Source organism: Moschus berezovskii, chromosome 18 (assembly GCF_049115385.1).
Source record: "Moschus berezovskii isolate FMDL1 chromosome 18, NW_MosBer_1.0, whole genome shotgun sequence".
NCBI classification, from domain to species: domain Eukaryota; kingdom Metazoa; phylum Chordata; class Mammalia; order Artiodactyla; family Moschidae; genus Moschus; species Moschus berezovskii.
This window is the reverse complement of record NC_142477.1, coordinates 40,545,859-40,690,037: the sequence shown is the minus strand read 5'-3', so window position 1 is coordinate 40,690,037 and position 144,179 is coordinate 40,545,859. Positions and strand designations below refer to the sequence as shown.

Sequence of the window (144,179 nt, the reverse complement as noted above, 5' to 3'; positions counted from 1 at the left end):
AGATAGAAAAAAATATTAAAAATATAGAGCCTTATGGCAGGAAAGCTTTGTGGTTTAGATGCTAAGTCATGTCTAACTCTTGTGACCCCAAGGACTGTAGCCTGCCCGGTTTCTCTGTCCATTGGATTATCCAGGCCAGAATACTGGAGTGGGTTGCCTTTTTTTTCTCCAGGGGATTTTCCTGACTCAGGGATCGAATCCACATCTCCTGCATTGGAAGGCTGATTCTTTACCACTGTGCCACCCAGGAAGCCCTTAGAGGGCTAGGGAGATCTCTAAATATATGTAAACAAAGAACAAGCAAGACGGAAAATGAGCTAAGTATTCAACTCATGAAGGTAAGGAGTAATAGAGCATACATAAAGAAATAAAAAGGAAGAAAATAAGAAAGATAATGGGTATAAACAAAGAGAGAAACAGAGATAATAACTATGAAAAGTGAAAGCTGCTGCTGCTGCTGCTGCTGCTGCTAAGTCACTTCAGTCATGTCCGACTCTGTGTGACCCCATAGACGGCAGCCCTGGTTTCTTGAAAAACTTTGATGATTAAATGGGGGCATGTGTGTGCTCAGTTGCTCAGTAGTGTCTGGCTCTTTGCAACCCCATGGACTATAGCCCGCCAGGCTCCTCTGTCCGTGGGATTTCCATGAACAAGAATACCCACACAAGAATACTGGAGTGGGTTGCCATTTCCTCCTCCAGGAGATCTTCCCAACACAGGGATCTAACCCAAGTCTCCTGGGAATTGCAAATAATATAAAGAGAGAAAAGACCTTATAGAAATATCAGGTTTTTTAATATTATAAAATAATAAGCAACTTAAGGACAGCAGACTTGAAGTATATATATTTGTATGTAGCTGGCTAGAAAGATGGATGGATAGTTATACAACAATGGTTCTCAAAATGGGATTCTGGGATCAGTAGCTGCATCACCACCTGGAAAATTCTGGAAAATGCAAATACTCAGGGTCCTCCCTAGACCTACTGACTCAGAAACTGGGAGTGGAGCCAGGAATCTGAATTTAATATACCTCCCTGCCTTACCCCAGGTGATTCTGATACCTGCTAAAGTTTGAAAACCTTTGGGAGAGGTGATAAGGGCTATGGAGGGAAAAACAGGGGGATGGAATACAGCAGAGACGGACTTGTTCTTTTAAATAGACTAATTAGGTAAGGCCTCACTGAGATAGGTGACTTTTGAGTAAAGCACTGGCAGAGATAAGGAAGAGATTAAACAGATATATGAATAAAAAGTGCTCTTAGGCAGCAAGTTCCAAGGCCCTGAGGCAAGATTATGCTTAACAGGTCCAAGAAACAGCAAAGATGTCAGTGTAGCTGGAGCAGATAAGCCAGAGAGAGAGTACTAGGAAATGAAGTTAGAAAACTAGAAAGGTGAAGAGGGAAGGGTCTGTGGAGCAGATCCCACTGGTCCTATGCCTGATTCATTCACTGTGCGTGGATTCTGTGTGCGTGCTCAGTCGTGTCCAACTCTTTACGATCCCATGGACTGTAACTTGCCAGGCTCCTCTGTCCATGGAATTTCCCAGGCAAGAATACTGTAGTAGATTGCCATTTCTTACTACAGGAAATCTTTCCCGACCCAGGGATCAAACCAGCATCTGCTGTGTCTCCTATATTTGCAGGCGGATTCTTTACCACTGGACCACCTGGGAAGTTCCTAGATGAAAACATTTCCCATCACTCTGGATGCACTTTGTTGCACCAGCTGATCTTATTCCTTAAGGACTCCTAAAGTCATTCACCACAGGGAGAATTTATGTAGGGAACTAATTACAAGAGGATGGAGTCATGGAGAAGCCACATATATGGGTCAGACACCACATGGGGCGCCTCAGAACTCCCCCAACATTATACTTTTTTGCAGCCTGGTGCCAGGCCAGGCTGTCTCTGGGCCTCTTCAGGACCATTCTTGGTCTTGCTACAATGTCTAGCTGAGCCTCTTGCTCCCTGCTTCTAAGGAATGGTAGGAAATTTCAGTGTGACTACTCATTCATTCCTCCTTTTGGTGAAAAGGCAAAATTACTTCTAGAAGTAGCAGTAAGCTGACCCAGAGGGCAAAATATTGCTCACAATTCCTTTCTCTAGCCACCACCCTTTCCCCCCAGCTTCTCTATGACACGTGGGTTGGGGCTAACTCACATTCCACTGGCTTTCGAGAGTTCACAGTCAGCCAGGTGGGAAACAGTAGCAGCAGGGGGAGAATTCCTTTTGGTCTCATAGAACAGTTAGCCTTGGTTTTCTTTGCTGAGAAGCAGCCAACCTCATGGTTAAGGAGCACAGACTCATGGAGGTGGGTAGGTAGATGTGCTCAAATGCCAATTCTAGCTCTGCCAGTAACAAGTTTGGACAAGCCACTTAACTGAGTTCCATTCTTCCTGTCTTGAAAACTACTCAATAATAGTGACATCATTAGGTCTTTTCATGAATTTCAACTACATGACATGCTAAGAGCCTGTAGTCTCATTCATACATATCTCATCCTAAGTAACTGTAAAACTGTTATCATTATGGAATTTGTTTTTAACAGCTCACCCCAAATCAGATTCCTTCATGCCAATGTTGGGAGGGTCCTGCTTTCCTTGTGTGCAGCTCCAGGGCCTCATAATAGCCTCAGATCTATTCTGCAGCATCCTTTTCTGCTCTGCTCTCCATCACTGGGGGGGAGGGGAAGGACAGAGGGACCAAGAGAGTGCCCCTGCAGACTGCAGGCCCACAAGTTCCCAGGACTGGTGACTTTGGACTAGGTTCAGCTAGCAGTGGGTAGCACTTGGTGGGAGAAGCTGGGCTATCTCTGCCCTTCCTGTTCAGCCATGGATGGCATTTTGTGCAGAGGCTGTATCTCCCCTGTAGCTCCATCCCCTACCTGACAACCCTCAGCTTCCAAAGGGCTATCCTGGCCCCTAGGCTTTGAGAACATTGCTTCTTCCCTTTGCCCATAACATTTACAGAGCGGCAGTAGGGTTTCAGCTCTTTTTCATCTTTGGCATACCTCTGCTCTTTGTTCATTTCTCTATTCCTTTGTAACTGTTCCCTGAATTAAATTCTCCTTGTGGTAATATTGGAAGTAGTTTCCATATTCTTGGTTAGAACCTGACAAGCACTCATATTCTCTCATTAACATTTGCTCCCTTATTAGGGCTTGTTCTGAATCCATTCCTTGACTGTATTTGAGGGCGAGGAAAGTCAAAAAACCAAGTGCCGTAGTTCTTGTGGAAGAGCTCAAGGCATTTACTCCAGGCTTTCACTTAGTCTTGCCGCAGCTAAAAATGATGGCCTTCCTTTTGCTCCACTGTGACCCAAACTAGAGCTAACTTCGCAACAGAGAGACCCACACACTGGCAGGGACATTTGCATTCAATATAGAAATGATTTCTATGAAGTAGAAAAGGTATGACCAAAATGAAAAAGGTCTTCTTTGCATTTTAAGCTCTGTAGCTTCCTGATTTCAACTTACTACCAAGCTACAATAATCAAAACAGTGTGGTACTGGCTTAAGGATAGACATACAGATAAATGGGATAGGATTGGTAGCTCAGAAATAAATCCTCACATTTATGGTCAATTGATTTTCAACACAGGTGCCAAGAACATTCAATAGGAAAAGACAGTCTTTTCAAAAATGGTTCTAGGAAAACTGGATATCCACATGCAAACCAATGAAGTTTGACTCTTCCCTTATGTCATGTGCAAAAATTAAAGTGAGTCCAATATCTGAATTTAAAACCTAACACTATAAAACTCTTAGAGGAAATATAGGAAAATCTTCATAACTTTGGATTTAACAGGGTTTCTTAAATATGATACCAAAGCACAAGTTATAAAAGAAAAAATAGATAAATTGAACTTTGTTAAAATTTAAAACTTTCATACATCAAAGGACACTGTGGAAAGAGTGAAAATATACCTCACAAAATGGAAGAAGATATTTAGAAAATCAAATATCTAACAAAGGATTAATATCTATAACATATGAAGAACTTCTACAACTCAGCAAAAAGACATTCAGTTTAGAAATAGACAAAAGACTTGAATAGACATTTTCATATATGTACATGCATACACAGACACAAATAAACACATGAAAAAATTCAACATTGTTAATACTTGAGGTAATGCAAATCAAAACCATGATGAGATGCCACTTCACACTTATAGGATGATTATAATCAGATTTTTAAAAAGCGGAAAATAGGGCTTCTCTGGTGGTTCAATGGTGAAAAATCCACCTTCTGGTGCAGGCATCACGGGTTCAGTCCCTGGTCCAGGAAGGTCTCACATGCCATGGGACAACAAGGCCTGTGCACCACGCCTATTGAGCCTATGCTCTAGAGCTTGGGAGCAGCAACTACTGGCCTCACATGCAGCATCCCTGTGCCCCTCACCAAGAGAAGCCACCACAAGAGAACCCTGAGCGCTGAAATGCAGAGTAGCCCCGCTTGATGCAACTACAGAAAAGCCCGTACAGGAGCCAAGACCCAGCGCAGCCAAAAATAAATAAATAAATAAACTTATATATAAAAAATAGCAGAAAATAAATGTTTGTGAGGACGTGGAGAAATCTGAATACTTAATACTTATACATTGCCTGTGGGAATTTAAAATGGTGCAATTACTATGGAAAATAGTCTGGTATGTCCTCAGAAAGCTAAACATAGGATTACCATATGATGCAGCAATTCCTCCAAGTACATACCCAAAGAAAATGAAAAGAGAGACTCCAACAGCTACTTGTACACTGATGTTCATAGCAGCGTTATTCACAATAGACAAAAGGTGGAAACAACCCCCTCCATCAACAGATGACTGAATAAAGAAAATATGGTATAAACAGGCAATGGAATACTACACATCTATGAAAAGAAACAAAGTTCTGATACATGCGACAGTATGGATGAACCCTGACAACATTATGCTACATGAAATAAATGAGATATAAAAGGAAAAATAGTGTATAATTCTAGTCAGATGAAATATCTGGAATAAAAAATTCAGAGACCCAGAATGTAGATTAGAGGTTATCAGAGCTAGAGATAGCTAGAGGGAGAGGAAGGCTAGAGAGAGACAGATGGAGAGTTATTGGTTAATGGGTAGAGTTTCTGTTGAAAGGAAGTGAAGTCGCTCAGTCGTGTCCGACTCTTTGTGACCACATGGATTGTAGCCTGCCAGGCTTCTCCGTCCATGGGATTTTCCAGGCAAGAGTACTGGAGTGGGTTGCCATTTCCTTCTCCAGGGGATTTTCCTGACACAAGGATCAAACCCAGGTCTCCCACACTGTGGGTAGACGCTTTACCCTCTGAGCCACCAGGGAAGCCCCAGGGAAGTTTCTGTTAGGGTGATCAAAAAGTATTAGAAATAGTGGTGATGGTTATACAACATTGAGAATATAATTAATGCCGCTGACTTGTACACTTAAAAACAAAGTGGCAAATTTTATTCTATACTTTTTTGTTTAACCACAATAAAACAACTTTTAAGTCTGTAGGCTGATGGACTAGCTATGAACATAGATAAATGTGATTTATACATGAGTTTCTCAGTCACCCATCTCCCACACTCGTGCAGCCAGTCTCATCAAGTCTGCTCCCAGCTCTTCTTTCCTGGGTAGATTTCTTGGGTCAGGTCAATGATTGAGGATCTTTGCACACAGAGAGAAAGGGTACAAGCTGAGGGAAAGCTGTGATGTGTGTGAACAAGGAGTCAGGGCAAGCAGCAGGTTGGGAGCACGCTGTTTAGAGGGATGGAGAGAAAGAGGTTTCAGTAGCGGCTGAGAAGGGAAATCTTTGGGATAAGGGCAAGACACCTAAAGAGGTTATAAGCAGCCTTCAAGAAAATCTACAATTAAAGATGGGTCTTAATTCTTAAGGAGGGCCAGAGGAGTATTCCTATTTCTTTGCATGCACAGCTATGTTAGTAAGAACAGAGCTACAAGGAATGACTGTTTTTGTGCAGTTTTCCTGAGCAACAGACAAATGGTCATTTGACCCAGAAGGAGGCCCCCCAGCCCCACTCCACCCCATCAGTAACATTTTTCAACCAACAAACCTCAAACTTCGTATCTATAAGCATTAGAGGCAGGACTGTGCTGCCAACAACAACAAAAATGTTCCTCCAGGAAATTTGTGAAGCAAAACCTCGCTTGTCAGGCGCCATTTTGCTCTCAGAGGTGCACTTTTGAATGCTAACATTTCAAGAATTTAAGCAGTGGCTTTCCAAATGTGTTCCAAACTCAGGTTTCTTTACTGATGGGTCCTCTCACCCCCAAACACACATGGATTCTTTTTTAACTTTCTTCCTTTTTTTCCCTCCAGCTGCACTGAAAGGCTTGTGGGATCTTAGTTCTCTGACCCAGGACTGAACCTGGCCCTTGGCATTGAGAGCATGGAGCTCTAGCCACTGGACCACCAGGGAATTCCCACACATACATTTTAGTTTCAGCCTCTGACATGTCCTACCCCCACCCCAGATCTGCAGTGTTCTCCCACCTGGAATGTTCTCTCAGCTAAAATCCCATTGAGCCCCCAAACACACCTCTTCCTTGAAGCCCTCTCCAGACTCCAAACTGCAATGAAGTCTCCTCCCCAATCTCTCCTGCCCATTGTTTTCTCTACCACACATTTTCAGTTCAGTTCAGTCACTCAGTCATGTCCAATTCTTTGCGACCCCATGAACTTCAGCATGCCAGGCTTCCCTGTCCTTCACAAACTTCTGGAGTTTGCTCAGACTTATGTCCACTGAGTCAGTGAAGGAGTTGGTGATGCCATCCAAGCATCTCATCTGCTGTCATCCCCTGCACCTCCTGAGCTCAGTCTTTCCAAGCAACAGGGTCTTTTCCAGTGAGTCAGTTCTTTGCATCAGGTGGCCAAAGTATTGGAGCTTCAGCTTTGGCATCAGTTCTTCCAATGACTATTCAGGACTGATTTCCTTTAGGATGGACTGGTTGGATCTCCTTGCAGTCCAAAGAACTCTCAAGAGTCTTCTCCAACACCACAGTTCAAAAGCATCAATTCTTCAGTGCTCAGTTTTCTTGATAGTCCAACTCTCACATCCATACATGACTACTGGAAAAACCATAGCCTTGACTAGACAGACCTTGGTTGGCAAAATAATGTCTCTGCTTTTTAATATGCTATCTAGGTTGGTCATTGCTTTCCTTCCAAGGAGTAAGCGTCTTTTAATTTCATGGCTGCAGTCACCATCTGCAGTGATTTTGAAGCCCAAGAAAATAAAGTCTGTCACTGTTTTCATTGTTCCCTATTTATTTGCCATGAAGTGATGGGACCAGATGCCATGATCTTCGTTTTTTGAATGTTGAGTTTTAAGCCAGCTTTTTCACTCTCGTCTTTCACTTTCATCAAGAGGCTCTTTAGTTCTTCTTCACTTTCTGCATAAGGGTGGTGTCATCTGCATATCTGAGGTTTTTGATATTTCTCCCGGCAATCTTGATTCCAGCTTGGGCTTCATCCAGTCTGGCATTTCTCATGATGTACTCTGCATATAAGTTAAATAAGCAGGGTGACAATATACAGCCTTGGTGTACTCTTTCCCAATTTGGAACCAATCCATTGTTCCATGTCCAGCTCTAACTGTTGCTTCTTCGCCTGCATACAGATTTCTCAGGAGGCAGGTAAGGTGGTCTGCTATTCCTATCTCTAAGAATTTTCCACAGTTAGTTGTGAATGTTAAAACTACCACACAGTTTAGTCCTTCATAATGTCCTGATTCCTACAGTTCTCTCAAAGCTATCACAACAGCATGTAATTCCCCTACAGATGAGGCCCACAGCACACATCTGGGGGTTTTTCGAATCTGACACTAGCCCATCACTAAGTCAGGCACTTAAGAGGTCCTTAGGAAAGTTGTTTCTTTGATTTGAGTTGGCCCACATGACCTTACCTTTCTTAACAGCACCCCACCATCACCACTGCTACTACCACACACGTGTTTCTGATTCCTGGTTCCTACTTTCTCATTGTATAATATAACGTCATGCCACATACCAAAGGTTACTGTGTAGAGTGATTGCCCTAGAAGGTTAACCACACCAGGACAATTTCTGGAAGCTGCCTCTCAGCAGCCAATCCTTCACCTTCCTCAATAGCAGAGCCCCAGTTTTGTCCATGTATCATATACTCAGGAGGAGGTGAATGAATCTGGTCTAAACCAATTAGAGCTGGCCTATTCAACTTTCTCTGCAAAGCCAGAGGCAGTCAGGTGACCCAATTTTGAGTCAGGTGACCCAATGAGATATAAAAGGAAGTCAGTTGGGGGTTTCTGGGAAAGATTTTTTTTTTTTCTGATACAAAGTAATCAATTGAAAAAGAAAAGCCTTCATTAAAAAAATTGAGGTATAGTTGATGTAAAACATTATATAAGTTTCATGTGTACAATATTGTAGTTGTTCAGTTGCTCAGTCATGTCCAACTCTTTGCAACCCCATGGACTGCAGCACACCAGGCTTCCCTCTCCATCACCGTCTCCCAGAGCTTGCTCAAACTCATGTCCATTGAGTCGGTAATGCCATTCAGCCATCTCATTCTCTGTTGTCCCCTTCTCTTCCTGCCTTCAATCTTTCCCAGCATCAGGGTCTTTTCTAATGAGTATAGTGATTCATAATTTTTAATAGTTATATTTGATTTATAGTTATTATAAAATATTGGCTAGATTGCCTGCATTGTACTATATATCCCTGTAGCTTAGTAGTAGTTTATACTTTTTAATCCCTAACCCCATTTGCCTGTCCCTGCTTCCCTATGCCCACCAGTAACTACCAGTTCTCTGTGTCTGGGAGTCTATTTCTGTTTTGTTTCATTCATAAGTTTGTTTTATTTTTTTAAATTCCATGTGTAAGTGATGTCATCCATTATTTGTCTTTCTCCATCTGACTTATTTCATTTAGCAAAATACCCTCCAAATCCATCCATATTGTTGTAAATGGCAAAATTGCATTCTTTTTTATGGTTGAGTAATATTCTATACACCACATCTCCTTTATCCATTTATTTGTTAGTGGACATTTTGGTTGCTTTGATACCTTGGCAATTGTAAATAATGCTGCTAGAAACACTAGAGTGCATGTATCTTTTAAAATTAGTGTTTTCAATTTTTTTCATATAAATACCCAGGAGTGGAATTGCTGGGTCTATGGTAGTTCTATTTTCAGTCAGAAGGAATTTTGGCCCTCTTCCCTCCCTTTCTTTCTGGAAAGCAGTCATGTGAAGAATGTGATTTTGGAGGCATTGCAGCCATATTGTGGCCATGAGGAAAATGTAGTTCACAGAGGATGGTAGAGAGCCATCTGGAGTGTTGAAACTTACCTTGGAAACTTCTGTTTCCAAACTTTTTGATACAAGAAAAATATGTATCCAAATTAATTGCAAATGTCCATGATGTTACCATTACCCCTCTCTAGACCTTTCAGGGCAGCCCAGGTGACTAGGCTAATGAAGGCAAGTCTCAAGTGCAGCCTTCTCTCTTTCTGCTCACCTTCCCTCCCCAACCCTGTAAAACTGGAAGATAGAACCTCAGGCTAGGACAGACATGAATTCAAACAAAGTCTGTCTCTACAATATCCAAGACAGGGTCAGCTGTTTTACAATCACATCATGATCCCAAGAACTAATGAAATCACCAGCAATGTTTTGAGACCTCAAACTCAACACAGTTGAGTCTTTTTTCATACTTATCAAATCCATTGCAAAAGGGATGTCTGTGATAAGCACTATGAATTGGAACCATCTGGCTGTATAAACATACAGAACAGTAAGGGTAGAGGAGAAAAGTGGAAGGAGTATCCAAAAAGAGATTTTGGTCTTGTCTGCATTTGATCCTTAATGTCTTCTTTTGCTTACATAATGAAATAATCATTAATGATAAGGTTCTTTATTTTTTTTTTTTTTGACAGATGTCTTCTCCTGATTAAGGTGATAACCTCAAGTTTCAAGAAGCCAAGAACTGCTTTAGCCTTAAATGATTTTTCTTTAGAAACATAAAACAAAGGACCTTCTGACTTGGCACATCAAGAGTTATTTAACGATAATTAAAGCCCCTATAATTTTGATATCTTTATTGACTTACCCATAAATAGCCCAGGCTGTGCATTATGACGCTAGCCTTTGATAGGTTTATCCTTCTGCCTACATGAGGGAACGCTTTTCCTTCTACGACTACTCAACCAGCAACTAGTGAAAGATAGTGTCCTCAACTCCCACACAAGCCAAAGGGATTTTTAAAAATACTTTACAAATCAAAGGCTTTTAAATCATGTTTAATAAAGGAAAAATTTAAGACTTTTATACAGAGCTTGTTTTTTTTATTTTAACATTCTTTTAGAATAAGATTCAAATCTATGGCACACTGAAGAGGCACATGAAATATAAACCAAAACCATTTGCATTATTCAAAGAAGCAAATGCTTTTGCTTAACATTATGGCTACTTCAGAACCTCATGAGGAGTTTTGGTGTGACGGAGTGTAGAGGGTGCTTTCAAAAAATTCATATAGCTGAGTCAATAAGTGACTGATAGAAACAAAGGTTCACTTCACAGAAGGGCAGATCTGATCACTAATATGTTCAGAATCCTTGCAAGTTAAAAAAAAAGAAAAGTAAATTAAAATGACAAAATGAGATACAGCTTTTCATCTATCAAATTTTGGAAGAATTAGATAGAAAGATCCCATATACAGGTTTGTGATATAAATGCAGACTTCATGAGGGTATAAAGTGGTACATTTCTAGTAAGAAATTTGGTCATTTCTGTTAAGAACTTTTAACATATGCATACTTTTTGACCCAGGAATTTCCTTGCTAGGAATATCATATAGCAGACATGTACTCACAGCGCTTCCTTACCTGCTGATTGATCCAGGGTCTGACTTTAGCCAATTAGACTCTGACAGTGTGGGGCAGAGAGATGGAGCCTGAAGAATAGGTTGGGTCCTGCCACTTTCATTCTAGATTATCTGCAATGTTCTTCAATTTCCAGAGTTCTTCCTAGCTCTTTCCAATAATCCCATTTTTGCATGACTAGTCTGAATCGCTCTACCTTTAAAATGTTCAGACTCCTTGACCAGGAGACTACTTTTAGGAGACTGGCCTATGAAATTAATTGAAATTTGGACACAAATAATACCAGGATCATTTATAATATAAAAAAGCAAAAGTGTATATGAGCAAAAGATTGGGGAATCATTAGTAAATTATATTTCAGCCATGTAAATGAAAAATTATAGTCATTTAGAACTGTTTTTCCAAAGACATTTTAATGACACAGAGAAATCCTTATGATATAATGTCAGATGAAAAAATAAAATTATAATTACAGTATGATGTCAACCACATGTCATAAATGCATGCAATACAACAAAATAGTTATCCACAGTAGTGACATTTTGAGTGATTCTGATGTTTTCTTCATCCTTTTTCTATCTCCAAATTTTTAATAGTGAGTGTATATTACTTTTATAATTTAAAAAAAATCTTATTTTAAATAGGATTAGGTGAACTCTGACTTGTATTCATAGTGAGTGCAGTGTTCACTTGGCCAGTTCAGGGCATAGATGTCCACCTAGCTTCATATTAGTCTCTTGGAGCACTTTTATATATTCATCTGTCTATTTATTGTTTTTATTTTGAGGATGATTTGTTTTTCTATAGTCAAAGATGAGCTATGTTCTCCACATGTGCATTAAAAATCATTAACATTCCATCAGCTTCCTGACATCTTGATCTCCTCTTATTTCATAGCTGGGCCACTTGCTGGCCATCAGCAGGTTCAGTTTCACTTCTGTCATGGGGGCCAATCCTGGCTTTAGAAGAAAGAGTTGAACAAGGCTCCATACAATATTTAGGGTCTAAGCAGGAATAATATTTGCAAAGTAAGATTATAGTTATCCTGCAAAGTGGGCTTCCCAGTTGGCTCAGTGGTAAAGAATCTACCTGCCAATGCAGGAGACACAGGTTTGATCCCTGGGTCAAGAAGATCCCCTGGAGGAGGTAATGGCAACCCATTCCAATATTCTTGGCTGGGAAGTCCCATGGACAGAGGAGCGGGGTCACAAAAGAGTTGGACATGTCTTAGCAACTAAATAACAACATTGTCCATTGCAGACATTATGTAGGTCTAATAATTTGCCCTGATTAATCAAACATCTTTCTCTTTTGCTCCAGGCAAGGTGATGAGCACAATACCACAGGCTTTTTAGAACTGGGGCTTGGCATTCCTCTTCCCTTTTCTTTCCTCTTTTTCTATTGCAAAGTTTATTATCCATTGATAAGCTTTCCAGGTGTTGCTTACTGGTCAGATTGCCTGTTAGGGCATGGCGGAACTAAAAATTACATACCTATGCCTCAGTTCAGTTCAGTTCAGTCGCTCAGTCATGTCCGACTCTTTGCGACCCCATGAACCACAGCACGCCAGGCCTCCCTGTCCATCACCAACTCCTGAAGTTCACTCAAATTCATGTCCATCGAGTTGGTGATGCCATCCAGCCATCTCATTCTCTGTTGTTCCCGTCTCCTCCTACTCCCAATCCCTCCCAGCATCAGACTCTTTTCCAGTGAGTCAACTTGTCGCATGAGGTGGCCAAAGTATTGGAGTTTCAGCTTTAGCATCAGTCCTTCCAATGAACACCCAGGATTGATCTCCTTTAGAATGGACTGGTTGGATCTCCTTGCAGTCCAAGGGACTCTCAAGAGTCTTCTCCAGCACCACAGTTCAAAAGCATCAATTCTTCAGTGATCAGCTTTCTTCACAGTCCAACTCTCACATCCATACATGACCACGGGCAAAACCATAGCCTTGACTAGACGGATCTTGGTTGGCAAAGTAATGTCTCTGCTTTTTAATATGTAGATGACTCTAATATAACCATCGAGAGGGAGAGAAGAAGCCTAGAATTAGCATTTTTAAGACACATCGGCTGACTTTAATCTACAGCCAGTGTCCAGAACCACTGGTTTATGTGTATGGTTAAAGTCTGCCATGTGTAATAGGATCTAACATCATGAGGAATGCTGGGCTGGAAGAAGCACAAGCTGGAATCAAGATTGTTGGGAGAAATATCAGTAACCTCAAATATGCAGATGACACCACCCTTATGACAGAGAGTGAAAAGGAACTAAAAACCTCTTGATGAAAGTGAAGGAGGAGAGTGAAAAGGTTGGCTTGAAGCCCAACATTCAGAAAACAAAGATCATGGCATCTGGTCCCATCACTTCATGGGAAATAGATGGGAAACAGTGGAAACAGTGTCAGAGTTTATTTTTGGGGGCTCCAAAATAGCTTCAGGTGGTGATTGAAGCCATGAAATTAAAAGACGCTTACTCCTTGGAAGGAAAGTCATGACCAACCTAGATAGCATATTAAAAAGCAGAGACATTACTTTGCCAACAAAGGTCCGTCTAGTCAAGGCTATGGTTTTTCCTGTGGTCATGTATGGATGTGAGAGTTAGACTGTGAGGAAAGCTGATCGCCGAAGAATTGATGCTTTTGAACTGTGGTGCTGGAGAAGACTCTTGAGAGTCCCTTGGACTGCAAGGAGATCCATCTAGTCCATTCTAAAGAGGATCAATCCTGGTTGTTCACTGGAAGGACTGATGCTAAAGCTGAAACTCCAATACTTTGGCCACCTCATGTGAAGAGTTGACTCACTGGAAAAGACTCTGATGTTGGGAGGGATTGGGGGCAGGAGGAGAAGGGGACAACAGAGAATGAGATGGCTGGATGGCATCACCGACTTGATGGACATGAGTTTGAGTGAACTCTGGGAGTTGGTGATGGACAGGGAGGCCTGGCGTGCTGTGATTCATGGGGTTGCAAAGAGTCAGACACGACTGAGCAACTGAACTGAACTGAATGATTAAAAGTGATGAAAATAAGCTATCTGTCCATTTCACGTATAGGTACCCAGCCCTTATTTCACTTTATAATTCCACCATGACTAACTATTTTCTCTAAGAGCAGCCATTTCTAGGTCCTGGACTCCAGGCTATAGGTTTCCATAGCTACTTGCTATCTGCAAGTCTGTCCCCTACACCTCTCACATCTGCATATAGATGGACCAGTTAGTTCTCGCTTCCGGCCTCGCTAGGCTATGTTACATCAGGGATGGCACTATCACCCATGCTGCTCTCAAGCTAGACATCTCTGATGCATCTCTGGCTCATTCATTTATCCCTAACATCAGATTCTATGGAACAGGGCTTGTAAATGTATTGGCCTCCAAAAGTCAGGCTGGAGAGAGAAATATAGGAAGGGTCTGGAAGTGACAACAGGGAAACAGATGGTACATTCTCCATCAAAATGCATTCAAAGCTCAATCTGTTAAACACCACAGGCCAGACTGCGAGACGGATGTCGGTTTACAGTCCTTGTGTGAAGCCTCTCTCCTTTGTATTCTTCCTCCATTCTGTGTCCTCTGCCTTCTCTGTGCCACTGACCTAACGAGACCCTTGTCTCTCACCTGAGCTACAGGGACAACCTGACTTCTCTCTGTGGCCCACAGCAGTGCCTGGGTCACCAGAGCTACATCAATATTCTGTTGAGTACCCTGGAGTCCTCAGACTGACCTTGGAGCTGGTTTTCACTCCCTTCTCTACCACTTTCTAGCAGTATGATCTCAGACAACTTACCTAGCCTCTCTGTGCTTCAGTTTCCTCACCTATGAAATGGGAATAATAATTCTGGTACTTAGTCCATCAAGTTGTCACAAAGATTAGTCCATGTATATATATATAACTTAGTTTGTATATTTATTATACCAGGCTCCTCTGTCCATGGGATTTTCTAGGCAAGAGTACTGGAGTGGCTTGCCATTGCCTTCTCCGAATATATATTAAATTAGTCCATACATATTGGTCTATATAATATATATAAATAAACTTAGTCCAATTCCTAACATATATGTGTGTGTATGCACACATATATGTGTGGGCTTCCCTGGTGGCTCAGAGGGTAAAGAATCTGCCAGCAGTGCAAGAGACTTGGGTCAGGAAGTGATCCAAGTCAGGATCCCTGGGTCAGGAAGATACCCTGGAGAAGGGAATGGCTACCCACTCCAGTATTATTGTCTAGAGAGTTCCATGGACAGAGGGGCCTGGCGAGCTACAGTTTGTGAGGTCGCAAAGAGTCAGACACGACTGAACGACTAACACACACACACACATACACATATTCGTATGATCACTATTCTATTATTTGTATGATCACTATTATTTGTATGATTACTACAAATGTTCATGCTATCATTATTATTTGTATGATCACTATTATATTATTAAATAAAGTCCAGCTCCTTCAAAAACCTTCCAGGGTCCACTATACTCTGGGCCCTTCCTACCTTCCAACTTGCCCTGTCAATACATCACTCCCACATACCAGCGTTTGCCACACTGGATTATTCATCCGTAATTTCCTGCCTCCTGGCCTTTTCTTACCCTTTGTTGCCTGGGATGCCCTCATCCTTATTGCTGGCTAATGAAATTCTGTGAATTCTTCAAGTCCAGCTCATAGCAAACTTACTCTTGACCCCAACGCAATGCCCTAACTTGGAGTTGGTTTCTCCCTCCTAGGCAATGTATTTGCCCTTCATTTTTTCCCTTTAACAATCGTGCCTTATATGACAGGAGACATTTGGGGCCTCCTTCTTTCTCCTACCTCCCCTACAACCCTTATTGTCCAGAAAATGACAAGTTCCTAAAGGCTGAGTTCTTGTCTTATTCATGTTTTAAACACATGGGATATTTTAAATGTATATTTTATGACTTTGCACTTAGCAGAGTGCCTGGTATAAAGGAAGTTTGGGTAAAGTTTGTTGAAGAGAATTGTTAAATGTGTGTAGACGCTCTCATGTCCATTCCATGCTGAAACAGACACTTGATAATTATCTGGTGACTATAAATAGGGCATGAAATTGGACACTGAGGACAAAATCCTCCTTCTGAGATCCAAGTGGTCTGATCTGAGTGCCTCTGCTGATGAGAATGCTACGGATCTAATCTATCCATTGCTCATCAGTGTGTGTCTGGACATTTTTGGTTGCAAGTCATATTGAAACTTGATTCAGACAGATTTAAACAACGGACGAAGTTTGACACCACCTGAGAACAAAACAGAAAGGCTCATGGAGGCTTGACTCTAGTTCAGCAATGTAACCAAAGGCCAGGTTCATCCTATCTCTCGAATCTGCCTTCTGCAGATGGTGTTGAACCCTAAGGCTGGCTGCCCCTACAAGATGGTGGCCAGCAGTTTCCAGGGAATACATGCTTCCTCATATGTCCACTGGTAGGCCTGCCATGTTGCACAACTTCAGGGTACAACACTCACGGAACTAAATTAAATATAATGCCAACAGTGTCCTCTGGATTTGTGCAATGCAATAGCCTCTGGAAGAGGGAATCTCTCCAGGTGGCTTACATAGAAGAGAGAAGAAATTTCTTCACCAGCAGCCTTCAGAAAACATCCTGTTACATTCATAAATCCCACCTTCTCTGTCACTCAGAGACCTAGAATGGGACCATTTAGGCTGACGGTGTCAGGCTCCAAATTTGGGGGGCCTTGAGTTACTGTTGAAACATGAAAGATGGTCAGTGATTCAGCTAGAAGAAACCAGGGAATATAGAGCTAGCTCCATCCAACCAATGATATCCATATAATACATAAATATATGTATAGATTTAATATATGCATACTTGAAAGTCAAAGTGTTAATCGCTCAGTCGTGTCCAACTCTTTGTGATCCCAAGGACTGTAGCCTGCCAGACTTCTCCATCCATAGAATTCTCCAGGCAAGAGTACTGGCGTTGGTTGCCATTCCCTTCTCCAGGAGATTTTCCTGACCCAGGGACTGAACCTGGGTCTTCTGCCTTGCAGGCAGATTCTTTACTGTTTGAGCCAAAGCTTTGGTTTACGTATGCATTAAAATATGCATTGACATTCCATATGAAAATTAAGACTAATTTTCATTTACTCAACATATTTGCCTGCTACATACCTGATACAATGAACACTGTTAATTATCTGCCCTCAAGGAACTAAAAGTCCTTTCTCCTTTCCTTCTCTCCTTCATTACCAAGTTGAAGTGACTGAACCCTTCTCTTACTCTTCATAAAATCTCTTCAGAATCTGTTTATGGTACGCACCATTCTTCCACCTTTAAGTGACTCATGGGATCATGTTTAAGCCATTGACACGTTAGAGACTGAGGTATTGTAAGAAAGTCATGCCTGTGGCCCAGTGGGCATTTTTCTGACGGTGACCAAGTTTCCACCAGCCATAGAGAAGGGATTGCTCAGGATGACAGAGGCCACCTTGCACCCTCAGTTGAGCCATCAGGGACAGAGATTTCCATAGCATTGCCTAAATGCTCCCAGAGCTATCCCAGTCATTGTAGCCATGTTGCTATTCACTCAACCTGGAAGACATCTTTGGCTCCTTTTTAAATGAGTGATGTATTTATATTGGATCCCAGACATTTTGAGGCAATTAAAACAATGGTTTTCCCATGTGTAGTGATAGTTCTGACCTCCAACAAAATCCACATTTCCAGTTTTACTGGAGTTGAATCTATCAGATGGGCCTGAGGAGACCAGAAGTCTGGGCTCTGTCATTTATTAGTTATTTTACTTCGAACAAGGCACTTCACCTCTTCAGGCTTCAACTTCCTTCATCAACAACAGGATGCAGAAAATATTTATTGGGTGCCTGTTATGGGCCAGATTCTGTGCTAGATGCTCAGGATATGACCATAAAGGCAACTTCCTCACCTACAGAGTGAGTGGGAGGCCTAGATAACTTGAGCCTTCCTGTGGCTACAAAGACTATAGGCTCAGGAGACGGAGACAGCAGGTATATGTCCCCAGGTTCTGCAGCAGTTACTCATCAGCAACAAGTTGTGATGAGTATAGAGGCCACCCCCACCTGTCATAACCATCTCTCACCTCTTCCTCTCATGCTGGGACCACACGATCAGGGTGTAAACTCTATTCTGCCAGGGCCTGCAGAACTCTGACTTCAGGCAATTCATCATTTAGTTTATAGATTAGTAGGTTATAAATATCCTATCCAAAATAAGTCATATATTCTCCTTTCCTTAAAGTATATTTCCCAAAGAACAGGTGTACTTTATCTCCTCTCATATAAACATCAGAGCCTGACCCTGTAAGTTCATTTAAAAAAAGAATCCAGTGGTGGGTGGTAACATTCCTTTTGGACTCTCTGGCTGCTCGTGGAGTTGCACTCAGAGTGATCAGTGATCATCTGGACAGCAAGGAGAAATTAATCACATTGGAAGTTTGTCTGCTGCTATAAACCAACCAAAGATAATGGTGCCTGCGGCTGTGAGGCACAGGGGAAGGAGGAATGGAGCTGGAGCCGGAGAAGCTGGGTTTGTTGAAGTCTTGGCTCAGCACATAGCGGAGAGAACTTGGGTGTGTCTCTGAGCCTCAATTTTTTAAATCTGCAAATGAGTATGCCTACTTCTCACATTTGTTGCAAAGATTATGAGAGATAATGTATGTGAAATGTGATCTACAGGTGTTAATCATCAGTCTCCGTATTTCAGCACTTAAAGTACTTTTTCTTAGAGTAAAGAGGAGAAAGACGCTCCAAGGACAACTAGTTGCAATCACAGCGTTTTGGAGAGGACCTTGATGAATATCTAGTTCGCCGAAGCTAGTTCACAGAAACTAAATCCCAGAAAGTTTGAGTGGCTCACCATAATGGGGGTTCAGCATTTCACATAACAAGAAGACTAGAGAATGGGCTATTTTAGAAAGTCAGCACTATTGAGACTCAGACATTTTCCCCTCATGTTGGCAAGATGGTTGCCACAGTCCCAGACATCACCACCTCATGTGATGATATCCAAAGGGAGGAAGGTGTGTGTGTGTGTTGGGAAAGAATGGGAAAGGAAACTCCCATTGTATATCTTTCCTTTGCCATGAGAATGTGACTATTTCCATAGGTTCCCAGTAGACTTTCCCTCAGGGCCCACTAACCAGAACTGAGTTGTTATATGCCCACCTTTAAAACAATTATTGATAAAAACGAATGAGGATTCCTATTCTATGGTTAGATGATTCATGGTTTTTACCCTGGGACCAGCTTCCTTGAACATGTTACTGACCCATGCCTAAATAATATTCGATAAAGAAAAAAGAAGGAAAAGTGGGAAGTAGTCATTGGACAGGCAAGACCCAAGAAGGTCTTGTCAAAATAATCCCATTCTTTCTAACATTTGCTATAGGATAACCAGTGGCTCTTGTCACATAAAGGGATGACTCCATGATACCCATGGTCTAGTTTCTTCTATCCACAGGCTAATTCCTTCAAGGTTTGTGATATTTTGAAATATATATATTTCAGTCTATTCTTCACTTTCGAAATAAAAGGGAGTCCTAGATTAAATTCACGTTAATTTCTAAATAAGTTGTGCTCAGTCACTCAGTTGTGTCTGACTCTTTGCTGCCCAATAGACTGTAAGCCGCCAGTCTCCTTTGTCCATGGGACTTTCCAGGCAAGAATACCAGCGTGTGGTGCCATTTTCTACTCCAGGGGGACCTTTCCGAGCCAGGAATTGAAGCTGTCTCTTGCGTTTCCTGAATTGGCAGATGGATTCTTTGCCACTAATACCACCTGCGAAGTCCTCCTAAATAAGAACCTAGCTAAAATATCTATTCACTGATTCCAAGCAATTTTTGTTCCTACTATGTACTAGGAACTATTCTCAGTGTTATTTACACACGGTACTGGAATAAACGTTCCTCTCTTTGAAAAAGCAAAGTAAATCCTGCTTAAAATCTTAAAGAATTAGATAATATTTGATGCTTTTGAACTGTGGTGCTGGAGAAGACTCTTGAGAGTCCCTTGGACTGTAAGGAGATCCAACCAGTCCATTCTAAAGGAGATCAATCCTGGGTGTTCATTGGAAGGACTGATGCTAAAGCTGAAACTCCAATACTTTGGCCACCTCATGCGACGAGTTGACTCACTGGAAAAGAGTCTGATGCTAGGAAGGACTGGGGGTGGGAGGAGACGGGGATGACAGAGAATGAGATGGCTGGATGGCATCACCGACTCGATGGACATGAGTTTGAGTGAACTCCGGGAGTTGGTGATGGACAAGGAGGCCTGGTGTGCTGTGATTCATGGGGTCGCAGAGAGTCGGACATGACTGAGCGACTGAACTGAACTGAAGACAATATTTATGGAAACTTGAGATTAGTAAGACCTATCATAAAGGAAAGGAATAACATCATAAAAATTTTAAGTTGCAAAAAGTTTTTAAATTTCAGTGCACCCCAAAAGATAAAGAATAAACTAAGAAAAATTACTGTAATATCTTTGAGAGGATATTATTCTTCAATATATGTAAAGTTTTATAAATTAGTAAGAAAAGGAAGACAACCCAAAAAATAGTCAAAGGACTTGAACATATAACTTATAAAATGAATGTGAATATGTCAGTCATGTTCAACTCCTAGAAACCCTCCAGACTCCTCTGTCCATGGGATTATCCAGGCAAGATTACTGGAGTGGGTTGCCATGCTCTCCTCCAGGGGATCTTCCCGACCCAGGGATTGAACCCATGTCTCTTGCACCTCCTGCATTGCAGGAAGGTTCTTCACTGCTGGCGCCACCTGGGAAGCCCCAAAATAAATATAAATGGTCAATAAATATATTTAAAGTCTTCAACCTCACTAGTAAAGTACATAAAGTTGTATGTTTAAGGCAATATGGTATTATTTAAACTTATTAGACATGATATCAACAAGTGTTGGTATGAGTATTGGTGAAACAAGCCTTCTCATATGCAGCGGGCGCAAAGAGGAACCAGTTCAGATTTTTAGAAATGCAAGTTTATGATATTCAACAAAACCTTAATAAGGAGCATACCTTGTAACCCAGCCATTCTCCTTCTGATTATTTATCCTAAGGAAATAATCAAGGGGACATACAAAGATGTTTTGAATCAATATGCTCACCATGGTTACTTTTAATGGACTTGAAACTCAGGCTGTGGATCCCAAGTACACATGTCAAACTTAACTGTAAATTGGTTGAACTTAGTTCTGGAGTCTATTAGAATTTTATAGATTGTGCAGCAGAAAGTCTTTTAAAATACTTTTTAGAAAGCAAGGTATTTAAATCGTTTATTCTTTCTCTTTGATAACCTCAATGACCTTTTTATGGGAAAGAATAGCCAAAAAAAAAAGAAAGAAAAAATTACCTTCATATTCAAATTTTAAAATTGTCTTAGAAATGGTGCTGTAAATTAGATCATGTTGTGAAAATTAACCTTAAAAGGTGCCATTTAAACATATTTAACGATGAACCTACACATGCTCCAAAGTTAAAGAGAAAAATAAAAAAAGACTTTTCAATTAAAGCCATGAAAGATTTTAAATGAGAGGGAAAGTAAGTTTTGAACAGACAGCTACAGAACATGACTTTCTGTTTTGTTTTATAATTATTGCTATTTAACATCTACTCATTAAAATTTGAAAAGTTTGGATTGCTCATTTTTTAAAGTTATGGTTTGTGCTACAATGTGTTGTTCATTCTTTTCATTTTCATCAGTACATTTTTATTGTTTAATTTTAAAAAAGGAATTAACTAGTTAATAAAAATAATTTTGGAAAGAATTCAAATTTTTGTTAATAGTTTATAAGGCTTTCTCAGGCTATGTGATCAAAATAAGTAGACCTAACAGTTGCGACCATTTGTTGAGTGCTCACTGTGCTCTTGGCACTGTGTCTATTAACTCTGAGCAAATTAGCTCACTGAATCCTCACAGCAATCTCATGAGGCAGCACCATCGTTATACCCATTTTACAGATGAGGAAACAGAGGCACAGAGAGGTGGTCAACCTCCCCGGGTATACACTAGTGGTACCTGGCAAAGCAGTTTGACCCCAGACAGTCTAATTCCAGAGACTGAGTGCTAACACCGAGGCACAGTTGCCTCAAATGCCTAAACAAGACTGGGTACCTGGCTGCCAAAAGACAACTCCACAGAGCCGGAGGAGGTGTGTGCAGGGCTTCCAAACCTGTTCACGGGTAAATCTTCTGGGGAAAGCTGTGAAAACACAGAGTCCAGAATCAGAATCTCCTGAGGTGGGAGCTGGGAAGTGCCCCTACCCACCTTTTAAACTAAGTCATGGAATAATGGCTAAAGATTTTCCAGTGTTCTCCATGTGCCAGGTGCAGAGCTAACCACCTTACATGCCCAACCTCATTTCATATCACACAAACCACACATGGGTGATGCTCTCTATCCTCTTCCCCTTTTAGGGGTGAGGAGACAGAAGCTTTAGAGGGGTTAGGTAATGTGCCCATGGTCACACTGTCCACGGTCACACAGCCCACGGGCAGTTGGATTAGGACTCTCTGTGCCTCCAAACTTTACCCCCCTACCCCCAAACAGGCTACCCTGCTAGACCTGGCAGCAACTCTCCCCTTCTCTAGGACTCTTGGTCTTCCTTAATCAATAGAATTTGATAAGAGGCTGTGCAAGAAATTTAGACACAGCTTTATCTGGGCTCCTGCTACAGCAGTGGGGAACAAAAACAAGAAACCTTGAGGGGGGCAAGTTGGTTTCTTACATGGAGTGAGGGAAGAATACTGCAGTGGATAGTCATTCTTTTCCCCAGGGGATCTTCCTCAACCAGGGATCGAATTATAATCTGCATTGCAGATTTACTGTCTGTGCCACCAGGGAAGCCCCAAAGCTCAGAGAGGGTAAGTGATTGGCTGAGCTGAATTCTGAGCCCTGTGGTGTTATCCGCACTACAAATGCCACGTTTCCCCTGGGGGTGGGAGTGCCTGCAGCCTCCAGCAGAAAGATTTCCGTGTGGGGTGGTGGACATGCTGATAATTTGCTTTGTGTTAGGATTGCAGAGACAAGAGTTGCCCTCCGTGTATGGAGACAGCGTCGCAGACACTCCCGGGGAGGTTATCTGATTTGAATTGTATTTCAGGGAGCAGTGGGAGATGAATGCTGGAACCATTCATGCTCTCCTGCCTGATTCATCCTGGCACAGTGGTACACAGGCTCTTCCCCTGCCTCCCATTGTGGTTAATGGATACCAGTCTCATCCCCATTGACACCAAGCTGGTGGCTATATAGACTGTGCAAGCCACAAATACAGCCAGAAGATAGATAGGTAGATAAAGCAGGGTGCCTTAATCAGCAGACAGACAAGAAAAGGTAGAGAAAGTTTAGAATTGAACCAAAAAGATGCTATTTAAAACTCCTGTGAAACATAAGCTGTGATAGGAGTAGGGTAAAAAGGGTCAGAGTTTGAAACAGAAAAGTTTTGTTTTCATCAATCTTAACCTAATGTGTCAGGAAACTGGATAAGTGATATTAAAAAAAAACTTTTCATAAAGTCTCAATAAATCAGGTCCAAACTGATTGTAAATTTCCAGGCAATCCACGTGTCACTCCCCACTCTGGCTCCCTGCAACTCCCTCCCACACCCCACACCCCACCTCTGGAAACCACATAAACATATCAACAGAAGTAGGTTCCTCTCAAGGACAGGCTGCTGCATTCTTCAGATTACTAAATCGGCAGAAAAAGTCACCATTGTCTTGGCAAGACATTCATGCCACCAAATCTCCTACAGAATCACCCAGTTCAGGCCAGAGGGGGCTCCCAGCCAGCCACAGGGAGGTAATTGCACCAGTGCAGCGGGGCAGGGGTGGGGTTGGGGGAAGGTCATTAATTTATCTTAGTGGGGTGCTAACTTTGAAGCACATTGAAGGCTACTTAAATGTTAACATTTCCAAAGGGAAAGCACAAACATCCAGCTTTCAAGCCATCAAATTTTTCTTTTAAGAGATAACCACCTCTGACTCAGAAGACAAATATTAAAAATAAAAATACTCAATACAAACAAAAACCAGACCAGCTCTCCACCAACGGTACGATCTTGGTGGTCTCCAGGTAAAAGAAAAATATCAATAGTATGTGCCTGTGTGTGTGGATATGCATCTAAGTTCAGGCCAACACAGGTTTTCTTTTCTTTTTTAAAACAGTTTCCTTTTCCCCATCTTTCAAAGGTTAGCTAAGTTATACAAGTCCATCTAACCAAAGAAAATCCCATTCATGAGTGATTAAACATGGTCTTTTGAAAGATAAACAGAAAAAGATATTTCATTAGCATGAAGCAAAAAGAGAACAAAAATACAACAGTTCTTCATTCAATCTTTGATTCAATAAAGAGGAAATTGTCTTAAAGAATTGAAACAAGAGGTTTAAGTCAGAGCACCATTGCATGTTAGAAAGTATTTGTTCCTCTTTCCCTGCAAAAAAAGAAAAAGAGAGACAGAGAGAGAAAGTTGCAGGAGAATGTTACAAAGAAAGAACAAAATAGATGTTCTTTATTTGCATTCAAAAGTGAGATTTTAGTTGTTAAAGCCAGAGTATAAACTTAAAACTGCAAGCTCCAAAGCCCAGGTTTGCCTTTTCCTCCTGCCAAGCTCTCTTCATCAGAAACCACTCGTATCTCTCACTAGTGTGATTGACTACCTGCCTACTTTCAGTCGAGTGACTCATCCACAGGGAGAGAGCTGCACCCAGCTAACTTCTCCAGCGAGAATGTTCTCGCCGCCCCTGGAGGGATGCCTTTCGTGTCAGCTGCAAAAATCAGCTGCACCTTTCTGGTTCAGCCAGGACAAACCTTGGAGGAAAGAGACTAGTACTACACCGTCATTCCAATTACTCTTCCATCCTCTTCCAGGTGATACAGGACTTAGATGTTGAAAAAACTGAGGCAAACTTTCTATTCTAAACGGGTTTATTAGCCTAATTAAGCATCTGGGGTGACATAGGACGAGATGGTTGGAGGGCATCATCAACTCAATGGACATGAGTTTCAGTAAACTCTGGGAGATGGTGAAGGACAGGGAAACCTGGCGAGCTGCTGTCCATGGGGTCACACAAGTCAAACAAGACTTAGTGATTAAACAACAGCAAGCATCTTGGGCTTTCCTCCTCTACCTCCACTACTAGTCAGAAACAGGGGAGGGAAGACCCCTACAGAGGTTGTGCTACCATCTCAGAAGGGTTGAGGCTGAAAGGGTTCCTGATTTTGTATATGGGGACACAGCACGTATGGATGTTAGAAAAGGTTCTAGTGCAACTTCACTGAGTGTACAACTTCAACACTGTAGATTCAAAGCAAAACATAAAGTCTGGGTTATTTTTTTCTCCCTTCAATATACATCCTCGTGCAGACAAAATTCTGTCTTGACACCATGTCTTTGTCTCCTGAGACCATCTGAGGAAGAAAAAACTCACCTACCCAAACAAACAAAAACCAACCAACTCTGGTTTTTATATGATTTTCAAATGCTGAAGTCATACATAATGGCATACACTATGGTTTAAAATCTGTTTGTCTGCTTTCTCCCACTCATCTGTCCCCACCCACCCTGACCTGAAGCTCTCTTACTTGTTTCCCTTGCCCTTCTTTGCTTTTCAGCCAGAGGAATGAACTTTGTATTGGAAATTTCAGGCCAGGTGTGAGGTATTTAGATTAACCTTGGCAAAGATAGCAAAGATTAAGAAAAATATAAGTTGGCAGAAGACACTGCAGTAGACTGTTTCCCCAGGAACAGGATTAACAAAGAAAAATAAAAGAAAAAAGATGTCACATCCGGCCTATTTCAAAGACATGAGAGAACACACGGATTGTATAAAGTAAGAGTAAGCTCCAAGTTGGCTCAATTCATAAAGAATTAAGGAGGCAGCAATAAAAAATGTGAGACTATAAATACAGCCATAGCCTTCCTTTATTTTGCAACCGCCACCTCCCGCAAACTCCATACATGCCTTATATAAACTTTATTTGAATATTTTTCTTGGGACTTTCTTTTTACTCCCTGCCGACAGCCTCCCAGTTCTTTGACACTCACAATTCCAGTCTTTGCATCACCCGACATGGCCCATTTCCATACTAGTTCTTTTCATCACTCAAAATGTCTCCATCCCCAAGATCACCAGCTCTGGAGTTCTCCTCGCACACCACCATCTCATTGTCTTCCATTTTTCTTTCTTATTCCTCCTGAGCTGAACCTCCCCCAACCCAAGCCCCTTTCTACTATTCTCATCCTTTAGCCCCACTGGTTTCAGTTTTATCCCCATCCAGCCCAAACTTCAGATCCCTTAGTTCAATGATGCTCTGGCCAGACTGTCTTAGCTGGGGAATCCCCAGGCTCTTCATTCTCCATTCTCCTCCCAGAGAAGCTGAATCTCATTGGAAAAGCAAGCTATCACAAACGCCCACTATTTTACTCCCAAGTTCTCTTTCTTGAGCCCAGGAACCTTCTTTTTGAAGTATTTCCAAGGGTATTTAAGACATCATTGTGTTCTTTCTATGTATCCCAGTTCTTTTGCAATTATCTCTTTCTCTTTTTTTTCTTCTTTTTGGCCCAGCATATGGAATCTTAGTTCCCTGATCAGGGATTGAACCCACGCCCCCTGCAGCAGAAGGGCAGAGTCTTAACCACAGGATCACGAGGGAAGTCCCTGCAATTATCTTTGATGCCTAAGCCTGTATCTTTCTTCTTCACCTATTCATCTAAAGAGGTGGCATGTCCTGCTGACTGTGTCCACAATAATGTTTAAATTGGCCTCTTCCTCTTGGTTTCAGTTTCTATCCCAGTTCATGCCCCTCGTAATCTCTGCTTGGCAGTCTCCACCAAATCCACCCTGCTCACCCAGCTCTGAGCCTCCACTTTCCAGTCATTCACTCCTGCAATCATCTCAATCCCATGATGAAGCCTCTAGGGTCCCCCTGTTGGACACCACCTAAAATATAATGAACCCCACAGCCCAGCACAAACCCACCTACAACACAGCTCCAACTTGTCTTTCCAGCCCCAGCCCTCACTATCCCACCATTCTTGAACCAAACTGGAAAAAGACACATTGTTTTCACACTTCTGTACTTTTTGATCATTTCCCATCCACCCCATTTGTCTTTCAAGCGTCCACCATCTTTCCAGGCTCCTCTCAAATGCCTTCTCTTCCATGAAGCCAGTGATCTTTGGTTCCTTTCAACTCCACTAAGAGTGACCTCACCTCATTCTGTCTTGGAGTTTACTTCTATGCTTGTCTATGTTGGATGCCTCCTGAGAAGACTTCTTATTTTTTTAGCTTTGTATTCCTATAGGGTTTGTAAAGTGTCTTCCATAATATAGGAGCCAAATAAGTATTTGTGAAAAGTTAAAAAGGAAATCAAGCAGCTGGATCTGCCACTTCAAATCTCTGCTCTTATTTGGGGTGGGGAGGTCCAGTAGTCCCTTTACTTTTCTGGGGTTTACTTGGTAAAAGCGTTTATCTTGAAGGTCTCTAAACTAATAGTCTAACACAAATGCAATATATTTCTTCTGCTAGTGGAATAAATTTTGGAAAAACAATGCTATTTCCATAAGAAAAATTGCCCCAAATAGGAAGTTCTAGGAACTTCCAATTGTAGCATTGTCACCATCAGGGATAACTGTATATAATAGTATTGAATGGGGAAAGGTCTGGGGATCTAGGTTGTGATCCTAGTGCTGTCTGACAACTCCTGCCCCACCCTCCTGCCCCTCACATTTTTATGTGCAGATATTTAGACTGCACGTTGTTTCCCCAAGACTTAAAATGAATTCCACAGAGTCCTCCTTTCAAAGTCTTATTGGGTCTGGTGAGAAATGATGACGGGATCAGGGTCTGCCATTATTTATTGTTTAATTTAATTTCCTGAGTCCGGTCTCACCTCTCCCGGCTCTCACCTCTTCCTACGCCCAGTCCAGGGTTAAATGGTGACCGCTGTTCTGAAAGTGGCATTGTAATTTATTTATTTAAGTTATTTATTTATTGGTTTTAGGTAGCTCCTACTACAAAAGACCATACTGAGGCTAACTCAAGGAAACATGTTTTGCTTTGTCCTTTTCATGAACCACACGGCAACTGAGACCGTAAAGGAGAGTTTTTGACTCTTGGAGACAATACTGAGCATTAGGACACACTGATGAGTTTGTAGGATGAATGATACTATATTAAGTATTATTGTTATGTATGTTATGAACAGAATAATATGTCATAGTAACATGACAACATTCACCGAAGAACAGGAAGGAACGAGGAAAAGTAAGACTCTCTGAGAAAGTCACTGGAGTGCCTTGTGGCCCTTGGTCATGAACTTGAGAACTGGACAGCACTATTACCATTACTTTACTTTCCAACTCACGCTCATTTAATCCAGGTGGCATCCTGATGAAACCAGCAGAGATGGTGTTATTATTCCCATTGAACAGATGAGAGGACTGAGTCCCAAACTGCTTGTCAAAGGGCACACTGGGGAGTCAGAGTTACCAGCCAGGAGTCCTGGGTTCTGGTCCCATCATCTTGCCATCATATTGCACTGTCCCAGAAAAGCACTAGGAAAACATTAATTCCAAAGCCTGGGTTTTCAAAATGAGAGAAAGAAGGCACAGACAAGGCCCCCCAGCTTATTGGGCAGAGAATAAGTGAAAGCCAGGCCTTGTGAATCCCCAGTCGCAAACTCTCTCTGCTCACTAAAAAGGAATAAATAACATAAAAACTAAACAGTTCTGAGATGGTATTAATCATGCAGTAGTCTACGTAAGTATTCAAACTGTGAGAAATCATCATGACGCCAGAGAAGGCAACAGGGTTACTTGAACAATTGAGAAAATAATACTGAACTATGAGTATGTGCTTACAGCTACATACTAATCAAATATACAGTAAAGTTAACTCAACAAATTTAGTGATTTTATATATCATGTAATATACATGATGATCTGTTATGACATATTATTAAATCTAGTGAGCCTATATGTAATTATATAACCTATAATTACATATAATCAACTTAGTGATTACATATAAATTTGATGATATATCATTTATAACATATATATTATATATGGGCTTCCCTGGTGGCTCAGACAGTAAAGAATCTGCCTGCAATTTGGGAGACCCAGGTTCAATTCCTGAGTCAGGAAGATGCCCTGGAGAAGGAAATGGCAACCCACACCAATATTCTTGCCTGGAGAATTCCATGGACAGAAGAGCCTGGTGGGCTACACAGTTCATGGGATTGCAAAGTTCATGGGGTTGCAAAGAGTTGGACATGACTGAGCAACTAACACACACAGGTATATTATATGTAATCACACACATCCTGTTGGGCAGATGAAAATTAAGCAAAAGTAGAAAGTAGGTCACTTGATGACTTTGATTAGCATCATACAATCTGAAGTATACTTTTTCAATCCTTTTAAGTCTTCTGGCGTCTGTTTTCAGCATTGGTGGCATCAGTTTGCCTGCTAACCTGCACTGTTTATTTTGATATCTCACTTTCTGTTTTCCCTTCATTTAGCACTGTGGCCACGCTGATGTACTACCTTCTCCTTCATCCCCAGCGCATGCATGCACACGTGCACACACACACACACATACACATGAGTGTGAATGTTTGCCTTTGCACTTGCTATTTCTTCTACTTAGAATACTTCCACCTGTTTTTGCACTCTGGCTAAATATAAATATCACTTCTAAGTCTCAAGCTTGCCTCCACTCTCAATTAGAACAACACATTTCTTTATTGATACATGCAACATAAATGAATCTCAAAATAACTACATTGAGTGAAACAAAACAAAAAAATGATATGCTGTATGGAGGAGCGTGAAAAAGTTGGCTTAAAACTCAACATTCAGAAAAATAGATCATGGCATCTGGTCCCATCACTTTATGACAAATAGATGGGGAAACAATGGAAACAGTGACAGACTTTATTTCGGGGGGCTCCAAAATCACTGCAGATGGTGACTGTAGCCATGAAATTAAAAGACACTTGCTCCTTGGAAGAAAAACTATGACCATAAAAAGCAGAGACATTACTTTGCCAACAAAGGTCTGTCTAGTCAAAGCTATGGTTTTTCCAGTAGTCATGTATGGATGTGAGAGCTGGACTATATAGAAACCTAAGTGCTGAAGAATTGATGCTTTTAAACTGTGGTGTTGGAGAAGACTCTTGAAAGTTCCTTGGAGTGCAAGGAAATCAAACCAGTGAATCATAAAGGAAATCAGTCCTGCATATTCATTGGAAGGTCTGATGCTAAAGCTGAAACTCCAATACTTTGGCCACCTGATGTGAAGAACTGACTCATTGGAAAAGACCCTAATGCTGGGAAGGAGAAGAAGCGGGTGACAGAGGATGAGATAGTTGTATGGCATCACCAGCTCAATGACATGAGTTTGAGCAAGCTCCGGGAGTTGGTGCCATCCCTGCGAAGCTCTCTGCAGGTCACTTTCCACATCTCGAGTGTCTATACACTTGTCACCACTGTTGCATATGCTCGTGTCTACGGGGCACGCGTGGCTCTGCTGCCTCCCTGTGCACTGCCCTACAGACCTTCTAGATCTGGATCCCACCACAGGGCACTGCCGCCTCTCCTGTTGGGTATTTCTGCTCCTCCAGTGCTGACACATTGAGGTTCTGCTGTGGTGAGGTGGGGAACATTGCCCTCCGAGTTTTGATTCCCAGCCTCCTCTGTCCCCAGGACTTAACACATGACTTCTTGGAGGGACTGGCTTTGGACTGGCTTCTTTCTGCCTCACTCTCCCTTTCAGAAAAATTCTGCCCAGGAAATTGTCTCCAGGGACTTCCCTGGCCATCCAGTGGTTAAGACTCTGTGCTTTCAATGCAGAGGGCATAGGTTTGACCCTTGTTTGAGGAGCAAGGATCCCACAGGTATGGCATGTCCAAAAATAAATAAATAAAATAAAGAGCTGTCTTCCACTGGAAATCAGGTTTTACCATCAGCTAAGACATGTTGATCAAAGAGTAAAAGCTCAACTTTCAAATCACTGTCAATTGAATTTTTTTGTTTTAAAAAAAGTGTCTCCATTCCTTGTGCACACAGATTTGTACAAATGTGCCCTTAGAGGTGTGGTTTGAGGCATCTGAATCTGGAACCTAGCTTTGGCTCCATCTAGGACAAGAGACACTACACACATTTTTTGTACAAAATTGTGTCCAGTTGCAAAATAAATGTGAGCATTCAGTTTTTCATTACAAACATCGTCTTAAATTTATCACATTACAAGCAGATTCTCAGAATACGTATTTGGCTTTTATTAAGATTCCCCTCCAAAAAGACAGTTTCCTATGAAATATGGCTTCTAAAAGACCTATAAAACTAGAATACTTTTAAAACATTTGAGCATGTGGTTCTGGAGGAAAAGCAAGAGAAGCTGGCATGGAAAATCTGAACATTTGTGGGATTTGATCCCAATGATCTCAACTATTAAGAGAATTATTTAATGGCCATTCTCATGTACTTGTTTTGTCACTTTCTATTCAGCTCTGATGTGAATACACTAACTTTTCTGTCTTTGATTATGAACAGAGCACTTCTGGAAAATTGGGAGCTTGGAAAAGAGTAACAGTGGTGATTGAATGAATGGCACCAAAGACTATAAGAGGAAACATTTAAGGAAATAAATGTCTATATTTACATGAAATATATTTAGCATAAACTCACATCTGAAATGTATATATGTGTATATACAGAATAGCTACTGATAAACAAATATTTCACTTCTCCATGTGACATTTATTATGTTGTTCTCTGAAAGACTAGACGTCAGATGCTAGAAGCGACTGGAACAGACCATTTCATCTGTTTGCCTCCATCTAGGCGGGTCCTCTGCACCATGCATGAATTCTTAGACGAGGCACTTAAACAGTGCTCCAGCTGGGCAAACTGCTGGCATAACCACACAAGTTATCAACTTCCTCTGTACTTATCCTTACCCATTAGCATCTCCGTGGTGCTCTGGGACAGGTGTAATTAAAGCTAGGTATATTTCACATTTTTTTTTAATTAAAAATATTTATTTTATTTGATGTTTTTCAATCAATAAGCATTTATTGACATACTCTGTGTAAATTATCAGGCTTGATGCTTGGGGGGAATTTGTAGAAACTAGCAATACCTTCGGAGAAGGCAATGGCAAGCCACTCCAGTACTCTTGCCTAGAAAATCCCATGGATGGAGGAGCCTGGTAGGCTGCAGTCCATGGGGTCGCTAAGGGTCGGACACGACTGAGCGACTTCACTTTCACTTTTCACTTTCACACATTGGAGAAGGAAATGGCAACCCACTCCAGTGTTCTTGCCTGGAGAATCCCAGGGATGGGGGAGCCTGGTGGGCTTCTGTCTATGGGGGCACACAGAGTCGGACACGACTGAAGTGACTTAGCAGCAGCAGCAGCAGCAATACCTTGTGGTTTGGTGGTTTAGTCGCTAAGTTGTATCTGACTTTGTGACCCCATGGACTGTAGCCCATCAGGCTCCTCTGTCCATGGGATTTCCCAGGCAGGAATACTGTAGTGGGTTTCTATTTCCTTTTTCAGGGGATCTTCCTGACCCAAGGATTGCAACTGTGTCTCTTACATCTCCTGTACTGCAGGCGGAATCTTTACTGCTGAGCCACCCATATACATATAATATAGACCCAAGATTGAGGGTATCCTCCCTAGGATAGAACACATTCCTCAACTGAGTGAAGAAAGCCTTTGCACATTTAATAAAGTAAAAGTTGCTCAGTTGTGTCCAACACTTTGTGACCCCATGGATTATACAGTCCATGGAATCCTCCAGGCCAGAATACCAGAGCGGGTAGCCTTTTCCTTCTTCAGGGGATCTTCCCAACCCAGGGATTGAACCCAGGTCTTCTGCATTGCAGGCAGATTCTTTACCAGCTGAGCCACAAGGGAAGCCCATTTAATAAACATTTAACAAATTTAGAAATGACTACTGAGCCCTGATATTTCTGCACAGTAGCTCAGCTGGGCTCTGTTGTGTCCTGTCATGCCTATAGAAAAAGTGAAAACAGCATCAAAATCCTAGCCCTCAAACTGTGGCTTCTCAGGGAAAAAACAGTGTCAAAAGGGAAGAAAGACAAGAAGATATCTACACTACATTACGCAAATGCTTCCCTGATGGCTCAGACGGTAAAGAACCTGCCTGCAGTGCAGAAGACCTGGGTTCAGTCTCTGGGTTGGGAAGATCCCCTGGAGAAGGGAATGGCAACCCACTCCAGTATTCTTGCCTGGAGAATTCCATGGACAGAGGAACCTGGTGGGTTACAGTCTATGGTGTCACAAAAAGTCAGACCTGACTGAGCAATTAACACTTTCAGACAAAGAGAACAGTTGAGCGAAATGAAAATTAGTCCCTGGGAACCATCCATATAAATACACACATAAACACACAAACACACACACAGGTCAATAATGCAAAAGATAGAAACCAACTTAGATGCAAAAACAAAAATCAGAAGGAAATTCTTCACAAGTGTTTTGAGCTACAGAGAACATAGTGAGAAGATAAATTCAATAAATGAGAGCCCATAGTGAAGATGATCAAACAATAAAATGAAAGTTCCCTGGTTGTCTAGTATTTAGGATTCAGCCCTCTCTCAAAAGAGGATGAAATAAACTGAAAAGTTACAGAAGCAAGAGAATAAATTGAAGGAAAAAATAGCAGCATCTATGATTAAATTTGAGGCTACAAGAAATACACTAGAAAGTGTTAGTCTGACTAACTTTGCAACCCCAGGGATTGTAGTCCGCCAAGCTCCTTGGTCCATGGAATTCTTCAGGCTAGACCAACCTAAAAATAAACTTAATGGTAAGTAGGAAAGTGATTACAAATGTGCAAAATAAATAGCAAAAAGCCAAATGCAATAAAAAGAAGCTAATTGATATAGAGAACAAAATTAATACAACATAATAATACTGTTTCTGAAAGAGTTTAAATATAAGTTAGAGAAAGTATTAAATGATCTAATACAAGCAAATTGTACTCAAATGAAAAAAATCAACCTCTCTTCAACATATAGAAATCAATCAATGTGATACACCATATTAACAAATTGAAAGATGAAAACCATATGATCTTCTCAATAGATGCAAAAAAAGCCTTTGACAAAATTCAGCACCCATTTATGATTAAAAATCTTAAAAAAATGGGCATAGAAGGAACCTACCTCAACACAGTAAAGGTCATATATGATAAACCTACAGCAAACATTATTCTCAATGGTGAAAAACTGAAAGCGTTCTCCCTAAGATCAGGAGCAAGACAATGGTGTCCACTTTCACCATTGTTATTCAACATAGTTCTGGAAGTCCTAGCTACAGCAAGCAGAGAAGAAAAAGAAATCAAAGGTATCCAGATCAGAAAAGAAAAAGTAAAGCTCTTACTGTTTGCAGATGACATGATACTGTACATAGAAAACCCTAACGATAGTATAAAAAAATTACTAGAGCTAATCAGTGAATTTAGCAAAGTTGCAGGATACAAAATCAATACACAGAAATCACTTGCATTTCTATATACTAACAATAAAAAATCAGAAAGAGAAATTAAGGAATCAATCCCATTCACCGCTGCAACAAAAAGAATTAAATATCTAGGAATAAACTTACCAAAGGAGACAAACGAACTGTATACAGAAAATTATAAGACACTAATGAAAGAAATCGAAGATGACATAAATGGAGATATATTCCATGTTCCTGGGAAGGAAGAATCAATATTGTGAAAATGACTATACCACCAAATGCAATCTACAGATTGCATCAAATTACCAATGGCATTTTTCACAGAACTAGAATAAAAAAAACTTCACAATTCAAATGGAAAAACAAAAGACACAGAACAGCAAAAGCCATCTTGAGAAAGAAGAATGGAGCTGCACGAACGAAGCTTCTTGACTTCAGGTTAACTACAAAGCTACAGTCATCAAGACAGGATGGTACTGGCACAAATATAGAAATGTAGACTAATGGAACAAGATAGAAAGCCCAGAAATAAACCCATGCACCTATGGGTACCATATCTTTGACAAAAGAGGCAAGAATATACAATGGGGCAAAGACAGCCTCTTCAATAAATGGTGCTGGGAAAACTGGACAGCTGCATGTGAAAGAACAAAATTAGAATACTTCCTAACACCACACAGAAAGATAAACTCAAAATGGATTAAATACCTAAATGTAAGGCCAGAAACTATAAAACTCTTAGAGGAAAACATAGGCAGAACACTCGATGACATAAATCAAAGCAAGATCCTCTATGACCCACCTCCTAGAGTAACAGAAATAAAGACAGAAGTAAACAAGTGGGACTGGATAAAATTTAAAAGCTTCTGCACAGCAAAGGAAACTATAAGCAAGGTGAAAAGACAGCCCTCAGAATGGGAGAAAATAATAGCAAATGAAACAACAGACAAAGGATTAATTTCTAAAATATACAAGCAGCTCATACAACTCAATGCCAGAAAAACAAACAACCCAATCAAAAAATGGGAAAAAGACCTAAGCAGACGTTTCTCCAAAGAAGACATACAGATAGCTAACAAACACATGAAAAGATGCTCAGCACTGCTCATTATTAGAGAAATGCAAATCAAAACCACAGTGAAATATCACCTCACACTATTCAGAATGGCCACCATCAAAAAGTCTACAAACAATAAATGCTGGAAAGGGTATGGAGGAAAGGGAACACTCTTGCACTGTTGGCGGGAATGTAAATTGATACAGTCACTATGGAAGACAGTATGGAGATTCCTTAAGAAACTAGGAATAAAACCACCACATGACCCAACAATCCCACTCCTAGGCATATACCCTGAGGAAACCCAAACTGAAAAAGACACATATATCCTATTTTTCATTGCAGCACTATTTACAATAGCTATAACATGGAAGCAACCTAGATGTCCATCAACAGATCAATGGATAAAGAAGTTGTGGTACATATACACAATGGAATATTACTCAGCCATAAAAAGGAATGCATCTGAGTCCGTTCTGATGAGGTGGATGAACCTAGAACTTATTATACAGATTGAAGTGAGTCAGAAAGAGAAAGATAAATATCATATTCTAACTCACATATACAGAATCTATAAAAATGGTACCGAAGAATTTATTCACAGGGCAACAGTGGAGAAACAGAAATAGAGAATAGACTTATGGACACGGGGAGAGAGGAGGAGAGGGTGAGATGTATGGAAAGAGTAACATGGAAACTTACATTACCATATGTAAAAGAGATAGCCAACGGGAATTTGCTGTATGGCTCAGGAAACTCAAACAGGGGTTCTGTATCAACCTAGAGGGGTGGGTTGGGGAGGGGAGATGGGAGGGAGGTTCAAAAGGGAGGGGATATATGTATATGTATGGCTGATTCATGTTGAGGTTTGACAGAAAACAGCAAAATTCTGTAAAGCAAGTATCCTTATATTCAAATGGTTTCTTTTGTGTGAGTTCTCACTATTTCATACTTCCTAGGGTTAGTTCTCGGGTAGTCTAGGGTCTTGGAGTCAGTGCTCCCACTCCAAAAGCTCAGGGCTTGATCTCTGGTCAGGAATGAAGATTTCACAAGCGGTTTGTTATGGCATTAAGTGAGATTAAAATATATTCAAAAATGAGAAACCAAAGATGAACCCCAGATAAATTGTAGTTACAAAGTCAGGCAAATAATAATTAAAATAATGGAATATACACATATACACACTGTGCTGATCTCTGGACCTGTTGTGGGGGCAGCTCAGATTCCAATCTGGTCCTACTCCTCTGTGTTCTTGCCTCCAATGTCCACAACTATCAGAACTAGTGTGTTTTCTTTTTTGGGAGCTCTCAATGACCTTTTATATATTCCATAGACATAGTGTCTGCCTAATTGATCATGTGGATTTAATCTGCAGCTTGTACAGCTACTGTGAAGGTTTGGGGTCTTCTTCCTTAGTCACACTGCCCCTGGGTTTCAATTGTGGTTTTATTTCCACCTCTGCATGTCAGTTGTCCACTGGGGTTTGCTCCTGAGGCTGCCCTGGAGGACTTGGGTTTGCCCCTGTGAGGGCCAGGTGTGGAGGTGGTGCAGCTGCTTGGGTTTCAGGAGTTCTGGCAGCACCAGGTACTCAGGGGAGTTGGCGGCTAGGGCAGCAGGAAATATAGTGCTCTAGAAGGGTATGGCAACCAGTACTGATCAATATGCTCCAGTATTCTTGCCTGGAGCAACCCCCTCCCTGACAGAGAAGCCGGGCAGGCCACAGTCCACAGGGTCGCAAAGAGTCAGACACTACCGAAGCAACCCTGCACACACAGATGCAAGACTTTTTTTTACCTGAGGCAGCTCTGCCCTAGTGAGAGTTGAGCGTGAAGGTGGAGCATCTGCTTGGCTGGCGCGGACCCTGGCAGTGCTCTGTGTGCAGGGACACGGACTGCCTCCACCACAGGAGTTATGATCCTATCAGAGTCTTTTTTCGAGACTCTTGTAGCTGGCGATAAGAAGGCCTCTTAGGCCAGTATCTCTCTGTAACTCCGCCAGTTCAGGCACTTAGAGGGCTCCTTTGCCTGGGGTCCTTCTCTGTCGTTTGGGTGTCAGGCACATAGAGGGGCCCCCCCTGGCTGGGGTCCTACTCTGTAGATTGGTGCGTAAGGCCCTTAAAGGGGCATCCTGTGGGGGGGCCTACTCCGTAGTTCAGTGCCTCAGGTGTTTGATGAACCAGCCTCTCTACTGTTCAGCTGCTGATGGCTTCACCCCCTATGCGTGACTCAGCAGTTATCACCTTGCTTCCATGGCTGCCCGGCCTTCCTTCACAGACATTTCCCACCACAATCTCCTCCCTTACATCGCCTCAATCTGTCTCTCCACAGCAGCCCTTGCCCTGGGATTGCTCCACAATCCCTAAACTCCAGTTTCCAGCTGCTGCACCTTCCAGAGGATCTTTGTCCCTGTATGGGGTATGTATGGCTGTGGCAAGGACTGTCTGCTTTTCATTCCGTTAAGGCTGCCGCAGATCAGCTGTTTCAGCCTTAAATGTTTCTCCTCTGACTCAGATAACTGCCCCAATGTGGGGATCATATCCTTACTTCAGTACCCCCACCCTCTGAGGGCAGGTCCAGCCCTACTAACACTCCTGTTTTTCCCCTAGTTCCTTCATCCTCCAGAGTTTTGCATGGGTCTATATATTCTTTTCTGCAGGTCAGGTACTCCTGTCCACTCTCAGCTGGTGTTCTGCATGCACTTCTGTGTCTGAAGATGTATTCCTGATGTATCCGTGGAGAGAGATGTACTCCAGGTCCACCTACTCCTCCGCCATCTTGTTCTCCAGAACTTTGACTTTTATTTCTGAATAGTATACAGCTTTTTCCATTTTAATGTTGATGGACACTTGGACTGTTTCCAATTTGGGGCCCTTAAAATAAAATTGATATAAACATTCTTGAATAAATCTTTTGTAGGATAGTGACATTCCTTTCTTTTGGCAATACAATTAAGAATGGAAATACTTGACCATAGTATAGGTGTATGCTTAGCTTTATTCAAGAATGAGAAACTGTTTTACAAAGGGGTTGAATTATTTTATACTCCTACAAGAACTGTATGAGAATTCCAATTGCTCCACATCCACAACAGTCATTTTTTTACTTTTAATTATTTTGGTATTTCATCATGGTCTTTATTTACATTGCCCTGAGAAATAATGGAGAACTCCACAGACAGAGGAACCTGGTGGCTATAGTCCATGAGGTTGCAAAGAGTCAGACATGACTGAATCAACTAAGCATGCATGCCTGAGGACTAATGAGTCTCAATACCTTTTCACATACTATTGGTCATTCATATATCTCTTTTTGTGAAGCGCTTATTCAAGTCATCTGCTTATTTTTTATTTAAATTATTTGTCCTTTTAATGCTTAATTCATAGGAATTTTCTTACATTCAGGGGACAAGTTCTTTATCAGATATATGTTTGTGAATATATTCTCCTAGATTGTGGCTTGGCTTCTCTCTTTCTTAACAATGTCTCTTATGAACCAAAACTTTTAATGTTGATGAAGTCTAATTTATCATTTTTTCTTTTATAATTAGTATTCATGGGAAATAGATGGAAAAACAGTGGAAACAGTGTCAGACTTTATTTTTTGGGTTCCAAAATCACTGCAGATGCTGATTGCAGCCATGAAATTAAGAGACGCTTACTCCTTGGAAGGAAAGTCATGACCAACCTTGATAGTATGTTAAAAAGCAGAGACATTACTTTGCCAACAAAGGTCCATCTAGTCAAGGCTATGGTTTTTCCCGTGGTCATGTATGGATGTGAGAGTTGGACTGTGAAGAAAGCTGATCACCGAAGAACTGATGCTTTTGAACTGTGGTGCTGGAGAAGACTCTTGAGAGTTCCTTGGACTGCAAGAAGATCCAACCAGTCCATTCTGAAGGAGATCAATCCTGGGTGTTCATTGGAAGGACTGATGCTAAAGCTGAAACTGCAATACTCTGGCCACCTCATGCGACAAGTTGACTCACTGGAAAAGACTCTGATGCTGGGAGGGACTGGGGGCGGGAGGAGAAGGGGACGTCAGAGAATGAGATGGCTGGATGGCATCACTGACTCTGTGGACATGAGTTTGAATGAACTCCGGGAGTTGGCAATGGACAGGGAGGCCTGGCATGCTGTGATTCATGGGGTCGCAAAGAGTCGGACACGACTGAGCGACTGAACTGAACTGAAGAAATCTTTATCTCAAGATTGTAAAAATATTCCTCTATATTTCCTTTAAGGAAATTTAATAGTTTAAGGTCCATATAATCAAAGCTATGGTTTTTCTAGCAGTCATGTATGGATGTGAGAGTTGGACCATAAAGAGGGCTGACCACCAAAGAATCGATGCCTTTGAACTGTGGTGCTGGAGAACACATTTGAGAGTCCCTTGGACTGCAAGGAGATCAAACCAGTCAGTCCTAAAGGACATCAACCCTGATATTCATAGGAAGGACTGATGCTGAAGCTGAAGCTCCAATACTTTGGCCTCTTGATGTGAAGAGCTGACTCACTAGAAAAGACCCTGAAGCTGGGAAAGATTGAACACAAAAGGAGAAAGGGGCAGCAGAGGATGACATGGTTAGATGGCATCACTGACTCAATGGACATGAATTTGAGCAAATTCTGGGAGATAGTAAAGGACAGAGGAGCCTGGCGTGCTATAGTTCATGAGGTTGCAAAGATATGGATGTGATTTAGCAACGGAACAACACAACAACTTAAGAGTCAAAGTTCCTTTTCACCCCACATAGGTATGTTTCAGCTTCATCATTTATTGAAGACACTCTTCCTTATTGAATTGACTTACACTACATACATATAGGTCTATTCCAGATTCTCTCTTTTTTTTTTTATCAGATCACAGCAGGTTTAATAGTGGCCCCCAAAGGAATGCCCAAGTTGTAACCCCAGAACATGCAAAAGTGACCTTATTTGGAAAAATGATCTTTGTACATGTAATTGTGGATTTTGAGATGAGATCAACCTGGATTTAGGGTAGGCCCTTATCTGTTTACTTGTGTTCAGCTGCTCAATTATGTGTGACTCTTTGCAACCCCATGGACTGGAGCCCACCAGGCTCCTCTGTCCATATAATTTTCCAAGCAAGAATACTGGAATGGGTTCCCATTTCCTACTCCACAGATTCTCTTTTCTGTTCCATTGCTTTATGACTTCATTTATCTACCTTACGTCAACTGCACTATCTTCATTATTAAAGCTTTTGGTAAGTCTTAAAATCTAATAGTGTGAGTCCTTCACTTTTGTTCCTTTCCAAGGTAAGATTGCTATTTTAAGTCTTTGCATTTCTATATAAATTTTAGAATTAGATTGTCAGTTTCTCCAAAACATCTGCTGGAATTTTGATTGGAATTGCACTTAATCAATAGATCAATGTGGTGAGAATTAACAAATCTTCCTATGTAGCTCAGTTGGTAAAGAATCTGCCTACAATGCAGGAGACCCAGGTTCGAGCCCTGGGTCAGGAAGATACACTGGAGAAGGAAATGGCAGCCCACCAGTACTCTTGCCTGGAGAATCCCATGGACAGAGGAACCTGGCAGGCTACAGTCCATGGGGTCGCAAGAGTCGGACATGACTTAGCAACTAAACCACCACCACACTCAACCAATCTTAACAATATTGAGTTTCCCAATTCATAAGCATCGTATGTCTTTCCACTTCAGCTTTTAAAAATTTCTATTAGCAATGTTTTTATACTTTTCAATATATAGGTCTTTGCACATATTTTACTAAATATATTCCTAGGAATGTGTAAATGGCATTTTAAAAAAATTTTCCAGTTGTTTGTTGCAAATAAGCAGAGACACAAATAATTTTGACTTTTTATCTCCTGGATCTGACAAAGTGAATTTTTAATTACAGTGGGTTTTCCCCCTCCTTCCTGTTTTTCTTTTTTTGATTTTCCACTGAATTTTCTATGTACACCAGTGTATTATCTGTAAATGAAAATAGCTGATAGTTTTACATCTTCTTTCCTGTGTTTATGCCTTTTACTTCTTATTCTTGCCTTATCATATTCACTATCTCCAGTACAATGTTGAATTGAAGGGATAAGAGGGAACATTTTTGCTTAAAGGGAAAACAACAGTTCTCCATTAGATTGTGTGTTTGCCCTAGGTTTTTTGTAAATGCTTTCATCACATTGGAAAGGTTCTCTTTATTTCATCCTAAGGTGAGACTTTTTTTCCATGAACATGTGGTGAATTTTATCAAGTGTTTTTCTGCATCTATTCACATGATCGCATAATTTTTCCCCTTTATTCTTTGATGTGGTGAATTACATTGATTGATTTTTGACACTATACCAAACTTTCATGACCCTACTTGGTCATTATATTTTATCTTCTTTATATACTGCTATTTGCTTATATTTGTTTAGAATTATTCCACTGATGTTCATGAGGTTCATGGGGTCAATAGTTCTCTTTTTTCTACTTCCCTTGTCCAGTTTTGGTATGAAGGTTTTTCTGGACTCATAAAATTGAATGGGAAAATGCTCCCTCTTCTTATTCTCTGAAAGGGTTTTAATATTTGTTTTATTTCTTACTTAAATGTTAAATGGTATTATTCACAAACCAAGTGTGCACTTGGGTCTGGGATTTCCTTTTGGTAAATTAATTATTTTAACTTCTAATTTATTTTATTTATTTTAATCTCTAATAATTTATTTTAATTATTTAACTTCTAATTATTTTTTTTTGAAGTCTCCATATATTTATTTGTATAAAGAGTAAACAAAGTGCATAGAGAGTGACCACAGGTTTGACACAGACAGAGACATTTGTGATGCAGGTTATTGAATAGATTTAAATGGCAAGTTTATTGTTGCCATTGAATCAATACACAACTCTCTTTTCAGGCTCAAGGGGGAAAATAATGATATCAAACAAATAGACAGCATCAACAAAAAGTTTTGCAGAGTCTTGGTCAGAAAAGATCTACAGTTCACATTGAATCAGATTTGACATTTTGATTACCCAGCAGTCTCCAAGCAAACTGAGAACCGCCTAGTGGATCCTGAACTCCATAGTCTTCTGGCTGGGTCTTTCAAGTTTTGCGCCATTAGGGTGATGGTCAAAATAGTGATCAACTCTTGTAGATGGATGAAACACTGAAACACTCTAAGAACAGTGCAGTGTACATGGTATACATGCAATCAGCATCCAGAACCAATGCTGGAACAGCTTGCTCCAAAGTGGTAGAGTTACAAAAGGATATACATTAACATTTCTGAAAAGCATGTATCCAGGTTCTTGGCCTCAGTTCTGATTAAAGGTATACTGTTTAGGAAAGCACTGGCACAGGTTTAGTTCTCAAGAATTAACATCATGCAGCAAAGTATCAATTCCACAGCTGCCCCTCTGGGTATGTATGACCAGTCTTCTCAAAAATGGGTACCACTGGTCACCCAAGGGGACAGGAGCTAAGCCACTGCAGAAACAACTCAAAGTTTATGTCCTACTGTTGACAGGAATACACTTATCTTTGTATAGAGACAATAGTACACTAACTGGTATCTATATTTCAAGAATGTTTCATCTATCATGGTATAGATATTAAAATTTGAGGGCATATTAGAGTATTGGCTAAATTCATCAATCCTTATCTTTATGTGCCAGAAAAATGCTTCATATCAACTGGCAGCTAAGAAAAAGCAATCATCTTGAGACTCTACTTTGGTCCGCTCCTCTTGTTTTGAGAAATCCCATTCTGGTACTCAACTGTGATGGTAAACTAACCAAACAGTGATATATTCTTTCCAAAAGGAGGAGTGCTTACGTGCTTTCTAATATTTTGGTTGTCACTATGTTACTGGTATCAAATTTAAAGAAGTACTTACACATATTAAGCACCAAAGTGTGCCTTATATATGGATACGTACCCTGGTATCTTTTTAGACAGAATACAAACTTTTTCCCGTAACACATTTTTTTAAATGGCTTGGGTACTGGTTGTGGGTAGGAGGACTTGACACATTAGAATTTAAATGTTACTTATGCTTCTTAGAAGTGCTTCAAATCCTTCAATAAGGTTTTGAAAAGTTGTCCGATTAGATGGTTGAAATTCCCAACACTTTCGCATATGTTGATAAACCTCATCTGGACAGTTAGGTGGACACGGCAGGCGTTTTCCTTCTTTTAATGTATTCACGAGTCTTGTTACCGCCATGAGTGGGGCCTATTATTTTCAGGAACAAGGCCATGGGACTGGAATCTGAGTCACAGTGAGTAAGCAGCTCATGCAGAGTCACTCCGAAAGACCAGACATCAGAGGCGATATAAAACTTACACTGAATTAAACATTCTGGAGCATACCAAAACACAGGGCTGTCCCAGTCGTCCTTGACTGTGTAGTACTCCTTATCAGTTTCGATGGCTTTGCTTAGACCAAAGTCCCCAGTTTTCACTTGGTGTTCACTCTCAACAAGGACGTTTCTTGCTGCTAAGTCCCAGTGAATGTATTGCTGAGAACCCAAATAGTCCACCCCCTTACAAATCTAAATGGCATATTTGAATTGCTGTTTGAGGTTAATTTTGTTCTTATTCTTCGGAAGATATTCCTTAAGGCTCCCTGAAGGTAGAAACTCCATGATGAGCTTAATACCATTTCCACCGTCTTCTCTGCAGATGCCTTTATACTTGATGATGTTCTCATGGTAAAGGTTTCTTAGATTTGTGAATTTTAATTGAAATGTATTTTACGATGTTACTAAACCTGCAGAAATATTGAAATATTTCAGAGAACTTATTCACTGTACATTTAATTTATTTTATTTATTAAAGTTATGAACTGTAGGAAGTTTTACTTGTTGGGTCAAATGCTTGTTGCATTTGAAGTGCTAGTTACAAGAAAATCAAATACCTTCAATGTATAAATGCTATTAAGTTTTTAAAGGACTCTGGAGTATAAGTAAGTTTGTTTAAAGAAATTTAGTCTGTTCAACTTGAAAAAAATAAAATAAAATTGGATTATTTGATTTAAAAAAAATAAAAAATAAACAGCACAGTCTTTTATATATTGTTAAAAGTTTAAAAAAAAATTCATTACAGCAAGGTTAGTTAGACACATGATGGATGCAGCTTTAATCCTGCCATATATTATTACAGTTAAAATGTAAATGATGAAAAATATTTTGTGCTTATCAGCATTTATGTGGAAATGTGTTTTACAGTGATATATGGTGTTATATTTCTATTATTGTGATGAAAAAGAAAACAATACAAAAAGACGAAGTGTTTATTAAAACATGAAAAAAGAAAAAGAAATAAATGGTTTTGCAGCACTGAAGAGATTATAGAAAGTAAATAAGCTAGATCAGACCTGTTTTATGTAGTAATTTTATAGTTTATTTTAATTATTTCAGTTGTAAAATATTGTTATACTGTTAATTAGTTCTGATTGTTCATATTAAACTATTGTAATGCAAATAAATAAATAAATAAAGATTTCAATCTCCTTCTTCAGATCAGCGATGTGGTTCCCTCTGCTCTCGGGCTTCAGGGATTTGACAGCCACCTGCTCCCCTGTATTGTCCCCCTCAGGGTCATACCTGCAGAGCTCGACCTTCCCAAAGTGGCCCTCTCCCAAGTCACGGATCCTCTTTAAGAACCACTTTTCAAAATGTGTGGGATCCACTTCAGTTGTTGGCTTTTCTTCTGATACAATGTCTGGATTCTGCTCCTCCAGCTTATTGATGTCTCTCATGATGGCTCAGAAGAAGGCTCTCTGGTTGGGGTCGTAGGTCATGCAGTGGGTCATCAAGTCAGCTAGCTCCTTACAAGACGGAGTCACTGACCTGCACCAGCTTTCCTAGAATCTTTCTTTCTCAATTAGCGTCTTGTCTTTCAAGGGGATCTCGCCATTGTAGCAGATTTCCCAGAGTGTGGTTCCAAAGCTCCACTTGTCAGCAGCCACACTCAGGTTCTTGGAGTCTTCAACACACTTGGGAGCGATCCAGGGGATTCGTTCTATGCACTCTTGCCTGGAGAGCACAGTGATGGGGATGCCAGGGTCACTGAGCTTGATGAAGGGGCCGCATTCACTGTCGATGCCCTCACGGGCCAGAAGGAGGTTTTTAGTGCACACGTTTCCGTGGACCAGGTCTTTATCCTCCAAGTAACTCAGGGCGCTGGCCAGCTGTTTGGCAAATTTAAACTTCCAGGGTGTGGTGAGGACATCACTTTTCTGGTGCATGAAGAGATCCAGGGGTCCCCCTTCCACAAACTCTTCCACCATGATATTCTCCACGTCTCGGACACAAACCCCATAGAGGTACGCGATGTGTTTATGGGAGACCTGCCTCATCATGCTGGCTGCCTCAAAGAAGGCCAGAGAAATGTCCCTATGGCTGGGGTCTAAGACCTTCAGGATGACTTTTATTCTCTTCTCTTCAGAAGTTCCTTCATCATCCTTGTAACCCGTGAGGGTCCCAGAGTAGATGTGTGTCCGCGTGCCTCTCCCAAGGTGCTCGCCTTGCGTAATATCTTTCTTGAGGATTCGATCGAAACTCAGCTGGCTCTTTGGGTAGACAGGCTGCCACTCCTGGGCTTTCTCGGTGGCCACCAGCAGATTGGAAATTTCTCGGGGCTTGGGCTGGCAGCAGCGCTTCAGCACAAAGCTGATGTTGTCCGTGCGCAGGATCTGCTTCTTTAGGTGGTTCATGAGGTCCCCAAGGCTCGGGAAGCTGCAGTCCAAGCCATGCAGGCTGTAGCGGCCCTTCTACACCTCGATCTGAAAGTTCTTGAACCGTTTCTGGATACCCAGCACCTCAGACTTTTCAAAGCAGGTGACAGTCATGAGGATGTTGTCAAAGTCGGTGCAGCTCCACTGCAGCACGTACATCCCCTCCTCACTTCCTTCTTGCCACAGCTTATTGATGGCGTATTCTGTGCAGACTGGACCATGACAGCCATTCTGTATGTTGTGTACGATCAATGGGGGAGCCACGTCAGTGCAGAGGTAGTGATGGGCATCTGCCATGAGCCGGAAGTAGCCATCCACCAGGAACACGAAGGACAAGGCCTCCTCGTGGGAAGAGAGCTTCAGTTCCATTTTTTTGTTGTCCTGCTTGTTAATGCTGACCACAGACTCCTTGATTACAATGTGAGTGATCTCAGGGAAGTAAGAAAAATTGTTCCACTCTTCTCGGATTTTGCTTTTCTCTCATCCTTCTTGTGTTTATTTTCCAGTTTTTTCCGTTTCAGTTTGTTTTTTTCCTTTTCAACAGGAACAATATGTGGCTTCTGTCTCCACTGGATTCCAAGATTTCCAGTCACCATCATTTCATAGCAGAGAACATTTCCACTATCATTTGGATGGAACTGATTCATCTCATTTTCTGATGAAATCAGTAGCATGGAAGTCTCAAATATTTCAGCACCATAATGTTTTGTCAAAGTTTCCAAGGTAGCCAGGTATTTCACTTTCAGGTCGTGCGTGGACATGCTGCTATCACAAATGGTCTTGTTGTTAAACTCCTTTAGGAAATCCTTGAAAACATTATTTATCCGCATCCTGGTGAGAACATTCCTCTGTCTGATGGATTTATTCAATGTTTCTGGAATATATCGTTTGTAGCTGATGTCCTTGGGGGAATTCTGGCAATTGCATCTTCTTCATCATGGCGTAGTGGGAGATGGCCAGCACGGTCATCCCCAGACACTCCTTCTCAATGTCGTGCCCATCCTGCTCCGTCTTGGGGTCTCGAATGGGAGCCAGGCATTTGACCAAATCATACCGTCCCTGAGCAAACAGATACTCCAGTGAGCTGGCGTCAAGGAGAGGTGTTGCATCTGGAACTTTTTTTTTCTCATAGCCATTTTTCTGCTTCTTTGGAGAATGTCGCCACACTGATTGTTCGCTGTCATTGGTCCCATGCCAGTTGGTGAAATAGAACCTCATCCGGTAGTGGAGCCGGAGTGATGTCTTGTCGTCGACGGCGATGGTGCGATTCGGAGCATACCAGAGCTTGGTGTTCTCGTTATACAGGGCAAAGAGGTTGTGACACAGAGGAGAGATACAGCACTCCTGCGCTGCCCGGATGCACAGCTCCTCTGCCGTGTACTCTCCGCCGCCCAGCCGGAGAGGCTCCCTATCCGGTACGTAGAAGAGCACTCCCACCCCCGGCTCAGGGGCCTCCAGATTCATCTCCGCCTTCTTGGAGCTCCTCATTTTAGCACAGAAAGCCATGGCACTGCAGTCCTCTTTTATATTTAGATACTGCATTTATCCGGCTGTCCAATGTCCGCTAAAACGTAGACTGGATTTTCTTCTCTACTTTCCAAACCCCATTCAGAGTTGAGCACTTCCGTGTGCGCCTGGGCCGGGGGGCTCCGGGTCACTGCGAGGGTCAGGCTCGGGCGGCCAGCTCCCTAAGCGGCTAACCCCCCAGGGCCCCGGCGTTGACGTGCCCGCCGGGGTCTGAGGAGTGGGCGCAGGGCCGGCAATCACCTTTTGGGTGCGGACCAGGGCAAGTCAGCGGCGGCTAGCTACTCGGCGGCGGCCGCCTAATTATTTTAATTCTTTAACAAATGTGGGAGTATTCAAATTTTCTACTTTTTATGGAATTATAGTTGATTGATTAATACGGTGTGGTGCCAATCTCTGCAGTATACTAAACTGACTCAGTTATACACACACATATATTCTTCTTCTCCATTCCCTTCCATTATGTTTTGTCATAGGATATTGACTGTAGTTCTTTGTGCTATACATTAGTACCCTGTTGCTTACCCACTCTAAATGTAACAGTTTGCCTCTGCCAACTTCAAACTCTCAGTCTGTTCCTCTTCTGCGTCCCCCTTGGAACCACAGGTCTGTCCTCTGCATCTGTGAGTCTGTTTCTGTTTTGTTCCGTTCAGTCCCTCAGTTGTGTCTGACTCTTTGTGACCCCACGAACTGCAGCACGCCAGGCCTCCCTGTCCATCACCAACTCCCAGAGTCCACCCAAACCCACATCCACTGTGTTGGCGATGCCATCCAACCATCTTATCCTCTGTCGTCCCCTTCTCCTGTTGCCCTCAATCTTTCCCAGCATCAGGGTCTTATCCAATCAGTCAGCTCTCCACATCAGGTGGCCAAAGTATTGGAGTTTCAGCTTCAACATCATTCCCGCCAATGGACACCCAGCATTGATCTCCTTTAGGAGGGAGTGGTTGGATCTGCTTGGAGTCCAAGGGACTCTCAAGAGTCTTCTCCAACACCACAGTTCAAAAGCATCAATTCTTCGGCGCTCAGCTTTCTTTATAGTCCAACTCTCACATCCATACATGACCACGGGAAAAACCATAGCCTCGACTAGATGGATCTTTGTTGGCAAAGTAATGTCTCAGCTTTTTAATATACTATCTAGGTTGGTCATAACTTTCCTTCCAAGGAGTAAGCCTCTTTTAATTTCATGGCTGCAGTCAGCATCCACAGTGATTTTGGAGCCCAGAAAAATAAAGTCAGCCACTGTTTCCACTGTTTCCCCATCTATTTCCCATGAAGTGATGGGACCAGATGCCATGATCTTTGTTTTCTGAATGTTGAGCTTCAAGCCAACTTTTTCACTCTCCTCTTTCACGTTCATCAAGAGGCTCTTTAGTTCTTCTTCACTTTCTGCCATAAAGGTGGTGTCATCTGCATATCTGAGGTTATTGATATTTCTCCCGGCAATCTTGATTCCAGCTTGTGCTTCCTCCAGCCCAGCATTTCTCATGATGTACTCTGCATATAAGTTAAATAAGCAGGGTGACAATATACAACCTTGACATACTCCTTTTCCTATTTAAAACCAATCTGTTGTTCCATGTCCAGTTCTAACTGTTGCTTCCTGACCTGCATACAGGTTTCTCAAGGGGCAGGTCAGGTGGTCTGGTATTCCCATCTCTTTCAGAATTTTCCACAGTTTATTGTAATCCACACAGTCAAAGGCTTTGGCATAGTCAATAAAACAGAAATAGATATTTTTCTGGAACTCTTATTTTTTCAATGATCCAGTGGATGTTGACAATTTGATCTCTGGTTCCTCTGCCTTTTCTAAAACCAGCTTGAACATCTGGAAGTTCATGGTTCACATATTGCTGAAGCCTGGCTTGGAGAATTTTGAGCATTACTTTGCTAGCGTGTGAGATGAGTGCAATTGTGCGGTAGTTTGAGCATTCTTTGGCATTGTCTTTCTTTGGGATCGGAATGAAAACTGACCTTTTCCAGTCCTGTGGCCACTGCTGAGTTTTCCAAATTTGCTGACATATTGAGTGCAGCACTTTCACAGCATCATCTTTTAGGGTTTTTCAAACCTATTTCATAGTGCAACTGGAATTCTATCACCTCCACTAGCTTTGTTTGTAGTGAAGCTTCCTAAGGCCCATCTAACTTCACATTCCAGAATGTCCAGCTCTAGATGAGTGTGAGTGATCACACCTTCATGATTATCTTGGTCGTGAAGATCTTTTTTGTACAGTTCTTCTGTGTATTCTTGCCACCTCTTCTTAATATCTTCTGCTTCTGTTAGGTCCATACCATTTCTGTCCTTTATCGAGCCCATCTTTGCATGAAATGTTCCCTTGGTATCTCTAATGTTTTTGAAGAGATCTCTTGTCTTTCCCATTCTATTGCTTTCCTCTATGTCTTTGCATTGATCGCTGAGGAAGGCTTTCTTATCTCTCCTTGCTATTCTTTGGAACTCTGCATTCAAATGTGTATATCTTTCCTTTTCTCCTTTGCTTTTCACTTCTCTTCTTTTTACAGCTATTTGTTAGGCCTCCTCAGACAGCCATTTTGCTTTTTTGCATTTCTTTTTCTTGGGGATGGTCTTGATCCCTGTCTCCTGTGCAATGTCACGAACCTCCATCCATAGTTCATCAGGCACTCTGTCTATCTGATCTAGTCCCTTAAATCTATTTCTCACTTCCACTGTATAGTTCTGTGTTGCAGATAGGTTCATTTCTGCCATATTTTAGATTCCACATATCAGTGATATCATACAGTATTTGTCTTTCCATTTCTGATTTATTTCACTTAATGTAATAATCTCTATTAATAGTTGCATTCATGTGACTGCAAATGGCCTTTTTGTTTTTATAACTGAGTAGTAGTGTATCATTTGTACATACCACATCTTCTTTATCCATTCATCTGTCAATGGATATTTATGTTGCTTCCATGTTTTGGCTATTTTGAAAACTGCTGCCCTAAACATAAGGTTGTATGTATTTTTTCGAATTATAGTTTTATCTGGATATATATTCCTAGGAGTGGAATTGCTGGATCATACAGCAATTCTATTTTTAGTTTTCTGAGAAACCTCCATACTGTTTTCCGTAATGGCTGTATCAACTTACATTCCCAGCAACAGTGTAGAAGGGTTCCCTTTCCTCCACATCATTTCCAGCATTTGTTATTTGTAGACTACTTAATGCTGGCCCTTCTGACTGGTACCTCATTATAGTTTTAATTTGCATTTCTCTAATAACTGAGCAACTTTTCATGTGCCCATTGGCCATCTGTATGTCTTCTTGGAGAAATGTCAATTAAGGTCTTCTGCCCATTCAAATTTTCTATATTTACTTTTAATAATTTCAGTAAGTTGATTTTTGTAAGCAAATTGTCCATTGTTCTAAGTTGTCAAATGTATCATAATAAAATTACTAATAATATCCCCTGTATCACTCTCTTAATGTCTGTAGGGTCTATACAGATATCATCGAATTTGTATTTCTGCCTTTTATGAGGGGTCAGTCATCCTGCGGGATTATTCATTTTATTAATATTTTAAAGAACCAATTTTCTTTTTTATTGGTTTTCTTTATTTTGCCTATTTTTTCATATTTTTTTCCCATTGAATTTTGCTCTTCTATTATTATTTTCTTCCTTCTACTTTTTTGTCTTGAAAAAACAATAACTTGATTTCTTTTTTGGAATAAAGAAAGAAGGAGATATATTCAATAATGTCAAATCTTTAGAGCAGTTAACATAAAGAATGAGAAAGTCATTAAAACTGGCAAATAGAAAAAATAAAAATAAAATTGGCAAATAGGAGAACATCAGTGACTTGTTTCATTGTATAAGTCTTTAGAGTCAGACCCATTTGAGCTCTGGTAATGGAATCTGTTTTTCTTTTTGACCATCCATTGTATGAACACAACTTCCTTTATTTAAGAATCCCCCTATCCCACAACACACACACACACACACACACACACACAACTATGATTCTTGAAGGGAAACAAAACCTATCTCCCATTACAAACATGGAAAATTCAAGAAATTTATTTTCCCAAGAAAACTTGTAGCTAGGATACAGTCCCATGATCTAAGTTTTGCCAGAAAAACATACTTCATATCAGGGGACCATAAGAAATTGTCCCTAGTGTAGCAGTAGTTGCAGAAATATTAAGTTCCTAGGGAAGCAACAAGATTGGTGATGATGCAGGCACCCAGTATACATTTGGCAGTGCTGGCAGTGTAAGGAGTGAAAGCTACAATGTGCAAAGCCACCAGAAGTGTCCTCATTCATGTACCTCTGGATGAATGAGATCACCCCTAACTATATAGCCCTCAATCTAGGTCTTTAGACTTGCCTGGGGTTCTATGAGTCTATGAGTCTACCTGACAACATAATTAATTCATTCTCTGGTCAAATCAGACAGCCTTAGTTTGTGTTCCTTGCAACTAGGAGTCCTGTCTCTTTTAGACTGAATCCAAGCACCATACTTACTAGCTGAGTGACTGTCACCATATGGGTGATCTTTGTGCAATGTTCTGAACATCTTTTTCTCAACTATTAAATGAAAGAAATGGTACCTACCTCAGTGTAGTTATGATTATTACACAATATCTACAGAGCACCTGAAGTGTAATTGGTGCTAAATAAAGTTAGGTCCATGAAAATAAAAAATTATTACCCCCTAAAATGTTGATTCAATCTCTTTAAAAATCATTATCAAATCATATGTCATAGATCAAAATGGTGAATAAGAAATTTGAGGGTAGAGATAAACAAGATAGCCTTTACCTTCCAAATTTCAAGAATAAGAAAAGGCAAACATAAGGTACTAACTCATGGGAAAGCAGGGTTGAGACCAGATATTTTATTTTTTTTAGGAATTGGAAGACCTGAGCTTGTTTGTAAGATAACAAGAAGAAACTAATAAAGAGTAATTTAGACAGAAAAGATGGCTGACAAAAAGTTGACAGAAGTTCTTTAAAGGTATCAAGGGTCTAGATTAGAATCATATTTTGTTGCAAAAATACACAGAATTTTACATACTAGGTCCTATAAGACACAAAGAATAAGAAGTATTATCCAGGTGGGGGAAGTTCCTGTTTAAGTTAAATCTATACATACTCTGTATCTTGTCATCATAAAATTGAATTGTTTATTGAAAAAGGCAAGAAGCTATCCTGTGATTTTCTGCTTTTAACCACAAAAGTTTTATAGTTATCTCCCATGGAATGTAAACCTTGACTACAAAGCTATGATAACTGCAAATCTTCCTTTACATAGTTGTCGTAAAAATTATATTTGGACACTTTATGTTTATTATAAAAGTAATTTTTGCTAGAATATGTTTGTTATAGTAAAATGGAACTTACTTTTCTAAATTCTAAAGTACACACTAGCTCTGTGTCAATGGTCAGCAACTTTGTGAACCCACAACTGCATTCTCTCACTATGATCTACATGGTAGATCCTTTGGTCCTACTTTTCTCCTCAAAACCTTGTGTTTAAAATCAAATTTGTGGTTCTAACAGATTTGATTTCTTTTTAATTTTATTTTTTATTGGAGTAGAGCTGATGTACAATGTGTGTTAATTTCAGGTGAACAGCAAAGTGATTCATATATATGTGTGTGTGTATGTGTGTGAAAGTAAAAGTGTTAGTTGCTCAGTTGTGACCCCACAGACTGTAGTCTGCTTCTCTGTCCATGGAATTCTTCAGGCAAGAATACTGGAGTGGGTAACCATTCCCAACCCAGGGATCATATCCAGGTCTCCTGCATTGCAGGCAGATTCTTTACCATCTGAGCCACCTGGGAAGCCCTTATGTATATGTATATGGGCTTTCCAGGTGGTGCTAGTGGTAAAGAACCTGCCGCAAGAGACATGGGTTTGATCCCTGGGTCAGGAAGATCCCCTGGAGCAGGGCATGGCAACCCACTCCAGTAAATGGACAAAGGAGCATGCCCAACTGTAGTCCATAGGGTGCCAAAGAGTTGGACATGACTGAAGCAACTTAGCCTGCATGCATACATATATATTCAGGTAGATATATAAATACTTTTCAGATTCTTTTCCATTACAGGTTATTGCAAAATACTGAATATAGTTCTTTGTGGTAACAGATTTACTGCTAAACACCATATGAAGCTCTTTGCTTATTTTCTTCCCCTTCCTCCCTTCAAGAGAGCAGTTTTGGTAGAGCAGTGGGGATCACAGCCAGACTGAAATGCATTAGGGAGAAAACGGCAGTGAGGAAATGGAGGCAGGCAATTAGCTTCCACTTTAAAATGTTGGGGGTAAATGACAGGGCACAAAGATAAGATGCAAACTCAAGAGAGTGGAGAGTTAAGATAAAAAATGATGTTTAGACGGGATGGCCTGCACTTGTGTGTAAGACAAGGAGCAGGAGCTTGTGCAGAGGGAGGAACTGAAAACTCAAGAGAGAGGAAATAAGAGTAATAAAACAAAATCCTGGAAAAAGTAGGAAAAAGTGGGGGATCAAGGATCTATAGGATGGGACTGATGTTTGGGAGATGTTTTCTTCCTCTGGGGAAAAAAGAAAAGGAGCAAATGGTGGAAATTTTAGGATGAACATGAAAGTGTGTGGTCAGATACTTGTAAAATCCCATGAGGAGCCAAGGGCTAAGAAGTGAGTTTGACAGCCAGAGGAAAACGGAGAGTGCTTAGAGATTGCTCAGAGGAGAATGCCCTGGAGAAGTCTTGAATTGAATAAAATGATTATTGAGTAGCAGTGCAGCTACAAATGAAACACCAGTGGATTCAGTTAACAAAGTTCCTTGCTTTTCTCTAGTTACATGTGGGTGTAGTGAATCTTTGGAAAAGGCAATGGCACCCCACTCCAGTACTCTTGCCTGGAAAATCCCATGGATGGAGGAGCCTGGTGGGCTGCCGTCTATGGGGTCACACAAAGTCGGACGTGACTGAAGCAACTCAGCAGTAGAAAATCTTTAATAGCACTTGAAATATCAGGGACAACGGTTTTACCATGACGCTACAAAGCTTTTGGAAAGAACTAAGAAGAAAACAGGATCACACAGAATCAAAATGATGGAGCTGAGAGGGACACCTGAGAGACACGGAGCCCACCTGCCTACCTCCAAGCAGAAAGATGGCTGGACGACCCACTGGCCATACCTGACAATAAGACAGTGTCCGCTCCTGCTGCTGCTAAGTCCCTTCAGTTGTGTCCAACTCTGTGCGACCCCATAGACAGCAGCCCACCAGCCTCCCCGTACCTGGGGTTCTCCAGGCTAAGACCTTGAAAATGAAAGAAATGGAATCATCCCTAACATTTAATATTTTGAAATCAATATACAATAGATTGGAACAGAAATATGCATTGCCACCTTCATAAAGGGACTCCCAGACCTTCTAGAGCAGATGGTGTGATCTGACTAGCTATATTAACATATCTAAAGAAAGTGTCAACCAGCCTTAGAAACAGAGAAAAGAGCACTGTCCAAAGGGAAGGAGTACCTTGGGCAGTGGACTTTGAGTTTTCTGGTCCCATCAGCAAGATCATCCCTAAAAAAGAGCGAGAGGAGTGACATGTGGTCTTTACCTCCTGACACTCAGTGGTTCAATCACCTGATTTGGTGCTAACCTAGAGCTATTCTTATCATAATCTGGCTTCCTCCAATCTTTCCATAGGGAGACAATGCTCAAGTCCCTCACATTCAAGTCACTATGACAATCATTTCTTACTGTAAATGTATTAACCTGTGACCAGTCTTACTTATCAGTCATATGAACTTGGCTAACATAAGCCCACCTCCGAAAGCCTAGGTGAGCTGATGATGGGTTTCTGAATCTGCAGGGCTGAGGTTAGCTGGAATTCACAAAAGGAAGGCCTTACCCTTCAAGTGTTCAGGGGAGATAACAGGCTGGCCTTCCCCTGATGAGAACCCACATCTACAAAGTTTTTTCCATCTTGAAACAAAACCCGGTATACAGCAGATTGGACAAGGTCCTGTGTGTTCCACCCTTACTTGCCATATGGATGTCCTTTGCTGCCCCTCCAGATGGCCCTGGATGGTAGAGTCCCTTACTTCAAAGGGAAATTGCCCTGAGGCTGGCAGACAATTATAATGTCAAAACTGAGTCAATATCATCTATGGACAGGGAGGCCTGGCATGCTGCAGTCCATGGGGTTGCAAAGAGTTGGACACAACTGAGTGACTGACAGCCTTTGAGGAACCAGTAGTCAGTAATTTTTTTTTTTTTCTTTTTTGGTAAAACTCCAGGCTGATGGCTCTAGATTGCATATTTCTTTCTCTGTAAAAGCTTTGCAGGAAACAGAAAAGAGGAGCCTTCAAAATGACCACACAAGCTGTGCTCCTGAAAGGTCTTCCAGCCACAAGGTGCAATTTTCTCTCCAGGATCTGGGAGGTCTTACCTACTTAAAAAAAGACAACTGTTTGCAAGGCAGGTGGAATGCCTCGGGGAAGGGATTCAGTTTTTCATCTTGATGCTGATATCTTTGCGCATGACAGCTCCCCCATCCCGCCCTGTGTCCTTTGCCCTGCTGAAAGATAAACACAGGGCGCTTAGCATTTTCCCAAAGTGCACATTCATCGGGACTGGCTCTTATTTTCCCCACCTCTGACTTTCATGCTGGACTTTTTACATGTGTTGTGGGGTCAGGTGTGGGATACAGGGGAGGGAGGGACTGTATTTTGTTAAGATCAAAACTGTGATTGATCTACCTGGGATTTCTTCTAGCTATGTAACAAGAAAAGGGATAAATGAGTCCACTAATGCAAACACTTGGGTTGTGGGTGGCCAGAGACAGAGCTGGCTGGGGTGACCCAGGCAAGGAGTGGGGATTAGACAGGAGAGTGAGAGGCAGATCAGGAGCTATGATACAAGGAAAAGTGGAGGCGGAAAGACGTATTACTCCCAAGAAGGAATCTATAAAAATTAGACTCTAGGGGAACAAGAAAGGAGCCTGGACCAAAGGACATGACTACCCAGAGGGGATGTGGAATAGACAGAAAAGCCAGGGTAGAAATGTCCCTGGGCTTAGCTTTGAAGAGATTGTATAAAGCCTGGTGGGCTACAGTCCGTGGAGTCACAAGAGACTTGGACACAACTGAGCAACTAAACAACAATAACCAATAAACATAAGATCCAGATATAGTCTGTTAGAGGCTCTTGTGTGCAGAGAAAGCCTGTTCATCTTCTTTCTTTTTTTGGCCATGCCTTGTGACATGCAGAAATTTCCTGACCAGGGATCAAACCTGCACCCCCTGCAGTGGAAGCATCGGATCTTAACCACTGGCCCAGTAGGGAAGTCCTAAGAAAGCCTGTTTTTCTTAATTAGGTCTATAAGTTCAAAGATATTAATAGCAAAATAATTTTGTGATCAAACAAACATGAAATATGGCAATTTAATGAATCAAGACAATATGAAGAAGTTTTTCAATGTTAAATTTGGAACAGTTTTTGTTGTCATTAGAAATTGGCCCAGGGGCCAGAGGGGTGTAGGGGTATTGGGTGGGGTTTGTGGTTCAGGGTGGGGATTATGGTTCCTTTCTCCATCCTGCTACTTCTGAGTCTTTAGAAAAATATTTGGGATCCTTCTAACTCCACCAAGAAAGCTTGTGCTTCAGAGCCAGTGGTGATATTAGCCAAAGGACTGCGGATCCTTGCAGGGGCCTACCCCAGTGTTTACCAACAGCAAGCCTTGTTGATGACCACAATCAATAGTCACTTGGGCCTCTGAAGTCCAGAACTTTAACAGCCTTCAGTTCAGTTCAGTTCAGTTCAGTCGCTCAGTCGTGTGCGACTCTTTGCGACCCCATGAATCACAGCACGCCAGGCCTCCCTGTCCATCACCAACTCCCGGAGTTCACTCAAACTCATGTCCATCGAGTCGGTGATGCCATCCAGCCATCTCATTCTCTGTCGTCCCCTTCCCAGCATCAGAGTCTTTTCCAGTGAGTCAACTCGTCACATGAGGTGGCCAAAGTATTGCAGTTTCAGCTTTAGCATCAGTCCTTCCAATGAACACCGAGGATTGATCTCCTTTAGGATGGACTGGTTGGATCTCCTTGCAGTCCAAGGGACTCTCAAGAGTCTTTAACAGCACTCAATTTCCCACAAATGCAGCATAACAGTTACAATCTAGACTGCCTAGAATTGGACTCTAGTTCCCGCACTGAGTTATTGCATTGGCCAAAAAGTTCCTTTGGTTTTTAAGTATTAATAAAAGACACCTTTTTCATTTTCACCAAGAACTTTATCAAACAACATATTCACTGTTTTGTTCCACTACCTTCTGCCTTTTTTTAGCAACTTCATAGTTCCATCTTCTCAAAACTTTTTATCTTTTCAAGCAAACAACCGTTTCAGGTGACTTATACTGCCTTCAAGGGATGGAATTATATTTTCCAGTAGGAGAATTTTGTGAAAACCAAAATAAATGGAAATCCAGAGGTGTGATGTCTGGTGATTATGGTAGATGAATCATGACTTCCCAGTCAAGCTGTAACAGTTTCTGCCTGGTCATCAAAGAAACATGCAGTCTTGTGTTATCCGGAGGAGATTTTATGCATTTTTCTGTTGACTAATTCTGGATGCTTTCTGTCAAGTGCTGCTCTCAGTTGGTCTAACTGGGAGCAGTACTTGTTGAAATTGTCGTTTGGTTTTCCGGAAGACGTTCATAATAGAGGACTCTTTTCCAGTCCCACCAAGTACATAATATCACCTTCTTTGGATGATGAACCACAACCTTTGGTGGTTCATTTCACTTACCCCACGATCTCTCCCATTCCACATTATTATAGAGTATCCACTTTTCATCACTCGTCAAAATTTGTTTTAAAAACAGAATGTTTACTTTACATATCAGTCGAGAATCTCATGCAGAACTATGGTCAAGAAGGATTTTTTCACTTAACTTCTGTGAAACCCCAACATCAAAGCAATTAACATAACCAAGCTGGTGCAAATGGTTTTCAGTGCTTGATTGGAATATTCTGAATATGTCGGCTATCTTCCACACAGTATAACATTAATTACTCTCAATTAATGTCTTGATTTGATCCCTATCAACTTCAACTGATTTACCCCACCATGGAGCATCGTCCAGAGGGAAATTTCCAGCATGAAACTTCGCAAACCAATTTTGACATAGCCAATCAGTCACAGCACCTTCTGTATACACCATGTAAATCTTTTTTGCATGTGTTTCAGTTGCATTTTCACCTTTCTTGAAATAATAAAGCATAATAAGCTGAAAATGTTGGGTTTTTTTCCTTCCAACTTTTAATATTAAAATGGCTACACAAAAATTCACCGGTCTTTGAAAAGTATTTATTTGGCTGTATCAGGTCTTAGTTGCGGCAACGTGGAATCTTCCTTGTGGCATACAGAATCTTTCCTGGCAGTGCACGGGCTTCTCTAGTTGCAGAGTGTGGGCTTCTTTCTAGTTGTGGCATGGGGGCTCTAGAATGTGGGCTCAGTAATTGAGGTGTTTGGATTTAGTTGGCCCACAGCATGTGGGATCTACCCCAACCAGGGATCCCGAGAAGGGATCAAACTCTCATTCTCTGCATTACAAGGCAGAGTCTTAACCACTGGACCACCAACAAAGTCTCAAAAAATTCACCAATTTTGATAAGCCTTTTTAAAATTCATGCTGATATGATAGCTGTCACATTACAACCTAACAAAACTGTTTGGAATGAAGTTAAGTGCTACTAGAACCATCTTATGGAATTTTGGCCAATCTCATACTAAATAGAGCCATTCTTGTAGAAAGAGGGGCTCTACACCTACATCACGGAGACATAGTGGTAAAAAATTCACCTGCCAATGCAGTAGATATGGTTTGATCCCTGGATTGGAAAGACCCCACTGGAGCAGTAAATGGCAACCCACTCCAGTATTCATGCCTGGAAAACTCCATGGACAGAGGAGCCTGGCAGGCTACCAGTCCATGGGGTTGCAAAGAGTCAGACACGACTGAGCAACTAAGCATGCACAGGGCATCAAAGACCAAGGCGCATCTGCGCAAGAACTGCCAGCCTCCACCTGGTTCTTTCCTCAGAACCTCTCCTGGTTGGTGGGATGTCTTTCCCTCACCAACTCCACCCCTACTTCATTGTCCCTCACCTGTTGGTCACCCCTAGGACCCCCCCAATATGCTGTTTTTTCTGTACCAAGATTTATGTTGAGTCCCATTATGTACCATTCTCCCAGCTAGTTTTCCACTAGAAAAAAACTGGACCACACAGCTTCATGGAGGATTTAAGGCAGACAATACCTTTTGAGGTAATAGGAATAGATAATGTCTAAGTATATAGTGTCACCTTGCTTATTTACCTTATATGCAGAGTACATCATGAGGAACGCTGGGCTGGAAGAAGCACAAGCTGGAATCAAGATTGCCGGGAGAAATATCAATAACCTCAGATATGCAGGTGACACAACCCTTATGGCAGAAAGTGAAGAGGAACTCAAAAGCCTCTTGATGAAAGTGAAAGAAGAGAGTGAAAAGGTTGGCTTGAAGCTCAACATTCAGAAAACAAAGATCATGGCATCTGGTCCCATCACTTCATGGGAAATAGATGGGGAAACAGTGGAAACAGTGTCAGACTTTATTTTTTTGGGCTCCAAAATCACTGCGGATGCTGATTGCAGCCATGAAATTAAAAGACGCTTACTCCTTGGAAGGAAAGTTATGACCAACCTAGATAGCATATTAAAAAGCAGAGACATTACTTTGCCAACAAAGGTCCATCTAGTCAAGGCTATGGTTTTTCCAGTGGTCATGTATGGATGTGAGAGTTGGACTGTGAAGAAGGCTGATCACTGAAGAATTGGTGCTTTTGAACTGTGGTGCTGGAGAAGACTCTTGAGAGTCCCTTGGACTGCAAGGAGATCCAACCAGTCCATCCTAAAGGAGATCAATCCTGGGTGTTCATTGGAAGGACTGATGCTAAAGCTGAAACTGCAATACTTTGGCCACCTCATGCGACGAGTTGACTCACTGGAAAAGACTCTGATGCTGGGAAAGATTGGGGGCGGGAGGAGAAGGGGACGACAGAGAATGAGATGGCTGGATGGCATCACCGACTCTGTGGACATGAGTTTGAGTGTACTCCGGGAGTTGGTGATGGACAGGGAGGCCTGGCGTGCTGTGATTCATGGGGTCGCGGAGAGTCGGACACGACTGAGCAACTGAACTGAACTGAAGTGCTATTCCAAGTGATTTCACTTCATCTTCACAACAGTAATGAAGGAGTAATATAATCCCCATGTTTTCAGGAGGAAATTGAAGCTAGAGAGGGATGAAGTAACTCTGCTAGGGTCACACCTTTAACAAGTGGCCAAGCAGGAGACGCTAGAAACTTGGGTTCGATCCCTGGGTCAGGAAAATACCCTGGAGGAGGAAATGGCAACCCACTCCAGTATTCTGGCCTGGGAAATCTCATGGGCAGAGGAGCTTGGCGGACTATAGTCAATGGGGTTGGAAAGAGTTGGACATGATTGAGCATGCACGTGCCTAATGCACCTGAACTAGATTTTAAACCCAAACATTTTTCCCTACAGACTTTTTGTCCTTAACCATCATGCAAGACTGCTTTAGCCACAGAACCTTCAGACACCGCCCTCTTGGTAAATCTTGAAATAGAGAAAACTTCTGGAAAAGAAAAAAGTTTTGCTCAGTGCTCCTTACATGATACCACATAAGTCACTGCTTTTCAAAATAGTTTGGTTCAAACAGCATTCCCGAGCCAATTTAATGGGTTGTGAGTAGTAGTTCAAAAAATTAAAATGAAATAAAAAAGAACGTAATAGAGACAATATCAGAGGGCATGGCACATACAAAAGTAAATGTTATTCTAGTTAACTTTTGCCTCAGTTTTCTACATGTGCATATGTTTGTGTATTGTATGGTTAATAGAGATGCATACATATTTGTACATGAGTACCTGCGATGAGTTGACTCACTGGAAAAGACTCTGATGCTGGGAAAGGTTGGGGGTGGGAGGAGAAGGGGACGACAGAGAATGAGATGGCTGGATGGCATCGCCGACTCTGTGGACATGAGTTTGAGTGAACTCCGGGAATTGGTGATGGACAGGGAGGCCTGGCGTGCTGTGATTCATGGGGTCACAAAAAGTCGGACACGACTGAGCGACTGAACTGATCTGAACTGAACTGAACCAACATTTGTGGGCTTACCCAGTGGCTCAGCAATAAAGAATCACCTGCAATGCAGGAGACATTAGAGATTTGGATTTGATCCCTGGGCCAGGAAGATCCCTTGGAGGAGGCCACAACAACCCACTTCAGTATTCTTGCCTGGAGAATCCCATGGACAGAGGATCCTGGTGGGCTACAGTCCATGGGGTCGCAGAGAGTTGGACAGGACTGAAGCAACTGAGCATGCACACATGTACCGACAATTGTAAAGTTGCACAATGTACTCTTTCTTTTAATCGAAGTATGGTTGATTTACAATGTTGTGTTAGTTTCAGTTCAGTTCAGTTCAGTTCAGTCGCTCAGTCGTGTCCGACTCTCTGCGACCCCATGAATCACAGCACGCCAGGCCTCCCTGTCCATCACCAACTCCCGGAGTACACTCAAACTCATGTCCACAGAGTCGCTGATGCCATCCAGCCATCTCATTCTCTGTCGTCCCCTTCTCCTCCCGCCCCCAACCTTTCCCAGCATCAGAGTCTTTTCCAGTGAGTCAACTCGTCGCATGAGGTGGCCAAAGTATTGCAGTTTCAGCTTTAGCATTAGTCCCTCCAATGAACATCCAGGATTGATCTCCCTTAGAATGGACTGGTTGGATCTCCTTGCAGTCCAAGGAACTCTCAAGAGTCTTCTCCAGCACCACAGTTCAAAAGCATCAATTCTTCGGCGATCAGCTTTCTTCACAGTCCAACTCTCACATCCATACATGACCACGGGAAAAACCATAGCCTTGACTAGACGGACCTTGGTTGGCAAAGTAATGTCTCTGCTTTTTAATATACTATCAAGGTTGGTCATAACTTTCCTTCCAAGGAGTAAGCGTCTTTTAATTTCATGGCTGCAATCAGCATCTGCAGTGATTTTGGAGCCCCAAAAAATAAAGTCTGACACTGTCTCCACTGTTTTACCATCTATTTCCCATGAAGTGATGGGACCAGATGCCATGATCTTTGTTTTCTGAATGTTGAGCTTCAAGCCAACCTTTTCACTCTCCTCTTTCACTTTCATCAGGAGGCTTCTTAGTTCCTCTTCACTTTCTGCCATAAGGGTAGTGTCATCTGCATATCTGAGGTTATTGATATTTCTCCCAGCAATCTTGATTCCAGCTTGTGCTTCTTCCAGCCCAGCGTTCCTCATGATGTACTCTGCATATAAGTTAAATAAGCAAGGTGACAATATACAACCTTGACGTACACCTTTTCCTATTTGGAACCAGTCTGTTGTTCCATGTCCAGTTCTAACTGTTGCTTCCTGACCTGCATACAGGTTTCTCAAGAGGCAGGTCAGGTGGTCTGGGATTCCCATCTCTTTCAGAATGTTCCACAGTTTATTGTGATCCACACAGTCAAAGGCTTTGGCATAGTCAATGAAGCAGAAATAGATGTTTTTCTGAAACTCTCGTGCTTTCTCCATGATCCAGCAGATGTTGGCAATTTGATCTCTGGTGCCTCTGCCTTTTCTAAAACCTGCTTGAACATTTGGGAGTTCACGGTTTACATACTGCTGAAGCCTGGCTTGGAGAATTTTGAGCATGACTTTACTAGCGTGTGAGATGAGTGCAATTGTGCGGTAGTTTGAGCATTCTTTGGCATTGCCTTTCTTTGGGATTGGAATGAAGACTGACCTTTTCCAGTCCTGTGGCCACTGCTGAGTTTTCCAAATCTGCTGGCATATTGAGTGTAGCACTTTCACAGCATCATCTTTCAAGACTTGAAATAGCTCAACTGGAATTCCATCACCTCCACTAGCTTTGTTTCAGGTGTATAATAAAATCATTCATATACATATATATGGATTATATATGTGTGTGTGTGTGTGTGTGTGTGTAGTTGTTTAGTCACTAAGTTGTGTCAGACTCTTTTGTGACCCCATGTGTGTGTATATATATATATCCTTTTTCAGATTCTTATCCATTATAGGTTATTATGGGATATTGAATAGAGTTCCTTGTGCTATACAATACATCTTTGTTGTTCATTTGTTTTATCTATAGTAGTGTGTATCTGTTAATCCCAAACTCTTAACTTATCCCTCCTATCCACCCCCTACCCCACCTCCAGACAATGTACTCCTAACCATAGGTCAAGGTCAAATGAGTTTGTTTCACACTTGGGTGCTGGATTAATCTGCTTCCTCCTTTATCTGGCCCTGGAGGAGCGGAGAACTTTGTAGACAGCTACACTGGCCTGAGATAAACTCAGCGCTCTGTTTAGGGCTCCTGTCTGACTACTAGAGAAGCAGAGGCCCCATGGGCAAAGCTGTGCTCTCAGCAAATGTTCTTCCTCACTTTTCCCCAACTGCTCCATTCAGCACATTCTGAAGGCAGGGTAGCAACTTGGGCCAGACTCACCAGGTGTCTGTGAGGATCCAAAAGGAGTATGTAATTTAAATATGAGTGACATTCACACGGTAGTGGAGCATGAGCCCCTTTTCAGTGGATGGAGACAACAGAGTTAGATCTTTGTTAGCAAGAAGAACTGGTTAAATTATAGCCCCAAACAACACTGTCTCTAAGACAGATCTATGAGCAGTGCTATAAATTTAAAAGTGAATTTAACAAAATGTGAAGATGAAATTCTTGCTCTTTGTCCTAAACATCAGAATCTCTAGTTGGTTATGACTCTGTCAATAAGGTACTTGAGACCAGGGCTGCGATGATCAACCATTGGCTGATAAACATGAGGGCTAACATTAGTTAGTATTAAAATATGGTAACTTACCAAATGAAGATATTCTTATAAGCTCCTTGGTATAGATTGATACATATATAATCTTCAGAACAACCCTGTTAGATTTTATTATTATCTTCATTTTGCACTTGGAGAAATTGAAGCTGAGAGGTTAAATTTTGTCCATGGGCTTCCCTGGTGGTTCAGATGGTAAAGAATCTGTCTGCAGTGCAGGAGACCTGGGTTTGATACCTGGGTCAGGAAGATCCCCTGGAGAAGGGAATGGCAACTCACTCCAGTATTCTTGCCTGGAGAATTCCATGGACAGGTGGGCTACAGTCCATGGGGTCACAAAGGGTCGACATGACTGAGTGACTAACACTTTCATTTTTCATTACATTCATCTATTAAGAATTCTATTGACTGCTATGATAGATTGACTGCAGAAATTGCCCCAATTTTCCCCAAAAAACTGTATTTGCATCCCTTGAAATGTGACTGCCACTCCAATTATAGGGTGTTGAAGCCTGTTTCTGTGTCTGTTGAATTGAGACTGGCCTTGTGACTTTCTTTGGCTAATAGATATGGGGGAAATGATTGCATGTGGTGTCTAGACCTCTAGAGGACATGTATGCTTCTGCCTTCTCTCGAATGCTTTCTTCTACCTTGGGAACAAGCCTAGGCTAATCTGATAGAGACTGAGGGGCCACCTGGAACTGAGATGAATCATCCTAGCTGAGGACAATCTAGACCAGCCAGCCCCTCTCTAGCCTGTCAACCTACTGACTGAAGATCCACAAGCACACCCAGATAAGACTGGCCAGCCCTGGCTCAGACCAGAAGAGCTGTCCAGCCAATCCATAGATTAATGAAAAAAACAACAATTTGTTGTTTGGGCCACCAAGTGTTAGGGTGATTTGCTATGCAACACTATTGTAGCAAAAGATAACAGATACAGTTGTCTCCCCAGTAATTTCTTCTCTTTGCTTTGAAGGCAAAATTTACTTCCACTATGCTCACTTTCCAAACTATTTTGCAGTTAGGGTGATTCAGTTCTGGCAGATATACAGGGAAGTCAGTATGGTAGGAGGATATGTGGGGAAGGAAATAATGCTGAGAAACATTTTCCTTTCCGAAAAGAAAGAAACTGGCAGTGAGATAGTGATCTTCTCCTTTCTTCTCTATCTGCTTTGAATACAATCATTAAAAACAGACATTGGAGCAACAGAAGCCATTTTGTGATCATGAGGCAAGAAGCCTAGGAACAGCAATCTAACACATTGAAACGAATGGAAAGCTGAAAAGATCCTAGGTTTCTGGCCACATTACTCAGTCACAGAAACTGGCTAACCTTTTGACTTCTTTACTATTTAAGCGATTGTGTGTTGGCTAAGTATTGATATATGTGATTGAACTTTGAACAAACATATTGGAATCCAGGTCTTGGTGCTAACATTTATGCAAATAAGAACGAGTGACCTCTGGGAAAGGCAGTCTTACCCAGGGAATGTAGCCTAATGAGCAAACTGGGGGCTGGATCTCAGGTCCCTTGACCAAATGGCCTTGTGGAGGGCATAACCTGCTCAGTCATCCTTGGTGACCCTGCTGGAATTCTACAAATTCAGGATGTTTTTAGGATGCTTCTTCCAGGATTGCCTTCAAACCCCAGTGGACATTCATTTACTGTTTCCAATGGTAGCAAATTCTTGGCTGTTAAAGCTAAATTTGATTTGGGAAATAGTCAAAATTATTTTGATCCCAGAGGTGGCAACAATGAAAGTGTGCCATTCAGACCTCCTGCTGCTGGGAGCACAATTGACTAATGGCCCCAGTTACCGCCCCTTGGGATGCACTACACTTATGCCATTTGGTTTCCAGACAATGACAGCATGACGGGGAATGAAGGCAGGCAGGCCCTTCTCAACAAGACATGGGACTCAAGGGCTCCCCATCAGCCTGGCTGAACATTTCTCAGAACTGTGCTGTCGCCAAGATTCTTCTCACCCAGGCCTGCTTTCATTCTTCTCTCCTTCCACACCTGTCAGACCTGCAATACAGTCTCAAGACTCTTCCTGCTTTCCTTACTTCCACCTTTTCCTTGCACATCTGGCCTCTTCTTGGCATCTGCTCAGCAGATCCAGCCCATAGTACCAGGTTTAGTGAAAGGATGAGGGGCAGTCATCAACCTGTTTAACAATGGCCAATTTCAAAGTACCAACAGTTTAGCAACCGGCTCAGGGCTTCCCTGATAGCTCAGTTGGTAAAGAATCCACCTGCAGTGCAGGAGACCCTGGTTCAATTCCTGGGTTGGGAAGATCCACTGGAGAAGGGATAGGCTACCCAGACCAGTATTCTTAGACTTCCCTTGTGGCTCAGCTGGTAAAGAATCTGCCTGCAATATGGGAGACCCATGTTCTATCCCTGGGTTGGGAAGATCCTCTGGAGAAGAATAAGGCTACCCACTCCAGTATTCTGGCTAGGAGAATTCCACAGACTGTATAGTCCATGGGGCCACAAAGAGTCAGACATGACTGAGCAACTTTCAAGGGAAATATTAGAAGTAGCTATAAAATAAGATGACTTTTCTGATGTAACTGATAAAAGGGACTCAATGAATATTGTTTAACTATAGAATAAGTGAAAAGGTTTTAAAATAAAATGTTATCTCCTACAGTTTTGCCTAAATGTCTACTAGCTTGGATGCATAGGGTGGACCTCCAAGTTATTGTTGCTGCTACTGTTGTCCGGTCACTAAGTCAAGTCTTACTCTTTGTGACCCCATGGATTGCGGCACATCAGGCTTCCCTGTCCTTCACTATCTCCTGAAGCTTGCTCAAACTCATGTTCATTGTGTCAATGATGCCATCCAACCATCTCATCCTCTGTTAGCCCCTTTTCCTCCTGCCTTCAATCTTTTCCAGCATTGGGGTCTTTTCCAGTTAGTCAGCTCTTCAAATCAGGTGACCAAATTATTGGAGCTTCAGCTTCAGCATCAGTCCTTGCAATGAGTATTTAGGGTTGATTTCCTTTAGGATGGCCTGGTTTGATCTAGCAGTCCAAGGGACTTTCAAGAGTCTTTTCCAGCACCACAATCCAAGAGTATTAATTCTTCGGGAGTCTCCAAAAAGATTTCTCAGATGTGTTCATCTTATTCTCACTCTGCTCTGGCTCCCACTTCTTTTACATTTGCCTGGAAAGCCACTTGAGAAAATCCTATGGCTACTACTGTCCATCTTGGGAACACCAAATCCCAGGGACCACTGAAAGAAGTTCCAAATCTTCTAATTTCTCTTGAACATGAAAGTGGCCAAATCATACAGGGAGGCCAGAAGAGAAGATGGGAAAGGATGGTTTTCTCTCCAATTCCATGCTACAGTTTTTACTTGAACCTACCAGTAAGGAGATCCAACCAGTCCATTCTAAAGGAGATCAATCCTGGGTGTTCATTGGAAGGACTGATGCTAAAGCTGAAACTCCAATACTTTGGCCACCTCATGCGACGAGTTGACTCACTGGAAAAGACTCTGATGCTGGGAAAGGTTGGGGGCGGGAGGAAAAGGGGATGACAGAGAATGAGATGGCTGGATGGCATCGCCAACTCTGTGGACATGAGTTTGAGTGAACTCTGGGAGTTGGTGATGGACAGGGAGGCCTGGCGTGCTGTGATTCATGGGGTTGCAAAGAGTCGGACACGACTGAGCGACTGAACTGAACCAGTAAGGATCTCTTGTGACTAGATAAGGAACACATCATCAGAGTCTGCTACTAAGCCCTTTCATTCACCAGGATCTCAAAATCAGTCCAAGGGACCAGGTAAGGATGGATACCTTCCACTCCAGCTAAAATTCTAGATTTCCATCCTCCTCTAAACTTCCTCAGCCCTCCTCCCTAGGTAACAAACAATGAAACTAAAGATGCTCTGAATATGAAATGGTATATTAACTTTATTTTCTTATATTCTGTATTCTTAATGCTCTGGCATGAGGGGCATTGCTGATTCTGGAAAATGCCCCTCCCAAGGCTAGCTAATTTCCAGAGACACCAAATAACTCTGTTGAGAGACTGTCTTTCATCTAATATCTTCAAATATCTCCAAATTTTGTCTCTAAAATGAAGACAACTGCTGATATAATTAAATCAGTTGAGAATGTGTACATGAGATATTCTATAAACAAAACAGGGCTATTCAAATATAACCAACCAATCCAGAGTCCAAACTTACCAACTAACACCTTTCTCCTAGATCTCACAGGTTGAGCCATATCCGCCTGCCCTAATCACTCCAGGGCCAGGTACAAAGCAACTAGGGATAGTCCCTACATCCTAGAACCTGCTGAAATTATTCAAACTAGCTAATCCTAATCTGTCTAGCCTGCTTACCAAGCCTGGTCCATCCCTTCCCACAAATCCACAATAAAGCCTCCTGCCCAGGTTTTCCGCTCATTCTTCCTGTCTCCTGAATAACTCTGGTGCTTCCCCAAGTGGCCCTATAGGACATGACATGCCCCCTCCTCTTCAGAACTGTAAGTGACAAACTACCTTTTCAATGGTCATTATTTCCAGATCTGTTGGCCTCATCATACCAGACTAATAATAAAACTACATTTTAAAACAAATGGATATTGGGGAGACTTCAGTGTGAGGGCATCTACACTAGCAACAGATAACCCCCAACTTTTTGTTCTATTTGAACAGCCCTCTTTTGTTTACAAAGTACATATCTCAATTGCTTTAATTCTATAAGCAACTGTCTTCATTTCTAAGACAAAATTTGGAGATATTTGAGCAACAGCAACATTATTGAAAGAAATGTGTATTTTCTATGAGGATCTGTGTGAGATACAGGGACAGAAGGACTATTAGCATGAGCATTGAGGTATTGGTTTTAAAGAGGGCTCTAGACACACAACAATAAAAAGAACAATCTCAGCCTCTCATACTTCCTGAGAACTTCCTATGTGCCAGGGACCAATATAGATCATTTTCGTATATTAACTCATTTAATCTTCATATCAAGCTGAGGTTAATACCCAAGGTGCCTACCATTATTTTCCCTATTTTCTAGACAATCTGAAACCAACTGCTTGAAAATTGGTTTCTGTCATATAATAGTAGAGCTGCAAATAACTTCAGAGATCAACATTCCCCATTTTACAGATGAATTAAATATGTTTATGCATTCTACTCCACTGGAAGATTTTGTCATTTTTGAGCACATTCTCCAAATATGGCATATGTACCCTGATCTTGCCAATAGTGAGTTCTGACTCCTGTGACCTCTAGTCCAGCTGTGTCATACAAGGGAAGTGACACCTACTATAATAATCTCAAACCCCATAATCCATCACACATAACTTTGAAAGTTCTAAAGGGAAGTGTGTTACAATAACCAAACACACCTAGTGTATATCCCAAGGATTGCCTAAATATTTCCCATTTACGCTATTTTGAGAACTGGCTTCCAGCCCAGTTCCGACAACGGTGTTCAAGATTAAGTGGAAGGCCATGTGAGCATGGTAAATGAAAATACAATTTTCCCCCCAAAGGGCTATTAGTTATGAGTTTATTTTTTTTGTGCGTGTGAGATCTTTCTAAGCATTTATGAAATATGAACTTTGTAATTGTCTCACTTACTGGAAAAATATGTGAGTCCTATGAGGTTTCTAGAAGACAATGGTATGTCAACTCTCATCAGCCTGTCTTCAGAAGATTCTGCAGAAGCTGGGCCCAAGAGTACCTCTTAGACTACCTCTCCCATAGCAACCGCCTCACTCTTGGCAAAGGCGCAGACTCTGCTCTACTCAGCTCTGGCAATGTCAGTCGCCTTAATAAGCTAAGGGTCCTAGACAACATCCATCTAAAGAAAGCTCGAGGGGCAACAGAAGCTCAGTTCCTGGGCACCGTCCTACTCTATTTGGATTAGAGCCCTTGGTGGCATAGCCCCATCTTTGGGCACAGCCCACTTTGGTTCCATTGGCCGATGATGATCTGATGCATTCATTTGGCTGGAATGTTCTGAGCAGGATGGTAATCAAATTTCAATGACTTGGATGACCCTTATCGTCTCTCCCACCCCTGCCTGTTTCTGTATCAAGTCTAAAGCTTATAGGAAAGTGGAATACTTGGGATAGGACATTTTCCAAGATTGAACAGCTGGCTTATATCTATTAAATTGCAGCTTTAAATTAATATACTCTATACTTCCCCCGTAAACCAAGGAAAACAGCAATGTACTGAGAAACTGGAAAGATTTCTGAGCTCTTTTAGATTGTGCCTAAAGGCTTATATTACAGTTTTGAAAAAGACCAGGATCTTGGTAATGAGTCACGGAGTGTGTATGCCAAGCAAATTCACCAGGTTCTTTGACACAGTGTAGTTGTGCTTTAAATTCTCCCAATTAGAATATTTACTCCACTGCCTAAAATAAAGTTATAGCTTGGAGTTCAGTCTTCAGACATTCAATAATGGCTTATCATCTATTGTCATAGTTCAACATTCATATTCATAATTAATATGCAACATTTTCACAGTTATAGGATGAGTAACTGATCCAAGTGTTGACATCATTTAGTGTTGACGTCATTACTTTATCCACTTCTGGTGAAGCCAGGATCACAGCAACATGTCTGTGGTCAGCCCCTTACCTCCTACCCAAACTCTGACCTGAATCTGTAAGTTTAGGGGCTCAAGAAAGAGAAAAATTCTAATAAACCCAGAAAATATCACTTATTAAATCCTCAAAGTCTATACATATCTATGTATGCATCATAAAGCCTCCTCTGCAGGCAACCGCCTGGCAGGATAGATCAAGCAACATGCCCACAATTCTTTACTGAGGCCCTGCTGTAAACTAGCCCTAAGGTCCCACATGAACTGGGACCAATATAAAAAACCAGGGAGCTGGTGACTCTTTAATGTGAACTTTTTCCCATTTTGCTTTTCTTTGTGTTTTCAATTCTATAGACACGGCATGAATTTGAACCTGCAATACTTGGATCAGACTATGAGTAACTAAATGCCTGGACTGGGAAGATGTGTCAGATCCTTATTCTCTGCTTCCACTCTGAGAAAAGGCTGTGCTTTCTTCCAGTGAGTGGCCTAATACAGTTAGGCAATGACTTCTCTTGCATTTTCTGGCAGGAAATATGAAAAAGAATATATATGGGAAATGTGTGTGTGTGTGTGTGTGTGTGCATATGTGTGTGTGTGTGTGTGTGTGATGGGTTCTTTCTCTCAAGTGATTTTTCTATCTTTGAGCCTCCAGGATAGAGCAGTATAACCATCCCAGCTCTGCTTATTTGCTAGGTTCTAGGATTCATTGTCAAGTTGGGACTCGAAAGCCTATTTTCAACAAGATTTTTTAGTTATTCTTCCAATGAGGTTCCAAGCAATCAAACAGAATGAGAACACGTCCTTGAAGGAGGAATTTGCTCCTTTACTCTTAATGCTATAATTGTTCACAATAAGGGTGTGGTTAAAGGACACGAAAAGGAAAGTTCAGCTTAAAAATGAGAAGACAGAGGGAAGGAAATGTAATCTGGTGGTAGATTTAGATGAGGATTAGCAGCTGTCCCGACTCCTTTGATGAAGGGCTTAACTAACAGCAAGAAGAACTGAGGATACATCTTAAGAAAAAGCTTCCTGACTATTATAAGCCCTGGCAGTGTCTTCCCAAAAGGGATTTCCCGGTGTACCTCTGCTTGTTTTTTTTTTTTTTAAGCGTGATTTTTTTGTGTAAATTGGGTTTTCATTGTTATTATTCATTCTAAATTGCAGAAGTTTTAGACTTTCATGTTTTTTCATCATTGCTCAAACAATGCATGTTCATTAGAGAAAAGGTGGAAAATACTGATAAGCAATGAGAAAAAAATTATCTATCATTCCGCCACCCAGAGATAAGCACTCTTATCATTCTGTGTCATGTGTTTTTAGACATTTTTCTCTGGGAGACTGGTTAAGTAAATGCTGGTATAGTCATAAAATGCTTTTAAGAAGGATACATACATGATACACTGACTTTGGACCTTGGCCTCAGTTAGTGTTTATCCAAAATCTGCTCTTTGGTTTCATCTCTGGCCTTGGCCTTAGGAAGCAAAAGAGGTGAATGCTAACTTCATCACCATCTGGCAACCTTGGAGTCGTGCATGTTCAGTGATTATGTGATGGAACAGATGACCATTACATCTAACTGAGAATAATGTCAGTAACTTGAATAAGACATAAGATTCCAGTTAATACCTGAATATTTACCTAAAAATATACATAAGCATTTTAGATATAACCTGGAGGGGGAAATCTCTATTTGCAGAGAATTTTATATTGAAATTCTAACAGCTGGAGTACAAACATTGCAAATGTGTGTGTGTGTAGAAAGAGTAAAATGCCACAATAATTATGAATAGCTAGAAAGATTATTAATTATATGTACTAAAGTGATTATTAGAAACTTTCAAAAGCTTAAATAAGGGAATGTTTTGCAAATTTTAAAATACAAATAAACCATTAATATATAATAAATGAAAGCAAATATTAACAGAGAATGAACTAGCCAGAAAACTTAGGAAGATCATTATATCCTTTCTGAACAAAAGGAATAATAACATTAAATGTCCCAGTTGAAACTAGCCCTTTCTTCAATATTGAAACATGTAGAATAATGACTGAAAGAACCATTTAACAGTTGTTAGCTCTGAGTGACTATTATCATGTTCCCAGAGGATAATAACAATTTTTAAAATTTTGGACTATTAAATGTTAATAGTAAAACTACTGTAATTTAATCAGTTGCATACAATTTCATATTTACTCTTATAGCCCAGAAATTCCTTCAATGATCCTGATATTTGGCTATTAGAGCCTCTACTTCAACAGAACACATACTTTCACCCTCAGCCACTTGCTGTTTTGAATTGTAATCAATATGTCCCAAGCATAGAGTACATTCATTATATGTTTGAAACAGAGAGATGTATGTCTGTTAGGATGCCTTCAATTACATGAAATAGACATTCCTACCCAAATGGTTTTTAAAAATTAGGATAGGGAAAAGAAATTATTGGCTCACATACCTGAAGAGTCCAAGGTGGCACACGATGTTAGCTTCAAATCACGCTTCATTAGGGCTCAAGGCTACCAAGGGAGCCTGGCTTTTCTCTCACCATTTCTCATCTCTACTTCTCAGCTCCATGAGCTTTAACCTTGTCTCCCTCTTTCTGCTGTAAGGATGGCTGCCAGCAGCTCCCAAAGCTGCTTGCCTCTTCCTTAGTAGACAGATAAGAATTGAGTCAGTATTTGTCCCAACAGTTTCCAGCAAAAGTCAGAAGGTACACCCTGCTAGATGTTTCCTTGAATGATGGTTTCATCTCTACAACATCACTGTGGCCAGGAGGATACCACATGATTAGTTACTTTAATCAACCAGCTTCCCATCCCTGGAGGTGGGGAAAAAAATCAAACCAAATGGTACATTCCCCAAAGGAATCATGGGACACTGTCAGCAAGAATCAGGAGAAACTGATGTTAGCCAGCAAACAGGAGGTGTTAACCACAACGTGGAACTGTGTTTTCCATTTAAAATAAGATTATGAAGTGATATATAGAGCATGATTCCAATTTTAGTGTACAGATGTCAATGAAAACTTTTGTCTTCAGTTATTTAACCAATCCCTTCTTACTGGTTTTATAGTTGTTTTCACTGTTAAAAGTGATACTTCAACTAGCACAACTGTACATTCAATCTTACATTTGTATAGAATGATATTCTTGGAATAAATTGCTAAATATTGAATTGTTGACTCAAAAAAATCACAGTTTAAGGTATTTAGACATCTTCCCAAATTGCCTTCCCCAAAAGTTATCCATTCAGCAATGGTATATGCAATGTTAGCCTCCCATAACAAACCTCACCAACAAATAGTATCATTCATCATATCTACAGGAAAAACTAAATTTTATTGTTTAAATAAGTGCCTTTTTGAGCACTATCAAAGATGAAATTATTCTGACATTAGTTTTCTACTGATATTTAGTTTTTACATATTAATGTTTAATGAGCTATCTGTTGATATTCTGGTTCATTTCTCAGTTCCTTTCTTCATCTTTATTTATGTGCTAAAATTTTATCTGTCATGTTTTTTTTCTCACTTGTCATTTTCCTTTATACTTTGTTTATGGTGGGCTTTAGTTGATTTTTTATTGTTTTGCTACATAAAAGTTCTACATTTTGATATAATCAAAATTATAAAATATTTCTTCTTAGATTGTTGTCTTAAACATCTTTTTGAGCAATAATATTTTTGACACCAATTATTTCTATTTTATTTTATATTTTCTTCTAGTACAACTATTGTTTCATATTTTATTTTTAAATCCTCAATTTATCTAGAATTTATTTTGGTGTAAGATATGAGGTCAAGCCATAAAGTTACTTTTTTCTAAGTGGCTAAACAGAATTCCTAATGTAGCTGTTAAAAAGCCTGGTTATTAAAAGGGCTGGCTCTAGAGCCAGACTGGTAGGTTTGTGAGCTCTGAAAGTCAGGCATCTTATCTATGTCTCATCTATAAAACAGGTATGTTTGGGGTGGTTTTGACAGTGAAATGTGCTGAAAACACAGAAAGAATTAGCACATTGCCCAGAACATAGCAAATGTTAGACTCTGTTGTTACCTCTATTTATTGAAAGATCTATCATTTCTTCTTTTGCTATATTACATTTGTGAAGGACTAATTATTTATCTATATGTGGATCTGTTTCTCAAATTTTTGTTTTCTTCTTTCGGCTAGTGTGTCTGTTTTTGCCTCTTTGCCGAGTTTTAAAAGGGTTCATGTCAGTATTTCTGAAAAGAGCAGAATGAACTTGGAACTTCTTAAGATGCCTTGGTTTCTTATCCTTGAAAGTGCTAGGAGTCATTTCTTTCCTATGTGTCATGTCAGTTTTGCGCAAATTAGCTCTCATCACTAAGCTCTATGGATACCATTTTTGTGCTTCTTTAGCTTATTCAGTCTCCGCTCTGCCACTTACTAGCTGTGTAACCTTGGGCAAGTTATCCAAACTCACTTCATTTATAAAGTGGGGTAATAATTCTCATGACTTGCAGGGCTCCTGTGAGGATTGAATGAAATGATACATGTAAAGCTAATACTAAGAGTGAACAGACTAATCTCCAAATAAGTGTTAGCTGTTAATTTATTTTTATTATTACCTTTGTTATATCATAGGACACAAAAGCTTCTCTTTCATCAAGTCTCCCTTAGCAACTACTGACACGAAGAATCAGAATGTAAGAGATACAGAGAAAGGAAGACCAATAGTATTTTTCAAGTAAGGTTATTATTTTTTCCAAGTTAATGTATAATTAATAACACCCCAAGAAACACCTTGTACAGAGCAGGTGCTCAAAAAAAATGTTGAACTAGTAAGTATTAAGAAGATCATATTGTCTTTCTACCAGTGCAGTGCTGAGGATTTTATGTGAATACTGAGAAATAAAAGCTTCACTAATAATGTTCCTCAAGAAGTGTGAATAAATAAAATAGTATTGAGATTCTTATTCAAGGCTTCTGGTATAGCTTTCTCTCTATGATCACCACATATTTATACACATGCAGAAAAGAGAAATAGTAAAAAGAGGATGAATGCTTAGGGATTCATAGTCAGAGCAATAATTCCATTTTCTTGAGACCTGTGTTCTTTAGAGAACACAGAGTAAGTATCCTCTTTTATAATCTGTGTAGCATGCATCTGTGTGTGTGCAAGTACACACACACACACACACACACAAAATCCACAAAAAGGCATTTCTTGACATTTTAAACCATTCCAGATTGGCTCAATTCCAGTTAATCATATTAAAATGTCAAGAAAATTAAGTATTAAAGATACAATCTGGTCCTTCTTGAACTTATTTACTTGTTCTTTAAAAAAATAAAAGACATGGCAGGGAGCAGCTGACTGCTTCCTTCCTTTCAGCAGACAGTCTAATTATGTCTTCTTGCTTTTACTCAAGCAATACATTTTAGCATATATTAAAAGACAGAAAGGCAGAGGATTTCAAACTTATATGTGAAAGTGTGGCCATGTGTGCTAATTTTCCCTGAGGTTTAGGGCAAGGCCACTGAGAGAGATACTTGAGTTTCTCATCTCTGAGTCATCTTGGGGGTGCCAGTAGCATTTGAGATGTTAGGCCAAAGAATTATTAGGAACCAAAACATTAAAATCACTCCCATGTGAGTGCGAAACTCAATCTTCTTGACTTTTGAAGGAGAGATGTTTCCTTTATAATTCTACCATTTTCAAAGCCAGTAATTACACACTGGATCAAAAGACTGATGAGGAATAGAATTGGAAACCTGGAGATAATTTAAGAATACCTTGGGTAACTAGACCCAGTCTTTGAAGAAGAACTCAAAGGGGGAGGTCTTCAATGATCTTAACTCTTAGTCACAGTTCCTTGGACATCACCACACAAAAAGAAAGGACTACTTTTGTTTATATGGCATCTGAAAATCCAGCTATGTCAGCTTGAGTTCATTTTTACAGCCATTTTCACAAGTGATTTAAGTCACTAATTAATTGGCAAATGTTCAGTTCTCATCCAATCTAGTGATCTAGGTCAGGAGAAATAAACATGTCAGTATATCCTGGAAAGAAAGAATAGAAAATTCTTTCATTGCTCTATGAGACAGATTCCTTTGTGATAATGACCCAAATAACAGACTTATAACAGTCAACTCAGAGTTTAAAAGTAGGCATACTTCCTATTTTATATGTTGCCTTATGTTTTCAATTTGATTTAAGACAAATTTAAGAAAATAGAAAGAGAAATTAAGGAAACTATTCCATTCACTGTTGCAATGAAAACAATTAAATACTTAGGAATATATCTACCTAAGGAAACAAAAGACTTGTACATAGAAAACTATAAAACACTAGTGAAAGTAATCAAAGAGGACACGAATAGATGGAGAAATATACCGTGTTCGTGGATTGGAAGAATAAATATTGTAAAAATGAGTATACTACCCAAAGTAATTTATACATTCAATGCAATCCCTATCAAGCTACCAACAATATTTTTCACAGAACTAGAACAAATAATCTCACAATTTGTATGGAAATACAAAAAACCTCGAATAGCCAAAGCAATCTTGAGGAAGAAGAATGGAACTGGGGGAATTAACCTGCCGGACTTCAGGCTCTATTACAAAGCCACAGTCATCAAGACAGTATGGTATTGGCATAAAGACAGAAATATAGATCAATGGAACAAAATAGAAAGCCCAGAGATAAACCCACGCTCCTATGGACACCTTATCTTCGACAAAGGAGGCAAGAATATAAAATGGAGAAAAGACAGTCTCTTTAACAAGTGGTGCTGGGAAAACTGGTCAGCCACTTGTAAAAGAATGAAACTAGAACACTTCCTAACACCATACACCAAAATAAACTCAAAATGGATTAAAGATCTAAATGTAAGACCAGAAACTATAAAACTCCTAGAGGAGAACGTAGGCAAAACACTCTCCGACATAAATCACAGCAGGATCCTCCAAGACCCACCTCCCAGAATATTGGAAATAAAAGCAAAAATAAACAAATGGGACCTAATTAAAATCAAAAGCTTCTGCACAGCAAAGGAAACTCTAAGCAAGGTGAGAAGACAGCCTTCAGAATGGGAGAAAATAATAGCAAATGAAGCAACTGATAAAGGATTAATCTCCAAATTATACAAGCAGCTCCTGCAGCTTAATTCCAGAAAACTAAGTGACCCAATCAAAAAATGGGCCAAAGAACTAAACAGACATTTCTCCAAAGAAGACATAAAGATGGCTAATAAACACATGAAAAAATGCTCAACATCCCTCATCATCAGAGAAATGCAAATCAAAACCACAATGAGATACCATTTCACACCAGTCAGAATGGCTGCTATCCAAAAGTCTACATGCAATAAGTGCTGGAGAGGGTGTGGAGAGAAGGGAACCCTCTTACACTGTTGGTGGGAATGCAAACTAGTACAGCCACTATGGAGAACAGTGTGGAGATTCCTCAGAAAACTGGAAATAGAACTGCCATATGATCCAGCGATCGCACTCCTGGGCATACACACCGAGGAAACCAGAATTGAAAGAGACACATGTACTCCAATGTTCATTGCAGCACTGTTTATAATAGCCAGGACATGGAAGCAACCTAGATGTCCATCTGCAGATGAATGGATAAGAAAGCTTTGGTACATATACACAATGGAGTATTATTCAGCCATTAAAAAGAATGCATTTGAATCAGTTCTAATGAGGTGGATGAAACTGGAGCCAATTATACAGAGTGAAGTAAGCCAGAAAGAAGAACATCAATACTGTATATTAACGCATATATATGGAATTTAGAAAAATGGTAACCTGAACCCTGTATAAGAGTCTGCAAAAGAGACATAGGCATTTAGAACAGTCTTTGGGACTCTGTGGGAGAGGGTGAAGGTGGAATGATTGGGGAGAATGGAATTGTAGCATGTATATTATCATAAGTGACCAGTCCAGGTTCGACGCATAAATTTTCCTCTGTTCAAAAAAAAAAAAAAAGTAGGCATACTTCCTATTTTATATGTTGCCTATGTTTTCAATTTGATTTAAGACAAATTCTTGAAGTCCAAGGGCCTTGTCCTAAAGATTTTAAAAACAAATAGGTAGATGATGATGGAGAAGATGATAGGTAGGTAGGTAGATAGATACATAGAAATCATCTACAGAACAGACCCCAGGTTAAAAAAATTTATCATTTTCTCCACATTTGTTAATTTGTTACCATTCATTCTATCCATTTTATTAGACAGTCACCATTGAGGCACTGGAGATGGAGTGGTTATCCAAAAACAAATATTTTTTTCTGCCCTCATTAGACCTTCTAGTCTAATAGATATTGGCAATAATTGCTACTGCTGCTAAGTCGCTTCAGTCGTATCCGACTCTGTGCGACCCCATAGATGGCAGCCGACCAGGCTCCGCCGTCCCTGGGACTCTCCAGGCAAGAACACTGGAGTGGGTTGCCATTTCCTTTAATTAGATAGTCTTAAAAACAAACAGAAAATTCATCACTGGGTCAAATAACTACAAATAAGAGAAAAACATATAGGAGGATTTGAAAAAGTAAGGAAGGTCAGAGACATCTCTAAGAAGTGATGGCTGAGGAGATATCTGGGGAAAAAAATGACAGACATAGATTAGATAAAAACAGGAAGGAAGGAAGGATATCCCAAGGAGAGAGATCAGCATGTGCAAAGAAAGGCTGTATGGTCGGACAAAGCAAGGAGAGTAGCGATTAAAGAAAGCCAGTGGAACACTGGAAAACAGGGGAAGGATACAAAATGATGCCAGCGTGCACATATGAGGAGGTTTGTCCATACCTTAAGAGCAATGGAAGTCAAGGAAACAATTTAAGCAGGAGGGTGATGTGGTCAGAAAGACAGTTTTGCAACAATTAGTCTGAATCCAGTGTGAAGACAGTTAGAGGGAGCCCAGAGGGGCTATGGGGAAATAAGCTAGAATATTAGGGAAAAGCTGTGGCTATTATCTGCCTGCAGCCATGAAATTAAACGATGCTTGCTCCTTGGAAGAAAAGCTATGACAAACCTAGACAGCATATTAAAGAGCAGAGATATTACTTTGCTGTCAAAGGTCAAAGATATGGTTTTTCTAGTAGTCATGTATGGATGTGAGAGCTGGACCATAAAGAAGGCAGAGCGCCAAAGGATTGATACTTCTGAACTGTGGTGCTGGAGAAGACTCCTGAGAGTCCCGTGGACTGCAAGGAAATCAAATCAGTCAATTCTAAAGGAAATCAATCTTAAATATTCATTGGAAGGACTGATGCTGAAGCTGAAGCTTCAATACTTTGGCTACCTGATGAGAAAAGCCAACTCATTAGAAAAGACCCTGATGCTGGGAAAAACTGAAGGCAGGAGAAGAAGGGGATGACAGAGAACGAGATGGTTAGATGGCATCACCGACTCAATAGACACAAGTTTGAGCATACTCGAAGAGAAGGTGATGGACAGGGAAGTCTGGCGAGCTGCAGTCATGGGGTTGCAAACACGACAGAGTGACTGAACAACAACTACATTATCTGGCACGATGGTAGCTTAGACCAAGATGCTACCAGTGGAGATGGATAGAAAGAAAAATCACTAGGACTTGAATTAGATTTGAAGACGGAAAGAGGCTTAAAGAATAAGCATATGAAGTAAAACTAATTGCTTTTGGTGCAGGGAGGGAGGGTTAAAACAACAGTAATACTTTACAAGGCCAAATACTGCTCATGACTCAGGCAACTGGCATTCAAAATCTAAATAAGTCTAAATCCAGAATTGTGATTACTTTATGTTGCTCTGAAGCCTTACACTTGCTTCCCAGAGCTAATCTAAGACAAAATTCTAAGAAACTATGGGAGTGCTACTTCTGGTTAAGATATAGAAAGCCATAAAGATTATCACTTTTATCATAACAAAAAAAAAGTAATAGATAAACTAAAAATTCCATTTTTCTTTTCTTAAAAGCCTTCAAAGGCTACTACACACACACATAAGTCCAAGTAAACTAATTCCAAAGAGGACATGCCCTTGGAAGAGGGGCATAAAAAAGAGGGGGGTGATTATTTTCATACTTAGAGCAAATTGCCTAAGCTGAGTACAGGGGGATGAAAATGGAAGTCTAACATAGACATGGCAGTTTGCTGAAATGAGAAAAATCACCTGAACTTTTAACAAGAGTGCGGGGTAGCATGATACACTGAAATCTGGATGAGTCCCAAACACAAAAATATATCTCTCAAAAAGGCAATTCTCTGCCCTGGGAATTTGGCCGAGTCAGCAACAGTTGGGGCCAAAGCTGGAGGTAAAGAGTGATCTCCCAGTCCCTCTTGCTACTTAGGATCCAGAGGCCTCCTAGAGTCGAGTCTGGGGGTGAAATCAAACTAATTAAAACTGCAAACAATGTCCTTTCTGGTTCAAATATGAGAATCCCACATTCATCAACTCCCTAGATATGAAGCAAGAAGCTAGGAGTTAGACTGAAAGGCCAAGAGAACTCACCATAATCTCACTGGCAAGAGGTAAACGAAAACTAATTCAAGTTATATCCCAACCCCAGCTCAGTTAAACTCATGATAGGATCTAGATAAAATTCCCTTCCTCAGCTTCGAGACAGAAAAAAGTCTTCTCTGGGAAAACCAAAACAAAAATATACTATCTAGTTTAGTCCCTATTGTTCTTTTAAGCAAAATGTCTGTGACAATGAGGGACTGAGTGCTCAATCACTCAATCATGTCCGGCTCTTTGCAACTCCATGGACTGTAGCCCACCTGGCTCCTCTGTCCATGGAATTTTCCAGGCAAGAATACTGGAGTGGGGTGCCATTTCTTTCTCCGGAATTTCCTAACCCAGGGATTGAACCTGTGTCTCCTGTGACTCCTGCGTTGGCAGGCAGGTTCTTTACCACTGGGCCACTTGAAAAGCCTGCAAAATGTCTGACATAAAATTAAAAATTCTAACACATACAAAGAAGAATGAAAATGTTACTCACAGTCAATAGAGGCAGACCTGCTGATGACCAGATATTGCAATCAGTAGATGAGGTCTCTAAAATAAATACTTTAAATATGTTAAACAATTATGTTAAATATTGTCAAAGATGAACACGGTGGATAAACAGAAAGAAATTTCATCAGAGAGCCAAGCTCTAAAGAAGACCTAAAGAGAAATACTAGTATAGAAAAAAAAAATATCTGAAACAAAAGAAAATGTAATGTTAAAATTAGTGAGATCTAATAAGTGAAGCAATGTTTAAAAGAAAAGTGGTAACTTTAAATGCATGTATCCGAAAAAAAAGGAATGATTTAAAACAAAAATTAAAAGGAATAAAGATTGATAAGGAAGAAACAATCTTTGCTTTGGGCAATATAATTATGGTTGTAGAAAATGTAAAGGAATTAAAAAAAAAACTACTGAATGCATTTGCAATGTCATAGGATAAAATGGTAATATTTAAAAATCAATTGTATTTCTATATCCTAGCAAGAACAACAATAAAAAATACCCTGGAAAACAAAATTTTAAATATCATTTATAATAGCAGCAAATATCTAAACATAAATTTTCAATATATGTGCAAGTCCTCTATTATTGTAAACTACAAAAATATTTCCATAAAAAATTCAAAGTAAATGGAGAGAGACACCGTTTTCAACAATGGAAAATTCATTTCTGTTTAGATGTCTATTCTCTCCAAATCAGCCTACAGATCAAAATAATCCAAATCAAAATTTTAGCAGTTTTTTCTTTTGGATATTAAGACATTATAAAATTGTATTAATTGAGATATTGTGTTGGCAGGAAAAAAAGCAAATAAAAAAGAAAGAGAATAGGGTCCATTATAGGTCCACAGAGATGTGATCAATAGATTTCCAACAAAAACTTATAAATTTGATGGAAAAATAGCAATGGTGCCATGTAAAATAGTGCTAGAACAAATAAATATGTATGTAGAAAAAAAACGAATTTTGACTCTACGTTATGGCACACAAAAAAAACCATTACTGGGGATAGATCTAAGTTCAAAAAAATATTCTAAAACCTCTAGGGAAAAAAATATCTTCATGAATGGGATGGTCAAAGATATTTTTAGTCAGGATTCAAAAAGTCTTAACCAAGAGGAAAAAGATGATGATTAATTTCATTAAAATTAAAAGCTTCTGCTCATAAAAAACAGCATCAAGAAAATGAAAAAAGGCAAGCTGACAATGAGAAAAAATTCACAATACACACACACATATATATATATTGCTGTTGCTTTCCAGGCACAAAGACGTGTCTGATTCTTTGCAACCCCATGCACTGAAGCATGCCAGGCTTTCCTGTCCTTCCCTATCTCCCAGAGTTTGCTCAAACTCATGTTCATAAAAGACACTTGCTCCTTGGAAAAAAAGCTATGACAGAAATAGACAGCATATTATAAAGCAGAGACATTACTTTGCCAACAAAGGTCCTTATAGTCAAAGCTATGGTTTTTCCAGTAGTCACATATGGATGTGAGAGTTGGACCATAAGGAAGGCTGACTGCCAAAGTATTGATTCTTTTGAACTGTGGTGTTGGAGAAGACTCCTGATAGTCCCTCAGACAGCGAGGAGATTAAGTCAATCCTAAAGGAAATCAGTCCTGAGTATTCATTGAAAGGACTGATGCTGAAGCTGAAACTCCAATACTTTGGCCACCTGATGAGAAGAGATGACTCATTAGCAAAGACCCTGATGCTGCAAAAGATTGAAGGCAGGAGGAGAAGGGGTCAACAGAGGACGAGATGGTTGGATGGCATCACAAACTCAATGGACATGAGTTTGAGCAAGCTCTGGGAGGCGGTGAACGACAGGAAAGCCTGGCAAGCTGCAGTCCATGGGGTCGCAGAGAGTTGGACACGATTGAGCCACTGAACAAGAGCAACAACATGTCCACTGAGTTGATGATGCCATTCAACCCTCTCATCCTCTGCCGGCCCCTTCTCCTCTGCCCTCAATCTTTCCCAGCATCCGGATCTTTTCCAGTGTGTTAGCTCTTTGTATCAGGTGGCCAAAGTATTGGAGCCTCAGCTTCAGCATCAGTTCTTTCAATGAATATTCACAGTTGATTTCCTTTAGGATTGACTGATTTGATCTCCTTGCTGTCCTAGGGACTCTCAAGTCTTCTAGGATACATAAAGAAGTTCTATAAATAAAAAATAACCCAATTAAAAAGCAGGAAAGTGAAAGTGTTAGTTGTTCAGTTCAGTTCAGTTCAGTTCAGTCGCTCAGTCGTGTCCGACTCTCCGCGACCCCATGAATCACAGCATGCCAGGCCTCCCTATCCATCACCAACTCCCGGAGTACACTCAAACTCATGTCCACAGAGTCAGTGATGCCATCCAGCCATCTCATTCTCTGTCGTCCCCTTCTCCTCCCACCCCCAACCTTTCCCAGCATCAGAGTCTTTTCCAGTGAGTCAACTCGTCACATGAGGTGGCCAAAGTATTGCAGTTTCAGCTTTAGCATCAGTCCCTCCAATAAACATCCAGGATTGATCTCCTCTAGAATGGACTGGTCGGATCTCCTTGTAGTATAAGGGACTCTCAAGAGTCTTCTCCAGCACCACAGTTCAAAAGCATTGATTCTTCGGCGATCAGCCTTCTTCACAGTCCAGCTCTCACATCCATACATGACCACGGGAAAAACCATAGCCTTGACTAGACGGACCTTGGTTGGCAAAGTAATGTCTCTGCTTTTTAATATACTCTCAAGGTTGGTCATAACTTTCCTTCCAAGGAGCAAGCGTCTTTTAATTTCATGGCTGCAATCAGCATCTGCAGTGATTTTGGAGCCCAAAAAAATAAAGTCTGACACTGTTTCCACTGTTTTTCCATCTATTTCCCATGAAGTGATGGGACCAGATGCCATGATCTTTGTTTTCTGAATGTTGAGCTTCAAGCCAACCTTTTCACTCTCCTCTTTCACTTTCATCAAGAGGCTTTTGAGTTCCTCTTCACTTTCTGCCATAAGGGTAGTGTCATCTGCCTATCTGAGGTTATTGATATTTCTCCCAGCAATCTTGATTCCAGCTTGTGCTTCTTCCAGCCCAGCGTTCCTCATGATGTACTCTGCATGTTAGTTGTTCAGTTGTGTCCAAATCTTTGCAACCCCATGGACTGTAGCCCACCACGTTCCTCTGTCCATTGAATTCTCCAGACAAGAATACTGGAGTGGGTAGCCACTCCCTCCTCGAGGGGATCTTCCTGACCCAGGGATTGAACCCTAATCTCCCACATTGCAGGCATATTCTTTACTGTCTGAGCCCACCAGGGAAGCCCCCCAAAAGGAGGGAAAGTTTTAAAAGAAATCTTCCCAAGGAAAGGTATAGGAGTAGCCAATAAGCACATGAAAAGGTATTTAACATCGTAAGTTATTAGAGAAATATAAATTAAAACCATAATGAGAAGTCACTTTCTATTTATTTTTTGTTTTTTTAAATGTGTTTACCTTTTTATTGTATTTTAGTGTATTTATTAATTTATTTTTTTGTCACACTGCACAGTATGTGTGATCTCACCTGCAGCTCGTGCTTTGGAAGCATGGAGTCCTACCCACTGGACTGCCAGGGAAATGTCTCTGCTTCTTTAAAGTCTGGCCATATCAAATTTTGTGAGAACACAAAGCAGCTGGAACGCCCACACATTGCTTGTGGGCATGTAAAGATACCATCACTTTGAAACAGTTGACAGGTTTTCTATACGGTTCAACATACTCTACCTATTGTATGACAATTCTACTCCTTGGAATATATTTAAGAGAAATGAAGGCAGATGCCTAAAAAGAGACTTGTATACAAATGCAGCTTTATTCATAATCCCCCAAAACTGTCAACAAACCAGATGCTCATCAAAAAGAATGAATAAGTCAATGGTGATATAATCACAGAATAGGTTTTTCTTTGGCAATAAAAAAAAGAACTAAAGACACGCAACAATATAAGTGAAGTAACAGAAGCTAGACACAAAAGACTATGGGCTGTCTGATTTCATTTATATTAAGTCCAGGAACAGGCAAAACAAATATATGATGATAGAAATCAGAACAGTGGTTGCCTCTGGGGGAATGAAGAAATGGACTAGAAAGTGGCAGTAGAGACCTTTCAAGATAATGAATATTAATAGTAACATAGGATTAGCTACATCATCAAAACCCATTACACTTAGATCTGTGCATTTCACTGTACTATGTAAATTATTTCCTCAATACAGGAAGGAGGAAAAAGAGAAAAAGATCATGAAATCAAGCACACTTAACCACATGAAAAACATACAGATATACTAAACTGTAGATTCTATTCTCTACCCAGAATATTGAAACTATTATAAAAACATGACTTCACAATGCAAGGGAAAAGCACAAAGAAAATAATATAAAATCAAGCAAATGCCCAAAGTTTTACTTTAAAAAACGGACACACGTAGAAGAGGATTGTCCAAGAGATAAATTTTTACACAACCTGAGATTCCCATTCTAGCAATCTGACTATGTTTACTTAGAGTCCACTCAATGGGAATTTCTTAACATTTTTAATCATAAGAAAATGACCAAAAAATTTAGTGTCGGTGATCATCCTCAAAAATGAGTGGCAACCCAGTTCTGGAGCCAAGCAAACCTAAATTCACAAAGCTTGTTTGTGTCTACGAGTGGCTCTGTGACTTGGGCTGAAATCCCTGCCTCTCTGGGCCTCAATTTTATCATCAATAAAAGTACTGATGGATTTTTAAGCAACGATTGTTAAAGCAAGGATCCTTGAAGCAAGAATCGTTATGAATGTTAAAGAAGCCAATATTTGGGAGGCACATGTGCCTGGCATATGGACACTTCTCAAGTCATTAGTTGCTAAAATGATTATTAATGGAGAAAAGATAGCCTGAGAGAAAGAAGATGGTGGAAGTTGAAGTCAGGAGTTGAAGTCGTTGTTAGGAGGGAGGTGTTTGTTTTGCTGAGAAACCAATTCCAATGTCACCTTTGCTGATACTTGAACTTCAGGGGGTATTTTTTGTATTAATGGAATCAGTACATCCTCCGTCAGCTGACCGCTCCAGCATCTGATTCTAGGTTGACCTCTTAACACTCGTAAAACAAGGCAGGACCCGGTGGGACTCCTGGGCACAGAAACCTTTCTGTGCAGCCTCTAGGACCTTCCCTGAGTTCCAAACGTCAGGTTCAAACAGCTGTTAACTAGGGAAGGGAGGGGATGCAGAGACAAGGAAGCAGCAGTCAGGAAACAATAGTGGAGCCTTGGGGCAGGGTCTGGGTTCACCACAAGCGACACATATAACAGTATCTTTGAACTCCTTAAAGAACTAAATAATAATAATAATCCAACAAATCGCAGGTGTTTATATTCTTCATTTCACATAAAGGAACGAGAGAAGCTCATCAAGGTTAGGGGAGCACCTGAGGCAAGATTAATGGAGTACAAGTCCTGCACTGACCCTAATTTTATCAGTAACCCCACCCTTGAATTATTGCTGTAAAACTCCTCACCAAATTCTCCTGCATTGGGACACAGTTTTTGAGGTCAGGAACTGGCTAGGTCTCCCTTTGCCTGGCAAAGCAATAAAGATATTCTTTTCTACTTCACTGAAAACTCTGTCTCCAAGATTTGATTCAGCACCGGTGCACAGAGGCTGTTTTTGTGTGTGTGTGTGTGTGTGTCACCAGGATTATTGAGCATAACACCCGTCTGTGCCTGGATTGGGTCCGCAGGCCACCATTTTACAAGTTCTCTTTCAGTCCTCCCTTCCTGAACATAGTTTTCAGATTCTTCATCTCCCTCCCCTGGAAATACTCCAGCATGTCAGTGTCACTCTTCAAGTTTGCTTAATTAACCAGGAGTCACAGCGCCTGGGGCCTGGGATACGGAGGAGTGTTACCTTCTCTGGTCTGGGTAGTAAACAGCTCTGCAAGCAGCCCAGAAGGCCTGGGGTCTCTCAGCAGATGTCCTACATTGTTGTTGGCTCCAATTGAGTTTGCAGTCAATACGTCTTTTTTTTACTGTGAGCTGCTGACAAGCCACTTAATGATAATAATATTTATGAAATAGCCTAAACAAAGATCTCTGTCCTTGGAAGAATTCAGACCATACATTTCTTGATGATATTTTCCTTCAACACAAGTCTTGACAAGAAAAAAGGGATTCCCCAATGCCCTGACTTCTCATAGACAGATGAGGCCCAAGCAACCAATCCAATCATAAAAGAATAACCCAATTAACTGTTCCTCCTGATCAAGATAACTACACCTGATCAATAGTTTCCACACCTGGCTACATACTAGAATCACCTCTGGCCTCATTCCTGGAGACTCTGATGGACTGAGTCTGGGCATAAGGAATCTGTACTATCAACAAGTTCCCCAGATGACGTGGCACATCCAAGGGCCAGAAATGGGGAACCACCCTCTACATCAGCAGCATCAGCATCACAATTCTCAAAATTCTGGATATGAGACCTTCTAAGCAGTAGGTGCAGGCTAATATTTGAGAGCCACCGATTTAGATCCAAGGCTGACAAACTTTTTACTAATAAGTCAGACAGCAAATATTTTAGGTTTTGTGGGCTAAGAGACAAAACTAAGGATTTATGTTGTATTTATGTAACTTTTTAAAATTTACACATTTGTTGTGCATTAAATGGTGTCTTATCCTCCTCTGAAAAGATAGGTGGATATCTTAATTTTAATACCTACAAGTGTGGCCCTGCTAGGAAATAGGGTCTTTGCCGAGGTCATCAAGTTAAGAGGAGGTCATTCGAGTGGATCCTAATCCAATGTGACTGATGTCTTCATAATGAGAAGGAAACACAAGGAGAAGACGTGAGACATAGGAGAACACCACCTACAAGCCAAGGAATGCCTGAGGCCACCACCAACTATGGACAGATTTTCCACCACAACCGTCAGGAGGAAATGACCTTGCTGACTCCTTGATTTTGGACTAAGCTTCTGTAAGTGTGAGATAATATATCTGTTGTTTAAGCCACTCAGTTTGTGATACTTTATTATGGCAGACCTAGAAAACTAAAACTTCATTTAAAATGTGTAAACAGTTCTTAGCTCAAGGGCCATGAAAAAACAGGCAGGCAGCAAGCTAAACATGGCCCATGGGCTATATCTATACTATGTCCCACCATATTGGTTCAACATCCTGGGAATCAACACATTGTTCATAATTTTATAGTACTCTCAGTCTCAGGCCCCCAAGTCCCATTCAAATATTACCTCTTTGGCTTGGTTTTCCATAACCTCTACGTAATGGGAAGGCCTTCAGAGGTCTTGACAGCCTTGCTCACTACTCTATCCTTGGAACCTGACACATAGCAAATTTCAATAATTATTTAATGAACAAGTGAATACAGATAATCAGAAGCACTTCCAGCTGGAAGAGACTAGATTTCATTAACCACAGACCTTCAGTTTTCAGAGAGGCAGCTTAAATTCACAGCATGTCAGTGATTGCCCAAAGTAACGCGGCAGAAAACCCAGAATTAAAATCCACTTGTCCAGACTCCTAAATTTACAGCCCGTTCCTCACACCACTCCACATCTCAAACATATCTAAGCCTATCCTGAAACACTGACACTTAAGACATAACACATAATCCCCAGTCTTACACAGGAGGCCCACAAGTAAGAAGGGATGTGTTAGGAACTCAGGTGTGGTTAGCAAACTGGCCATAAATTGGCCAAAGCCAGATTGAGCAGAGGCATACCAGAACATTCCCTGAGGAAAACTGTGTGGTAGATGTTTACCTGGGTTATCTAGTTCTCATTCCTTTTTTGGTAACCATATCCTAATTTGATTTTGGCAAATCAGCTCTTTTCCACAGTGTGAAACCATGACAGAAGGTAGTTCTTAGAGCCCACCTTTCAACTACAAAGAGAGCCATCTATACAATATCTGCCCATGGGTATGGTCAGGGACCTGTATTTGCCCTCATCTCACTCAAAGGGACACTGTCTCCCAGACTCTATAAGTCCTAAATGACACAGACCACAGTACATTGGTTAACAATTGCTGTGTAGCAGACGACCACAAACTTAGTGTCTTAAAACAACACAAGTTTATATTATCATAACTCTGGAGGTTAGGGATATTGTGGCTCAGATTTTGTGATGGCTAATACTTCCCTGGTGGCTCAGAGGTTAAAGCATCTGCCTCCAATGCGGGAGACCCGGGTTCGATCCTCGGGTCGGGAAGATCCCCTGGAGAAGGAAATGGTAACCCACTCCAGTATTCTTGCCTGGAGAATCCCATGGACGGAGAAGCCTGGTAGGCTACAGTCCATGGGGTCTCAAAGAGTCGGACATGACTGAGCGACTGAACGGAACGGAACGGAATTTTCTACATTAACTTAACTGGGCTAAGAGATGCCCACTGAGATGGTAAAACCTGATTTCTGGGTGTGTCTATAAGGGTGTTTCTGGAAGAGGTTAGCATTTGAACTGGTAAAGAAGATGACCCTCCCCAGTCTGGTGGGGGTGGGGAGGGATCACCCAACTGAAGGACCAAATAGAACAAAAAGTTGGAGGAAGGGCAAACTTGCTCTCTGCTTGAACTGGGACATCATCTACTCCTGCCCTTGCACAGAGGTGCTCCTGGTTCTTGGGCCTTCAGAATTAGACTAGGACTTACAACTATCAGCCTCCTGATTCGCAGGCCTTCAGACTCAGGCTGAATTACACCCCAGCTTTCCTGGGTCTCCAGCTTGCAGATTATATAATTTAGCCTCCATCATGACTTGAGACAATGCCTACAATAAATATCCTCTTATATATACAGTTAACCCTTGAACAGCATGAATTTGAACTGTGAACTCACACAGTAAAGATATGCAAGTTTTTTTTCAATAAATATGTAGTTGTCACCTGCTTATTTAACATATGCAGAGTACATCATGTGAAATGCCGGGCTGGATGAAGCACAAGCTGGAATCAAGATTGCTGGGAGAAACGTCAATAACCTTAGATATGCAGATGACACCACCCTTATGGCAGAAAGTGAAGAAGAACTAAAGAACCTCTTGATGAAAGTGAAAGAAGAGAGTGAAAAAGCTGGCTTAAAACTTGACATTCAGAAAATGAAGATCATGGCATGCTGTCCCATCACGTCATGGCAAATAGATGGGGAAACAATGGAAACAATGACAGATTTATTTTCTTGGGCTCCAAAATCACTGCAGATGGTGACTGCCGCCATGAAACCTAAAAGACGCTTGCTCCTTGGAAGAAAAGCTATGACCAACCTAGACAGCATATTAAAAAGCAGAGAAGTTATTTTGCCAACAAAAGTCCGTCTAGTCAAAGCTATGGTTTTTCCAGTAGTCATGTATGGATGTGAGAGTTGGACTATAAAAAAAGCTGAATGCTGAAGAATTGATGCTTTTGAACTGTGGTGTTGGAGAAGACTCTTGAGAGTCCCTTGGACTGTAAGGAGATCCAAACAGTCCATCCTAAAGGAAATGAGTTCTGAATGCTCATTGGAAGGACTGATGCTGAAGCTGAAACTCCCAATACTTTGGCCACCTGATGTGAAGAACTGATTCAATGGAAAAGACCCTGATGCTGGGAAAGACTGAAAGCGGGAGGAGATGGTTGGATGACAATACCAACTCAATGGACATGAGTTTGAGTAAGCTCTGGGAATTGGTGATGGACAGGGAAACCTGCCATGCTGCAGTCCATGGGGTCACAAAGAGTCGGACATGACTGAGCAACTGAACTGAACTGAACTGATTAGTACTAGATGTTCTGAGTTTGGTTGAGATCACAGATGTAAGACTATGGAGGACCAACTATGAAGTTTTAATATATGCTTATTTTCAGCTATAGGGAAAGTCAGCACCTCTAACCCCCAAGTTATTCAAAGTCAACTTTATTTTATTTTATTTTTTCAAGAAATAGATAATACTTTATTTTGGAAAAGTTAAAATGACAACAAACAGCTTTTCAGAGTCTTCCTCACTGGGTCACCTATTAGCAGTCCAGGAAAACACTTATTTCATCACATCAGGGCAAACACTGGATGCTGTTGAGTCTTTTTAAATCAAAAATCCTAAATCTCAATATTTTAATTTCTATTTCTTTGATGATGAGTTGAGGGTCTTTCCATATGTTCATTAGCCATTTGTATTTCTGCTTTTGTGAACTGCTCTATTTCATATGTTTTTCCCATTTTTTAATTGGGTATTCATATAAGAGCCCTTTTTGTCCTTAAAGTCCTCTATCAGAAGATGAACTCTCTCACTACCCTCAGAGCCAGTGTCCCATTACCTGTTTCATAGGGGGTGGTTCCTTCTTGCTCATATCAATGCGTGGTAAAGCAGAGATTCCAAATTTTTCTTGGTAATACTGCCGAGTAAATGGATCACAATCATAAATGAAGAAAGTTCTCCCAAGTATAGTGAGCGGCTTTCCGACAGTGAAGTCTTTGGCCGTGTACCATTCCAACACCTCCTTATCGGAAATCTCCAGCACGCACTGAGGGAAGTTCTTTGCATTCTCCACCAAAACCTTGGGCATGCGCTGGCGGTTCATCAGGAGGGGGAAGGGATCTCGCCCATCATTCCATTCGTGGACCTCTCGAATTTCCACCATGTCATCCATAAGATAGTAATGAATGATGTAGGTCCGACATTCACCGAACATGCTGTCTGTGTCATCCCAGATGGCATAGAATTGAAGAACCTGTTTGTCAAAGGTGAGAAACTGCTTGAGTTGATCAAAGTCCATTGGGGTCACATATTTACGGAGAGGCTGTTTCGGGAGTTCAGTGTAAGGATCAAGCGCCATCTTCTCTGGGGGATTTAGCTCAGTTCCTTGACTTTCCAAAAATACCTGTGTGAACTTGTCACAGTCAACAATGTGGAAAGTTTTGCCGTAAATTGTGATGTTTATCCCTTGGTTTAGGTCTTTCCAATGGTAATAGTCTCCCCGGGTCATTCTTGGAGAGGCGCTAGCGTTTGATTAACTTCCCTTGAGGGATCCCAGAGTTTTCCACGATAGGTTCTACGACAGACATGCTATCATCTTCCAGATAGTAGTAAATGTGTACTTGGAGGATCCTGTAATGTTCCTTAGTTGACATAGGAACATCTTCTTGGAAATAGGCATCAAATTTAAGTACCTTTTTGTCGAAAGTCACATGCGCAGGAACAAACTGTGCTGGCGGGGCCTGCCTGGTCTGGCCATATGTGAGGACCGGAACCTTGTTGGCCAAGCTTGTCCAGATCAGCCTGGGACAACTGGTTGACCTGGAGCCTGTCCCTGCCAATCCCAACTGTTGGACGTTAAACAACTGCATAGCCGTTCCTATAGCCCAGCGTCTGGCTTCTATGAAATGCTGTTCTCGTTAAGTCCTTAAAGGACGTGCCTGGGAGAAAGGGCAGGCCATGCACTGGGTTAGACACCATTGTGGCCACTCTCGCCGTAGCCACCCGGGTCCTCAAAGTCAACTTTAACTAAGTATGTCCTATTGGCTCTGTTCCTGCAGAGAATCCTGGCTTACATGGGATCTCACAAGACGTTGGCCAGCTATGTTCTCATCTGACACACCTCTTCTAAGCTTGGTCTGTTTTTAGCAGAATTTAGTTTCCTGCAGTTATGGAACTTGTTTCCTTTCTGGCTGTCGGCCACAGGTCACTCTCAGCTCCTTGCAGCCACTTTTCTGCATTCCTGGATACAGGCTCCTACACCTTCAAAGTCAGCAACAGCACATAGCATCCTTCTGATGCTTTGAATCTGACTCCCTCTATGCCTTCCTCTGCTGCTTTAAAGGGATTTTATGAATAGATTCGGAGAAGGCAATGGCAAGCCACTCCAATACTATTGCCTAGAAAATCCCATGGATGGAGGAGCCTGGTGGGCTGCAGTCCGTGGGGTCGCTAAGGGTCGGACACGACTGAGCGACTTCACTTTCACTTTTCACTTTCACACATTGGAGAAGGAAATGGCAACCCACTCCAGTGTTCTTGCCTGGAGAATCCCAGGGACGGGGGAGCCTGGTGGGCTTCTGTCTGTGGGGTCACACAGAGTCTGACACGACTGAAGTGACTTAGCAGCAGTAGCAGCAGCATGATTAGATTGGGCACATCCTGATAATCTCCATGTCTTAAGGTCAACTGACTTTGGACCCTCTATCTACAAAATCCTTTCATATCGCTACCTAGATAAGTGTGCCATTGAATAAAAAGGGGACAGGAATCTTGCAGCCTCTGTTGCATTCTGCCTACCACAACTAGGGACATTTGGAGGTCACTGTCATTGTAGAGGCAGCTGTGGTGATAACAACCCAGCCACTTGGTTATTGGTAGGAGACCGAAACTGTTGCTATGTTTCCCACTTACTGCTTCCTAGGCCTATGGTGGTTCCTATGGTTCCTAAACTTGGTCTCCCAGCCTCTCATCAACGCTGAGGACTACTAATATGAATAAATAAAACTCCATTTAACTGATATTGGCCAAAGCTGCCTTCTGTTGCTTGCAATCAAAAAACTTAGTTGTCTCAAGCTTCAATAAATGTCTAGGAAGCCACCACCAAAAAACAAACAAACAAACCAAGAAACAAAATCCAGAGTTGTAGGTTGGAAAGATAAGAGGTACATGGAAAGCTTTGTCAAGCCACATACCCCATGCACCAAAATCTGGCATTCTGATTTGAAATTCTTGAGTTCTACTATGGCAGAAGAAATCAACCATTGTTTTATTTAAACAAAGGTAGTCAGTAGTCACTGTGTTAAAAATAAATGAACTAGTTAATTTAAACAAAGACTTATTCCAGTTTTCTTTTAATTAGAAAGGAATGCACTAGGAAAAAGCTGAAGCTAACTACCACTAGCTGAAAAGAGAAATGCCAGTCAAAAAGTTTTTATTTCATAAATTGTCAAACTAAGTTTAACTTCATGTTTTCTTAAACTGATCAACTTTTTCTCATAGACTCAGCCAGACAACACATGCCTCAAGAATCAGATTTTGTACCTGAGCTTGTGTGTAAGGTCACATTTCCCTACAAATACAGGCAGGGTTTCTGGGGTGGCTCCAGTAGCAGATGTACCACCATATCCCTTTCCAGTTCAATTTCCTTCCAGGCATTTCTTTGTTTTGTAGGGTAAAGAGACTTGGTCAGCTCCTTGAATCTCTTTCAGTTTGCTGCTGTTCAGTCACTAAGTCACGTCCGATTCTTTGAAACCCCATGGACTGCAGCAGGCAGTCCTGTCCTTCACCATCTCCTGGAGTTTGTTCAAACTCATGTCCACTGAGTCAGTGGCCATCCAACCATCTCATTCTCTGTCACCCGCTTCTCCTCCTGCCTTCAACCTTTCCCAGCATCAGGGTCTTTTCCAATGAATCAGCTCTTTGTGTCAGATGGCCAAAGTGTGGGAGTTTCAGCTTAAGCATCAGTCCTTCCAATGAATATTCAGGGTTGATTTCCTCTAGGATTGACTGTTTGGATCTCCTTGCAGACCAAGGGACTCTCAAGAGTCTTCTCCAGCACCATAGTTCAAAAGCATCAAAAACCTAATCTGTTATCGGCCCACCCAGGTATTCTGACCCTAGCAAAATCCAAGGAGTGTAACTACCCTGGACTGTGGACAGGACAGGGTGACTGTCCTGGATAAGTGTGGCCGAGCATCCACAACACACAGAAAAGGGAAAACAAAGCAGACTTCGTTTCCCTGAACCTTGATTTTGTTTATAAATGGCAAACTTTATGTGGAAAAACGCATTTGTGCCAGCCTCCTCGGGCAGCCCTGCGACAGTTCATTCCTCCTTTGTTGAACTGAGCTTGGGAAAAAAAGCACCAAGTTGCAAGGAATGGTTGGCACTGGGCAGAACAGGCTGTGTGTTTCCACAGTCCACTCCAGCATAAACAGGCCTCGCTTATTAGTGACGAGCCAGGAACTCCCCTGTTGGGAAGACAAAAGCCACATCCAAGGAAGTCAGGAAACAGACATAGTGGGTGCCCATCCTCCTCCTCTCCCTCACCTTATACCCGGGGCTCACTTGCTCTGCGAAACTTCGGGCACCTGACAGGTGGTACTCAGCATCCCCCTCTGGGACGTGGTGCTCTGTACCCCTGAGGCATCCTCACTTTTTGGAGCAGGCAGGGGAAAGCAAAGGAGACATTTCCTACCCTGACTTCTTGACGAGTGAACACAAAGGCTGTTTGATCAGTAGAGAGATGAGGCATCCAGATTCTGTATCCTGATGGCCTGGATTTGAATCTAGCTCTATCACTGTATTTGTCAGGGTAAGTGTTATAATTAACAAAGATATCCCCAAATCCCAATGACTAAACATAACACAGGTCTACTGCTTACTCAGGTCACTGTCCTGTGTGCTTTTGGCTAAGAGGCCCAGCTCCCTGCAGTTATTAGGGACTCAGGCTCATTCTATCCCATGGCCCTGCCAGCATCCAGGGCCTTAAAGTCGGCAGGTCGCTAAAGAGTGTGGAGTCAAGGTCTGGAGATGTGTATTTCATGCTCACCCACCAGCCACTGACCAGACTCAGTCACATGATCTCGCCTGTTGCAAGGGAGGCTGGGAAGTGTAGTCTGTCTGTGGCCCAGTGGGAAAAGGAAACTGGTATGGTGAACAAACCCAGCCTCTGCCATATCTGCTTATTTAAGAAAGTTTCTATATTTTGTCTTCTATTTTCATGTGTTTATGCTCCTTCCGCTGTTGATTGGGTATTATCAGACAGGGTCCTCCAGAGAAACATAGGAAATGTGAGTATCTGTGTGTGAGTGTATGTGTGTTGTGCGCGCGTAAAGAGAGAGAGACTGATTGATTTCAAAGAACTGGCTCAGGTGAATGTTAAAAGTGTGGCTTCCCAGGTGGTGCTCATGGTAAAGAACCCACCTGCCAACACAGGAGACATGGGACACAGGTTCGATCCCTGGGTTAGGAAGATCCCCTGGAGAAGGAAATGGCAACCCACTCCAGTATTCTTGCCTAGGAAATTCCACGGACAGGAAGAACCTGGTAGGCTACAGTCCATGGGGTCACAGAGCTGGACACAACTGAGCACGCACACACACACAATCATTGTTAAAAGCTGGCAAGTCTGAAAACAGAGCAGACTGGCAGGCAAGAGTTTGTTGGAGTCTAAAGGCAGTCTGCAGGCACAATTCCTTCTTTCTTGGAGAATCTTGAAATGTTAAGGCCTTCAACTGACTAGATGAGGCCCATCACACTATGGAGGTGCTGTGCTTTCCTCAAAGTCTACTGATTTCAACAGAATCTCATCTGAAAAATAACTTCACAGAAACAGCTAGACTAGTATGTGACCAAATATCTGGGTATTGTGGTCCAGCCAAATTAATACATGAAAATAGCCATTATAATGGGTATAACAAATTAATATTATAAAGTATCAGGACCCCGGCTGGCACCTAGAAAGCTCTCTATAAAAATAACTTTACTGTCACTGCTGTGTGTGTGCTCAGTCGCTTCAGTCGTGTCTGACTCTTTGCGACCCTACAGACTGCAGCCCACTAGGCTCCTCTGTTCATAGGATTCTCCAGAATCAATTTTCTCAAGAAAATTGGAGTGGGTTGCTATGCCCTCCTCCAGGGGATCTGCCCCATCCAGGGATCGAATCTGCATCTCCTGCCTTGCGGGCGGATTCTTTACCACTGAGCCACTGGTGAAGCCTTTATTGTCACTACTAAGGGCTTCCCTGGTGGCTCAGAGGTTAAAGCGTCTGCCTCCAATGCGGGAGACCCGGGTTCGATCCCTGGGTCGGGAAGATCCCCTGGAGAAGGAAACGGTAACCCACTCCAGTATTCTTGCCTGGAGAATCCCATGGACGGAGAATCCCATGGACGGAGAATCCCATGGACGGAGAAGCCCATAGGCTACAGTCCACGGGGTCACAAAGAGTCGGACACGACTGAGCAACGGAACGGATGGTTGTTCTTATTATCGTTGCTGCTGCTAAGGCCCAAACACAGCCCCACAGCACCACCACTCCAGCATCTTCCCTTGACCATCCCACCTAACCATCTAGGGAGTGACTGACCTAGAAAGGGCTTATCTGAGACAAATATTCTCATTACTTTTTTCAAAGCAGTTTCCCGTTTGCTATCTCATTCAGTCCTTCACTCAACACTATAAAGTGGGCAGGGCAACATTATTCCTACTCTTCTGACTTTAGAGTTGAGGTTCAGAGAGTAGGGCTGCCCCTCACCTCTCTTCCTAACTGGTACCCCACCCCATCCTCCAGATTCCGTTCTAGAAGAGCCACTCCTGGATGCCTTTCTTCTAACCTGATTGAAGATTCATCATGTATTATATTCTCACAGATGTCATAGTGTGACAAATTTTAAGCAGGATTAATTGAAATACTCCTGTTAACATTTCCCTTCAGATACTGCAAGAATTAAATAGATTTCTGTAGATAGATCTTGGGGAACCTAATTCACCATTTAAAACATTTAAATTATTGTTTCCATAGGAAAGCAAGCCCCATGATTCAAGAGATAAACTTTGTAAGAATGAACTGTTGGAACAGGACTCTTGCTATACTTGGATTTCCTGCAGGAGTGCTGACACCAGGACTGACCTGAGGTACCCCTGAGAGGCAGTTAGAGTTTGTCATTGGTCCCCTTCCATTCCCTGTGCTCTGGGCCTCAATTTTCTGCTGTGTCTGTTTTCTTCAGCATCACGTATACCCAATAAAGAGGACAGAAGCAGAAGCCAAGTGTCTGGGTAATGGGCTTGGCTCCATCCTAACCAATTGTGTGACCTCAGACAAGTCTTTTTACTTGGTTTCCTTGACTATAAGTCAAAGGGGTTGGATAAACTCATAATAGGTTGTCTTTCAACCTCATCTTGCCTCAGTCTATTCTGGGTCACCCCTCCAGGGGACATCATTGTCAGCTGCCTGATGGCAGAAACTTACCAGCTTCCTCTCGCCCTACCCAGTGGTCCTGAAGTCTCCAAGGGGGATGATAAGAACTGACCCTGAAGCCTTCAACACACAAAAGAATTCCTTGCCAATGGTGGGAGCTCAGCCATGGAGCCACCCTCCTAGAGGATTCTTTGAGGACAACTGCCCCTTAAATCCCGTCACTCGGGAAACTGCACACTCTCACCAGCCGGTTTGGGATTCTGTACCCAGCTGCCCGGGCTAGAGAGAGAATGTTTATGCAGGCTGGAATGATGGGGTAACAGGAGCCACGTGGAGCTCAGAGGAGAGAGTCATTCAATCGCAGATATTGTCTCTCAAAACCCAAAGCCCTTACAGAGCAAATTATTTCAGCTGCCTGAGCTGGTGAGCTTTACAACACAGTTGGTGCAGAGCCTCCTGCCCTGTGAGAAGCACGATCCCCTTTCCCCAAGGACATGGGTGACCCCCATAGAACCTTGTCTCCCTGACCTGTGTGCCGGCCAATCATGCTCTTCTGAAACTAGATACCGCGAGGCCAGACCTGTGCAGAGCAAAAGAGGCCGCCCCAGCCCACTAATCCAATGAAAGGATAGGATTCCATAGAGTACATAGCGTTCCCCTCAGCCCATAATGCCTGCATGTGTCTGGGGGCGGCATGGCTGTGAAATACCCAAGACAAATCTAAGCCGGCTGAGAAGCTCTCCCACTCCTGTCACCCCTGAGTGAAATAAGTCATCCAGTGTAGTGTAACACAGACCTGAGGGGCCTCAGATCTAGGGTTCCATCCAGTTTCTACAACTCGCTTAATAGGTGACCTTGGAAAAGTCATTTAAATGCTGCGGGACCTTCTGACTTATTTTACCAATAAGCCCACGCATTACCAGAGTCAGGACAGTCCTCACATTCACGATTTTCTTCCCAGAGGAAGAGTTAAAAAACAAAAGAAAACAAACATTAGATACTTTTGGTGTGCCAGTATAGTCTTTCAACCCTCCTACTAACCCATTTTACAGATGAGGAAACAAGGTTTTGGGGAGGTTTAGTAACTGCTATGGACTGACTTCTGTCCTCCTAAAATTCATAAATTAAGCTCTAAGCCAGGCTTCATGTGAACTTCCAGATGTTCAAGCTCATTTTAGAAAAGGCAGAGGAACCAGAGATCAAATTGCCAATATCCGTTGGATCATCAAAAAATCAAGAGAGTTCCAGAAAAACATTTCTGCTTTATTGATTATGCCAAAGCCTTTGACTGTGTGGATCACAATAAACTGTGGAAAATTCTGAAAGAGATGGGAATAACAGACCACCTGACCTGCCTCTTGAGAAACCTGTATGCAGGTCAGGAAGCAACAGTTAGAACTGGACATGGAACAACAGACTGGTTCCAAATCGGGAAAGGAGTATGTCAAGGCTGTATATTGTCACCCTGCTTATTTAACTTATATGCAGAACATCATGAGAAATGCTGGGCTGGAGGAAGCACAAGCTGGAATCAAGATTGCCGGGAGAAATATCAATAACCTCAGATATGCAGATGATACCGCCCTTATGGCAGAAAGTGAAGAAGAACGAAAGAGCTTTTTGATGAAAGTGAAAGAGGAGAGTGAAAAAGTTGGCTTAAAGCTCAACATTCAGAAAAGAAAGATCATGGCATCTGGTCCCATCACTTCATGTCAAATAGATGGAGAAACAGTGGAAACAGTGACAGAATTTATTTTGGGGGGCTCCGGAATCCTGCAGATGGTGACTGTAGCCATGAAATAAAAAGATGCTTACTCCTTGGAAGAAAAGTTATGACCAACCTAGACAACATATTAAAAATCAGAGACATTACTTTGCCAACCAAGGTCCATCTAGTCAAGGCTATGGTTTTTCCAGAGGTCATGTATGGATGTGAGAGTTGGACTATAAAGAAAGCTGATTGCCAAAGAATTGATGCTTTTGAACTGTGGTGTTGGAGAACCTTGGACTGCAAGGAGATCCAACCAGTCCATCCTAAAGGAAATCAGTCCTGAATATTCATTGGAAGAACTGATGATGAAGCTGAAACTCCAACACTTTGGCCACCTGATGAGAAGAGCTGACTCATTTGAAAAGACCATGATGCTGGGAAAGATTGAAGGTGGGAGGAGAAGGGGACAACAGAGGATGAGATGGTTGGATGGCATCACCGATTCAATGGACATGAGTCTGAGTAAACTCCGGGAGTTGGTGATGGACAGGGAGGCCTGGCATGCTGCAGTCCATGGGGTCGCGAAGAGTTGGACATGACAGTGACTGAACTGAGCTGAACCCTCAGTGTAACTGCATTTGGATATATTGTCTTTGCTTTGCTGCTAAGTCACTTCAGTCGTGTCCGACTCTGTGTGACCCCATAGACAGAAGCCCACCAGGCTCCCCTGTCCCTGGGATTCTCCAGGCAAGAACACTGGACTGGGTTGCCATTTAGGTCCTTAAGGTTAAACGAGATCAAGAAGGTAGCACCCTAATCCCATAGAACCATTGGCCTCATAGGAAGAGGAAGGGAGCCCTTCCCCCACCGTGTGCACAGAACAAAGGCCAGGTGAGCACACAGTGAGACAGCACCTGGCACAGCACGTGCTCAAAAATTATGCTTGACTGATGACTTCATGACATTCACTGGGACCTCAAGAGTGAACCTGAACCTCCAAACAGTCTCTGGGCTCAAGAGATTTTAAAATGGTTTTTAATCTCCTGTGGCTTAATGAAGACATCACTCCATACTTCAACTTGAAGAAGGACACAAACCATTTGACTAGAATTGGAAAATTACAAATCTCCGGAATGGTTATTTTTTTTAATTATCTACCAATTTTAAGTCTAAACTCGCTTTAATGTCAGTTCTAGGGTAGCGCTGCCATTAACACTGAGATAATCAATATAAAGCAAACTTCAGTTTAACAACATCTGCCATTACTCATTCTATTTGTTCTGTTTTGACCACATTCTTCTTTGATCAGCATAGAGAATAATTCAGGCTCTCATTTACGTTATAATGCATAAAACTTAAATATCTTAGTATCCTGAAAACCTTCAAGATTGTTGAGGAAAAAAATAAAAGATACAAAATAACACACATTAAAAGCTACTATATATTCATAAAATAGAAATAAAAAGCACACATTCATGTAAATATCCATGCTGCTGCTGCTGCTGCTGCTAAGTCACTTCAGTCGTGTCCGACTCTGTGTGACCCCATAGACGGCAGCCCACCAGGCTCCCCCGTCCCTGGGATTCTCCAGGCAAGAACACTGGAGTGGGTTGCCATTTCCTTCTCCAATGCAGGAAAGTGAAAAGTGAAAGTGAAGTCGCTCAGTCCTGTCCGACTCTTCGCGAGCCCATGGACTGCAGCCTACCAGGCTCCTCCGTCCATGGGATTTTCTAGGCAAGAGTACTGGAGTGGCTTGCCATTGCCTTCTCCAAAAATATCCATGCAGGTACATATATATTCATTTGTCTATACCTGCACAAAATATCCTGGAAAAGATTCACACAAAACACTGATAATACTGGTTATTTCTAGGGAGAACTAGGAATATACAAAGAGACTTTGTAAAATGTTTGTGTGTATGTGTATTTATTATTACTCTGCCATTGAAGTAGAATGTGTAAATCTTAAGTGAACTGCTCAATGAATTTTTACATAAGTATTTGTCCATATAACCACAATCCTGATCAAAATACAGAACATTTCCAGAACTCCAGAAGACACCCCCTGCTCCTATCCAGTCAATACTCAGACCCAAAAGACAACCACCCCTGGACCTAGATCATAATACAGATGGATTCATACAGTGTCTAATCTCTCATGTCTGGCTTCCTTCCCTAGAAATTATGTCTAGGAGACACATCCATGTTATTGCATGTGGCAGTTCTTCTTCATTAACATGTGGTATTCCACTGTGTATGAATAGATGATATATCAATATACCAGAATTTATGTATCTACTACTATTGGACACTACATTATTTTAGGTTTAGAGATATGATGCATAAAAGCTGCTAGGAGTATTCTAGTAGTAATCTAGAAGTCGTTTGGTGGACTCACAAGTATTCACTTCTGAGGAACTGTTAGATCCACAAGGTCAGGGTATTTGAGTTTTAGTAGATATTTCCAAGCAGCTTTTCCCAAGTGTTTATACCAATTTACACTCCCATCATCTGTATATAAGAGTTCCAGTTAGTTGTTCCACATCATTGCCAACATTGGGTAATTGCTAATAAGGAGACTTTGGACTTCCTGATGGTCCAGCGATTAGGAATCAGCCTACCAATGCAGGGGACACAGGTTTGATCCCCGGTCCAGGAAGATTCCACATGCCACGGGGCAACTAAGCTTGTGAGCTATAACCACTGATCCCACGTGATGCTACTACTGAAGCCCACGTGGACCTAGAGCTTGTGCTCCACAAAAGCGAAGCCATGGCAATGAGAAGCCCCCACACTGCAACTAGAGGAAGCCCACATGCAGCAACTAAAAGCTAGCACAGCCAAAAATATAAATTGTTTTTAAAAGGAAGACTTTTAGCAAGAATCTGTTCACTATATATCCTTCTCACCTTTTGATTTTAAACCGCATGCACATATTGCCTAGTCATAATTAATTAAATAAAAATATATCATGAACATTTAACAAAAATGAAAGACATAAGCTGGCAAAAGTTACATTTATCTTTCCTTACTATAGATGACTGGTTAGCAATGCTCCAGACAAGGAGTGCAGAAAGGGAACCAATGCAGTGCTGTCACCAAGCATTCAAATATCTGCCAGTTGTCTTAAAAAGGAACCACAAACGTCCAGAGAGAACAGAGAAGAAAAAACAGTGTAAAGCTTACTAGCAAAACAAATATGATATGAGAAAGCTCCACATAGAACTCTCAGTCAAGAGGTCTTAGTAACAGAAAATGCCAGTGCATTGTATTCTCAATAAATTCTCTTTTCTCTATTTTGGTCTGGTTATCACTTCATATCCACCATTTTCCTCACCCACAAAACAGGGGTGCATTCATCTCCAAATGTACTTATTCAGCATTTTGAGCATCTTCTACATGGCACCAACTCTGTGGACATGAGTTTGAGTGAACTCCAGGAGTTGGTGATGGACAGGGAGGCCTGGCGTGCTGTGATTCATGGGGTCGCGGAGAGTCGGACATGACTGAGCGACTGAACTGAACTGAACAACCCAAGCATATTGACATTGAAAACATAAAGGCAAATAAGACACCATCCTTGCTTTCAAGAATCTTATGACTTCAGAGAGGGAGAAAGACAGGCAAAACAAAAATTAGAGTGTGATATGTGTCATAATTCAGAGACGCTCAGGGCACTGAGGGAGCAAAGGAAGCACAAATAAACCAAATGTGTGGAGCAGAAAGATCACGAGAGGAAACTTGGTTGACCTGAGCTTTGAAGGATGAATGGTAATTAGTTAAATAGAAAAGGAAGAAGAGTGTACCAGGTAGACAGACAGCATATGCAAAAGCACAGAAGCAAAAGAAAGCAGATATCTTTGGGAACTTTAATATCACAAAATAGTTGGAACAAAGAGAATGAAAAGTATCTTTCAGGTGGAGTCATTAACCAAGGGAAGCCAGAGGGATAGAGAAGAGAAAGATCATTATAGACTTTGCTTCTAAGCTAAGAAATTCAACTTTATCCTGAAAGCTTTGGTAGACTGGGGAATATTTTAAGCAGAGGACGAATCTGATTTTAATAATGAAAAGATGAAAGGTTCCTTATGTTGCTTATTTGGACAGAGAAACAGACAGGAAAAAAGAAAGAAGGAAGAGCCAGGAAAAGGGGAAGTTGTAGAGAGCAAGAAAAGTAAAGATAAGAAGAGAAGGCAGAGAAGGAGGAGCTGGACCTTCTCTGAAAGTGTTAAAACATAGGAGAATATTTTCATGACTTTAGAGGAAGCAAAAAGCTCTTAAAGAGGACACAAAGAACTTTAAACATAAAGTTGATAAATTAGACAATATTAAAACTAAGAGGACCTGTTCATCAAAAGACAATATTAAGAGAATTAAAAGCCAACTCCACAGTGGAAAAGATACTTGTAATTACATATATCTGATAAAGGAATCACATCCAAAATAACTTTCAGAGACTTCCCTGGTGGTCCAGTGCTAAGACTCCACATCCCCAATGCAGGGGGCCTGGGTTCAATCCCAGGTCAGGGAACTAGATCCCACATGCTGCAATTAAGAGTTTGCATGATGCAACTAAAACATCCCATGTCCCACAACTAAGAGCCGGCACAGTCAAATAAATAACATTTTTTAACAACAACAAAAAAAAAACCTTTAGCAATCAATAAGAAAATGACAGAAAACCCAATATAAAAATTATATAAACAACTCATAAAATAAGCTATCCATCCAAATAATCAATAAGCACAGGAAAGATTCTCAACTACATTAGCCATCAGGGAAATGCAAATTCAAACCAGATGAAATACTATTACACATTCACCAAACTGACTGAAATGAAAAAGTCAATTTTCAGAATCTGTTAAAGATGAATATATATTCGCTAAGACTCATTAGATTCTTGGGCTTCCCTGGTGGCTCAGACAATAAAGAATCTGCCTACAATGCAGATCCCTGGGTTCAATCCCTGGGTTGGGAAGATCCCCTGGAGGAGGGTATGGCAACCCACTCCAGTATTCTTGCCTGGAGAATCCCATGGACAGAGGAGCCTGGCAGTCTACTACAGTCCATAGGATTGCAAAGATTCGAACACAACTGAGTGACTAAGCACACACACATGATTCATTATTTCTATTCCTAAGTATACATCCTAGAAGGTACTAGCAGGTTCACAGCAGCTCTATTTGAAATAGTTTAACAGTAGAAACTACCCAAATACCCTCAGTAGTTGAATGGAGGACTAATTTGTGGTATATTTACAAAAATGTGATTCTTTACAGCAATGAGAATGAATGCTCCACAAGAATTGCAAAACTATGGATGAATTTCATAAACATGGACTTCCCTGGTGTTCCGGTGGTTAAGACTGTACCCTTCCAATGTGGAGGGCACGGGTTTGAACCCTGGTCGGGGAAGTTCTACATGCCTCACAGTGCAGCCAAAAAATAACAATGATAAAAAACTTTTCAAAAATAAGCTAGACACAAAAGAGCACATCCTGTTTAATTCCACTTACATAAAACCTGCAAAAAGAGACAGTTATTCTGTTGGTCTGCAGTTGGAGTCAGGTTTCGGTGAAGGGTAACACTTGAACTCAAGGAAAGTAGTCAGGATTTGAAGACAGAAAATAAACTTGGAGTCAAAGTTTTAGTTTAGGGTTTTCAGTTCAGTTCAGTCATGTCCGACTCTTTGCGACCCCATGGACTGCAGGATGCCAGGGCTCCCTGTCCATCACCAACTCCCAGAGTTCACTCAAACTCATGTCCATTGAGTTGGTGATGCCATCCAACCATCTCATCCTTTGTCATCCCCTTCTCCTCCCACCTTCAATCTTTCCCAGCATCAGGGTCTTTTCAAATGAGTCAGCTCTACGCATCAGGTGGCCAAAGTATTGGAGTTTCAGTTTCAGCATCACTCCTTCCAATGAATATTCAGGACTGATTTCCTTTAGGATAGACTGGTTGGATCTCCTTGCAGTCCAAGGGACTCTCAAGAGTCTTCTCCAACACCACAGTTCAAACGCATCAATTCTTCGGCGCACAGCTTTCTTTATAGTCCAACTCTCACATCCACACATGACTACTGGAAAAACCATAGATTTGACTAGATGGACTTTGTTGGCAAAGTAATATCTCTGCTTTTAATATGTTGTCATAATTTTTCTTCCAAGGAGCAAGCGTCTTTTAGGTTTCATGGCTGCAGTCACCATCTGCAGTGATTTTGGAGCCCCCCCCAAAATAAAGTCTGCCATTGTTTCCACTGTTTCTCCATCTATTTGCCATGAAGTGATGGGACTGGATGCCATGATCTTTGTTTTCTGAATGTTGAGTTTTAAGCCGACATTTTCACTCTCTTCTTTCACTTTCATCAAGAGGCTCTTTAGTTCTTCTTCACTTTCTGCCATAAGGGTGGTGTCATCTGCATGTCTGAGGTTATTGATATTTCTCCCAGCAATCTTGACTCCAGCTTGTGGTTCATCCAGCCCAGCGCTTCTCATGATGCACTCTGGATATAAGTTAAATAAGCAGGGCGACAATATACAGCCTTAATATACTCCTTTCCCGATTTGGAACCAGTCTGTTGTTCCATGTCCAGTTCTAACTGTTGTTTCCTGACCTGCACACAGATTTCTCAAGAGGCAGATCAGGTGGTCTGTTGCCCTTACACATCTATAAAGGACAGCATCTGAGCCAGAGGCTCACAGGGCCCTGAGACTTGCCCTCTGTAAGTGATGCTGGGAATCCTACTGCATTGTCATCCCCAGAAAGAGGCAGAAACCACCTGAGACATGAGTAATGCCAAGAACCTTGGAAGGCCACTGCTCTGGCAAACCCTCACTCTTGAGAGTGGCCATAGGAAGCCCTAGGGGAAACCACAGGAAACTTTAGAAGGTAGTGTCCACAAAAGCAAAATCCAGAAGCATTCTTCTTTTTTTTTTTTTTTACCTCCAAGGCTTCTTTATCAACAAGAAGTCTCTTTCAGGAGGCAGTGGCATCAACAGTAGACAAGAGGGTCAGACCAAAGAAGCCCCATTACCTAAGATCTCTGACACCATTACCACCCTGGCGGAATCATCTTTTTTTTTAAGAATACTTTTATTTATTTACAAAGAACAAAAACCCATAATACAAAACTGTTATATGTTAACATAATTTTAATAAAAAATACAGATGTTTTTCTTTAAAAAAAATAAAGTGAGAAGCATGGCATTGTTTTACATTTTTGTCAATTTCTTCCACATCTAGCTTACCAGGAGAGAGCTAGATTTTCGTATCTGCTTTACAGTCACTCTACTAGAGTAACCTATAACACGCAGTTTCTGGAAAACTCCTCTGTACACTCAGCAAAGAATGAGAACGTGACAAAACCGACTCTGACCTCAAGGACCCTTGAAAGGGCCTTGAGGACGTCTCCGGGCCATAATGAGAACCGCTGCCCTAGTCTAATCACATTTCACGTACAAGAACTTGAATCTCAAGAGAGATCAACTGAGATCCAAAATGGTAAGGCCTGTTAACAATGGGATACAGATCCTGGATGGTTTAACTCGCTTACTTAGGTTTACATTCCCGATCAGAAATACACCCTAATGACCTGTTCTGCCTGCTCCAGTTGTAGGAACTGTCAAAATATATTAACAACAACAACAAAACAGGAAAGGAGAACCAACAAACGTGATAAATTCTGTGTTAGCGCTTGAATTAGGATCTCTACTAGAACTGAAACACTAAGACAGATTCTACTGCACGCTCCTTCACACACACTGGTGATGACACATCAATACCAGAGAAATACAGAAAGCGGAATTACCATTTATAACATCACCAATTATCACATTTTCTGAATCTGAAACACAATTCATGACACAATCTGAAAATTTTTCACAAGTACTGAATAAAAAACTGTTGGGTGTATTAAGAGACTACAAATAAACTGGCCATCATGTGGGACTTTTCAGGTAAAATGGAGTTGTTTTGAAATGTAGATATTTTTCATTCTTTAACAGGACCTTATTTTGCCTTTTATGTATTGGATTGGCTCAAAAGTTCTTTTGATTTTTAAGCAAAAATAAAAAACACATTTTTCACTTTCACCAAGAACTGAACAACATATTCACCATTTTGTTCTACTACCTTCTGCCATTTTTCAGGCAACTTCATAATTCCATCTTCCCAAAACTTTTTATCTTTTTGAGCAAAGAACTGTTCCAGGTGCCTTTTGCAGTCTTCCAGGGAACTGAAATTTTTTCCATTGAGAGAATTTTGTAAAGACCGAAATAAATGGAAATCTGAAGGTGCAACGTCTGGGGAATATGGTGGAGGAATCAGAACTTCCCAGCCAAGCTGTAGCAATTTTTGTCTGGTCATCAAAGAAACATGTGGTCTTGCATTATCCTGATGAAAGATTATGCATTTTCTGTCGACTGATTCTGGACGCTTTTCATTGAGTGCTGCTTTCAGTTGGTCTAACTGGGAGCAGTACTTCTTGGAATTGATTGATTGGTTTTCTGGAAGGAGCTCATAATAGAGGACTCCCATCCAATCCCACCATATACACAACATCACCCTCTTTGGATGAAGACCGACCTTTGGCGTGAATGGCGGTTCATTTCACTTGTCTCTTCCATTCCACATTATTGAACAGTATGCATTTCTCATTTCCTGTCACAATTTGTTTTAAAAACGGAACACTTTCATTACGTTTCAGTAGAGAATCACACGTGGAAATACGATCAAGAAGGTTTTTCTGGCTTAACTTAAGTTGAACCCAAACATCAAAGTGATTAACATAACTAAGCTGGTGCAAATGGTTTTCAACACTCGATTTGGATATTTTGAGTATGTTGGCTATCTCTTGTGTGGTATGTGGATTGCTCTCAATTAATGTCTCGATTTGATTGCTATCCATTTCAACTGGTCTACCTGACCGTGGAGCATCACACAGAGAGAAATCTCCAGCACGAAACTTTGCAAACCACTTTTGACATGTTCGCTCAGTCACAGCACCTTCTCCATACTCTGCACAAATCTTTCCTTTTGTATCCGTTGCATTTTTACCTTTTTTGAAATAATCAAGCATAATATGCCGAAATTGTTGCTTTTTTTCTTCCATCTTCAATATTATAATGGCTACCCCCAAATTCACCAATTTTGATAAGTTTCTTTTAAAAAATGCACATTGCTGTGACACGTGTCACAGTACAATCTCACAAAATTGTTTTAGATGAAGTTAGAGACAACTAAGCATGGGGTCGCAAAGAGTCAGACACGACTGAGCGACTGAACTGAACTGAACTGAACTGAAGCACGACTATAGTCATTGTACACAAAAAACCTAAGTGAACATTTTGACCAATCCATTAAAAAAAAACTCAGTGACTTCCTTTATACCCTACCAGATAGTCCAACTCTTCTTTTAAAGGATCGTAGCCTTGTTCTTTTAAACAACGTTGTGCCCAGAAAAACTGGTCCAGGGGAGGAAATTCTTCCCAAGGAACCCACTCCCAACTTTCATTCTTTTCAGGCTCTACATTCTTTGGTTCTGAATCATGAGTCAGGTTCACCTCTCCTTTCATTAAAATGGTCACATAATGGTAATTCTCTTTCTCAATGAAAGAATTCACAACGGAGGCAAAGCGAACATTTTTCAGGTGAAGGGCTGCTTCTTCCCAGGTTTCCCTTTGAGCACATTCTTCCCACTTTCACCGAACTCCAAGTGGCCTCCGGGAAGCTGGAAACTGCCGGCTCCGAACGACCCTTTCCTCCTCCCCAGGAGGACGCAGCGAGGATGCCTGCTGCTGGTCACCACGACGCCCACTCCGACCCCCGCGCACTGCCCCAGCGGCTCCACGCTGGCCGTCATCTCGCGAGAGCTGAATCATCTTTAATATCCAAGGAGAGACTACATAGAAAGGACCAGTTCTGAAATGCATAGTTCCCTGTGAAAGGAGGACAGCCATTCCTCATCAGGAAATGAGGTGACTTTGGAGGCTCAGAAATTCTGCATGCAGTCTACAGGCAGCAGGAGACTGTCCAACTTTCAGTGGAGAAGGCCACCTGGAAAGGCTGGGTTAAATGGTTGGTTTCTAGCTCTCTCAGCCATGACCCACAAAGGGAATACATTGTGAACTGAAACCCTACATGTACACAAATCTGAGTTGTTATCAACTGCAAGATACCCGATAATTTTACCACTGATAAAGAAAAAAGTACTATTACAAAACTCATCCTGATTTAAGAGATTTATGATGAAAAATATATGTCTTAAATGGAACGCTATGTCTTGGATGGAATATAGAGGAAATTTCAAGAAACAATACTAACCTTTATTATGTGTAGTCCACTTGGATATTAACTACTCTGTTCTAGTCAATGTCATTTCTCCCAAAACACTGGTAATAGATCATTCAATTGATTTCAAATCCACTAATGGGTTGCAACCTACAAGTTATAAAACAGTGGATTAGAATTAAGGTATAGGACTTCTGGAAATATTTATTGAGAACTCCTAAGAGTTGAAATGAACCTATTGGTAGGACAACTGTAATTATGGTACAGCTTTTCAGTACCCATCTCTGGGCTGAATCACCTAGAAATCTGAGGCAGACATAGCTATGGGAGTAATTCTAGACACTAGTGCTGTGCTATGGGTGTGCATTGCTATAATTAAGCCATGAGACATGTCAGCCAGGGCATTTCTGAGCACTGATTCCAGCATGCCTCCTGTATGTTGTAAGGTATGTGTCCAAAATTAGAGTGACTGAAAGCTCCTAAAAAGTTACAATACTCCTTCCCTGTAACACCCTGGCCTAGGGCATTGGGACACTCTTTATAAATGTGGTTGAAGAGGGAAAATACCTTAACTTTTTTTACAAGTCCTTCTAGATCCAAGTATAATGGGCAATCAGAACACTCCTTTGGTGCCATCGTTATCCTCATATTTGGGAGTCATATCTGTTCTCTTCACATGAGAGTCCAGGGAGAAATCAGATGAGGGTTTTTTAGTTGGCCTTGCTTGAACACTTTGTGCACTGAGCATTATTCAAGGGAGATGTAAGTGGAGGATATGCAGATCACTGAATGACGTTCCGTGGGAACTACAAACAAGTTGAACATCTTATCAAGAGTTTAAACAGAAAGTTAAAACTTGGGGCTTCATAAGCAGATTAGGGCTTTTATGGATCCCCCTAAGTCTTCCTCCTTCCCTGGCAATTCAGGCCCACTGCTCCTCACTGCTTGAGGTTGAGATCTTCTAAATGATTAGAGCTATAGCAACGGATACTTGGGTTGCTGTCGATCACTCCTCTGATATTGCTTGTTCACTGCATAACAGCACCCTGTCCTTGTATGTATTCATATCTCAACCTTATGGAAATCAGTCAGAGGGCAGAAGGGACCCTCAGCAAGGATTGCAGATACAAAGAGAGAGCAAAGGATGTAGAGAAGCCACGTGCTTTTTGTCAACAGCCTGCTCTGATATAAGGAAGCCCTGGTGTGCCCTCCCACTGCGGAGCTCTTGTAAGGAGACAGATGAGAACTATGACATACAGCCCAGGAGGTCTGTCCGAGAACTAATGGCTTTATCCTTGAATACTTGTTTGAGTTCTCCTTTATCAATAACATCCTGCCTCTCATAAAATTAGAACACACGAAATGCACGCATTCCTATCTCAATGATTATCTGAAATGTGATTTGTTTAGAGTCCTTGACTCATCTCACTCCACATTTACCTTTGGCCCGAGTCAAGAGGATAACTAAAGCTTAAGATCCAGCAAAGACTCCTTTGTCCAGGGAGCATCCTGGCACAAAGCTTCTGCAAGGGGACAGAAGCTCCTTTTTGAGTTTTTACCAAGTGACCATATATGTTAGCAGTGTGCTGAGACACTTCAGTCATGTCCTACTCTTTGTGACCCTATGGACCTTAGCCCACCAGGCTCTTCTGTCCATGGGATTCTCCAGGCAAGAGTACTGGAGTGGGTTGCCATGCCCCCCTCCAGGGAACTTCCTGACCCAGGGATCGAACCTGTGTCTCTTATATTCTCCTGCATCAGCAGGCAGGTTCTTTACCACTAGCACCACCTGGGAAGCCCCATGTATTAGTGGAGGGCCCTGTAAATGGGGAGAGAAGAGGTAAAATGTTCATTAGTTCTATCATATTTCAGATCTATCTTAAGAACACGTAGAGTTGGACTAAGGCTCAGATTTCTGAATTAAAATGCCAATTGATTTCATTGTTGTTGTTCAGTTGCTAAGTCATGTCTGATTCTTTGCAGACCCATGGACTGCAGCTTCCCTGCATGGACCAAGCTTCCCTGTCCTTCACCATCTCCCGCAGTTTGCTCAAACTCATGTCCATTGAGTTGGTAATGCCATCCAACCATCTCATTCTCTGTCATCCCCTTCTCCTCCTGCCCTCAATCTTTCCCAGTTTCAGGATCTTTTCCAATGAATGAGTTGGTTCTTCACACCAGGCAGCCAAAGTATTGCAGAGTTGTCTGATATTTAGGAAGAACCAAGAGTGATTTATTTGTAATTTGAATGTTACCATAAGAATAATAGTCATTATTTTAAAATAAATGCTTTCATGTTCACTATAGAACTAAGATATTACTATAACATAGCAGTCAAGAAATCCAGAGCCCTGGGACCAAATTCTACAGGTGCTCCTTACCATCCAGTGTAAGGGACAATGTTCAACTTCTACTGACCCCAAAATTCTCATCTGTTAATTGAAAGTAATTTTACCTCTTTCATAAGATTGTTCTAAAGAGCCAATGAGATCATGCATATAAAACATTTGGCACAAGGCTCAGCATTAGTGTTGTATAATGTATTCTGGAGCAGAATTTGTTAGAAGTATAAGTACTAAAATAAAACAAAATAGTAAGGGCTAGAATCTTTTTGAGAGGAGTAGGATATCCTGCAGCCCACTGTGGTGTTTGGTTCCAAGGAATACCAGAGAAGGGGAAAGGCCAATGAGAAGGCATATACACTGTCCACCAAAGGACTTCCTAGTGGTCTGGTAGTTAAGAATCTACCTGCCAATGAAGGGGACATGGGTTGCATGCCCAGTCCTGGAAGATTCCACATATCACGGAGCAACTAGGCCTGTGTGCCACAATAACTGAGCCTGCACACTCTAGAACCCTGGGCCACAACAGGAGGAGCTACCACAGTGAGAGCCTGCACACAACTAGAGAATTGCCCCTGCTTGCTGCAGCTAGAGAAAAAGCCCGCACACAGCAATGAAGCCCCAGAACAGGCAAAAACAAAATAAAAATCAATCAATCTTTTAAAGATACAAATAAACTGTCCACTGAGGATGCAGTCAGAATAAGAAGAATCCTCAGAAAGTGCTCATTCCCTAAGAGCTTCTAGGTGAAGGAGGGAAGGAAAACTGGAGAACAGAGAAAGAAACTGGTAGATCCAGTGATTTCTATTTTCCAAGTGACTTTGCCATGAAAGCCACAGAAAACGGCAGTATCTGTGAGATACTATGAAACTCATTTTTTATACACTTGCATTTTAGTATTTCTCCTGTTAACTATATTTGTAAAATTCACACAATTTCAGTTTTAGTCCAAAAACTCTTCAAATTTCCCTCTGGTGACCTTACCAAGCACACCTCCCTTGAAGACTTTCCTGACTCCACAGTATTAAATTAATGTTGGGTAAAACTAGGAATATCTTTGCCTCACAAAAGTTGCAATTGTTTTTCTTTCTTTTTTTTTTTTTAATAACGCTGCTAATTACTTTCCTGGACATCTGACTCAATGCATTCCGTGAAGTTTAAGACATGGAAAAACTTCATTTGGCAATTCCAATTTTAATGATTCTTCAACTTACAGAAATTGCCTTAGGGTGTAATCTCTATTTCCCTCATTTTAGCATTAGATAATTGTGTGTTGCAAATACTGTATAATAAGGTACTGGCCACCTCATATGAAGAGTTGACTCACTGGAAAAGACTCTGATGCTGGGAGGGATTGAGGGCAGGAGGAGAAGGGGACGACAGAGAATGAGATGGCTGGATGGCAGCACCGACTCGATGGACATGAGTTTGAGTGGCACTGACTCAATGGACATGAGTTTGGGTGAACTCTGGGAGTTGGTGATGGACAGGGAGGCCTGGCCTGCTGTGATTCATGGGGTCGCAAAGAGTCGGACACGACTGAGTGACTGAACTGAACTGAACTGAGGACTCCAAAAGTTGCTGCTTATTAGTGGAATTTTATGAAAGGGGGCAAAATTTCACACACACAAATGCAGACACACAATGATATTTAATTTAAGTTTAGGTCTGAAAGACACAAAAATTTTCATTTGCCTGTGAAAAACGTGCTCTCCACCAAGTGGACTACAGAGACCTTCTGTGTGCTTTGAAGTTAAAAAACTGTTGAGAGAAAGGCTTTTCAAAATCAAATATCTCCAGTCTTCAAGAGAAACTAAAAAGACCCTAGTTCATTGTTAACCTGAAGGAGTCCCTTTGAAATCCAAATGAACGCCACTAAATGGAGAAAAAGCAGCGCTTTCATAATGACCATTGTGTCTACTGATGTGGTCACCATTATGTGTACCCATTGAAAAACTTGTTTTATAAACCTAAATGAAAGGTTTGCCACACTTCAACTTAAATTTACCGAAACTTAGAAGTAATTCTGATTTCTTACAATTTTTTTTTTTTTACCTTCCAAATGAAATAATTTAACATCTGAAGCCTGCATTCCTCATTTTAGAAGCAAATAATCTGAGACCAAGAAGACACTCCTGGGTAGGACTGTCAGATTTAGCAAATAAAAATGCATGTGAAAACACTGAATGGGAAACATGTATACTAAAATGCCATTCATCGTTCATCTAAATTTCAGATGTAACTGGATAACCTGTATTTTAACTGGCTACCCTATCCCTGGGTCACCCAGCTAATGAATAGATGAAGCAGCACTAGAACTGGGAGCCCTTTCTGATGTGAAGTCAGTCACTCACAAAAAAATTATTCCTTGGAAGCTAGATGCTCTGGAAGCAAAAGGCTATGTAAGCCCACCTCTCCCTCAAGGAACATAGAATCTAACAGAAAATTCTTATAAACTTGGAAGAGAAGAAAGAGTGTCAGGGTACCCATTTCAGCATACTACCTGAGAAAATGGGTCTCAACCCTAGTCATATATTAAAATCACCTGGGGAGCATTAAAAAAAAAAAACAAACACCTCATTTCCCTGAGAACTGATTTAATTGGTCTAAAATGAGGTCAAGGAAAGTGGTCTTATTTTCCCCCCAAATACTTCCAGATAACTCTAATGTGCAACCTCGGTTGCATGATGATCTACTGACCTAAGACTTATAAATCTTCCCTCCATTTCGTTCCGTTCGGTGGCTCAGTCGTGTCCGACTCTTTGCGACCCCGTGGACTGTAGCCTACCAGGCTTCTCTGTCCATGGGATTCTCCAGGCAAGAATACTGGAGTGGGTTACCATTTCCTTCTCCAGGGGAATATTCCCGACCCAGGGATCGAACCCGGGTGTCCCGCATTGGAGGCAGACACTTTAATCTCTGAGCCACCAGGGAAGCCCATAAATCTTCCCTAAGAAATCTTAATTCACAGAGTGGTTGGTCTGTGCTAAAGTATGTATGTGGTGCACGCACACGTGTGGGTATGTGTGCGTGTGTGTGTGTAAGTATGTGTGTGTGTTGGGTGAGGGGAGTGTCCCCAAGTCACATGATTCCTGTACATCATGGAGGTGCTCAAAATAGCCATTTGGACTTCATAATAGAATTTGTTGAAAGGAAAGCATTTTGCTAGAATTCATCTAACCCCCATTCCAACATTGGTTCTTGGTTATTTCTTATACATTTCTATACAATTTGTAGCCTATGTCCCACAAAATCTATGCTAAGTACATAGTTCATATGTCCTTTACAAGCAGAATAATGAAGAGATAGCCCCATCTAACTCCACTGTCTGCTCAGTACCCTACAGTTACCTGGGATCAGAAGTGGAGCCTCTGATCCAGGACAGCTCCTGTGAGTTTGGCTTTGTTTGTATATCTTCCCACCAGTGGAATCCACTAAATGAAAGCCCCATTCAATCTTATGGCTTCCCATGGAGAGATAAAGAAGCACTCTGGGTGTTTTCACTATTGTCATTATATTTACCATCCTGGTTAGAAAGGGGTCAGAAAGCCACAGCCATGTCTTCCTCTGCTCAGCTGTTATTATTACCAAAAGATGCGGCAGCAAACACACAAAAGAATGATTTCTCAACACAGTCTCAAAAGACAAGATAAAGAAGATAAGCCACGTGAATCCTAGACACTCAACTTATCGTTTCTGACATCAATGTTGAAGAAGGCACGTTTACTGCCTCAGCTGCTGTATTTCAAACTGTGCCATCTTCCAATACCAGCTTACCTTAATATTTTTTAAATCATTTTGACCACCAAAGCAAATCGTGTCTAAGCCCCAACTCTGAGAACACATGTGGCTGTGTTTGTCAAGCCCTCCTCCATAGGGTCACCACTGTGTAATTCAGATATAGGCCATTTTATATAATCATTAATCCTCCCGCTCCAGAATCCATCTGGGATCCATTCAGCCCTTGACAGCAATGCTGTTCTTTTGGAATAGTAGGCCAGGACTGGTTTTCTTAGTTTAACATTTAAGAGACTCCACTTCTCCAAAAATGTTAGGTCGAAAAGTCTATTACAAACAAAGAGCATAATAGAGCAAAATCAGGCCAGTTGTATCTATCCAGGAATGATGAGTGGGCACATTTTTCAATACATTACTAAAGGGCTAAATGAATGCTCAATAATACTAACACCAGGAAACTTAGGACCAAGACAGATCAAAATTATTTCAAATGAGTCTGATTCATGTTAAATATTTCCTGTCTCGGTGACCAACAGGCCATGTTAAAACCAGTCCCAACTCCTTTTGGAAGTCTTGTTTTGCTACCCGCATGAAAGGTAATGTAAGAATTTTGATCGATGATGCAAGATTGCTAATTCTCATTGGGTAATTTTCCCCATTAGTCAGACATCAGCGTGCCAACTTGGAGGCCTCACATGCATGCAGCGGGCTACCATTGGGAGCTAGCTGTCAAATGCTAGGACTAATGGAAATATATTCTAAAGGCCAAATCCACCCTTTGCTTACATGGGGACAGTTCCTAACCAGCAAGGAAGCCTCAACTGCATCCCAAGGTCTCTGATTTCCAGTCTTTCCTTGTGACCACCTTCTTCTCATTACCAGCAAATCCACATTGACAACCTTTTCCCTTTTCCCTTCTCTCTTTTCCCTTGAAAAATGCCAAAATAATCCCAAGAAGAAACATTATGTTTCTATACATTCCTATACAATTAGTTGAATTGGAAAGGAGAAGTCTGAGATTTTAAATTCATGGCAGAGGCAGACTCATTCATTATACCTTCAAAGCCCATGATTTGCACTAATGAGAAAATAGGCCAGTCATACATGGGAAGTATTCAGTACCCTCCTCTGCTGTAAATCTAACTGAAGCAGCCAAATACACATTCAGGAATAAACAGGCTGGCTCTCTCCAGTGTCTTCTCAAATGACAGTTCAAGGGGTATGATAGTGATGTTCATGTAGTAAAGATTGTAGATTACTATGCCAATCACAACCAAAAGAGGGCCAACATCATCAGAGACGTCTACAACTCGAATGCAAGTCCCCTGCTACAGATCTGAAGAAACCCAACTAGAGGCCTGTCATACAGTCTATACAAGTGCCTACAAATCTATAAAACCCAGAGAACTCTGTATCTAGGTGAGCCAACTCTAATTCGCATGCAGAAATTCAAAACCCCTTTCTTCCTCTGCCCCATGGCAAAAAGTGAGTCTGTTCCATCTGTTTACCATGATTACTGTTACTTTCCAGCATAACCATAATCTTATTTTGTAAATCCTATTCCTGACACACCTCAAACCATCTGTCTATTCTTTCTTGGGCTAGCTTAGGGCTGTTTGGCAAACGTATGTCATTACCTGTAAGTGGAATATTTTTTAAGGAGAGTACATTCTCCTTCTGTGTTGCCATGGCTGCTGGGTGTTCCTAAATAATCTCCTTTGGTTCTTCCTCTAAACCCAGTGTGCCTTGAGTAATCTTTAATGTGTGTAAAATAAAAGCCAAGAGGTAAAAGGCAACTACCCATGCAACTACAGGGTCTAAGATTCAAAGTTAGTTTGCATGTGTTCTTAGATACAAAAAATCAGTTGAAATTTTACTAATAAATTATATGTGTCAATTCAAGAAAAAAAGGTGGCCTATGGTTCAGATTCAGACTTGCAAAGAGTTTTGGGGGGGAAAAAGGTGATAAAATCTGAGTGGTAGAAATTCTGCCATTTCTTGTCCTCATGGAGCTGGGCCAGGTTCTCACCAATCTATAGTCGCTCCTTTGTCATTTTATAATTTCCCCCTTGCTTAGAGCTACAAGAGGTTGGTAAAGGCCTTAGAACTCCAAACTAGAGAAGGATACGTGATTCAAAGAGCAAAGACACACATGGACAAACATGAGAAAAGATAGCTCACCTCATTAGTAACCAAGAGAGTATGGAATAAAATAATAATGAGATCACTGTTGGCTCCCCCAAATGGCAAACATTAAAAACAGTGAAAACATTTAGTGAGGTTGCAGGGAAATGGGCATTCTTAGGCACTGATGGAAAAAGTAGAGAATTTATACAACCCATGTGTAGGCACTTTGGAAATATCTAGCAAAAAAATTTTTGGTTAGAAAATTTTTTGGAAAAAACAAAAAATTTTCTGGTTCCTACCTTTCATATCCCTTACTTTACTTTTTTAAAAAGTTAATTGTTTTTAATTTTCTTTATTTTGGCTGCATTGGGTTTTCATTGCTGTGTGTGGGCATTCTCCAGTTGCAGCAAGTGGGGGCCACTCTTCATTGTGGTACATGGGCTACTCATTGCAATGGCTTCTCTTGTTGTAAGGTCTCTAGGGTGTGAGGGCTTCTGTAGTTGGGGCACACAGGCTTCGTTTTTCCACAGCATATGGGGTCTTCTGGACCAGAGATTAAACCCATGTCCCCTACATTGGCAGGTGGATTCTTAACCACTGGACCACCAGGAAAGTCCCCTTCTTTTCTCCTAAATCTCTGTTTTAGACAAAATATTTGCATGTGTCAGTTCAGTTCCGTTCAGTTCAGTCACTCAGCCGTGTCCGACTCTTTGCAACCCCATGAACCACAGCATGCCAGGCCTCCCTGTCCATCACCAACTCCTGGAGTTCACTCAAACTCATGTCCATCGAGTCGGTGATGCCATCCAGCCATCTCATTCTCTGTTGTCCCCTTCTCCTCCTGCCCCCAATCCCTCCCAGCATCAGAGTCTTTTCCAGTGAGTCAACTCATCACATGAGGTGGCCAAAGTATTGGAGTTTCAGCTTTAGCATTTGCATGTGTACACACATGCAAAAAAAAAAAAAAGTGTGAATATAGAAATGTTGATAGCAGCATTGTTTATAAGATCCAAACATTAAAAACAGCCTCAAAAGGCAAATGGCTCAACATCAATAGGGAAATGACTACTACAGCTGATTTACCTGATAGAATATTTTGCTTTCATTAAAATGAATGATGCTGTTCAACATTATTGGACATAAAAAGATTGCTGGATAACTAAGACAGCAATTTGCAGAACATTATTATGTTCCAATTTAGGGAAATGACAAAATTTGTAGGTATATAATGAGATGTTAAAGTGAGACTCTTTTTCAGATTTGTCTAAGGCTCCAAGCAACTCAGAATAAAACAATAGGTGATCGGTGTTCTCACCTTTCAAAATGAGCTGTTCGGCCACCTAGAGAGGACATGCAAAGGAGGCATCCACTGCATCACCCATCTCAAGAGGATAAAAGGACTGAAATTGACGAAGCTGAGAAAGAATTTCTTTGAAATGACATGTTGGGGTGGTGCTTTCACCTTTACCTCAGTCTAAATCAGGGAAGTTTCAAGGAGATTGCTCAGAATGCTGGAGCGTATAGGAGTATAGACCAGTCCATGACCCAAGTTCATCTACTGGCAAGAGGCTGGATTCAGCAGCATAGGAAGTCCCAGGCACAGAGTGTGTTGCATTGCAGCAGACTGCATTCCTCGTAAGAACAACCAAACTGCATGTAGGTTCGTCTTGGATCACATGTGAGAGTGCCAGCCAGGATCATTTTAAAAGGGCCCCACCTGTAGATATGCTGTCAGCACTCCCCGCTCATATCCTTCCAGTCGTGTGATGGTATTCACACTCCTGCTCCAGGCATTAGCTTTCGTTCTCACCAGTAGCACCTGCATCTTTTGTCAAAGGATGCCCCCAAGCTAGCAGAGCCCTTCATGTGTACGGACAGCCAGAGGGCCTGGGGACTACAATTGGGACTTGAAATGACTGGAGGAATTGTTTTATCATTATATATGAGTGTCCAGGAAAGTTACAGTGAACCTGCCTATCACCGTTGATAGAGATAGTGAGGGGAAACTGTTTCCTACATGTATTTTACCCCATTCTACTCTTTCAATGCAATGTTGACAATTACACGTATATAACAGAGATAAATCTAGAAGCTTACTCACAAAACTAACTTTGATCTCTAGAGATCAGAATGTGATTAGGGGATGAATGACAAGAAATTGTACATTTCATTCTATACGTTTCCGTATAGTTTGATTTCTTAAAAAAAACAAATACATATGCTCCTCTTTTTGGTAAACACAACCTTAAGATCTATAGATACAAATACACTCATTGCATAAGAATTCAGAAAAGAAAAAGAAAGCAGACAAACCATAAACATAATTTACTCCTTCCATACCCTACTGCTGTTGGTATTTGGGGGGTTTTCATTCCCATCTTTTTGCCTTGGGTGGGGAGGCCCTCACCAGGCTCCACCGACCTAGCTAAATTAGACAAGGCAGAGTTTCAAGGGTTGTTTAATTCCTCTGCTCAAATCTTCTGTAGCTATTTTGGCTATGTGAAAATTTAGGTACTGTTGCAAAGAAAACTGATTTGATACTTGTATGTCTCCCTTATCTACCTTAGAATATTCACAAGCAAGGTGGAGATTAAAAAAATCATCTGTATGACATTTCCTTACTGCCTCCAGACAGTAGCAAAGTGGAAGGATAGAAGACTGAAATTTACTATTTCTCTTATGAAACCGGAAATACACATTCCATGCCTGGAAATGAGTACTCAAGTCAAACTTGCCAAGGCTTACTACGTCTGCCCAGAAAATGCAGCTGAAAGCAAATTCAAGAGGAGATGTTATTTCCTTTCTGAGATTTATATAAGAATCTAAGCTGTTGCAAACTCATCTCTTAAGATACACAAATATACAATTTGAGGCCCTTGGCAAATGAAATGGCTGCTGCACATGTGGAAATTACCTCCTTGTTTGTTTTCAGTCTCACTGGTTCCCCTGGGAACCGGAGAGAAAATTCAATTTCTAAACCTTGAAGCAGCGTGAACAATGAACAATTGTTAGCAAAGGAATAGCAGACGAAGCCTATTACTACACAATGGAAAGTAAGTGGCATTGTCTTGAAGTTGTGTTTACTATACCGGCTTGGTGGGTAAAATGATACAGAAGAGAGCGGCACTGGTGTCTTTCTCATTAGAAATCTCTGAGAAACCCTTTGCACTGAGGGTACCGTCCGACTCCTTTCTGTTTTTCTTCTTTTTGAGTATAGGTCTGGATAATTACATGTTATTTCTCTTGTCTGTCTACATGAATGAAACTTCTTACCAATTTCCACCAAAACCCTCTACCAAATCAATGAAGACAGGGTCAACGCAAAACCAATACCATGCAACTATGAAGAAAAGGTCTTCATTATTTCATTTCAGTGGCAAACCAAAAGTTCGGAAGAGGGGACAATTTCATGATCTTGTAAAACAGTAATAAGAACACACAGACATGCTCTTGGCTTGGAATATGAAAACATTTTTCATGAGTAACTGAAATTGAGCTGAAATCTTCAAATCAGGAATGGCAAAGTATCCTTTTTACCAAATTTGTTGAAAGCCAGTTATACACTGAGGATAAACCCAAATTCAAACTGGTGCTAAAATCCAGTTTTCTTTTAGCATTTTTTGAAAAAGAAGAAAGAGAGAAAAATAAACTTCCTAGACTTTACAACTCGGAGAAGGCAATGGCAAGCCACTCCAGTACTCTTGCCTAGAAAATCCCATGGATGGAGGAGCCTGGTAGGCTGCAGTCCGTGGGGTCGCTAAGGGTCGGACACGACTGAGCGACTTCACTTTCACTTTTCACTTTCCACTTTCGCACATTGGAGAAGGAAATGGCAACCCACTCCAGTGTTCTTGCCTGGAGAATCCTGGGAAGGGGGAGCCTGGTGGGCTTCCGTCTATGGGGTCACACAGAGTCGGACACGACTGAAGTGACTTAGCAGCAGCAGCAGACTTTACAACACAACCTTTAAAAGAAGATTCTAAAGGCTATTTGGATATTGGCTGGAGCTTACAAAACAATACTAACAAGTTGAGTACAAATCAAAACCAGACAGATTCCATTTCCCTTCAAGAAAATGGGTGTTTGGGGACACAAAATATAAATAAATAAAAGCTTCCCCCAAAGTATTTGAGTTTTAACAAAACTGCAGTGTTTTGAATAAAAACTGGAGAAATGTCTTCTGCACATCAGCCAGGGCTGGGTTTCAAAAAGGTGGCAGGCAGGGTAACAGTGATCCCTTCATGCCAGGCCCTAAGCCTCAGAAACACTGTTTAGTTTTCATCCTCCCAATAACCAACATGGTAGACAGGTTTTCTTTCCCCACTTTACAGATGAGAAAAGGCAACTCGGGAACCTTAGTCACTTTCTCTAAGTCATTCAGCTAAGAAGTTATCCTACAGTACATCTGTTTTAGGAAACTGTCCCCACAGCATCCATTTCCTGCTACATAAAAACCATGATTACTTTCGATGAGTATGACTTGCTGATGCTTTACTAAGGCGGTTTTGGAGCACAGGGCACCATAGGGTAGTGGTTAATCTTGTCAAGGCCAATACCTTGCTGGCTGAGCCAGTGCCAGTGATAGAACCAGATGGGGGGAGTGGGGAATTGTATCCCAATGGAACTTAGGGTCACTTTGAAGTCATATCATTACTTCAGGTTACTCAACTTTGTGGCAGGTCTGTGCTAAACACTTCATCTCCATTCACTCCTTTCATTCTCAAATGACCCCAGGAGTTTTGTAGCACATTTAACTCTATATTACATCTAAGAAAGCAGGCATGGAAGATCTGAGGAAGAGGCAGAGGCTAGAGGATTTTAACCCAGCCTGCTTGATCTCTCCAGCCCCAGAGCAGGTGTCTGAGCTCCCTTCAACAAACTGAAAGTGCAACAGCATCCCTGCATGACAGAACTGAGTTCAGGATGATGATTACTCTAGAAATAATGTGGCAAAGTGGGCTGCTAGAACAAAATACCTCAGACTGGGTAGCTTACAAACAACAGAAGTTTCTTTCCTACAGTTCTGGAGCTGAAAGTCTGAGATCAAGGCGATAGTCTTTGTAAGGGCTCTTCTCACCGTGTCCTCACATGGGGAAAAGGGCCAGGGGATCTCTCTAGAGACTTTGGTGAGAGCACTGATCCCATTCATGAGGACTCTGCCCTCAACACTCAAGCACGCCACAAAGGATGCCACCTACTAATATGACATCATCTTTACAGGTTAGGATTTCAACAGGAATTTAGGGGAGACACAAACAGTTCTGTCCCACTTCAGTTCTCTCCCACTTTTCCTTATTGATAAGATTACGCTGTCTTCTCTCTATTGTTTCATCTGGTACATCATCCAATTTTGTTACCTTTTACCAGTTATCCCTTTAGACTGCTCAGCTAGTCATCACCTGACACATTACACACCGAGCCACAGTCATGAAAACCTGTCATTGGTTTGATGAAATTCTCAGACTCTCCCTTCCCAATTCAACCCAATGGTCTGTTTACCCCACCATGTTCAAGCTTTACCTCCCGCAGGCTCTTTGTGTCCCATAAATGATGTCCCACATCTCAATGGACATCACCCAGCTTGAACCTTAGTGCAGATTACTTTTTCAAAAGGATAGAAAAAAACAACAAAGCACAAAATAAAGAAATACACTTAATTTTTCAATCCTTCCAGATACGGTTCAGTAAAACTTCACTGGCCTCTAGAGACTTCCCCTAATTCAGCTAAGCAAATACTCTTCCTTCTAGTTTTTAAAGGCTGTTGGGCAGTGTAATGGGCTTTGAAGACTATGGGGATGCCAGGAAAGGAGATGAAAGAAAGGTATGGATGAGCAGTGAAGCAGTCAAGCTCGAAGCTCTGCCCTCACCTCAGCAATTGGCACATCCACAAATCTGACAAGAACCCTAAATTCACAAGGAAGGACTTACCACACAATTATCAGGACAATTTCCAAGTGGCCAGGGAGGGTCATGGCACCTGTAATCTCTGTAGAACCAGGAGAATACTTATAGGTCTTTAATTGTTGAACATCAGCATGGTTAGAACTATTTCTGTATTATCAAAAGGGGTCTAAATTGCTCTCAAAAAACAAAATGTATCTAGAGAAGATGAATACATACACACACAAACATACATACACTTGTATGTGATAAACCTGGTAGAAAAGAGGATTAGGTCCCACCTCTCCTTTTATGGGGAAAATTCATGTTTTTTAATCTCTAAGAATTTGTTTTCCTTAGCTACAAGCTTAGTTCTGCATGTGTGCTCAGTTTCATCTGACTCTGTGCAGCTCCATGGACTACAGCCCACCAGGCTCCTCTGCCCATGGAATTTTCCAGGCAAGAATACTGGAGTAGGTTGCTATTCCCTACTCCAGGGGATCTTCCTGACCCAGGGATCAAACCCATGTCTCTTGCATGTCGTGCATTGGCAGACGGGTTCTTTACCACTAACACCACCTCAGAAGCCCCCCAAGTTTAGTTACATTCTTCTAGTTTATTAGTATTAATTCCTTTTTCTACCAGCCTGACCAGAACTAATTCTATTTTGGTTCTAACAATGAAATCCAAATGGATTTCTGTCCTCTGGCCTATAACAAATGGTATTATTCCAACATGAACTTGGACAAACTCTGGCAGATGGGGAGAGACAGTGAGGCTTGGCATGCTGCAGTCCATGGGGTGGCAAAGAGTTGGACACAACAGGGTAACTGAACAACAACAACATTATTCTTATAAGACCATGTCTACCCTCTTTAGGACAGTCAGGGAAGATGTCATCCTTCTTGATTGTGCTTTTTGAATTTGGGAAAGTTCAATAACTCTACTGCCTCTTTTCCTACCCCCAAGAGTCCCAGATCTAGTCTTAAAATTGTGAGGCTTCAGGGAGAAAGTAGACATAAATCTTACCTAATTTATGACCATGTCATCTGTGATCACACTTTTTTCATTAAAATGCCATTAGGAACTGAGGGTTTCACAGTCTTAGGTAGATGACTATTAATGTCTTTGTTACAAACCTTTTTCTAACAGTTGGGTTGGGTTTTTTCTTTGTTTTGTTTGTTTTTGGTCTATGGGGCCAGTAAATAAAGTGTTTTATTTGAAGACAATTAGCATTGATTGAACCATAAATATATCTTATACCTTCATCCTGACCAACCATTTCTTCATACTCCCAACCATTTCTTTGTCAAAGAGGGAAAGGCAGAGGGAGGCAGCAGTTAGATAAAATATGAAAAACTGAAAAGTTTCCGGACATTTCTGCCATTAACATGATTCCCATTCTCTGATTTTCTGAAACTGCCAGCTACCTACACCTTGTCTTTTGGGCAAATGTAAGACAGGAAGGTGCCAGAATGGGACATTTTCTTACCTTCAACCCCCATCTGGCGCCCCCAACCGACTTGGAGGTGAAATAGCAGTGGTAGTAAAGGTCACACAGCTAGAAGTAGATCGAGTATAAGGACAGGACACATCCAGAAATGCAGCAGGAGCCTGGTGATGCAGATGTCACTCACTGCATGCAAAGGACAGTAATGAGAAATCACTGGGTTCCACTTCCTATGTGGTAGATGTTAATCTTGATCCAGGCATTATCAAAAGGTTACATTAATGGTCTGCTGTTGATTTCCCGGGTAAGGCTGACTCCTGTCCTCTAGGTCAAGTGAGGAGGGACAGTAGGAATCCCAAGAAAACAAGAGGAAGATTGTGCTCCAAGCTTGAAATGATGAATAGAAGGCCTTCTTGTTATAGCTACAATGGTAAAAGAACACCAAGGCATATGTTACAATGGATTGGAAGGCTGTTTTGGCTGAATTACACAAGACTGAAGCACATTTGCAGTTGAAAAGGTAAATATTGCAGTCAGCCAAATGATAAGAATATTTGACCCATGGGAAAATAATGATGTATAAAGATTGTCCTTTATTTTTTCTTTTTAAGGTTTTTCAAATTAGCACACTCAATCTTTTCTTTTGGCTAACAGAGTTGGAAGGCAATTGACACCCAAAGGGGAAGAAATAACCAAAGAGAAGGGCAAGTTTTTGAGAAGTTAAACCATCTCTTCCGTTTCTTTCCTATTTAATAACTCAATCATCTCTGCAAGGAACAAAGCTGCAAATATACAGTTGGCTTTTCTTTTGCCTGTTCACAGTCCCTTGAGAGCTAGCAAACTAGCTAAGCTACAAAATGTCTTGCTGGAACATTGCCAGGATTTTAGACTAAAATGCCTGGAAGGGCCTGGTGAAAGTTCTGTGGATGGAGATGTTCTGGTGAGCACCAGATGTTCTGGTGAGCGAAGCCAGGTTCATCAACAGTCTAAACACTCAACATTTCCTACTGGCAAATTCCTAGGTAGTCACTGTATTGGAAACCCTGAGTAGTCCAATGGCATCATCTCTATTTTCCAGACAAAGAGATGAGGATGAAAGTTGAATAAGTCATCCATCCATCACCTGTAGCATCAGGGAGTGCCGGGATCAGGCCTCAGCCTCCTCTCCCAGGACCACACCCACCAGTCTGTGACCAAGAGGACTCCAAGGGCTTCCCTTGGTCACCTCCACTGACTGCCCCTGTCCACCCCACCAGGAGATTCACTGGGAGCAGAGAACAGCCTTGACTGAAATGCATGCAAATCCCTACGAGTTTCTGAAATCCTCAAGGTACTGTTATAACCACCTCTCCCCCCAGACCCTGAGGAATTAGACAAGCAGGCAGGGAGGCTCTTTGGTGAGAAGTGGAGGATTAACTTGGCCAGTCTCTCTTCTCCTCACCTCCCAAAAAGACACAGAGTAATAGCACAGCACTCCAGTATTCTTGCCTGGAGAATCCCAAGGACAGAGGAGACTGGCAGGCTACTGTTCATGGAGTCACAAGAGTCAGACATGACTTAGCAACTAAACCACCAGCCGCCACCACCCCTCCTTGTCACCCTGTCTACCACCAGCATCCAGGAATCAGAAAACTCTAACTTGTGTAGCTTCTTTCCTCTCACCCTGAGTACCAACCAAATAGCAATATGAGATCTACTCTGGGAAGAAACACTGAGGTTTTCTTGTTTTTGTTTTTTTTTAACATGTGAGACAAATGTATACTCGCTTTACATTTTCATAGGAATTCTTCAGAAAGAAATGAGGAGGATTGGGGGCTGGGGTATGCCATTTCTTTGGGAACCTGGATGGCTGTCAACTTGGTAAATCAAAGGCATTTGTATTGGGCTCTGGAACACACCCTCTCCAAGCTCCCTTCTTTAGACACATGTGGAAGAGTTTTCACTTTTTACAATAATTCTTCATGGAAGAAGGATGAAAGTTGCCCTTAATGAAGTTGTGGAAAAGGAATCCGATCTTTGCTCTGGCGCTCAGATGCTACATCTTTGTAAACAGCGTGGTAAGGGTCTTTGTAAGATTTATAGGAAATGGCAATGGGCAGGCAAGCGTTAGCTCCTAATCTGGCCCCATAAAGCTGCCCTGTTGGTTTTGTAGAGCTCTCAGGGAACATTATTGAAAACAAAGGAAAAATCAATACCCTACAGTCCTCTTCCAGTCCTGGGACTCCAAAGTGAATCAACCTGGGCTCACCCACCTCTCGGAAGAAGAGAGAGGAGGGTTTTAGTTTGTATCAGCTTCAACCAGATTGCCATATGTTTAGAACCTCCTCCCCAAATCCTTAGGAAAAAACCAGTCCCTGAAATTAAAGGTTGGCAAAGCCTCTCATCTAGAAGGTGGTGGTGACTAAAGGATTTTCAATTCAGAGGGAAATGATGGGAAAGAAATGATCCTTTTCTGCATGTCCTGTAGTGAATTTGATACTAACACTTGTTAGATGTGGGACAGTCCCCCAAGGCTAATCTATGAGAGGACCTTTACCACTAAATGTCTCCGGTTATGAAGAACTGAGTCATTAACAGGGGGTGGCCAGATTAATTATGAGTGTGGCCAGAGATGAGAATCTATATTCCCTGAGAATGGGGTTTTGTGTAACAGAATGTAAAGTCTTTATTTCAGACTTTATTACAGGGAAGAGAATGCTGAACTATCAAACACCTTCCTCCCACCTTGGGGAAAAAAATATTCCAGATGATTATTTCACAGACCTTGCCCTTCGAACCACCTCCTTATCTGCCCCATGTGAAACAGCTTACAGCACGAAATGCCAATGGAGCCTCCCCAGGGCAAGCCCTTCCTGGACATTCTCTTTGGCAGAAGTTGTGAATGAGATGCTTTGCCTGGGATTTTGTTGAATGAAAGAGAGTTTGTGCTGCTGAAGTCACAACCCGTCTTCCCCCAGCTCCAGCAACTCCTTTCATTTAAGTCTGGCAGCCTGTCTCTGCACCCTGTCACTCTTCCAATGCTTATTCTCTCACCACGAGAGGGAAATGTCAAGTTCTCAGCAGAGGGGGCAAAGTTTCTCAGTTATGCATCCAAATGTAGTCACCACACAAAACAGCCCCAGTGCTGACTTGCCCCAGTCAGCTCACAGGGATAAACTTTGGCCCTCGCCACCCTGAGGACAAAAGCGGGCACACAGAAATGCCGGCAGCAGCTCCAGGCAGGGCTCCCGTCAGGTCAAGCATTCATGTCGGTCGTGTGGAATTTCCCTGTCATATAAAACCACGGCAAGGTCAAGAGGCAGATACACCAATCAGGAGCAGGGTGGGACCTTTCAATGTCTTCTCTGGCCTCTGTGCTGGGAGGATGTGAAGCCATCCTTCTGGGGGGTTTAAATGTCCCGGTAAAATAACATTACTCCTTTAGTGACTCACCCAGGAGATTGACAGTGCAATTAATAGCAATAATGTACTACTAAGTGCAGGGCACTAAGATAAGAACTTGCAGGGCTATAAAGAAGTGGAGCAGAGTGACACTCTAATGAGGATGTGAGTCTAGGCGATTACGATGGCAGCACATGGATGTTCCATGAGTGACAGTGGCCTTTCCAACAGCCCTTCCCCTTTCTCTTCTGATAACAGAACCTTGATTCTGTTCACCTGTCAGGTGGCTGTGTGTTCTCCTAAAGGGAGGAACTTCCTTACAGCCCCAGCAGGGGTACCTTGATTGGTCAAAACCATGGTTCTAATTTCTGCTTGCACATTAGAATCACCTGAGGAGTAGTTTAAACATTCCCAATGATGGGGCCTGACCCCAAGATTCTCAATGAATTGTCTGGACACGGGTCCCAGCCTCTCAGAGGCTTAAAAGTCCTCCATGTGATTCTAGTGTATACCAGGGATGAGAACCATGGGTCTAAACCAAACCAATTATTTTACTCCATCATTAGTGACTGGCATGTGATTTAGTTCATGTCAAAAATGTGAGAAGGCAACATCTGGGAAGCTTCTGGGAAATTTTGCTTTAGGTTTAAAAAGACAAAAGGAAATTAGGTGCCTTCTTCTCCTTTTCTGAGCTTTGGACAGTGTTTTGAAAGGAGATGTGGTTTGAATAGATGTGAGCAACTTGCCACAGTGAAGGAAAGAGTCAACAAGAAGCAACACCCAGAGGAGAGCAGAAAAGAAAGATGGCTGACGCATGGTCCATGATGACACTGCTGGACTGATGAAATAACCCAAACTGCAACCTCCCTTCCTCTAGACCACTGGAGTGAAAACTTGCTTGCATATTGTAAATGCCTGGAGTGTTCTTAAAACTCCTGATACCTGGGCCTCACCCCTAGAGCATCTGATTTAATTGGTAATTGGTGAGGTATGATTATCAAGATTTAAAAAAAATATTCCCAGTAGGTCATACTGTCCAGCCAAGTTTGAGAACCATTGCTCTAGATTTCTTGTTGAGTGTGACAACACATTTCCTGTTATTTAAGCCAATGGTTCTCAAAGTGTGTTCCCTCAAACAGTAGCAGCAGCAGCATCACTTGGGAACTTGTTTGAAATACTTTTAGGTCTCACTCCTGCCTTATGGAATCAGAAAATGAAGGAGTATAACCCAGAAATATGTGGTTTAACAAGCCTCCAGGGGTCTCTGGTGCATGCTAAAGCTTAAAAACCACTGGTTTAGGATAACTTGACTCCTGGTTTTTGGTTACTCACAGCCCCAAACCCCCGATCCTGTATTCAGAACTGATGCAGAAACTCAGAGTAATAAAGGACTACCTTAGCTAATTGAATTTGGACGGGTGAGGTGGAAGAAAACAGCCACGCAAAGCTCCATTACAGAATTTCTATGGTGCATTTAGGAAATGGAGGGAGGCAGTGGAAACCCATCAAACTTCGGCAGAAGGAGTTTCTAATGAGTCAAGGAAATTAAATCCAAGAAAACAGATAGAATCATTGTCCTCGGTGTGAGGTTCCTGAGTATGAGGTTAAAGAGCTCATAGATCATATTTTATCCTATAGGTAATGGAAAGCCACTGAAGAATTTCAAAGAGGAGATTTAAGGGGGAAAAAATAAAAGTGATAGTATAGGATGATTAAACAGAATATGGTAAATTGGATAGAATGAAGGGAAGAGAATCAGGCACAAGGATAAAGTTTAGAGAGTTATCCCAGCTGCACATGAGTTCTGGATTTTCTTCTCAGCATCTGAATTGTCCATTCTGAAGCCAAGGAGTAAGACGCGTCATCAGAGAACGGACATGTGCACAGCAGGGGAAGGGGAGGGTGGGAGGAACTGGGAGAATGGTATTGACATAGATACCCCAGAAGTGAAATTGCACTAGCTTCAATTATAACCCCTGATTTCCATGCTTACATTCATAAAGAACGCCTCATTGCAAAAGCCAATTGACTTGTAATAACCATGATAAGTGTGGGCTTCCCTGGTGGCTCAGATGGTAAAGAATCTGCCTGCAATGTGGAAGACCTGGGTTTGATCCCTGGGTTGGGAAGATCCCCTGGAGAAGGGAATGGAGAAGCAAATCCCCACTCCAGTATTCTGGCCTGGAGAATTCCACGGACTGCATAGTCCGTGGGATTGCAAAGAGTCTGATATGACTGAGCCACTCTCACTTACAACCATAAGTGCAAACTCTCAAAACAGAAATTTTAATGAAACATAATTTTAATAAACTCTTGCCTTCTGGTACATTAGATGAAACGAGACTTCATGTGGGAAAAAAGTTCCACTGTTAAAAATAAAAATGGAAACAGCTGTATTTCATCCATTACCCTCATTCTACTGATGAGAAAACTGATACATGAGCACTAGAACTCTTTGGGTCCTCATCCCTTTTCAAATATAATATAAAAATTGAATCAATCCTTAACTATTTATTCTGATTCTTTGGATCCTGTGAGGTTCAGAAAAGTAGAGGAAGACCTGGGGCCCTCCTCACTCTAGACACCCAACCCCAGAGGTAAACCTTATGGTTCCAATGAAGAGGAAGAACTAACATGAATAGAACCACACAAGGACAGTATAAAACCCAAACTGTACGGACTACAGCAGTGCTACTTGAATCCACAGAGAGGGACTGGAATTGCTGAGAAAATTAAGTTGTGTAAGGAAAGGGGAGGTGAGAGAAAGGCACCTGACAGGACTGACTAAGGTGTGCTTAACAGAAGACAAAGATTCATGGAATCACTTGTACGATGCTCTCCTATGACGCCTTCAGGAGTTATTTATGCTAATTGTTTAATTCATTTACTGTGGGAAAATTCTAAGTCCTTCACTTCTCCATTGACCTGGTATACAGACCTTTGGATTCACCTTCAGATTTGACTAATGCCAACTCTAAACTCAAACATACAGGGGGCCCATTATGCTAATAGAAAATAAACTGGCTTCTATCTTTTTCTTCCTCTTCCTTCTTTCCTTCTGCTTTTCCTCTCTTCCTTCCTTTTCCTCTCTCTCTCCCTCTCAACTTGAGAATGAAAGGCATGAGGATAGGGATGAGATAATGGCAAAGTAGATTTTTCTAAAACAAGATTAAAAATCTTGGGACTCTCCCTGGTGGTCCAGTGGCTAAGACTCCATGCTCCCAATGCAGGCAAGCTGGGTTCGATCCCTGGTCAGGGAAATAGATCTTGAGTGCCACAACTGAGACCCGGCACAGTCAAATAAATAAACTTTTTTTTTTTTTTTTAAGATTAAAAATCTTGCTGCAGAAAGGTAAGAAAACCATATCAAGATTCCGTCAGATGCAGGCAGAGAATGGCAACTGGATCCAATTAGCTTTGCACAAAAGTTCCCCAGTAGAACGTCTGCCTTCCAAAGTGATATGTATTACCAGTGTTACAGAGATTATTTCATTTTCTAAGCTCTTGCTCTTCAGCATTACTCAGATTTAGTTCCCTAATACTGGAAGCTCCAGGCCTCCTGGTTCGCTGCTTTGAAAATCTAAAACACATGACAGGGAAATTCTAGTGAACTCAACAAGAAATCCTCCTCATTTAAAATTACCAGTCAATTCAAATGTCCAAGACGTGTGGAGTGCCACATGTTCAAAGCCTATAAAATTTAGATGTTGTTTACCCAAGCAGCTTGCTTGGATAGCAAGCCAGACACAAAAAAATGTCGACACTCCCTCTTGTAACTGTACACTACCTTCACTCCCAACCTGGAACCAGCCATTGATATTCAATCGTGACCCAGAGCCCCAGGAAAGTTCTTAATAACCCTGGTTGCTGTAAGCTCTCAGAGCTACAATTTTTGGACCGTTGCTTGTAGCTGTGTAGCCTCAAGAACGCTAATTAGATCAGTCGCAAAAGGCAGGTGCTGTCAAATAATCTGGTCACACCCCAAAGCAATCCTCCTATCTTGAACATTTGCTTTTATGGTGGAAACATCAGGTCATGATTGCATTATCATTAGTGTCTACTCCTAAAAGAGTACTAACACACCACAGTTCTTGGGTCTAGGTTCTAAATCCAAGGATATCACTTAATTTTGACAGCCACACAAACTCCATGCCCTACCGAGGAAATTTCTAAATAAACATTATCTATCATGGGATGATACATTCATCAAGAGCTAGGGGAGTAATTTTTAGTTGAGTGAATAGGTGGATGGGGAATTTACTACAGCTTCTTCCTTGATCAAGGATGAGTTAGTAAGGAATTTAGGTGTACACAAAAGAGAATGTGTTTCAGTTGGAAACAAGATGATTGATTCTCGGATTCTACATAAAAAAGCAAACATCAGAATCTGATGTCATGCCTTAGTTGTTCTGGTCATACAGAGACATCTTAAGGCACAGCACTCCAGGAGGGTAGCAAGGTTGTAGTTTAACCAGTTTTCTTCAGTACTGAGCTTATTCTTTGCCGGTTCAAAACAGAAAAAAAAAAAAAAAAAATATATATATATATATATAACTGTATATAACTGTAGCATCTACCTTGGGGGTGGGTGAATTCTGCTGTAAATGCCACTGAAAGGAAGTGAGAAACTAAAGACATCAAAATTCAATAGAAGTCTGTATGAGTTCTATGCATGAGTCTGGGTCTCTAACATCTGCCTCGAGCTGACAAATTGAATTAACCAGCTTCCTGGAAGCAGCAGGTGACCAACTCCATTAAACTAGTTGACATTCTATCATCATTTTTGACTGATGAGCTATTCATGGAATTCCTCTGCTCTTTGAGATTCCACTTACTTAAACTCCTCTTATGTATGCAACCCACATGAAGATAACATGACTTGATTCTCCTTGATGGAGTGGGATAATGCCTACTGACATTGATTGTATTGGAGGTCTGACTTTAAGTGAGAGTTGAGCTTAGGATATTGATCTCAGTTTGCAAAGTGTTTCTTTAATCACTTGATGAGCTATTCTTTCAGATATTTAAACTGGCTTTCTGCTCCTGGGCTGAACATTAGAACTAAATCCCAGGTCCATTTCTAAGATGATTAGGGCCAGAGGCAGTTACGGTTAGTGGTCCAAGGACTACAGACCCAATCCTCAAAAACAGATGTTACTATTGTGGGGGGAAGTAAAAGAGACAATGAGAAAGACCACAAATACTGCCAGGCAAAGAGCCCTCCACCCTGATCAGAAGAGATGCATCTTGTCAAAACACTGAGGCCGCATCCTGCCAACAGGGTGTTCAATAGTAAATAGCCTCTCTCTCAGCAGAGAATGAGGGCAGTTTCAGGAAAAGGGAGATCCCCAGATGAGGAGGTATCCAGGAAGTGCCCGAGCTGACTGCAGGTCCCCAATGTCCACATCTAGGAATCTGCTCTGGGGCCAGTCCCTGCAGACCATCAGGGGAGCAGCCCTAGAAATCCTCATAGCTCTAGAGAGCATGAGCCTCTTTGTAAGTTCAGCCCAACTGAGAAAAGTCAGTCACTCCACTGAAAAGACCTCCAAGTCCCTAAATGTGCTTCATTTGAGCTTTCAGTACCAGGAGGCTGTGCCCAGAGAATGGCTCCACAACACAGAGAAAGGTCCTCAATCCTCAGAGTGGGTGGTAATGCGGCTGGGTGTGGGGACGGCATGTGTGTGTGCATGCCCACATGTGTGTGTGTTTGGTCATATTAGAGGCCTTAAGACAGTATAACATTAAGAAGAGCTCCAGTTCTAGAATGAGAAAAACCCGAGTTTGAATCCTGACTTTGCCAAGGATTACTAGTGGTGTGAAGCTGAAGAAGTTACTTCCTCTTTGAAACTTCACGTTCCTCATCTGTAAAATGAGAGTCATAATAATGCCTGCCTCATGGCTACCGCGAGAACCTGAGCAGCAGATGCCACGAGGCCTGCAAAGCCACGGTAGAGTGCCTGGCACGTCGTGTGTACTCAAGGCATCATGGCTACTGTCTTCATCCAAGAATCTAAGACACACATGTGTATGTGTGTGTAGAGGCAACACAGGACATTCTTTACTACTACAATCTATGAAGGCTTAAAAATATTTAAAGAGGGTTCAATGTATAAAAATACTGAGTTAGACACTACATCAGGTGCTTTAAAGATGGACTCAAAGTTTATGCTAAAGAATTAGCAAATAGAGTTGGATAGAGAGTTTGAGTCACAAAGACACGTGTGACTTTATTCAAGCAGTTCCTGAAATCCTTTTCTCCACAGAATCTTCCTTAAATAAGAACTGGGGAGGGTGATGTTGAAAAGCTTCCACAAGCCATTCCCTTCATGCAGATACTCAGACCAAGGCAGGCTGATAAGTGAGGAGACCAATGTAAACAGAACTTGAAGGTCCCAGAGAAAATGTAGGAACATAAGTGGTTATTTGTGACAACTGTGTATCAACAAGTAACACCCCTACCTCCAGTACCTACCTATCCCCAGCCCCATGAATGGCACGTGTAATCATCATCCTTGAAGGCACCACTATCACGTTCTGGCTTTTTCTGAGGATCTGTCATCTTTAAGATCCTGTTTGAAGCTAAATAGACAGAAAGGAGAATCAACCTACAAACCACTGTGGAGGGAAACAGAGTATTCACACCCTTCCCCCTTAATCCCCAAAGCAATATATATGAATTTTATACCTATGAAAACTGACAGCCATATACACTACAGAAATATATCATGCCCCTGCTCTTGGCAGGCGCCCAACTAGCCCCAGCTGCAGCCTTAAGCAAAATCTCTCAGCAGCCACTTGTGGTGGCCATGAAATATGATCAGACAGGAGTCATATTCCTCATATACCTGTTCAACTTTGAAACTGAATTCCTGGAGAAACCAATGAATAGCTCGCCTACTCAAAGAGTCAGTGATTGCAAAGCAGCAGGATTTTCTCTTTTGGCAGAGATTTGTAAACTGCTGTCAACCAACGTTAAAGTGGAGTCTTTCTGAGAATGTGTGTTTTACAAGAAGGCAATAAGGGAACCTAAGTCCTTGAGAATCCTGCTTAGGTTGGCGGAGACATTCTGCAAAAGAAGACAAGTGGGCACATGCAAAGCCCCGAGACTCCTGAAATGATAGGGAGAGATGTGAAAGTCAGCCTGTCTTGGGGACAATGTGAATCTCCACAAATGTGTAACTGCGTGAACCTCCTCTCCACCTCTATCTAAAGTGCTGCATTATTTCAACTCAACTCAACATGTATTAATATTTAGTCACTAATGTGTGCTGTGGATGCTGTTTGCGGTGTCAGGAGTGATGAGGGGAGGCCAGGGGGAAACTCAGGAGAGGTGTAAGGCATGGCTCCTGCCTTCCAGAGTGTATAGTCTTATCACAGTCAAACATACACACACACATGCACACATGTATTAAATATCAGTACAAGAGAGAATGTGATAAAGTTTCCAAAAAGTAGGTTAGGCAGTGAAATTCAGAGAAGAGAAAAATCAGAATGGATTAGAGAAATCTCTCATGAGGATGGAAGACTTGAACCTGGACTTAATATTCATTCATTCACTGAATAGTCACACTCTATACAATACTATATGACAGGCACTGGAAATATAATCTGAGCAAAATAAGACACAAAACCCATTCTCATGGAGCTTACTAGCTAAGAAGCAATTGGAGCTTACTAGCTCTCCAGTGTTCTTGCCTGGAGAATCCCAGGGACGGGGGAGCCTGGTGGGCTTCCGTCTATGGGGTCACACAGAGTCGGACACGACTGAAGTGACTTAGCAGCAGCAGCAGCAGCAGCTAAGAAGCAAATGGACTTTCATCAGGTTTCTTTATAGAACAAATAGTAGCAATTCCTGCATCCTTGCTTTTGACCTTCATGTGTTCCATCTAGTCAGTCATCTATTTTTGTTTCTCCTGGTGTTTCCCTGATAATCATCCTAAAAGCTTTCACTCATTGAAGGCTTACCATGTTTCAGTTACTAAAATCTTTACTTGTATTATCTCATCGAATCCTTGACTCAATCCCATAAAGTTAGTATGAGTTTAGGGAATCAGGCCCAGGAAAATTAAACTTTTATCCAAAGTCACACAACTTGAAAGGACTGAGATCCAAGCCTCTCGAATTCCAAAGCCACCTATTCTGTGAGGTATTCCTTGAAGATCTGGGCTTCCCTGGTGGATCAGCTGGTAAAGAATCCACCCAATGCAGGAGACCTGGGTTCGATCCCTGGGTTGGGAAGATCCCCCAAAGAAGGGAAAGGCTACCCACTCCAGTATTCTGACCTGGAGAATTGCATGGACTGTATAGTCCATGTGGTCACAAAGAGTCAGCAGGACAGAATGAATTTCACTTTCACTTGAAGATCTAGTTGTGCAGGTTAACGGTATCAGGAAGAAACATTTTGTTACCACCTCCATTAGGATAAAGAGGGAAATGTGGCAGATGGATAGGAAGTATTAAAAACTTTGGTGACTCTCAAAAAGTTGGTAATCCAGTCAAATGACAATTATACCTTTATTTTTTCCTTGGCCAACACATATTTGTGTTTTTTTTTTTTTAACACTAAAAACAGCATCCTCTATTTAGCCTTGTATGATTTTTTTTTAATTGATACTCTGAAACATCAACTTCCTTCCTCCCAGACTCTCTGGGAAGGCTGATCTAAAGAAAGATGTGGTATTTTCTCCAAAGTACTGATTCCCAGGTACCCTTTCTTTCCCTTCCTACTAAATGCTCAAACTCAGGGGCCACCAGCAGCAGCATTTGGCAGGCAATTCTTCTGAGAGCCTCGGAAGCCTCTTGCAGAATTGCTGCTCAACCCAATCCTCCCCAAGGTGACCCAGCAAAGGAGGGGAGACCTGCCACAGTGTCCTGACATTTTCCATGGCTCCTTTTAAGGAACAGCTGGGCCATAATACAAGGTTACTCAGGGATACCCATAGGTTTGACAGGAGCCCATATTTTAAACAGGGTGGATACTAAATCTATCCAACTCCTGGAATGTTACTATTCTCTCAGGAACCCAAAGAGAAGTTTCTGATGCTGATCTATAAATTTCCCTGGCCTAAAATACCCAAAATTAGTTTCTGTGCCATGGGAACATAAAAATGATATGGCTTTCTTCTTTGACATGTCAGTTAATAAAGAGTAGGAGGTGGGGCCCGGATGCTGCCTGACAGCTCTCTGAAGGGGTTTATTTGTTAAAAATGGGAAGCACTTTAATTACCTGTTTGGGTCTTTTTTTTGTTATATGTGTGCATTATATGTTTTAAGAAAAAAAGCAGGTCCTTTGGACATTCAGGAAATTATATCATTAATTATGCCTGTCAGAACACTAAGCAGCCTAAAGTAAATGGATATTTCTTAGTGTTTCTTTTTTCCTTTCTTTCCTTTTTTTTTTTAAATGTCTTAAAAATATTGTTTTTGTAATATTTCCACAGACTCTATTAAGTACTTGATTAATGAAGAGAGTGGACATTTTCTGGTCATAGATAAATCAGCAAAATAGCTGCTTTTGTTAATTGATGGCTTGCTTAGCAGAAAACCGACTTTCCCAATGTACATGTTATTCAAATTAATATTAATGTTAATTTACGTTCCTAACATACAGTAGCCATGGGGGAAGGGGAGCTGACTCAGGAGCCTAAAAGGTATAGGGAGAGAGCGTTGGTTGGGATCATTGGATTCTTAAAGGCATCCCTTCCTTACTCCCTGAGACAGGACTGCCATTCTCCTGAGAAGTATCATCCCCTTGATATAAAGATCCACTGGCTTTGCAGCCAGGAAGTAATGATAAGACAATACAGTTCAGGAAACTCTGGACTAAGAGTCAAGGATTAGATAACCCTCTCTGGTCAACACAGAGAAGGAACATCCTGGTTTGGGGCCATACACTGCCTAACTGTCCCAGTTTCTAGCTCCGACTGGACCCCATTAGGTTGGGAAATCAAGAGGATGGTCCCTGTGTATTTGAGAGGTAAACTCTACAACAGGCTTGGAAGGGAATCCACACCCCATGATCTCAACCTAGAGCTTGCTTTGCAAAGAGTCCCCAGGGAAGCAGCTATGCAGATTCTTAGAACTCAAAGAAAAGAGGGGATAATTGGAGCCCTGTTGGGCTGGGAGAGAAGAAAAATTTAACCAATACACTCTAAAACCAACAAGATTTTTTTGAAATGCTTTGTAGAACTCTCACTTCTTCTAGGGCTCAGTGGTTGGCAACCATGGTCACTGTCATTCTTACTGGATGGTTCAGCATGGAAAGGATTCATTAATATCCCTATCCATGAGTCCATGTATGAGAAAGAGGGTGCCCTCTAAAACGGTAACGGCTCGAAAGAATGGAAGACCATCAAATGCACTGCAGGTGGGAAAATAAATTAATGCAATCTTCCTGGAAATCTACTTGGCATAATATATCAAAATGTATAAAAATGTTCACACATTCTAAGTCAGCATTCTCCTCACTAGGAATCTACCTTAAGGAAATAATCAGAGATGGGGACACAGATTTATGTTCAGGAATGTTTAGCTCTGCATTATCATAACCAAAGAATTGGAAACGAAAATATCGACAATAGGAGGTTGGTCAAATGCATTCTGAACATCTGTACCGTGGAATTGGAAAAGGCTATTTAAAGTAATGTTTTTGAAAAACACTTCATGACATGGGAAACTGTCCATGTTAACAATGGTAACTGCATTCTTGGATTTTGGTGACTTTTATCTTCTTTTGCATAGTTGCTTGTGTTTTTTAACTTTTCTACAATATTCAGGCAACAAAATACATTATTATGGAACAGAAAGAAAGAAAGAATGTTGTGTGTAACCTTTGACCAAATAATGATTTGGGCTCCATATTCTTCCCTACAACAGATGGAAGCCCCTTTTATATTTGATTGGAAGTCTCACCATTCACAATGGACAACTGCACTAAAGCTGACTCAGTCAAGTTTTCTAGCTCCTCCTGGACACAGGCAGTCTCTTGCAAAGGAAGGCATCCTCTACATACTATAGCCAGTGAACTGTACATGAACCAAAACTTATGCAGGGACTAGTGCCCTGACAGCCAAGCTCAGAAGCACTGGCTTTCTTTCTGAGTCCTTTAAGGGCTGTCTTGCAAAGGTCACACCAATATTGATGGTGGCCTTGGACTGAGAGGGCAGGACACTAGTTATTAAAACAGAGCCAACTGTCCCACAGCACTTGTCGCCAGTGTAATTGGTGTCTTGCTTTCCCATGCCCTTTTTCCAGGAAAAAATTGTTTGGTTGGGTTTGGGGTTTCTGTAAACTGCAGTGACCCCTCCAATGAAGGTCCATATCTTCCTCCCCTTTCGTAAACTCAATATGTATTTGTCAGAGGGCAAATTTTACTCTGTCACCCACTGACAGTACATCAGGGCTATGTCAATTACATCACTGGGGGGCACATGGAAGAAGATGAAACTTCTCAAACATGGAAAAAAAGAAAAGCCCCATCTTTATCCAAATCCCAGGCACACTTTGCCAAACACTTTCCCCTGAAATTTTCAAGGCCACGTGTTTGAACGGGAAATTTAATCCACATGTTTCTGATTCATATGTACACTTAATGCATCAAAATATCATCTCTTTGAAGTCCAAATGGCCTTTTTATAGACTTCTTCCTTAGGAATGGAAAGTTGTGTTTGGCCAAGAACTAACAAATTCGAACCCTCCAAAATCCAAGTTCCTTTCCAAGTCCCCAATTCAGAAGATTGAACCAGGCTTTGAAATATACCCTCTGTCCCCCTAGCCACCCCAATGTAACTGTAAGTCTTGAGATGCTTATTTCCACCATGCCTTCTCAATCTTGATCATATACTTTAAGGACGCTTCCAGTGAAAGCAAATTAAGAGCTATCTTCCTGTGAATTACCACCAGAATACCATGAGGGAGAGCAGATGGGGGAAGGGCTAGATTGCAAGGCCCCCTCCAGGAACCTGAGAAATCAAGCGACTGGCCAGGAGTAATAGAGCGGTTGGCAACAGAGCCAACAATTCAGTTTCAACTGCAGGCCGGGGCTGGGGATCCTAGGTTTTCCCTGGGAACCCTGACGGTAAAACATCACAGTGGGAAGATCTGAATTCAGAGCTTCCACAATTCTATTCCCAAATATTCCCTTGCAGACACAGCTCCCAACCTCATGTGGAACAGGATAGGACTGTAAGCCCAAGGAAACTTCTTAAATCTCCTATCTGAAGATGACTGGAAACATAAACCAATGCTGTCAAAACTGGATGCTGGGGAAGAACACTGAAAAAGGGGAGCAACAATTATCCATTTCATGCAATGTTTCCATCAAGCTGAGCCCTCTCCACTACCTGGGCCCCAAGTCACTAATGGTCAGTGGGCCACCAAAGGATGGTGTCTTATGAGTTAGAGAGTATCCACTCTTTCTTCTGAACTCCTTCCCTTAAATACAGGTCTCTGTCTAATTAATTCATTGTTATATCCTCCACAGTGCTTGGTGTATGGTGGTCAGTAAACTTTCACTGAATAAACTGAGTATATCTACTGAAAACAAAATGTACTGGTCTCTTCTATTGTCTCTTTGACTGTCCCTTCTACTTCTTCACTTTCTTGTACTTCCAAAATTTAACAGCAGAAAAGTTATCAGTACCATCTCCCCAGTGTACCCACTATTAAACATTATTTAGTAAAAATGAATCAAATCTGTATCTTAAGCAATTTGCCTGCCCTCTATCATTAATCTTTTCAAGTGGGCGGATGAACGGTCATTTGTAAATGGGCATAAAACAGCGATTGTGGACTGCAAATTCAGTTAAGCTTGCCTTCTTAACATAACTGAAAATGTTTATCAACTCAAAGATAATGCATCTAAAAATATCCAGGCATGTTTACATTAGGGAGTCAGGCAAAACTGTGGCTTATCATTTCTACCCTTTTTAGGCTTTTCTAATGAACTTCACCAACTTAAACCATACTGGTCTATTCTTGAATATATAAAGTAATACATTTCCAATTGTTTTTTAGAGAACTGCTTATTAAAGCTCCCTCAACCCCAAGGGTTGCTATGAGAGTAATAAGATGCTCTTCACCTTTCAGCTTCCCCGGTAGACTCCACATCTGTGAATTTTTAGCAAGCCAGAAATTGGAATAAACTAGCTAGGTTACCATTTCTTTGCCAGATAGTATTTATTACCATAACTATCACGTGTTTTAAAGAAGCCAGTTATGTGCCACTTCTGTTCTCCAGATGGGGAAACTGAAATAGGTGGACTACTACATAACATGCCAGCAAGCTGGATATAGAATCTGAAGATCAGCATATCCTGTTAATGGCTTAAACATCTGAGTAATATCAGATCCCAAAAGCCCTTCCTTCCTTTTAGTCTCATTGAACACTAAGGGATCTTGGGGATGATCTGATTCTATGACTTTCCAAAAAAATGCTCAGCAAGCCAGTTCTTTCTGTCCATTAAAATCTTCTGCACGTGGTCATTATGTCAAGTCCGTATTGTGGAGGGGACTCTGAAGATCAGGTAGTGAGGTACTAAGAACCACTTCTCCATTGGCTCCTCAAAGGACTCAAAGACTAACTGCTGCTGCTGCTGCTGCTAAGTCGCTTCAGTCGTGTCCGACTCTGTGCGACCCCATAGATGGCAGCCCACCAGGCTCCCTCATCCCTGGGATTCTCTAGGCAAGAACACTGGAGTGGGTTGCCATTTCCTTCTCCAATGTGTGAAAGTGAAAAGTGAAAGTGAAGTCGCTCAGTCGTGTCCGACTAGTAGTGACCGCATGGACTGCAGCCCACCAGGCTCCTCTGTCCATGGGATTTTCTAGGCAAGAGTACTGGAGTGGCCTGCCATTGCCTTCTCCACAAAGACTAACTAGAACTCCTCAAAACACAGGTTGAAAACCTGTTAAAGAGTTCATCCCTCAAAGCCCTCAAAGGTGAAATGACTTAATTAGTCTCTAGGTTAATGATGGAACTAAGTCTAAACCCAGAGGTCCTAACCTTCTGAGTGCTCTGCCCACCGTATCACATGAAATCACTTAGCAGGGGAAGATTCACTTTCTAAAACAGCAACCCCATGACTGTCTGTCACCATCTCCCAGAGTTTGCTCAAACTCATGTCCGTTGAGTTGATGATGTCATCCAACCATCTCATCCTCTGTCACCCCCTTCTCCTCCTGCCCTCAATCTTTCCCAGCATCAGGGTCATTTCCAATGAGTT

General features: G+C 41.4%; 3 pseudogenes; all 3 read right to left on the bottom strand.

Moving 5' to 3' along the window:
* Positions 1–43,455: 43,455 nt before the first annotated feature.
* On the bottom strand, positions 43,456–47,883 carry LOC129553309 (tyrosine-protein kinase JAK1-like; annotated as a pseudogene).
* On the bottom strand, positions 47,770–93,603 carry LOC129553097 (EF-hand domain-containing protein 1 pseudogene; annotated as a pseudogene).
* A 16,520-nt stretch (positions 93,604–110,123) lies between these two features.
* LOC129553061 (nucleotide triphosphate diphosphatase NUDT15 pseudogene) lies at positions 110,124–110,614 on the bottom strand (annotated as a pseudogene).
* Between the last annotated feature and the right edge of the window lie 33,565 nt (positions 110,615–144,179).